At 46.0% G+C, this 144,179-nt stretch overlaps 1 protein-coding gene and 1 pseudogene across 4 annotated transcripts; one reads left to right on the top strand and one right to left on the bottom strand.

Annotated features, from left to right (window-relative positions):
• Positions 1–68,008: 68,008 nt before the first annotated feature.
• LOC103644943 (UDP-glycosyltransferase 79-like) lies at positions 68,009–105,938 on the bottom strand (annotated as a pseudogene).
• A 559-nt stretch (positions 105,939–106,497) lies between these two features.
• LOC100303991 (wound responsive protein) lies at positions 106,498–113,496 on the top strand. 4 transcript variants are annotated; one of them, NM_001414262.1, is made up of 11 exons: positions 106,498–106,573; positions 107,584–107,879; positions 108,354–108,524; positions 108,614–108,663; positions 108,749–108,805; positions 108,912–108,977; positions 109,082–109,156; positions 112,089–112,207; positions 112,364–112,455; positions 112,962–113,020; positions 113,115–113,496. In NM_001414262.1, exons 2-10 carry the CDS (start codon positions 107,588–107,590, stop codon positions 113,015–113,017), a joined length of 978 nt encoding a protein of 325 aa, NP_001401191.1. In that variant the 5' UTR covers positions 106,498–106,573; positions 107,584–107,587; the 3' UTR covers positions 113,018–113,020; positions 113,115–113,496. The 4 variants fall into 4 exon arrangements, with proteins under 4 accessions (NP_001401191.1, XP_008681158.1, XP_008681169.1 ...); XM_008682936.4 differs by lacking the exon at positions 106,498–106,573 and adding an exon at positions 106,592–107,153 and having other exon boundaries at positions 113,115–113,365; XM_008682947.3 differs by lacking the exon at positions 106,498–106,573 and adding an exon at positions 106,598–106,918 and having other exon boundaries at positions 113,115–113,365.
• The last annotated feature ends 30,683 nt before the right edge of the window (positions 113,497–144,179 follow it).

Genomic DNA, 144,179 nt, shown 5'->3' with positions numbered 1-144,179 from the left:
GTGGGAGCTTCAAATAAAAATTAGGATTTCAGAATTCTGATTTTTCAGCCCTCTCACAAAGATCAGACGCGTTCACCATTTCTAAAATGCAAAACCCCTCAACCAATTGACAAAGTCGTGACTAATTACCTAAACTAACCCTTGTCAAAAGATGGCATCGAAACTCGAAGCCAGACATGACAAAACCTTGCCCTTGCCTCGGGAAACAACCTGCTGGACAGATCACACTTTAGTGGGCAAGATCTGCTCAGCCAGTGAAAATCTGTTGAACCCCACACCTTATCTCTAGCTTAGAGCATAAGAAACAAATCATATACAAAGATTTAGGTAAGATAGGGCTTGGACAAGCGACAAAAATGATGAAGAAAAGGGCTCGGCGAACACTTAGCAAGTGTTCGACGTCGGTTGACAGAAGCCGAGCGGGCTCTGTTCGCCTGCCCGTGTGCCAACCAGCGTGCCTGCCCCCGCCTGCGCCACGGCCGGGGAAACTGCAGCGTCGCGAGCGCCCGTGCCTATAAGTACCGGTGCGCCCTCAGCCTCTCCCTGCGCGCCCATTACAAGCCTTCCTTGCCGGAGTTCGCGACCGCAGGAGTACGCCACCACCCGCCTTGCCAGCTAAGGGGCCAACCACCGTGGCCCGGCCAACACCGTCTTCCAACCCTCACACCATCGCCAGCAGGAGTTTCCCTAGCCCCCAGTGAACCTCCTCGGTCAGCCCATTTCTCCTGCACGCCTCGCCAAGGTAGCTGTAACGCCCCGAATTTTGCAGTTGAATTTTTTCTTTTCTTTACTCGCCAAAATTCAGGCGTTACCTTTCCCTTTTCTTTTTCCCCTCGCTAAACCTTGACCTTTTCCAAAGTTCTAGCGGGATCCGGTTTGGAATTCCCGTACGTAGAAAAACCCTAAGTACTTTATGTTGTTTGATGCATCATGCCGAACCTTGCATTTCTTTTGATTGCTTTGAAAGTGCAAATGCATTCATGTAGAAAGATCGGATTTCGAAAATGAGAAGAAGATCTTTCTTTCTCTTTTCTCTCTCTCTTTCTCTCTCCCCTCTCTCTCTCTCTCCCGCGCCCTGGGCCGACCCCGGCCGGCCCAGCCGCCCCCTTGCGCCCCCCCTCTTGGGCCCAAAGCAGGCCCAGCCGCCCCCACCCCCCCCCCCTCTTTTTCCCCAAATCCCCTCTCCCTCTCCCTCATTCTCTCCCTCTCTCCCTCCCCACCCAAGCCGCCGCCCCCACCCACCTCCCTGCCCTAGCCGCCGCCGCTGCCCCGACCCCGGCTGCGCGCCCTCGCCGTCGGCCACCCCCCCCCCCTCGCCGGTGAGCCCCCTCCCCTCCCCCTTCTCCCTCCTCTCTCCTTCCCCCTCCCCTCCTTCTCCCCTTGGCCGCTGGCCCTTGGCCGCGCCGCCCGGCCGCCCGGCCGCCCCAGCCCCCGCCGCCCGCCCTGGCCCCTGGCCGCGCCCGCCGCCCGCTCGGCCCCCTGGCCGCGCCCGCCGCCCGCCCTGGCCCCTGGTCGCGCCCCCCTGTCCCGGGCCGGTTCAGCCGGCCTCGGCCCCGGCTCAGCCGCCCCCAGCGCCCCCAGCTCGGCCGCCCCCCGCGCTCGGCCGCCCCAGCTCGGCCGCATGCCCCCGGGCCGGTTCAACCGCCCTAGGGCCGGTTCAACCGCCCCCCCCCCCTTCTGTTTTTTTTATTTTTTTTTATTTTATTTTATTTACTTTCTGCGATCATAATTACTGTATTTTAAGTAGGCTAATCACTGTTTATGCTATGAGAAAATAGGAAGTTTAATTTAAAATTCCGTTATGCTATTGATTCACGTAGTTAATTGTTTACCCTGTGCAATGTTGATCAACTAAAAGTGATTAGGTTTCCATTAGTATATATAAATATGTATAACAGAATTATTTTGTTAAAAACCAATTGTGTCATTAGTGCATAAGATTTAACCCCCTGCGAGACCTTTCCCCGTTTCTTTCTAACCATAACAAATGCGTTATCGAATGTCATACTTGATGCATATTCGCTTTATTTCTTATCTTGTATGGTGTACTGTTCTTTTGTATTAAATATGTGGATGGATGTATGTATGTTTGCGCTCGCATAGAGAACGATCCGGTCGAAGAGCCCGAGGAATTCGCAGGAGAAGCCCCTGAGCAGCAGTCGTTTGGTGGAGGCAAGTGTCCTTTGACCTATCTATGTCCTATTCATTCTTTAATTCACCTCCCGCATTACACATTTATACCTAAGGATTGACTAGCTTTTGTTATCCATGTCCTTGTTTACCTATTTGGGTCGGATTATTACTACTTAGTCTGATGCTATTGCTCAACTCTAATCAATGAACATGATGTGATTATCTATGATACGCTGTTTTCCCGTTCTCCTTTATGATTATACTTGTGGTTTTCAAGGGGACTCGAGCGGTTTCTCGAGTGCCTCTCCGTAAGGACCTGTTCTATGGATGACCGCCCGGGAAAACAGTGCAACCATGAGGGTGGAATGGGGTGCCCTTAGCTGAATAATTAGAGGATCCGGGGTGTAGTTCACTTAGCCGTCGTGCCGTCAATGGGGCTCGGTGTATGCGGCTCGCTCTGCCAAGTTTGGGTTCGCCCCTTGGGGAGGAGTGCGGTGCATTTAGGAAACCTAACGGGTGGCTACAGCCCCGGGGAATCTTTGTAAAGGCTTCGTAGTGAATCCCTGGCCATTCACCTCGGGAGTGAATAAGGGTCTTGCAAGCCCGGGCCAGAGAGGGAATCACGGCTTGTGGGTAAAGTGCACAACCTCTGCAGAGTGTTATGAAACTGATATATCAGCCGTGCTCGCGGTTATGAGCGGCCAAGGGAGCTCCAGAGATTAGTGATACTTGATCAGAGATATTTTGGTACAGGTGGTTATGAGATTGATGGTTCTGGTTATGATTATGGTGCTGGTAAGTGGTATTCTTTCCGTTTGGAAAGGGTACATCGGGTTAATAACTTGGGTTAATGCTAAAACTTGGCTTTCTACTAGTAAATAATAATCTGACCAACTAAAAGCAACTGCTTGACTTATCCCCACATAAAGCTAGTCCACTACAGCCAAACAGGATACTTGCTGAGTATGTTGATGTGTACTCACCCTTGCTCTACACACCAAACCCCCCCCAGGTTGTCAGCATTGCAACCACTGCTCAGGCGAAGATGAAGCTGTGGAAGGAGACTTCCAGGAGTTCCAAGATTACGACGAGTTCTAGGTGTGGGTTAGCGGCAACCCCCAGTCGGCTGCCTGTGAAGGCCGCGTTATCTACGTTTCTTTTCCGCACTTTGATTTATTGTAAGAACTATATGGACGTCTCAGACGTATGATGTAATCGACTATTTCCCTTATTAATACTATTTTGAGCACTGTGTGATGATGTCCATATTATGTAACTGCTGTGTACGTGAATAACTGATCCTGGCACGTACATGGTTCGCATTCGGTTTGCCTTCTAAAACCGGGTGTGACATAAGTGGTATCAGAACCGTGCTGACTGTAGGACCGCTAACCTAGAGTAGAATGGTCGTTCTAAGGATTATAGACCTCTGTCTCTTCCTTGACTTTGATATCCCTTCAAAAGTTGGTCCTACTGACCAAACCTATGTTCTACTACATATTATACCTTGCTAAAAATTGTGTTTCATTCTGATCCTTCATTTACTTATTACTTGCTGGTCATATTAATTCTGTTCTTACCCTTTTGCTTGCGATGTCTTTTGTAGATGGCTCGACTTAGACACACTGCACGAAAGTCAGTCATCCCCTTCTTACCCTCCCGCCTTGCTGAGCGTCCGCTTCGCCGTCCCGTGGCCGGACAGTCCAGCCACTTGGAGAGACTACACCACCGCCTGCGTGAGGAGCAGGAGCGTCGACGACAGGAGCAGCAGAGCTCTTCCCTCTCGCTCCACCAGGAGATAGAGTCTGTGAGGAGCTGCTCCCCTGTGCTTCCTCTGGAGCCGCCCCCTGCACCACCACTGGGCGCCCCAGCTTCTGGAGTAGCTGCTGGAGGAGACCCAGACGACGGAGGTGGCGACGACAGCTCGAGCCGCGACACCGACTTCTCTGCTAACCCTGAGCCGGAAGGATGGGTTGCTCGACCCATCACTCGCGACGCTGCTCGCGGGTGTCACTTCCATGATGCGCTCGACACCCTGCTACGTCGGGCATTTGACCGGCATACTTGGTCCGTCGAGTATCGCTGTGTGGTCTACCAGCATAGTCGCGGGGTCTACCCGGACCGCTGGGAGGCTACTTGCTTGGTGCGCTACCCGGAGGACAGTCTCCAGGGTGCAGAGGCCTGTTCAGAGCACTATTCTATCTCTGAGCGGGACTCAGCTGAGGCAGCCATGCAAGATGCTGCACGGCGTGCGCTTTCGCACTACTGCTCGGTTTTCGGTGGGGCAGCTGACGGTCTTGACCTGAAGTATTACCCCCGCCGTTCATCTGGCAGCACAGGAGGCGTGATTGTCTCACCTGTCGGTGAGGGCAATCCTAGGTTGAGCAGCACAGTCAACCTAGCCGCCGTGCTAAACACGGAGCTGGACCATGCACTAGACGAGCTGAGTAGGGCTCGTGCTGAGATCGCCCTGCTGCGGGCTGAGCGCGCGGAACGTCGTTTTCTGGACGGTGGTTCCCCCGCTCCCGTTGGGACTCAGCACCCGTACCGCTCACCTCAGCGTGGACACCAGTCTTATGGCAATCCCGACTGCAAGACCAAGATAAATCTAGAACCATAGATCGTTAGAGTTGGATCTTGTAATTAATACGAAAATATATACATAGAAGCTTCAGTCTTAGCGTTAGTCCCGGTCTTAGTTAGTTTTAGTTAGACAGGGTAGTTTGCTATATCCTGTGCATTTATGTTTGTCATGATGAACTATGTTTGGTTTGGATCTTTGTAATGATTGTCACCAGAGTGTGGGTATCCCCTGCATTTTGGTTTACATACTATGTCAATAAAGTTAGTTATATAGTTGGGAAACCCATTATTCTCCTTTCCTCTTTATCTGAGAAGCTGTGTGGTCTGTGTTGGAGATCAGTGAAGATGCTCATCTGTTCAGTGCTGTTGGAGAATTCTATACTCTTTTCTTATGCTGCAAGCTTTGCCAGATCAGTTCTGATGTGTGGTTGCGTTCTGCAGATGTCAGAGAACAGGCGCAGAGGAGGAAGGCGTGCTCAGCAGGAGCGAGCCGCTCCGCAGGATGAGGTGCCCCAGCAGCAGCACCTGCCGCCCCCCGCCCCCGATGTCCATTGAGCAGATGTTTCTGATGCAGACTCAGGCAGTTCAAGCCATCGGTCAGACTCTGGCCGCCATTCAGCAGCAGCAGCAGCAGCAGCAACAGCAGCAAGCACCACCCCAGCCTCAAATGCCTCAGATGCCTAGAGACAAGCGTGCTGAATTCATGAGAGGTCATCCACCAACGTTTGCTCACTCTTCTGACCCCATGGATGCTGAAGATTGGCTGCGCACTGTGGAGCGGGAGTTGCATACCGCTCAGTGCGATGACAGGGAGAAAGTCTTGTATGGTCCCCGTCTGTTGAGAGGAGCAGCCCAGTCATGGTGGGAGTCTTACCTCGCCACCCATGCCAACCCCGACACCATCACCTGGGAAGAATTCAGAAGTAGCTTTCGTCAGTACCATGTGCCTGCAGGTCTGATGACAGTGAAGAAGGAGGAGTTCCTGGCCCTTAAGCAAGGGTCATCGTCTGTCAGTGAGTATCGAGACAGGTTTCTGCAATTGTCTCGCTATGCTCCCGAAGATGTCAACACCGACGCCAAGCGACAGTACCGTTTTCTGAGAGGCTTGGTTGACCCTCTGCAGTATCAGCTGATGAACCACACCTTCCCGACATTCCAGCACCTGATTGATAAAGCAATCATGACAGAGAGAAAGCGCAAGGAGATGGAAGATCGTAAGCGCAAGATCAGTGGACCCCAGCCTGGAAGCAGCAGCCGTCCCCGTTTCTCAGGCAATCAACCTCAGCAGTTCAGGCAGAACCAGCGTCCACCTCAGCAGCATCAGCAGCGTCAGCAGTATCAGCAGTTCCAAAGGCAGTACCCTCAGAACCAGTACCAGAACCGTCAGAGCAATCAGTCAGGAGGTCAGTTTCAAAAGCAGAATCAGCAAGCACCTCGTCTTCCCGCCCCAGCAAATCAGCAGAACAGTCAGGCAGCACCAGCTCAAGTTGGAAACAGAGCATGTTTCCACTGTGGAGAGCAAGGCCACTGGGTGATGCAATGTCCGAAGAAGGCAGCCCAGCAGCAGTCAGGCCCCAATGCCCCAGCAAAGCAGAATGTGTCTCAGTCTGGAGCAGGCAATCGCTCTCAGCAGCGCTATAATCATGGAAGATTGAATCACTTGGAAGCTGAAGCAGTTCAGGAGACCCCCGGCATGACAGTAGGTATGTTCCCAGTCGACTCCCATATTGCAGAAGTGTTATTTGATACTGGAGCAACGCATTCTTTCATTACTGCATCATGGGTAGAAGCACATAATCTTCCAATTACTACCATGTCAACCCCCATTCAAATTGACTCAGCCGGTGGTAGAATTCGAGCTGATAGCATTTGTTTAAATGTAAGTGTGGAAATAAGGGGGATAGCGTTTCCCGCCAACCTTATAGTAATGGGTACTCAGGGAATAGATGTCATCCTAGGGATGAATTGGCTAGATAAGTATCAGGCAGTTATCAGTTGTGATAAAAGGACAATCAAGTTGGTGTCCCCACTAGGAGAGGAAGTGGTGACCGAGTTAGTCCCGCCTGAGCCAAAGAAAGGAAGTTGTTATCAGATGGCTGTCGATAGCAGTGAAGCAGATCCAATTGAGAGTATCAAGGTTGTGTCTGAATTCCCAGATGTGTTTCCAAAGGATTTACCGGGTATGCCACCAGAGCGGAAAGTTGAATTTGCTATAGAGCTTCTTCCTGGAACCGCCCCTATCTTCAAGAGAGCTTACAGAATATCTGGACCAGAGTTGGTTGAGCTTAAGAAGCAGATTGATGAACTGTCAGAGAAAGGTTACATCCGGCCAAGCACCTCGCCTTGGGCCGCCCCTGTCTTGTTTGTGGAGAAGAAAGATGGCACTAAGAGGATGTGTATTGATTACCGAGCTTTGAATGAGGTCACGATCAAGAACAAGTATCCCTTGCCCAGAATAGAAGATCTGTTCGACCAGTTGAGGGGAGCCAGTGTGTTCTCCAAAATCGATCTAAGGTCAGGTTATCATCAGCTCAGGATCCGACCTTCGGACATTCCGAAGACGGCATTCATTACCAAGTATGGTTTATATGAGTTCACAGTGATGTCTTTTGGTTTGACCAATGCACCAGCGTTCTTTATGAACTTGATGAACAGTGTATTCATGGATTACCTTGATAAGTTTGTGGTGGTATTCATTGATGATATTCTGGTTTATTCTCAAAGTGAAGAAGAGCTTGCAGATCATTTGAGGATGGTATTGCAGAGATTGCGAGAGCACCAGTTGTATGCAAAGTTGAGCAAGTGTGAGTTCTGGATCAGTGAAGTCCTGTTCTTGGGTCACATAATCAACAAAGAAGGATTGGCTGTGGATCCGAAGAAAGTGGCAGACATTCTAAACTGGAAAGCGCCAACAGATGCTCGAGGAATCAAGAGCTTCATTGGAATGGCCGGATATTATCGGCGATTCATTGAAGGGTTTTCGAAGATTGCGAAACCAATGACAGCGTTGCTAGGCAACAAAGTTGAGTTCAAGTGGACCCAGAAATGCCAAGAGGCCTTTGAAGCGCTGAAAGAGAAGTTGACAACAGCGCCTGTCCTAGTCTTGCCTGATGTGCACAAGCCCTTCTCGGTGTATTGTGATGCTTGTTACACAGGTTTGGGATGTGTGTTGATGCAAGAGGGAAGAGTTGTGGCTTACTCGTCCCGACAGCTGAAGGTTCATGAGAAGAATTACCCAATCCATGATCTAGAGTTGGCAGCAGTGGTTCACGCACTGAAGACATGGAGGCACTATCTGTATGGACAGAAATGCGATGTTTACACAGACCACAAGAGTCTGAAGTACATATTCACTCAGTCAGAGTTGAACATGAGGCAACGAAGATGGTTAGAATTGATCAAAGACTATGAGTTGGAGATTCATTACCATCCAGGCAAAGCAAACGTAGTGGCAGATGCTCTGAGCAGAAAGAGTCAAGTCAATCCGATGGTCGCTCGTCCGATGCCTTATGAGTTGGCCAAAGAGTTTGACAGGTTGAGTCTCGGCTTTCTGAACAATTCGCGAGGAGTCACAGTTGAATTGGAACCTACCTTGGAGCGCGAAATCAAAGAAGCGCAGAAAAATGATGAGAAGATCAGTGAGATTCGGCGATTGATTCTAGATGGCAGAGGCAAAGACTTTCGAGAAGATGCAGAAGGAGTGGTATGGTTCAAAGACCGCTTGTGTGTTCCCAATGTCCAGTCTATTCGGGAGTTGATTCTTAAGGAAGCTCATGAGACAGCTTATTCGATTCACCCTGGCAGTGAGAAGATGTATCAGGATCTGAAGAAGAAATTCTGGTGGTACGGAATGAAAAGAGAAATCGCAGAGCATGTGGCTATGTGCGATAGTTGTCGAAGAATTAAGGCAGAACACCAGAGACCTGCTGGATTGTTGCAACCGTTGCAGATCCCTCAGTGGAAATGGGATGAAATTGGTATGGATTTCATAGTCGGATTGCCTCGCACTCGAGCCGGCTACGATTCCATTTGGGTAGTAGTGGACCGCTTGACCAAGTCAGCCCACTTCATACCTGTCAAGACCAACTACAACAGTGCAGTATTGGCAGAATTGTATATGTCTCGGATCGTTTGTCTTCATGGTGTGCCAAAGAAGATAGTGTCAGACAGAGGAACGCAGTTCACCTCTCATTTCTGGCAGCAGTTGCATGAAGCCTTGGGCACGCATCTGAATTTCAGTTCAGCTTATCACCCGCAGACAGATGGTCAGACTGAAAGAACCAATCAAATTCTTGAAGATATGTTGAGAGCCTGTGCGTTGCAAGATCAGTCCGGATGGGACAAGCGATTGCCTTATGCAGAGTTTTCCTATAACAACAGTTATCAGGCCAGTTTGAAGATGTCACCGTTTCAAGCGCTGTATGGAAGGAGTTGCAGAACTCCGTTGCAATGGGATCAGCCTGGAGAGAAGCAGGTGTTTGGGCCAGACATTTTGCTTGAAGCCGAAGAGAACATCAAGATGGTCCGAGAGAATCTGAGGATAGCGCAATCAAGGCAGCGAAGCTATGCAGACACAAGAAGAAGAGAGCTGAGTTTTGAAGTCGGAGACTTTGTTTATCTGAAAGTGTCACCGATCAGAGGAGTCAGAAGATTCGGAGTCAAAGGCAAGCTAGCACCCCGCTACATTGGTCCGTATCAGATTCTTGCAAGACGTGGAGAAGTGGCTTATCAGCTCAGTTTGCCAGAGAATTTGTCTGCTGTGCATAATGTCTTTCATGTGTCTCAGTTGAAGAAGTGCTTGCGTGTGCCGGAAGAGCAGTTGCCAGTGGAAGGTCTTGAGGTCCAGGAGGACTTGACCTATGTTGAGAAGCCAGCTCAGATCCTTGAGGTTGCAGATAGAGTCACCCGAAGGAAGACCGTCAGAATGTGCAAAGTCAGATGGAGTCACCACTCTGAGGAAGAAGCAACCTGGGAGCGTGAAGATGATCTGATGGCCAAGTACCCGGAGCTCTTTGCTAGCCAGCCCTGAATCTCGAGGGCGAGATTCTTTTAAGGGGGATAGGTTTGTAACGCCCCGAATTTTGCAGTTGAATTTTTTCTTTTCTTTACTCGCCAAAATTCGGGTGTTACCTTTCCCTTTTCTTTTTCCCCTCGCTAAACCTTGACCTTTTCCAAAGTTCTAGCGGGATCCGGTTTGGAATTCCCGTACGTAGAAAAACCCTAAGTACTTTATGTTGTTTGATGCATCATGCCGAACCTTGCATTTCTTTTGATTGCTTTGAAAGTGCAAATGCATTCATGTAGAAAGATCGGATTTCGAAAATGAGAAGAAGATCTTTCTTTCTCTTTTCTCTCTCTCTTTCTCTCTCCCCTCTCTCTCTCTCTCCCGCGCCCTGGGCCGACCCCGGCCGGCCCAGCCGCCCCCTTGCGCCCCCCCTCTTGGGCCCAAAGCAGGCCCAGCCGCCCCCACCCCCCCCCCCTCTTTTTCCCCAAATCCCCTCTCCCTCTCCCTCATTCTCTCCCTCTCTCCCTCCCCACCCAAGCCGCCGCCCCCACCCACCTCCCTGCCCTAGCCGCCGCCGCTGCCCCGACCCCGGCTGCGCGCCCTCGCCGTCGGCCACCCCCCCCTCGCCGGTGAGCCCCCTCCCCTCCCCCTTCTCCCTCCTCTCTCCTTCCCCCTCCCCTCCTTCTCCCCTTGGCCGCTGGCCCTTGGCCGCGCCGCCCGGCCGCCCGGCCGCCCCAGCCCCGTCCGCTCGGCCCCCTGGCCGCGCCCGCCGCCCGCCCTGGCCCCTGGCCGCGCCCGCCGCCCGCTCGGCCCCCTGGCCGCGCCCGCCGCCCGCCCTGGCCCCTGGTCGCGCCCCCCTGTCCCGGGCCGGTTCAGCCGGCCTCGGCCCCGGCTCAGCCGCCCCCAGCGCCCCCAGCTCGGCCGCCCCCCGCGCTCGGCCGCCCCAGCTCGGCCGCCTGCCCCCGGGCCGGTTCAACCGCCCTAGGGCCGGTTCAACCGCCCCCCCCCCCCTTCTGTTTTTTTTATTTTTTTTATTTTATTTTATTTACTTTCTGCGATCATAATTACTGTATTTTAAGTAGGCTAATCACTGTTTATGCTATGAGAAAATAGGAAGTTTAATTTAAAATTCCGTTATGCTATTGATTCACGTAGTTAATTGTTTACCCTGTGCAATGTTGATCAACTAAAAGTGATTAGGTTTCCATTAGTATATATAAATATGTATAACAGAATTATTTTGTTAAAAACCAATTGTGTCATTAGTGCATAAGATTTAACCCCCTGCGAGACCTTTCCCCGTTTCTTTCTAACCATAACAAATGCGTTATCGAATGTCATACTTGATGCATATTCGCTTTATTTCTTATCTTGTATGGTGTACTGTTCTTTTGTATTAAATATGTGGATGGATGTATGTATGTTTGCGCTCGCATAGAGAACGATCCGGTCGAAGAGCCCGAGGAATTCGCAGGAGAAGCCCCTGAGCAGCAGTCGTTTGGTGGAGGCAAGTGTCCTTTGACCTATCTATGTCCTATTCATTCTTTAATTCACCTCCCGCATTACACATTTATACCTAAGGATTGACTAGCTTTTGTTATCCATGTCCTTGTTTACCTATTTGGGTCGGATTATTACTACTTAGTCTGATGCTATTGCTCAACTCTAATCAATGAACATGATGTGATTATCTATGATACGCTGTTTTCCCGTTCTCCTTTATGATTATACTTGTGGTTTTCAAGGGGACTCGAGCGGTTTCTCGAGTGCCTCTCCGTAAGGACCTGTTCTATGGATGACCGCCCGGGAAAACAGTGCAACCATGAGGGTGGAATGGGGTGCCCTTAGCTGAATAATTAGAGGATCCGGGGTGTAGTTCACTTAGCCGTCGTGCCGTCAATGGGGCTCGGTGTATGCGGCTCGCTCTGCCAAGTTTGGGTTCGCCCCTTGGGGAGGAGTGCGGTGCATTTAGGAAACCTAACGGGTGGCTACAGCCCCGGGGAATCTTTGTAAAGGCTTCGTAGTGAATCCCTGGCCATTCACCTCGGGAGTGAATAAGGGTCTTGCAAGCCCGGGCCAGAGAGGGAATCACGGCTTGTGGGTAAAGTGCACAACCTCTGCAGAGTGTTATGAAACTGATATATCAGCCGTGCTCGCGGTTATGAGCGGCCAAGGGAGCTCCAGAGATTAGTGATACTTGATCAGAGATATTTTGGTACAGGTGGTTATGAGATTGATGGTTCTGGTTATGATTATGGTGCTGGTAAGTGGTATTCTTTCCGTTTGGAAAGGGTACATCGGGTTAATAACTTGGGTTAATGCTAAAACTTGGCTTTCTACTAGTAAATAATAATCTGACCAACTAAAAGCAACTGCTTGACTTATCCCCACATAAAGCTAGTCCACTACAGCCAAACAGGATACTTGCTGAGTATGTTGATGTGTACTCACCCTTGCTCTACACACCAAACCCCCCCAGGTTGTCAGCATTGCAACCACTGCTCAGGCGAAGATGAAGCTGTGGAAGGAGACTTCCAGGAGTTCCAAGATTACGACGAGTTCTAGGTGTGGGTTAGCGGCAACCCCCAGTCGGCTGCCTGTGAAGGCCGCGTTATCTACGTTTCTTTTCCGCACTTTGATTTATTGTAAGAACTATATGGACGTCTCAGACGTATGATGTAATCGACTATTTCCCTTATTAATACTATTTTGAGCACTGTGTGATGATGTCCATATTATGTAACTGCTGTGTACGTGAATAACTGATCCTGGCACGTACATGGTTCGCATTCGGTTTGCCTTCTAAAACCGGGTGTGACAGTAGCGCCGCCGCTCGCTGGACCACAACCGAGCGCCGGTGTGCGTGGACCCGCTTCCACAGCCAACCCTAGCCAAATTCCTTTGGGGAATTGTCTTCCCACTACCTGAGGTGCTTGTCTGCTAAGGGAATCGAGCCCTACCGATGCCGACTAGCTGGAGCACCTCCGCCGTCGAACTCTGACTGCCGGGGGAGGTAGACCGGACGACTCCGACCACCACTGGTCGTCATCCGGCCATCGACGTATTCGCCAGGGCCTCCCCGATCTTCGCGACCACTTCACCGGAGCTAGACAGCTACCGGTAAGCCCCGCCACCCTTTCTTCCACCGCTATCACTATTCCGGTGAGGTTTGGAGCACGGGTTGAATAGTTCATAAGTCTAGGGGTTTTCGCGATGTCAGTGACTCGGGTGAATAGCGCCCTGACGACTAACTTGCAAAAGAGGAAGGGAAGAAAGCCTAGGGACCCAAGCGCAAAGCAGCGTTTCTTTTCTTATTAATTGGAAATACTTTTTAAACCTGTAGCAGGCTTCAAAAATACATAACTTAATGAATACTTACCCAAAATTCATGAAACCAATTTTGTTAAACTTTGTGTACTATGAGCTTTCAACCAAAAATATGAAATCACCTTTGTACAATAGCATGTTTTAAGGTTTTGATTTAAATAAGAAAACTACTTAAACCTTGAAAGTAAGGAAAATGGTAGAAAACTTTTAGACTGAGGTTGAGAAAATTTATGGAGATACTTAACTAGTAGATACAATGTTTAAAAATGTTAAGCACCTACTTAAACCTTGAAAATAAGGAAAATGGTGGAAAAACTTTTAGATTGAGGTTGAGAAAATTTATGGAGATACTTAACCAGTAGTTAGAATGTTTAAAAATGTTAAGCACCCCGGTACCCAAAATTAAGCAAATTTTATCCCCTAGGACTTGTTTTTACTCAAACTTTGGAAAAATAGAAAAGGACACTAAAAATAGTAACCAGAGAGCAATATTATTTTTCCTAGCATGCTTAAATGATAAAGTTCAAGTGAAAAATATATGGGACCCTAGTCCAGTACTGTTCTGGAATTTAGGATTTGATTTAGGTATTGAGTATTTAAGTGAGATAAAGATTAAAAATAATGGGACATATGAAATAATGTTAAGAAAAATTTAGCAGGCCCTTTACCAATGTTATACCACTAGATAACAACCTTCCCAGAATATCAAAGTAAGTGGGTTAAACAAATAAAACTAGGATTTTGCCAATACTTCTAAAAAATAAAAAGAGAGACTAAAAGTAGAAAATAGTAAGCAACCTTATTTTTCCCTAAGTACTTGAGATATGTGCTATATGGGGAAAATATAAAAATGAGGTAGTTACACAGCGGAATATACCCCACCCCCTGCCCCATGTGAAAGTTTATAAACTTTAAGAAATCATACAACCCATCCTCTATAAGTAAAAATAATCAACTTTAGGAATGATTGCTCTTGCACAAAGAAACAAATAGAAAAATTGGGAAATCTGTTGTTTGACATTTTTCAAATATAGTGTTAGTAGAAAGCACCCACTAAGCCTCCAAACTTTAGAAAATCACCATTAGGTATCTTTGGTTGCAATTTGGTATAGAAGCATAATATTACCCATGAACATCAGCAAAAATAATTTAAAGGGCAGAAGCCACTTCTACACAAGGGTTGTAGTTTAAAGTGCCCTCTCTGCCCTAGACCTTGTCATTTTTGTACAGGGATAACCACTTCCATTTTGCACCCCAAATTTTGAGAGAAGCTTAAGTAAGCTAACAAGAAATCACTGTAATTTTTATAGGATTTTTGGAAAAATCTAAATCAGAAGCGTAGTTCAACATACCCCATAAAAGCCCTTAAGAATAAAAGGGGAGAGAAATCCTTGATCCTACTATGCATTATAGACATGTACAAATATAAATGTATAAATATGTGCATTCATACTCATGCATTTGCATTCATTAGATTGCAATCTCGCGGACGGAGAGTACTTCTTGATCCAAGAACAAGAGGCATAGTAGGAAGAAGCCCGGGAACCAGCTCTCGAGCTCGTCATCAAAGAACCTGCTGCCTCACCGGCATTTGAAGGCAAGTTATGCATAACCATTATGTTGGAACTTGCTCTCCGGTGCAAGTTGATCCAACGGGGGAGTGTAGCAACGTAAATAGGGTTTTTTCTCGAGGTGGCAATAGCTCTGTTAATCTAGCCTCTCAAGGGCACTGTGCGGGGGTATTTATAGGTATCTGAGTGCCCAGCGTCCAGTGTTAAGGACGCATGTGCTCTCGGGCACCTAGGTTATCCCCGGAATATTCCCATAAAGCGGGGTTACAGATCGTAATTACAGGGAGACCTTTACAAATTAGGCCCGTAATGCGCAGCGGCCACGCAGGGCCTGTTACAATGGGCCAGATCACACGTGGGCCTCCATGTTGGACGAGGTCGCAAGATGAGACGACCTCGTCACAGGTCTTCGTCCGGCGACGCGTGGGACGAAGGGTAAAGTCTGCCAGTCGTCGTCTCCGTTGGTGTAGCGAGGTCGGCGAAGGCATCGAGCGAAGGGTGGCGTCTTCGCCTTCGCCCCAACATTTGCCCTCCGAGGGACCAGTTCGACTAAGTCATCTGGTGCCGAAGACGTCGCTAGATGGTGGAGACGCTGCCCTCGCTCGAAGTGGTTCCGCGGGGGTTTTTGACATGACCGTTGATTGACGTCGTACTGTTGGATTGCGGGTTTCCCGAAGCGCCGCGCCCTGTGTATAAAAGGGGGCGGGGGGCGGCGCGTTTTGAACTTTATCTTTCCACGCTCCGCGAAAACCCTAACCGCCTTCTCAAACCGCTCGCTGCTCGTCTGCCCTCCTTGCTCTTGCTCGTCGGAGATCTGGCCCGCGTGAAGCAGACCGCCCGCCGCCGCCGACGGTACGTAGCGATGTCGTCCTCTTCTTCTTCTGCTGCCGCTACACCGCCGGCCGGCGCGTCGTCCGAGGAGACGCTGAGCAATGTGGCGGCGGAGGAGTTGCGCGCCGGCGACACAGTGGAGTTCGGAGTGTCGCGGATGTCCTTGGTTCGCGTGCAAGACATGCAATAGCTTAGTTATTTCGGCGGCGGAGTGGCACGTGTCCCGGGGACGGAGGAGGTCCCCGAGCCAGAAGGCGAGTTGGTTGTCTTCGAGGCTTTCTTCGCCGCTGGCCTTCGTCTGCCCGCGCATCGATTTGTGGGAGAAGTTCTGCATAGATTCAACGTCCAGGTCCACCAGCTGACACCAAATGCCGTGGTGGCCCTGTCAAAATATGTCTGGGCAACGACTTCGTACGGCGGGCAGCCATCGATCGAAGTCTTCGCGAAGTATTATTGTCTGCATTGGCAGAAAAGGAGGACCAGAAATAAGATTGCTCAATTTGGATCTTGTACATTTACGCCGAAGACTGGTAAGACTTCGATGGAAGTCGTTGAGTTAGTTCCCTGCGCCCGCAATAAATGGGGCAACTGGTGGGAATTTTGGTTCTACGTTGCCGAAGGCACAGTCGAAGACTACCCGGGGCTCCCCGTGGCCGAGATGTGCTCGCATTATTACTCAGCGTATCCGCAGTTTGAGGTGGCGGAGGAGGATGCAGACGAAGGGGCCCTATGGTGCGCGACCGGCATGAGTAGCGGGCGCGATCTGGTTGAGGAGTTTGTCGCGTATGGGGTGTGGCCCTTGGCGCGTGGCTGGGCGCTGGGCGAAGTATGCCCTCGCCAGATGCCTTCTCGTGGCGGGATGCTGGTGTGGAGTCCCTCCTTCGCACTTGATTTGCATGGTCGAGATCCCGCCGCATTCGTGCGCGAGGCGGAGGATGGGGCGGTGCGGATTGTTGGTCGCTATGTGCCGAGGACAGAGACCCAGCGTAGTTGGGATATCCGCGGATCCAACAATCGCTTGAATAGGGTCTTCAAGTTGAACCGTCTGCCGTACGACGGTTATCCCGGGCAAGACGTTGTCGACCGCCGCGGGAAAAAACCGGCGGCGGAGACTGAAGACTACTCCGCGCCGGCGGCCGCCCCATCCACTAAGAAGAGGAAGCTAGGTACTGCGAAGGGAGGACTTGGGGTCTCCGATAGTTTTGCTATGGAGTTGATGGGGACATGCGCGGCCCCCGGGGGAAGGATGTCTTCGCCCGAGCTCCGGGAGTCTTCGGTGCGGATGCTGAAGGTTACCGGGGGTTGGTGGCCTAAGAACGTTCCTATCCCCCACGCGGCCGGCGAAGACTTTTTTACATCTCGCATGGTTCGTGACTTGAGAGTGTTTCCTTATGGACAGAATATTGCTGCTGTTGTGTCGGCAGTGATGGACAAGGATCGTCAGGAAGCTGCGCAGAAGCGTCGGGCGGTCATCAGGCTGCCCGAGGCTAGGCCGAAGAGGGCGCGGGGGACTGCGAAGGCTGCCGCCCCTGGCGGTAGCCAGCCGACGCTGGCAGCGTCGGCCGCCCCTGGGTCCAGCAAGGTGGTGACCGCGGTGTCTGCTGGTGGTGAGATTCCAGCGCTCGCTGCCGTCAAGGACGAAGCGGGCACTGTGTCCCGCCGGCTGAGGGAGGCGTCGCAGTGGCTAAGTCAGGTAAGTGGAGCTAGACTTCGGTGTTTACCGCTTTCGCGGGGATTGTGGACTTATGTGTGTCTTTTAGGCGGCTGACTTCGCTGACCGCGTGGCGTCGGGGGCCCTTACGGCGGTTGTGTCTGCCAAAGTCGAGAGACTTCGGGCGCAGCATGCTGACATCGTCCGGGAAAAGTCGGCCGCCAACAGTAAGTGCCGCAAGCTGGCGAAGAAGGTGGCCGCCCTGGAGGGCGAGAGGACTGACCTCCGGCGCCAGCTGGTGGAGGAGAGGAGGGAGGCTAATCAGGCCCTCGCCAAGGCGCAATCGGCGCAGGCGGAGGCCAATTTGGCGCGGGTGGAGGGCAGTCTCGCCAGCTAGCGTGCCGAGGAATGGGAGACGCGGTTCAACGCTCTGCAGGCCCGCATGGAGAGGGCCGAGGCTTCTACGCGCTCGGAAGTTGAACGGACGCGCAAACAGCTCATGGACTCATACCGTGAGCTGGGCGCGCGGACCGCTGACTTCGAAGTGCCCGACCGAGAGTCAGGCCTTCGCTGCCTCGAGTGGCTGCAAGAGGAATTGCTGGCGCTCCCGACCATTGTGGAGGGATTTATGTCCTTTGCCTCCCTGGTCACCTGCGAAGGGGCGATGAACGCGCTGTCCCGCGAAGGGTGCAGTCACTATGAGGTCTTCGACCGATCTGATGAAGATTTCGAGCGCGAGATTTACAAGGTCGAGGACCCTGTGGTGAAGGAATCCGCGGGAGCCCTCTTTGATCGGATGTGGGGCCCCCACGGTCGGGAGGTGGTTAGGGAGCGGTCCGACCGTGCGAGGGATCAGGTAAAGTTTATCTTTTGTTTAGTGTTGTTGAATGTGGGTTATACGTGGGCTTGATGAATCGGTGTGCTGTGTTGCAGGCGGCGCGTGCCGAGAACGTGGAGGACTTCGGAGCTTTGAACAGCGCGTGGCCTGAAGCGGAATCGAACCCGGCGGCGGCCGAGGCCGAGGTCAACCCGGCGCCGCCCCCAGAAACTGGCGAAGGCTCCCTCGCTGCCCCTGCGGCTACTGTGTCCGGTGGTGGCTCGTCGCCAACCGCTGTTCCAAGGGCTGAGGATCCCCAAAGACGGCGACGGAGCCGGCAGCGGAGGATCCCACGGCGGCTGGGTCTTCGCAGGTGGCTTATTGGGTGTGGGTAGTTAGAGAATTTTGTTTATGTTGCTGAACCTTGGTTGCTGCGCAGGTTCAAGATTTTGGGCCTGCACACGCAACCGCTACTGCTAATTTTGTGGCGGCTTCGACCGTGGATGCTGGGAATGAATCGGATGAGTCTGCTTCTAAGTTTTCTGATTTTGGTGACTCTGGGAGCTCGGTTGAGTGGACGGAAGAGTCGTCGGATGAGGACTTGGATTACTTTGCGGCCTTGGATGTGGCAGCTACGGAGGCTTCGCCGTGTGCTGCGGATGCTGATGTTGTGTCTGACCTGAGTGCTGGGCGTAGGCGGCGAAGGGCGGTTGCGAAGCGTAGAGTGAGTGAGGTGGATGGCGGTCGGCTTCGTGTGGGCAGGGCTGGCAAGCAGGAATTGTAGTCCTCGCCGGTCGTTGCGAGTGTAGGTGAGGGGGAGTTGCGAAGTCTTTTTGAGGGTGAGGAGCTGAGGATAATGCTATTTAACTATAGGGAGATGGGAATCATTCCGAAGGTTGAACCGATGTAAGGTGTGATGCCCTCGCTGTACATATGTAACTATAGTTTGTATGATGAGGCTGTGCACCTTCGTGTATCCGGCTATGTTCATAAGGGCGTGGCGCACTTGGTCTAGTACGTTTATTATGTCGGTCCGGCGCACCTGTAGTCGGTCTTTGCGCGGACAGTTTGGTGTAGGGTTTAGGACGGGTAGTCTTTTGAGGAAGACATCGATTTTCCGCACTTGTTGTGCTAGTCCGGCTGCACCCTTAGGCGACTTTTGCACGGATAGTCTTTTTGAGGAAGACTTCGATTTTTCGCACTTGTTGTGCTAGTCCGGCTGCACCCATAGGCGACTTTTGCACGGATAGTCTTTTTGAGGAAGACTTCGATTTTTCGCACTTGTTGTGCTAGTCCGGCTGCACCCTTAGGCGACTTTTGCACGGATAGTCTTTTTGAGGAAGACTTCGATTTTTCGCACTTGTTGTGCTAGTCCGGCTGCACCCTTAGGCGACTTTTGCGCGGAGTGTCGCACGCGAGGGTGGCTAGTGCCGCGCCCTCGCGGTGACTTTGTATTGGTCGAATCTCGAAGACCGTCGACGCGGTCTTTTTTCGACGTAGATTTTTGCGGGGGATTTTTCGTTTGTATATTACATGGCTCCGCCTCGTTAAAAACCTCACCCCCTGGGAGGAAAAGAGTGCGGGCCAGAATAAAATTGTTGTGGGAATTACAAGGGCGAGCGGGCCCCGAGCAGTCAAACAAAAAATTTGCGGAGATTATCAATGTTCCAGGAATGCTCCAATTCTTCGCCGGATGGCGTCGCGAGCCTGTATGCGCTGGGGGACGCCTTCGTCTTGACGATGAAGGGGCCCTCCCACTTGGGCTCCAGTTTGCCCCGGGACTCTGTCCGAGCAGTTTGGACGAGTACGAGGTCTCCTTCGCTAAATTCCCTCGGGATGACTGCATGGTCACGCCATGCTTTTGTTTGGGCCTGATATTTGTTTAGAGCCTGTAGTGCGAAGACTCGGTCTCCGTCGATCAGGTCCTTTGAAGTGGGCTCGTCCACGTCGGGGACAGCTGACGGGACTGTCCGTGGGGACCCATGTTTTATTTCTTGCGGGGTCATGGCCTCCGATCCATAAAGAAGGCGGAAAGGGGTGACCCCAGTCGCCTGCATTCAGTCGTGTTTAATGCCCAGACCGCTTCAGGTAACAAATCGGCCCACTTGCCCTTTTTATCATCGAGGAGCATCTTCTTGACAGCTGTGAAAATTTTGCCATTGGCGCGTTCCACAACTCCGTTGGACTGCGGGTGGTATACTGAGGCGAAGGCAAGCTTGGTGCCAATGGAGAAGCAGAAATCCTTGAAGTCTTGGCTGTCAAATTGCTTGTCGTTGTCAACTGTGAGTTCGGACGGGACTCCGAAGCGGCAAACAATGTTTTGCCAGAAGAATTTCTGTGCAGTCTTTGATGTTATTGTGGATACAGCCCTCGCCTCGATCCATTTGGTAAAATACTCGACAGCGACGAAGGTGAATTTGAGGTTCCCCTGAGCCATGGGTAGGGGCCCGACAATGTCCAGGCCCCAGCGCTGAAGAGGCCATGTGTGGGCGATTAGTTTCGTGAATTGCGAAGGGCTTCCTGATCGAGGAGAAAACTTCTAGCAGGCTTCGCAGGACCTTGTGTCCCGATTTGCGGCGCAGATCATTGCGGGCCAGTAGAAACCTTGACGGATCACCTTTGCAGCTAGGGCCCTTGGCCCTGCGTGAGAGCCGCAAGTCCCGCTGTGGACCTCGCACAGGATTTGGACGCCTTTAGTTTCGGTGACACATTTAAGCATTGGTTGACTGACCCCCTTCTTGTAAAGCTGGCCTTCAATCAGTGCGAAGTCCCGGCTTCGATGTTTGAGGTGCTTGGCCTCGTTGATGTCGGTTGGATGGTAGTACCCCTGTAGAAACAAGGTTATTGGTGCCCGCCAGTCTTCGGTCATAATGAGGTTGACTATGCGGTGGCCCTCACTGTCATTGGTTATTTGGAGCCCTTCGGGGCTGCAGACGGCTGGCGTGCCGATAACATGGTAGAACACGTCGGAGGGCAGGGACTCGCCTCTGGCGGCAGCCTTGGCCAATGCGTCGGCCTCCTCATTCTTGGCCCGGTCCACATGCTGCAAGGTGAAACCCTTGAACTGTCTCTCGAGACTACGGATAGCCGCGAGGTATTGCATAAGTGCGGGGTCCTTTGCTGCATAGTCTTTCTCGACTTGGCCGGCGACTACGTTGGAGTCTGTTCTGATAATGCAGGTAGTGACACCAAGGGCCCTTAGTTTGCGGAGGCCGAGGATGACAGCTTCGCATTCTGCTATGTTGTTAGTGCATCTGTCAGATTCCAGAGCAAAGCTGAGGCGTGCCGCATATCTGTGCTTGACCCCGGTGGGTGAGGTAATGACTGCAGCAGTGCCTGCCCCCGCGTGGCACCATGCGTCGTCGCAATGGATTGTCCAAACCTTCTCTGCGGACGGGTCCGGCTGTGTTATTGGCCCAGTCCAGTCGACGACGAAGTCTGCCAAAACTTGTGACTTGATGGTTGTTCTAGGCTTACATTCAAAGTTACAAAATATTACACATATTGTTCAATAAATATTACATTCCAAATGTTTTTACAATAACATCTAATCTTCCCTTAGAACTACTTCTGTAGCTTCGTTTGGTAGTTGATCAACAACTTTGTCCATGATAGCTTCGGCCATTTTTCTAATCTCGTCATCCCCCTTTACGTTGGGGTCCACTAATGGCTTGGCGGGCTCTGAGGGAGGAGAAGGTGCGGCTATGTTACAAAGTGTAAACAAGTTCGAAATCAAAAAGTTACAACAAAAAGCCAAAAACTAGTAGTTAGTACCTATTCGCCCTTCGAGATTCGCACTTTTCTCAGCGGCCTCTCCTACTTTTCTAGCGTCATGAATACCTTTTTCGCTTCTCCGTATAATTTCTTGAGCCATCTCCCGGCCACCATTTTCCCAGATGTCGGTGAAAAATTTTCCACCAACCAAACTTGCCTCGCCCGAAGGGTCTTTTATGTCTTCAGAAGATAAATCGGTTTCGGTCTGTGCCAGTGATTTCACGTGATCGCAGCCTTTTTTCTCCAAAATAGTGGCAATCCCCCTAGCACCCGAGAAGGCACATATGTCTCCGCGGCTATTCAAAACTTCTTCAAAAGCTTCAGCTTCGTGGCTGATCCATCCAATTGGGCCTTCGGGGTCGCCCCTCATGAAATTTTCTTCACTTGAGAACGCGCCAACGCTGGCGAAGCTGGTTTTTATTTTCTTAACACATTCTATAGATTTTTCATAACACCTTTTCTTGGATGCACGAAGCTCTTCAACGTTTTTTCTAAATGATTTGCCCATTGTTCACTAATTTCTCGTTTTGTTTCTTCAACTGTGCATTCTTCTTTAGCTCTGGCCAGCTGTTTCCGAAGATCCTCAATTTCGCGCTTCTGAGCCTTAGCTTGAGCTTTGAAAGTAGCTTCGTCTTCTTTTATTTTATTCACCAACGAATGTAATATTTTATCTTTTTCGAGACCTTCGTTCCTTAGTTCAATTACTTCGGAACGAAGGTTGCTCAAGGCTATGGTACACCCTTCGTCTTCGTCATCTTTTTGTGCCCTGAGGGCATTGCTAAGTATAAGGCCCTGCAAAAAAATGTGTTAAAAAGTTCAAGCAAATGAAAAAATTTGGTTTCAAGGAATAATACAAAGATCTCATTTTTTCACCTTTAAACTATTGTACGCTAAGCTGTCGGCTAGCTCGTTTTTTGACAACACCGAGAGCCCGTCTTCTAATGTTGGGAATCCGAAGCTCTTGCTCATCTCCCGACAGACAGAAATCTCCTTGCTGTCAGGGAGACAATACAAGAAGTCTTCTTCTCCGCTGCCGTTGAATATCAGGGCCCCTTTTGGATATTTCAATTTTTGTGCATAGAACTGAGCTTCTCTCTTTTCTTTTTCGATCAGATTTTTACCCGAAGCATGACGTAACACGTAGTCAAAAGCTTCAGAAGATGCTTCGGGAATAGGTGTGGCGATTTTCTCAGATAAAATTTCTTCTGCAGATTCTTTTTCTGTTTCTTTTTCAATTTTCAAGAATTCCCTCTTGGTAGGCTCTGAAAGCCCAGTTGCAGTTTCCGCTTGACTTTTGGCAGCTTCGGCCTCAATTTGTGTCTTTGGAGCTTCGGCAGCTATCTTCGAAGTAGAGCTTGAAGATTTTATCGTTTCCAGCACATCTAGCACGTTAACCATTCTTTTCCTTTTGGAAGTTGTTGAAAGGTCTTTTTGTGCCCTCGGCATTGGTATTGGCACCTCAACTTTTGCTGAAGGAATTAAAATTTCCGATGTCTTTGTTTCTTCAGCCCTCGGTCCTTCTATTTTCTCCATCTCCGGCATTATGGCTGGGTCTTCAATATTCGGCAGGGGAGTCGGCTCCTTGGTTTCGGTGGCCGAAGAGGTCTCACCAACAAACTCAGGCACTGTGGCCGGTTCAATATAGCGTGGCCGGTGCGTAAGAACCTTCATCTTTTTCCTCTTCGGCGACGGCTCACTAGGAGCGGCTGAAGCAGCTTCCTTCACAGAAGTTGTATCTTTCCTTTTTTGACCCCGTGTTGGGTAACGGTAGTCAGGATAGACGAACCCAATGGCATCAAATACTCGATTGAGTCTTTTCTTCTTCCGGCCTCCGAAGGCCGCAGACAGTGCAGTATCTTCTGCCTTCTAGTATGGTCCAAGCAGTTCATCGCTTGTGGCCTCAATACATTTCAACCAGTCATCATCTGGCTCAACAAACTTATCTCCATATCTGAAGGTATATTTTAACTTAACTAGTCCACCTTCGTCAGGTTTGCTGATGGTTTCCTTTGGCATTTCTCACTTCTCTACAAGTGGCCATACTCTAAAGGCAATGTGTTCCTGGATCAAATCCCTCGTACCGATGAAAGAGCAAACTACACCGAAGGCTCTCCGGCATTCTTCGGCTGCTTCGTCAATATCCACCTTCGGTTTCCGAAGGCCAAAACGCTGCCAGATGGGGCGCATGATGATACCTTTAATATCTTCCCGTGTCTTCAAGTCGTTTTTCACATAGAACCATTCCTTCATCCAGTCCCCGGGCCATCTCTTTCGAAAAGTTAGCACAGGACAGCTTGACCCAGAGCGGGCACCGAAACTATAACAGCCAAAATTGTTATGATATTGCTCTTTACCCCATGGTTTTGTCTCATATAATAACTCATGCATACTGCAGAAACTTTTTGCATTTGGCTCCAAACCTTGGCTCTTCATGGCTGTTGGAGACTTGCTCTCAAATGCTATGAATCAAGAGCAAGGCAACATAAAATGTTAAATAATAACGTCCTTCGTCCTTAAAACATTATTCCCTTCGGGATAATGGATCTGGGACGAAGGTTGATAAGAGTATAATTACGAAGTTAAACCTTCGTAATAAAACTTCAATAGACATTTATAAGATAATACAAAAAGGTATAAGATGAGTGAATAAATCATAGACTAATTATATTATATTTATTTATTATATTGAATCATTAAATACAATAATACCTATGCCTTGGCAAAGGTTGAATTCCGAGAGATGCGATTGCAATTATCAGAATGCGTGAACAATAACGGAATACTGTTCACTATTTATAGGCACAGGACGCAGCCTGTGAGGAATTACAAGTATGCCCCTTAAAAAAACTTACAACATTGACTCAGACCTTTATGGACTAAAAGGTCATTCTATCTTTAAGTCGGTTTGTAATGCCGAAGCTTCACGAAGAGGAACCTTCGACTATCTTATACAAACAGCTTCAGGCGAGGACCGCTTCTTCCTATAAGACCTTCGGCGACGAAGCATAAACCCAACAGTAGCCCCTTTCGCGGTGCTAGATCGTTTTTCGTAACGAGCTTGATCCGTGAAAAAAGTCTCTTAAGCTTCGGAGCGCCGAAGGTCTGAAAAACACCTTCCCTGAGCTCGTTGTCGAGAAACGATTCAATCTCCCAACGTGTAGCGGCCCCACCTTGCAGAGTTACTGTTCGGTCTCTGCGGTCCACCACGCAGCGAGTGCGAGCGGGTGTCCGCCTGGTGTAAAAATTCTGGCGCTTCGCCTTCTTACCTGCAGCACTATATAAACAAACGAGTAGGTGCGAAGTTACCACAGCATTCATTGCTATTTGTACTGTTTTGCTGCCAAAATTTTTAACCATCACCGAAGCTTGTCTGTCAGAATCGAACGAAGCTTCAGCTTGAAACCTGCTTCGGAGGAAGAAAGTATTAAAATTTCGCAAGTTCATAGTGAAATGGCCAGAGTGCGTTCTACCGCCAGGGTTGAGCGTGAGGGGGGCGAAACTGAAGCTTCGGAGACTGTTCCCATCTCCGAAGCCATGCAACGATCCGGGCTGGTGGTTTCTGAAGAGATCCCTAGTGAAGATGCAGAACAAGCAAAACAAGCAGTTGCCGGAGTGGAAGAAGAAGTTATTGAGGAAACTGATCCCGAAGACGATTATCGTATTGCCATGCCAAGCAAGCCCAGCCACTTGGACTTTGGAAAATCTACCGTTTCGAGGGCTGATCTCTCCAAAATGGTAAAATCAGGCTTTTTCAATGAGGATCAGAAGAAGCTATTACGCTTCGGTGGAGAAGAGACTACCCCGAAGCCGGAAAAGGATGAAATTGTCATTTTTAAGAGCTTTTTAAAGGCTGGATTAAGATTCCCCCTTCATGGGATTATTGCAGAGGTGCTGAAGAGGTTCGGTATCTATTTTCACCAACTGACCCCTAACGCTATCGTTAGGCTCAGTGTTTATATCTGGGCACTCCGAAGCCAAGCAGTGGAGCCATTTGCGGACAGCTTTTGCCGGGTTCACGAGCTGCATTACCAGACGAAGGCTAGAAAGGATGGATTGCATGACAATTTTGGCTGCTACAATTTTGCTTATCGGAAAACTACGAAGTTTCCTGTAATCAGCTATCGGAGTAAATGGGCAGCAGGGTGGAAATCCGAGTGGTTCTATGTCAAGGTTAATGATGACAAGGAGAAGCTCGTGCAAAGTCCACTCGAACTAATCTTCGGAGAAACCCGGCCTCTCTGCAACATGTCAGTAGACGGTACCACACAAAAAGCAATGGATGAATTCAGAATTGTTGCAGAGCATATTAGTACAAGAGACCTGGTTCAGGAGTTCTTGGCTTTCCAAGTTTTTCCTAGTTTAAAAGAATGGGAAATGCCGAAGCTGAAGGGGAAAAAGAAAGAAGGTGAACTTGTGCGTTTGCCTTACTATTTCAAATTTAAGAAATACTTTAAAACACCTTGCCAAGAGTGGCTGGAAACAATTGAAGCAATGTGCAATGAGATACTTGGCAATTATTCCAAAAAAGAAGATCAATTGAATACCGCAGCCTTCGGCACCCGTCCGAAACGAAGGTTAAATCGAGTGTTGGACGCCTTGGGCTTTGATTACCCTGATTATGAAAACCTGAACAAAGGTGCTGGGGGTCAAAAAAGAAAAAGGATAACTGAGGCCGTGAATGAAGAAAAAGAACCAAAGAAGAAAATTCCGAAGAAGAGGACAGCTTCTTCTCCGAAACAACAAATATCCGAAGCAGAAGAAACCCCCGCATCACCTTCTGCTGCTGTCGTTGAGGAAATTCTGAAGGTAATGACTGAATCCTTACCTGCGAAGCTAAGTCCACTGGGCCCTCAACTGACAAAGTTTTTTCAGAAGGACAAGGAGCCCGAAAAATCGAAGAAGGCAATCAAGGCAAAGAAACAAAGAATTATCACTGTGACAGAGGTAATTGACAAGACGCCGCCAAGAGCTTCAGCCCAGAAAACACCGGCGACTGCAGAGGGGACAGATATTGAAATTGCACCTTCGGAAGCCGCAGCTGCCGAAGCTGCCTCAGCTGAAGATTTGAACCTGGAGAGCACAATTGAACATATTGATCAAATACTGCTAGACATGGCTGCAGAAGAAGCTACCACTGCTGCTGAAGAGGCCGTGACCGCAGCGTCGAAGAAAGGAAAAGAAATTGCTGATGAAGCTTCAGAAAACGAAGCCTTCATGTTCCAAAACTTAGTTGGAGAACATCTATCAAAAGCTGAAATAGAAGAGCTTAGAGAGTATGCCAAATCATGTGGATACAAACCTGGGGCACTCCTCTTCGGAGGCGTTGATGATGAGAAATTAGAGTGTATTCGAAATCAAACAGGGGCCAAAGTTATCAGTACTCTGTCCAAGAGTATTGGATTCCCGAAGCTAGAAACAGACATCAGCCGCTACCGACGACAACATGTCGTTGGAAGTTTATTTTACTCCAACTTCAAGGTGAATAACTTGTCCCTTAACTTTTATTGTTTAGAATAATAAAAACATGTCTGACGAAGGTCGTGTTCGTGTAGAGTATGCTGTTGAGCAAAGCCTTGCAAATGCAGCAAGATTTTGAAGATAAGAAACACGAAGCTATAATTGAAAATTTGGAAAGCAAAATAAAGGAACAATCAGATGCTTTCGAGAAAAAGAACTTTGAGCTCCAGGCAACCGAAGGTTTATTGGCGGAAGCTGAAGCAAAAATATCAGAACTGAACACGAAGCTTCTCCGCCAGTCTGAGCAGTTCGAACGAGAAAAACAAGATCTTAATGCAAAACTTGAAGCCGAAGCTCAACAAAGTTCAGATTTGAGAAAACTACTGACAAGTCTTCAAGAAAAATGCTTGGAATTTAGCAACAATTGCATTCAACGATTAAGAAAGATTTTTTACTCAGTTGGAGCCAGCAGTGAAAAATTCACCCCCTCAGCTGAAGATCTACCGAAAACCTTCGAACATATTGAGGGGGAGATTGACGAGCTCGACGAAGTCATAGCTGGGCATGGTGACTTCTGTGCTTGGGTGGCTTCTCGAGGCACTGCTGCGGCTTTCCTGAAGGCTGGCTGTGATCATGGGAAGATTGTCAATAGGCCAAATTTCACTTTATCACCATCAATCCTGGATGACATCCCTGATCTCGCCCGAAGTATCTCGAATCGATTTGTAAAAATGATATGGACAAAAGGTGGGCGAGAGAAGGCTGGAAACGAAGCTCGTAGCCACCTTGATCCAGTAAGAAACCATACCTTGTGCTTACCTTTTCCTGTAAACTTGATTTTGACTTACAACGACCTTATTCATGTAGGATGACGAAGCCGAAGCTGATGATCAAAAATGACGCCGAAGCCGAAGCTCCTTGGAGATTTAGATAGTAGACTGTAGACAATACTTGAGAAACTTTTGAGATAACTTTTGTAAATGTAACTAAAACTTGGCTTTAATGAATTCTGTTCATACCTTGTTATATATCCTTATCCTTCCATTGATGTATGAGAAATGCTTTGGTGTGGACGAAATTTTCTTTTGAGCCGAAGGCGAAAAAACACCTTCCCTTCTTTTCGTACGCAATGAAGCATAGAAAACAACATTTTCCTTTCTTTTTTGTGCACGAAGCTCTTTTTTTCCCTTTCTTTTTTCTCCTTTTGCCGAAGCAACCATTTATGCCATGAAGATGATTATCCTACATATGCCTATATGAATGTTTATGAATGCAAATGCTATGATGTAATGTGATGTGCAAATGAATGGCCAAACACGTATCCGAAGCCATATTCATAGCCATTATTTTCTTAAAAACAATCACACCTCAGCTCTGCATTCCCTTAGGAATGACTTTGGAGCTTCTTCGCCTTTACTTTTGGCGGAATCAGCGTTGACTTTTTGCTGTAAGCTCTGCATTCCCTTAGGAACGACTTTGGAGCTTCTTCGCCTTTACTTTTGGCGGAATCAGCGTTGACTTTTCGCTGTAAGCTCTGCATTCCCTTAGGAACGACTTTGGAGCTTCTTCGCCTTTACTTTTTGGCACTCGATGGTGCGTTCTCAGCTTTTACATTTACATTCCTTGGGGGATTTTGCTCTTATAGAACTAAAAAAGGAAATTACATATGCTGGCCCCATTAAAAACCTTTCTCCCCCTTTGGAAAGGAAAAGGGTGCCATGAAAGAAAAAATAAAAAATATGAAAAATTACATCGAATTATACATAATATCGCCGAAGCTCATCCGCATTCCAAGACCTAGGAATGTCATTGCCGTCCATATCCTTCAATCTGTATGAACCGGGTCTTGACGAAGATGCTACTAAGAAAGGTCCGTCCCATTTCAACTGCAATTTGCCCACTGTTTCTGGGTTGGCCACTCTCCGAAGCACCAAGTGCCCTGGCTCAATATTTTTTAGCCGAACCTTTCTATCCCGCCATTTGACTGTTTTGGCTTGATATTTATTGATATTCTCCACGGCTTGCAGTCTGATCCCTTCTAAAGCATCTTTTTCTATAGAATAAGTAGCTTCGGAATCTGATTCTGCCGAAGCTAATATCCTTATTGATCCGGTTTTAGCTTCCTCCGGAGTTATTGCTTCGTCACCGAATAACAACTTAAATGGAGTAAAACCTGTAGACCTTGATGTTGTTGTGTTGTGGCCCCACACCACTTTGGTTAACTATTCTGGCCATTTTCCCCTGGGTTGGTTGAAGATTAACTTCATTATTCCTGTCATTATAATGCCGTTGGCTCTTTCAACGAGTCCATTTGACTCCGGGTGCCTAACTGATGCAAAATGGATCTTCGTACCAATTTGGTCGCAGAAATCCCTGAAAGCTTCGGAGTCAAACTGTGTCCCATTATCCACAGTGATAGCCTTTGGCACCCCGAAACGACAAACAATATTCTGCCAGAAAAACTTTTGGACGGTGGCCGAAGTTATTGTGGCTAAAGGCTTCGCCTCAATCCATTTAGAAAAATATTCCACAGCTACTACAACATATCTCAGGTTCCCTTGAGCCGGTGGTAACGGACCTAACAAGTCAAGGCCCCACCTTTGCAATGGCCAAGTGGGTTGTATGAGTTGTGTTAAGGACGAAGGTTGTTTTTCATCTTTTGCACATTTCTCACAACCTTCGCACTTTTGAACCAATTCTGCTGCATCCGAAGCTGCCTTCGGCCAATAAAACCCTTGGCGGAAAATTTTTCCAAGTAACGGCCTAGATCCGATGTGAGATCCACACAGGCCTGCATGTATTTCTTTCATTAACTCTATACCTTCGGCTCTGGATAGACATTTGAGTAACGGAGCACAAACTCCATGCTTGTACAATTCCCCTTCTATTATGACATATGGACAAGCTCTTGCCTCTATCCTCTTGTTATAAGCTTCGTCATCTGAAAGGAATTTACCCTGAAGGTAAGAGATGATCTCGGTTCTCCAATCTTCGCTAAAAACAGGAGATATATTAAGGACTGCTCTTTCAAGAAGTTCCACCGAAGGTGCTTTTATTGTTTCGAAGAAAACATCCGAAGGTAAAGGCAGCCCCTGTGCTGCTGACTTAGCTAGCAAATCAGCATGCTCATTTTGTCCTCGAGGGATATTTTTGACAGAAAACCCTTCGAAGGAAGCTTCAACTCTTCGAACCATATCCAGATATTTTTCAAGCTTTGGATCCTTAGCCTTGCAACTCTTGTCAATATGACCCGAAACAACCTGGGAATCAGTTTTAAGTATAGCCCTTCTGATTCCCATTGCTTTTAACTTCCGAAGACCTAGAATCAATGCTTCGTACTCAGCAATGTTATTTGTGCAACTAAAATCAAGCTTTGCCGCATAACAAGTTTTGACTTTGGAAGGTGAAACCAACACAGCAGCCGCTCCTGCTCCGAAGGTTCCCCAAGATCCATCACAAAACACTGTCCAGGCTTCATTGTCTTTATTCGTTTCCTCCTCCTGAGCCCCTGGCGTCCAATCAGCAATGAAGTCTGCCAACGCCTGGGACTGAATCGAAGATCTATGAACATATTCAATACAAAATTCATTGAGCTCTGCGGCCCATTTTCCAATCCTTCCAGTAGCTTCTCGGTTCCTCATAATATCCTTCAGAGGTTGTGAAGAAGGAACAATTATGTTGTAAGCTTGGAAATAGTGCCGAAGCTTCCTGGAGGCCATTAAGACAGCATACAGTACCTTCTCCAACTCTGTATAATTTTTCTTTGATAAACTAAGAACCTCGGAAACAAAATATATTGGGGCCTGCCTCTTGACTTGACCATCAAGCTTCTCCTGGACAAGCGCTGCACTTACCGCTGAGTGCGAAGCTGCCACATATAATAATAAAGGAGCCCCTGGCATTGGTGGAGTCAATGTTGTTAGATCTATCAAATACTGTTTCAGTTCTTCGAAAGCCTTCTGCTGGATTGGTCCCCATTGAAAGACTTCGGCTGACTTCAGCACTTCGAAGAATGGTAAATTTCTCTCTGCTGATCTGGATATGAATCTATTGAGAGATGCCAATCTTCCTGTCAATCTTTGAGCCCCCTTCTTTGTAGTTGGTGGCTCCATCCGAAGTATAGCTTCAATTTTACTTGGATTAGCTTCAATTCCCTTTGTTGAAACCAAGCATCCAAGAAATTTCCCCTTCTTCACTCCGAAAACGCATTTTTCTGGATTTAACTTTAAGCCAGCTTGCCTGAAACTGGCGAAGGTCTCCTGCAGATCAGCAATATGATTCTCCTGCTTCGTGCTTTTTACAATGATGTCATCAACATAAGTTAGCACATTTCTGCCTATTTGAGATTGGAGAACCTTCGCAGTCATTCGGCTGAAACTTCCTCCAGCGTTTTTGAGCCCCTCAGGCATCCGAAGATAGCAATATGTGCCACTTGGAGTTATGAAGCTAGTCTTCGGCTCATCTTCCTTCTTCATCCAAATTTGGTGATAGCCTGAATAACAGTCTAACAGACTCATGAGTTCTGAAGAAGCTGCTGCATCAACTAAAGAGTCTATCCTTGGTAGTGGGAATTCGTCCTTCGGGCAAGCCTTGTTAAGATCTGTAAAATCGATGCACATTCGCCACTTGCCATTGGCCTTTTTTACCATAACAGTGTTAGCTAGCCATTCTGGGTACTTCACTTCTCTGATAACTCCTGCAATGAGGAGTCTTTTGACTTCGTTGCGAGCACCTTCGGCCTTATCATCTGACATTTTCCGAAGCCTTTGCTTTCTGGGTCTGAAGGATGGATCGACATTGAGCGAGTGCTCAATAACATCTCTATTAACTCCGCAGAGATCATTGGCTGACCATGCAAAAACATCCTTGTTATTGAACAAAAACCTTATCAAGGTTTTCTCCTGCTCTTCGGATAATTGAGAGCCTAACAGCACCTTCTGCTCTGCTATGTCCTCACATAAGAGCATAGGCTTCGGCTGATCTGCTGAAGCTGCTTTCTCCCTTCTGAATTTGTACTGTTCACAAGCTTCAGCTCCATCTATGTTATGGATTGCTTTTGAGTCAGTCCAATTGCCTTCGGCCCTTCTTGCAGCTTCCTGACTTCCATGGATAGCAATGGGTCCCTGATCCGAAGGTATCTTCATGCAAAGATAGGCAGGATGAAGGATTGCTTCGAAGGCATTGAGGGTACCACGACCAATAATTGCATTGTAAGGGTATTCCATGTCAACAATGTCAAACACAACTTGCTCAGTTCTAGTGTTGTTGATGAACTCGAAGGTCACTGACATGGTGATCTTGCCCAGTGCTACAATTTGTCTTCCTCCGAAGCCACAGAGAGGATGTGTAGCATCATGAATCTTATCTTCTGGCTCTTGCATTTGTCTGAAGGCCTTAGCAAATATGATGTCAGCTGCACTGCCTCTATCAACCAAAACATTGTGGACCAGAAATCCTTTGATAACACAAGAGATAACCATGGCATCGTTGTGTGGGTAATCTTTGAGCTGAAGGTCCTCTTGGGAGAAGGTAATAGGAATGTGAGACCATCTTGACTTGATGAAGGGTCCTTGCACCCCAACATGTTGTACCCTTCTCTGTGCTTCCTTCTTTTGTTTCTTGTTAGCTGGCTCTGAGGACGAGCCACCTGTGATCGGGAGCACCAGCTTCGGGTCCGAAGCAGCTCCAGCTTGGTCGTTGAACGAAGCCATCAGCTCAAAAAGTGGAAGTGAGTTCACCGGAGGTGGGCGCCAATGTTGGAGACTTGCTCTCAAATGCTATGAATCAAGAGCAAGGCAACATAAAATGTTAAATAATAACGTCCTTCGTCCTTAAAACATTATTCCCTTCGGGATAATGGATCTGGGACGAAGGTTGATAAGAGTATAATTACGAAGTTAAACCTTCGTAATAAAACTTCAATAGACATTTATAAGATAATACAAAAAGGTATAAGATGAGTGAATAAATCATAGACTAATTATATTATATTTATTTATTATATTGAATCATTAAATACAATAATACCTATGCCTTGGCAAAGGTTGAATTCCGAGAGATGCGATTGCAATTATCAGAATGCGTGAACAATAACGGAATACTGTTCACTATTTATAGGCACAGGACGCAGCCTGTGAGGAATTACAAGTATGCCCCTTAAAAAAACTTACAACATTGACTCAGACCTTTATGGACTAAAAGGTCATTCTATCTTTAAGTCGGTTTGTAATGCCGAAGCTTCACGAAGAGGAACCTTCGACTATCTTATACAAACAGCTTCAGGCGAGGACCGCTTCTTCCTATAAGACCTTCGGCGACGAAGCATAAACCCAACAATGGCCCATACGAAGATTCCCATCCTTATGATTGCTTCGGGAGTAATTTGATGAAGGCAGATTTCAAATATCTTCAAAACTTCTGCCACGAAACTGCTTAAAGGAAACCAAAGTCTAGCCTTGAAGAAACTTCGGAATATCACGACTTCATTCTCCTCGGGAGTCGGACAAGTTTTCTCTCCTTCGTCAGCCCTCACAATAGATAAATCCCGAAAATATCTACCCCTCATATTGGCAAGATGGCTTTGTTTAATGCTTGATTTCCCAAAAACTGCATGGCTTGGTCGCCAAGGTCGATCTTCGGAATCTTCACCACCACTTTCCACATCATAGCTGTCACTGTCATCACTGTCTTCAAACAAACCCTCTAAAATCTCCCTAGTAATCTTCTCTGTATTTGTCTTTGCCATTGATTCAAGAAAGCCGAGATTCATCTCCTCAGAAAGGCTCAGCTTTGATTCAGCGACAGCTTTCTTATCTTCAGGCATCTTTGAAAATGCTGAGAAAGTGCTCTCGAAACCGAAGCTTAAAAATTTAAAAAGCCAAGCAAGTGTTGGTGCGCAAGGGCTAAAAGTTGGGTAAGCAAGAGCAGATGGCAAGAAAGCGTGCCAAATGAACCCATGGTGAGCCCTTATTTATACGCCTAGTGCGTTGAAAACTGGAGGGTCCCGCTTGTCAATGACTGTTGCTATTCTAGCAAAGGGAAGGTGTTTTTTCGGACCTTCGGCTTAAGGCCTTCGTCCATGTCGCAATCTGAATTTATGACTCTAACAAATTAATATTGCGAGGGGCTACTGTTGGGGGCCTTCGGCTTCCGAAGGTCCTCAAAAACATGATTTAACAATGTCTCTGGAGTATAATGTGTAAACAGGTACCTTCGGACTTAAATCAAAACCACAGCGTGAAGATGCACAAAGAATATGAAGGATGGCGCAGAGCCGAAGCTATGCGCAGGGGAGCTTCGGCGTGGTAGCAGAAAAAGAAACTGACTTAAAAGGGAAAAGGCTATTTAGACCCTGATGGATTGTTATAGAATTATTAGCAAATGTAAAGGGCATGGGTGTAATTTTACATGGGCTGTGTCCCGTACCTATAAATAGATGAACAGTGCTCCCGTACTGTTCACGCTGAATTGGCATTTACTTCCGCGTCACGCTTGTACCCCTGCTTTCCTTCGAGCCGAAGGTACATTTATAATTTGTTATTGTTTATACAGTAACACAAATGAAAATAAGTTGATAATAATGTTTAAAGTGTTTATATTATTTTTTATATCTTGTGTATGAATCCTTCTTTATCATTTATCGTGCTTATGAAGGTTTGTCTTTCATAACCTTCGTTCGGAATTCATTATATCCGAAGGGAGATAATGCTTCGAAGGACGAAGGACTTTAACATTTAACACTTTTTATGTTGCCTTGTTCTTAACTCTTAGCATTTGAGAACAAGTCCCCAACACCATGCTTGGAAGATATTGTTAAATTATGTTTTTGAGGACCTTCGAAGGATGAAGGCCCCCAACACTATCCATTCACCTCTGCAGTGTTTACGGGTCGGATCAACCCAGGCTAGATGGGATACATGGCTTGTGGGTAAAGTTGTACCACCTCTGTAGAGTGTAAAATTGATATGTCAGCCGTGCTCATGGTTAAGAGCAACCTGGACCCTCACATGATAATTGAACTTAAAGATGGAAAATAAATCGTGATCTGATGATCTACCAATGGTTTGCTTAAGTGATTTCACTTAAGTGTTTTTGATATAATCTTATGCCTTTGATTAATTGGGATATTTGGGACACACACTTATTAGTAAGACATGTGTTGCTAATAAAATATTGACCAGCTAAAATGCTTACCGCTTATCCATAGCCTACCTTGTTAACTTGCATTAATTTCCCCCATTTGCTGAGCCTCGACCATAAGTGAGCTCACCCTTGCTAATATTTTGATCAGAGGGTGATGAAGAAGACTTCGCAGATGTCGTTGATGAGTTTTGAGTCTAATAAAGCGCCAGTCACCTTCCTGTGGAAGAGTGTCCATGTTTAATTCCGCCGTACTTTGATTATGATACTTGTTAAGATACAATGTTCTGGATGATGTAATAAAGTTACTCTATTCCCTTTTACGCCTTTATTGCATTGTCTTTTGATATATTACACTTGTGACGTCAACATATATGTGGAAAATAGATCCTGGCCCACATATGCTATGCATTCGGTTTTGCCCCCAGAACCAGGTGTGACAGCTTGCCGTTGACCACGTCATGAGCAACGTAGCCCCCCTCGGCCAATAGAGTCAAGATCCTAATGAAGACACCCCTCGGCGGTCACCTCAAGGCGAAAGGTCCAATATCCGAGCGAAGGTCTCAAGCATTCTCCGTGGGGGCAAATTTCTCTCAGCTACGACCTACGGGTTGTGCCCACTTGTAAGCCCCTAAGAGGGGTAGGTTTTTTTGGTGCAGTTACGCCAGTAGGTTTTTCTATGCTGTAATGATCTCGTTGCGTGAATATTGAGAGCACCTAGAGGGGGGTGAATAGGTGATCCTGTAAAAACTTAAAACTTGAAGCCACAAAACTTGATTAATGGTTAGTACAATTAATTCAAGTGGCTAAGGAGAGCTCTTGTGAAATACACTAGATACAGTGAGAACAAGCACAAGAGACACGAGGATTTATCCCGTGGTTCGTCCAAGTACAACACTTGCCTACTCCATGTTGTGGCGTCCCAACGGACGAGAGTTGCACTCAACTCCTCTCAAGTGATCCAATGATCAACTTGAATACCACGGTGTTCTTCTTTCTTTACTCTTTCCCGTTTGCGAGGAATCTCCACAACTTGGAGTCTCTCGCCCTTACAATAAGGATCAAAGTGAAAGCACTAGAGTAAGGGAGGGAAGCAACACGCACAAATCCACAGCAATACGCACACACACAACCAAGACTTGAGCTCAAATGAATAACACAAGGTTCACCACTAGAACGGAGCTCAAATCACTAAGAATGCCAATCGAGTGCGCAAAGACGGAGTGTGAGTGATCAAGAATTCTTAGAGTATGCTTGGTTGACTCCTCCATGCGCCTAGGTGTCCCTTTTATAGCCCCAAGGCAGCTAGGAGCCGTTGAGAGCAATCTAGGAAGGCTATCCTTGCCTCTGTCGGGTGGTGCACCGGACAGTCCGGTACACCACCGGACACTATCTGGTGCTGATTGCTTTCCTATTCTGGCGCAGCCGACCGTTGAAGATTTGGAGTCGTTGGCGCACCGGACACTGTCTGGTGCCCCCATCGGACCGTTGGCTCGGCCACGCGTCACGCGCGGATTGCGCGGCCGACCATTGGCGCAGTCGACCGTAGGCTCACCGGACAGTCCGGTGCACCACCAGACAGTCCGGTGAATTATAGCCGTACGCCGTTGATCGCTTCCCGAGAGCGACGACTTCGCCATGGATGGCTCACCGGACAGTCCGGTGCACCACCGGACAGTCCGATGATTTATAGTCGTACACCGCCATCGAGTCCCGAGAGCGGACTGTTCACCGAGACTGGTCCTGGCGCACCGGACAGTCCGGTGCACCCAGACCGAAGTTGTCTTTGTCCAAACTGTTTTCTCCTGTTTCTAGCACTTAGACACAATACATTAGTCTTCAAAGCAATGTACTAAGTCTAGAAACATACCTTGCACCTTGATTTGCACTTCTTTAGTCTTTGGCACAATTTATCACTTAAACCATTTGTGTTGGCCATTTAATCACCAAAATACTTAGAAATGGCCCAAGGGCACATTTCCCTTTCAATCTCCCCCTTTTTGGTGATTTATGCCAACACAACAAAAAGCAACACATAGAAGTGCAACATCAATGCAAATGAGAACGCGAAATGTTTTTGATTCAAATTTGGCATATTTGGATCATCCTTTGCCACCACTTGGTTTTGTTTTTGCAAATCAACTTCAATTTCCTATTGAAAGTCGCCTAGAGGGGGGTGAATAGGGCGAATCTGAAATTTATAAACTTAAGCACAACTACAAGTCGGGTTAGCGTTAGAAATGTAAATGAGTCCGCGAGAGAGGGTGAAAAACAAATCGCAAGCAAACAGAGAGTGAGACACGAGGATTTGTTTTACCGAGGTTCGGTTCTTGCAAACCTACTCCCCGTTGAGGTGGTCACAAAGATCGGGTCTCTTTCAACCCTTTCCCTCTCTCAAACGGTCACTTAGACCGAGTGAGCTTCTCTTCTCAATCAAACGGAACACAAAGTTCCCGCAAGGACCACCACACAATTGGTGTCTCTTGCCTTGGTTACAATTGAGTTTGATCACAAGAAGAATGAGAAAGAAAAGAAGCAATCCAAGCGCAAGAGCTCAAATGAACACAAATGTCGCTCTCTCTAGTCACTATTTGATTTGGAGTTATTCTGGACTTGGGAGAGGATTTGATCTCTTTGGTTGTGTCTAGAATTGAATGTTATAGCTCTTGTAATGTGTTTAAGGTGGAAAAATTGGATGCCATTGAATGTGGGGTGGTTGGGGTATTTATAGCCCCAACCACCAAAAACTGGCCGTTGGAAGGCTACTGTCGCATGGCGCACCGAACATTGCCCGGTGCGCCAGCCACGTCAGCCGGCCGTTAGGGTTCGACCGTTGGAGCTCTGACTGGTGGGGCCTCTGGGCTGTCCGGTGGTGCACCGGACAGGTCATGTAGACTGTCCGGTGCGCCAACTGCGCGTGCTCTGACTCTGGCGCGCACTGTAGCGCATTAAATGTGGTTGCAGTCGACCGTTGGCGCGAAGTAGTCGTTGCTCCGCTGGCACACAGTCCGATGTGACAACGGACACTGTCCAGTGCTTCACCGGACAGTCCGGTGAATTATAGCGGAGCGACCTCCCATTTTCTCGAAGGTAGCGAGTTCAGCGTTGAGTGCCCTGGTGCACCGGACACTGTCCGGTGGCACACCGGACAGTCCTGTGCGCCAGACCAGGGTGCCTTTGGGTTGTCTTTAGCTCTCTTTGTTTGAACCCTTTCTTGGCCTTTTTATTGGCTTATTGTGAACCTTTGGCACCTGTAAAACTTATAGACTAGAGCAAACTAGTTAGTCCAATTATTTGTGTTGGGCAATTCAACCACCAAAATCAACTAGGAAAAAGGTGTAAGCCTAATTCCCTTTCAATCTCCCCCTTTTGGTGATTGATGCCAACACAAACCAAAGCAAATATAGAAGTGCATAAATGAACTAGTTTGCATAATGTAAGTGCAAAGATTACTTAGAATTGAACCAATAAATATTTTCATAAGATATGCATGGATTGTTTCTTTATATTTTTCTTTATATTTTTAACATTTTGGACCACGCTTGCACCACATGTTTGTTTTTGCAAATTCTTTTGTAAATTCTTTTCATAGTCCTTTTGCAAATAGTCAAAGGATAAATGAGTAAGATTTTGTGAAGCACTTTCAAGATTTGAAATTTTCTCCCCCTGTTTCAAATGCTTTTTCCTTTGACTAAACAAAACTCCCCCTCAATAAAATCCTCCTCTTAGTGTTCAAGAGGGTTTAAAGATACCAATTGGAAAAATCACCATTTTGAAAAACCTTTTCTTAATTTTTGAAATTGGTGGTGGTGCGGTCCTTTTGCTTTGGGCTAATACATTCTCCCCCTTTGGCATGAATCGCCAAAAACGGATACTTGAGTGAAATATAAGCCCTTTTAACTACTTTCTCCCCCTTTGGCGAACAAAATATGAGTGAAGATTATACCAAAGACGGAGAGCTGCTCGGAGCGACGGCGAAGGATGGTAATTTGATGGAGTGGAGTGGAAGCCTTTGTCTTCGCTGAAGACTCCTATTCCCTTTCAATCTATGACTTGGTTTGAAATACACTTGAAAACATTTTAGTCATAGCACATGAAAGAGATATGATCAAAGGTATAGTAAAGAGCTATGTGTGCAAAACATCAAAAGAAATTCATAGAATCAAGAATATTTAGCTCATGCCTAAGTTTGTTAAAGGTTGTTCATCTAGTGGCTTGGTAAAGATATCGGCCAATTGTTCTTTAGTGTTGATATAAGCAATCTCGATATCCCCCTTTTGTTGGTGATCTCTTAGAAAATGATATCGAATGGCTATGTGTTTAGTGCGGCTATGTTCAACGGGATTATCCGCCATGCGGATTGCACTCTCATTATCACATAGAAGAGGAACTTTGGTTAATTTGTAACCATAGTCCCTAAGGGTTTGCCTCATCCAAAGCAATTGCGCGCAACAATGGCCTGCGGCAATATACTCGGCTTCGGCGGTAGAAAGAGCTACTGAATTTTGTTTCTTTGAAGCCCAAGACACCAGAGACCTTCCCAAGAACTGGCAAGTCCCCGATGTGCTCTTTCTATTAATTTTACACCCCGCCCAATCGGCATCCGAATAACCAATTAAATCAAATGTGGATCCCCGAGGGTACCAAAGCCCAAACTTAGGAGTATGAACCAAATATCTCAAGATTCGTTTTACGCCCGTAAGGTGAGCTTCCTTAGGGTCGGCTTGGAATCTTGCAGACATGCATACGGAAAGCATTATATCCGGTCGTGAAGCACATAAATAGAGTAAAGAACCTATCATCGACCGGTATACCTTTTGATCTACGGATTTACCTCTTGTGTCGAGGTCGAGATGCCCATTGGTTCCCATGGGTGTCTTGATGGGTTTGGCATCCTTCATTCCAAACTTGTTTAGAATGTCTTGAATATACTTCGTTTGGCTAATGAAGGTGCCCTCTTGGAGTTGCTTCACTTGAAATCCCAAGAAGTACTTCAACTCTCCCATCATAGACATCTCGAATTTCTGTGTCATGATCCTACTAAATTCCTCATATGTAGATTCGTTAGTAGACCCAAATATAATATCATCAACATAAATTTGGCATACAAACAAATCATTGTCAAGAGTTTTAGTAAATAAAGTAGGATCGGCCTTTCCGACTTTGAAGCCATTAGTGATAAGGAAATCTCTTAGGCATTCATACCATGCTCTTGGGGCTTGCTTGAGCCCATAAAGCGCCTTAGAGAGTTTATATATGTGGTTAGGGTACTCACTATCTTCAAAGCAGGGAGGTTGCTCAACATAGACCTCTTCCTTGATTGGTCCATTGAGGAAGGCACTTTTCACGTCCATTTGATAAAGCTTAAAGCCATGGTAAGTAGCATAGGCAAGTAAAATGCGAATTGATTCTAGCCTAGCTACGGGTGCATAGGTTTCACCGAAATCCAAACCTTCGACTTGTGAATATCCCTTGGCCACAAGTCAAGCTTTGTTCCTTGTCACCACACCATGCTCATCTTCTTTGTTGCGGAAGACCCACTTGGTTCCTACAACATTTTGGTTAGGACGTGGAACTAAATGCCATACCTCGTTCCTAGTGAAGTTGTTGAGCTCATCTTGCATCGCCACCACCCAATCCGAATCTTGAAGTGCTTCCTCTACCTTGTGTGGCTCAATAGAGGAAACAAAAGAATAATGTTCACAAAAATGAGCAACACGAGATCTAGTAGTTACCCCCTTTTGAATATCACCGAGGATGGTGTTCACGGGGTGATCTCGTTGGATTGCTTGGTGGACTCTTGGGTGTGGCAGTCTTGGAACTTGTTCATCTTCCTCATCTTGATCATGGGCATCTCCCCCTTGATCATTGCTCTCCTCTTGAGGTGGCTCAACTCCTTGATCTTCTCCTTCATCATTTTGAGCCTCATCCTCATCTTGAGTTGGTGGAGATGCTTGCATTGAGGAAGATCGTTGATCTTGTGCATGTGGTGGCTTTTCGGATTCCTTAGGACACACATCCCCAATGGACATGTTCCTTAGCGCGACGCACGGAGCCTCTTCATCACCTATCTCATCAAGATCAACTTGCTCTACTTGAGAGTCGTTAGTTTCATCAAACACAATGTCACAAGAAACTTCAACTAGCCCAGAGGACTTGTTAAAGACTCTATATGCCCTTGTGTTTGAATCATATCCTAGTAAAAAGCCTTCTACAGCCTTAGGAGCAAATTTAGATTTTCTACCTCTGTTAACAAGAATAAAGCATTTGCTACCAAAGACTCAAAAATATGAAACATTGGGTTTTTTACCGGTTAGGAGTTCGTATGATGTCTTCTTGAGGATTCGGTGTAGATACAACCGGATGATGGCGTAGCAAGCGGTGTTGACCGCTTCCGCCCAAAACCGATCCGAAGTTTTGTATTCATCAAGCATGGTCCTTGCCATGTCCAAAAGAGTTCTATTCTTCCTCTCTACTACACCATTTTGTTGTGGGGTGTAGGGAGAAGAGAACTCATGCTTGATGCCCTCCTCCTCAAGGAAGCATTCATCAAGCATTCTTGAACTCCGTCCCGTTGTCGCTTCTAATCTTTTTGATCCTTAAGCCGAACTCATTTTGAGCCCGTCTCAAGAATCCCTTTAAGGTCTCTTAGGTATGAGATTTTTCCTGTAAAAAGAACGCCCAAGTGAAGCGAGAATAATCATCCACAATAACTAGACAGTACTTACTCCCGCCGATGCTTATGTAAGCTATCGGGCCGAATAGATCCATGTGTAGGAGCTCGAGTGGCCTGTCAGTCGTCATGATGTTCTTGTGTGGATGATGAACACCAACTTGCTTCCCTGCTTGACATGCGCTACAAACCCTTTCTTTCTCAAAATGAACATTTGTTAGTCCCAAAATGTGTTCTCCCTTTCGAAGCTTGTGAAGATTCTTCATTCCAACATGTGCTAGTCGGCGATGCCAGAGCCAGCCCATGTTAGTCTTAGCAATTAAGCAAGTGTTGAGCTCAGCTCTATCAAAATCTACTAAGTATAGCTGACCCTCTAGCACTCCCTTAAATGCTATTGAATCATCACTTCTTCTAAAGACAGTAACACCTACATCCGTAAAAAGACAGTTGTAACCCATTTTACATAATTGTGAAACTGAAAGCAAGTTGTAATCTAAAGAATCTACAAGAAAAACATTGGAAATGGAGTGGTCAGGAGATATAGCAATTTTACCCAATCCTTTGACCAAACCTTGATTTCCATCCCCGAATGTGATAGCTCGTTGGGGATTTTGATTTTTCTCGTAGGAGGAGAACATATTCTTCTCCCCTGCCATATGGTTTGTGCACCCGCTATCGATGATCCAACTTGAGCCCCCGGATGCATAAACCTACAAAACAAGTTTAGTTCTTGATTTTAGGTACCCAAACTGTTTTGGGTCCTTTGGCATTAGATACAAGAACTTTGGGTACCCAAACACAAGTCTTGGTGCCCTTGTGTTTGTCCCCAACATACTTGGCAACTACCTTGCCTGATTTGTTAGTTAGCACATAAGATGCATCAAAAGTTTTAAATGAAATGTTATGATCATTTGATGCAGCAGGAGTATTCTTTTTAGGCAATTCCGCACGGGTTGATTGCCTAGAACTAGATGTCTCACCCTTATACATAAAAGCATGATTAGGGCCAGAGTGAGACTTCCTAGAATGAATTCTCCTAATTTTGCTCTCGGGATAACCGACAGGGTACAAAATGTAACCTTCATTATCCTGAGGCATGGGAGCCTTGCCCTTAACAAAGTTAGACAATCTTTTAGGAGGGGCATTAAGTTTGACATTGTCCCCCCTTTGGAAGCCAATGCCATCCTTGATGCCAGGGCGTCTCCCACTATAGAGCATACTTCTAGCAAATTTAAATTTTTCATTTTCTAAGTCATGCTCATTTATTTTGGCATTAAGTTGAGCTATGTGATCATTTTGTTTCTTAATTAAAGCTAGGTGATCATGAATAGCATCAACATTAATGTCTCTACATCTAGTACAAATGGAAACATGCTCAACGGTAGATGTAGAGGGTTTGCAAGATTTTAATTCAACAACCTTAGCATGTAATATGTCATTTTCACTTCTAAGGTTAGAAATGGTAACATTGCAAACATCTAAGTCTTTAGCCTTAGCAATCAAATTTTCATTTTCATTTCTAAGGCTAGCAAGAGAGACATTCAATTTTTCAATCTTAGCAATACAATTAGCATGATCATTTCTAAGATTGGCAATTGAATCATCACTAACATTAGAATCAACCTTAGCTTTTAGACTAGCATTTTCATTTCTAAGGTTGGTAATAATATCATGGCACTTGCTTAGCTCACTAGATAATTTTTCACACTTTTCTACTTCTAGAGCATAAGCATCCTTAACCTTAACATGCCTCTTATTTTCCTTAATTAGGAAGTCCTCTTGGGAGTCCAAGAGTTCATCCTTCTCATGAATAGCACTAATTAATTCATTTAATTTTTCTTTTTGTTGCATGTTAAGGTTGGCAAAAAGAATACGCAAATTGTCTTCCTCATCACTACAATGATCTTCATCACTAGAGGATGCATATTTAGTGGAGGATCTTGATTTTACCTTCTTCCTTTTGCCGTCCTTTGTCATGAGGCACTTGTGGCCGACGTTGGGGAAGAGGAGCCCTTTGGTGACGGCGATGTTGGCGGCGTCCTCGTCGGAGGAGGAGTCGGAGGAGCTCTCGTCGGAGTTCCACTCGCGGCACACATGAGCATCGCCTCCCCTCTTCTTGTGGTACCTCTTCTTTTCTCTCCTTTTTCCCTTCTTGTCGTCGCCCCTGTCACTATCACTAGATAGTGGACATTTTGCAATAAAATGACCGGGCTTACCACACTTGTAGCAAACTTTCTTGGAGCGGGGCTTGTAATCCTTCCCCCTCCTTTGCTTGAGGATTTGGCGGAAGCTCTTGATGATGAGCATCATTTCCTCATTGTCGAGCTTGGAGGCGTCGATGGGTAGTCTACTTGATGTAGATTCCTCCTTCTTCTCCTCCGTCGCCTTGAATGTGACCGGTTGTGCTTCGGGCGTGGAGGGCCGTCGTGCTCGATAATTTTCTTTGAGCCTTTGATCATCAACTCAAAGCTCACAAAGTTTCCTATTACTTCCTCGGGAGACATTAGTGTATATCTAGGATTACCACGAATTAATTGAACTTGCGTAGGGTTAAGGAAAACGAGTGATCTTAGAATAACCTTAACCATTTCATGGTCATCCCATTTTTTGCTCCCGAGGTTGCGCACTTGGTTTACCAAGGTCTTGAGCCGGTTGTACATTTCTTGTGGCTCCTCCCCTTGGCGAAGCCGGAAGCGACCGAGCTCCCCCTCGATCGTCTCCCGCTTGGTGATCTTGGTCACCTCGTCTCCTTCGTGCGCGGTCTTTAGCACGTCCCAAATCTCCTTTGCGCTCTTCAACCCTTGCACCTTATTATAATCCTCTCGATTTAGAGAGGCGAGGAGTATAGTTGTGGCTTGGGAGTTGAAGTGATGGATTTGTTCGACTTCCTCCAAGTTGTAATCCTTATCTCCCTTCTTTGGTACCTGCACTCCATACTCAACTATATCCCATATGCTTTTGTGGAGTGAGGTTAGGTGATGCCTCATTTTATCACTCCACATAGAATAATCTTCACCTTCAAACATAGGTGGTTTGCCTAATGGAACGGAAAGTAATGGAGTGCGTCTAGAAATGCGAGGATAGCGAAGGGGCATCTTACTATACTTCTTGCGCTCATGGCGCTTTGAAGTAGTGGAGGCCGATTCCGAGCCGGAGGTGGAGGGTGACGAAGAGTCGGTCTCGTAGTAGATCACCTTCTTCATTTTCTTCTTCTTGTCACCCACCCGATGGGACTTGATGGAGGAAGAGGATTCCTCCTTGTGCTTGTGGGCGGACTCCCTTGAGTGTGTTCTCCCCGAGCTTGCGGACTTGTCGCCGGTCCCGAGATCCCTCTTGGCGGATGTTCCCGACATCACTTCGAGCGGTTAGGCTCTAATGAAGCACCGGGCTCTGATACCAATTGAAAGTCGCCTAGAGGGGGGGTGAATAGGGCGAATCTGAAATTTATAAACTTAAGCATAACTACAAGCCGGGTTAGCGTTAGAAATGTAAATGAGTCCGCGAGAGAGGGTGAAAAACAAATTGCAAGCAAACAAAGAGTGAGACACGAGGATTTATTTTACCGAGGTTCGGTTCTTGCAAACCTACTCCCCGTTGAGGTGGTCACAAAGACCGGGTCTCTTTCAACCCTTTCCCTCTCTCAAACGGTCACTTAGACCGAGTGAGCTTCTCTTCTCAATAAAACAAAACACAAAGTTCCCGCAAAGACCACCACACAATTGGTGTCTCTTGCCTTGGTTACAATTGAGTTTGATCACAAGAAGAATGAGAAAGAAAAGAAGCAATCCAAGCGCAAGAGCTCAAATGAATACAAATGTTGCTCTCTCTAGTCACTATTTGATTTGGAGTGATTCTGGACTTGGGAGAGGATTTGATCTCTTTGGTTGTGTCTAGAATTGAATGCTATAGCTCTTGTAATGTGTTGAAGGTGGAAAACTTGGATGCCATTGAATGTGGGGTGGTTGGGGTATTTATAGCCCCAACCACCAAAAAGTGGCCGTTGGAAGGCTGTTGTCGCATGGCGCACCGGACAGTCCGGTGCGCCACCGGACACTGTCCGGTGCGCCAGCCACGTCAGCCGGCCGTTAGGGTTCGACCATTGGAGCTCTGACTGGTGGGGCCTCTGGGCTGTCCGGTGGTGCACCGGACAGGTCCTGTAGACTGTCCGGTGCGCCACCGGACACTATCCGGTGCGCCAGCCACGTCAGCCGACCGTTAGGGTTCGACCGTTGAAGCTCTGACTGGTGGGGCCTCTGGGCTGTCCGGTGGTGCACCGGACAGGTCATGTAGACTGTCTAGTGCGCCAACTACACGTGCTCTGACTCTAGCGTGCACTGTAGTGCATTAAATGCGGTTGCAGTCGACCATTGGCGCGAAGTAGCCGTTGCTCCGCTGGCACACCGGACACTGTCCGGTGCTTCACCGGACAGTCCGGTGAATTATAGCGGAGCGGCCTCCCATTTTCCTGAAGGTAGCGAGTTCAGCGTTGAGTGCCCTGGTGCACCGGACAGTCCGGTGTGCCAGACCATGGTGCCTTTGGGTTGTCTTTAGCTCTCTTTGTTTGAACCCTTTCTTGGTCTTTTTATTGGCTTATTGTGAACCTTTGGCACCTGTAAAACTTATAGACTAGAGCAAACTAGTTAGTCCAATTATTTGTGTTGGACAATTCAACCACCAAAATCAATTAGGAAAAAGGTGTAAGCCTAATTCCCTTTCACCTATCTCTAAGTCAAACACACTTGTTGAGGCATAAAGAGAGGTATTTCAAAAATTGATCAAAGATTCAAAAACTCCCCCTTTTTCCCATAATCAAACATTCTCCCATAAGAGACCAACTTTTGACAAAAAGAGACACTTAGAGTATTTTGACAAAACAAAAGTTCTAACTCTACTATTTTCAAAATTATCAAGTGGTAGCTGATCCATTTGCTTTAGCCTTAATTTCTCCCCCTTTGGCATCAAGCACCAAAACGGGATCATTTTTGGCCCTTGAACCCCATTGCCTCACCAAAATCTTCAATTAAGAGTAAGAAGGCAAAAAGAGCATGGAGATGAACTTGGAGTAAGTTACCCTCTCATCGGAGTGCAGTGGAAGTCTTTTATGGTCCAAGTCCACCTTTCCCTTTCAATACACTTTTGAGACTAATTTAAGAAAACTCAAGCACATGGTTAGTCTCAAAGGATCAAGTTGTAGCACATCTCCCCCTAAATATGTGCATCACTCACACATGGACTTTTGAGGTCCGGGGATTGCTTTGTACAACTTGATCACCATAATTAAGCAACAAAATGCATAAAGAAACATGATCAAAGGCATAAAACACATGTATGCTATAAATCACTCCAAGTTCCGCGAATCTAAGATATTTAGCTCACTACGCAGCCTGCAAAAGGTCTTCTCATCTAAAGGCTTGGTAAAGATATCGGCTAGCTGGTTCTCGGTGCTAACATAAAACACTTCGATATCTCCCTTTTGCTGGTGGTCTCTCAAAAAGTGATGCCGGATGTCTATGTGCTTAGTGCGGATGTGTTCAACAGGATTGTCCGCCATGTGGATAGCACTCTCATTATCACATAGGAGTGGGACTTTGCTCAGATTGTAGCCAAAGTCCCTGAGGGTTTGCCTCATCCAAAGTAGTTGCGCGCAACTCTGTCCTACGGCAACATACTCGGCTTCAGCGGTGGATAGGGCAACGGAAGTTTGTTTCTTAGAACTCCAAGACACCAGGGACCTTCCTAAGAATTGGCACGTTCCTGATGTACTCTTCCTATCAACCTTGCATCCAGCATAATCGGAGTCTGAGTATCCAATTAAGTCAAAGGTTGACCCCTTTGGATACCAGATCCCGAAGCAAGGTGAAAGCATCTAGGCCCCTGGTTGGTTTTAGTGATTAATGACAACGTAATATTATATGTGACTAACGTGTGTTTTGCAGAGACAAATGGTAAGTTAGGTCGCATGACAGGTAGAAGTACTACAACGGTGAAAACAATCCCGGAGATAAGAACTCGAAGCGACGGCTAAAACGACGAAACAAAAGGTGAAGGTCTACGGATTCCGAGTGTCAAGGAGATGTGGACACTCGCGATTTAGTTAGGCTTTTTATTCTCTTTTAGCCGTACTATAAAGAGGGGTTGTCGATGAGTAGTTTGACCAAGAGAGTTCTAGTGTAGTGTTGGTGCACAATCACACTCATATACAGTGCTAGGTGTCTCTCTAGAACTCACACACAAGTTAGAGCGAAAACCGATTTGAAAATCAGCTGAAAAATAAGAGTTAGTGTTTCTGGCTTTGGGGCACCGGACTGTCCGGTGTGCACCGGACTGTCCGGTGCACCCTCTGCCAGGTGGGGCCAGGCTGGTCCACGGCAGTGTTTTTAGCTTCCCAGAAACCCGAGAGCGCAGAGTTTGAAGTTGAATTTTAGTGGTGCACCGGACACCGCACCGGACTGTCCGGTGTGCACCGGACAGTGGACTGTTCACTGTCCGGTGCGCCATGAGTCCAACGGCTCTGTGTCAGAACTAGCCGTTGGAAGTATCCGTTGGCGCACCGGTGGCGCACCGTTGGCGCACTGGTGGCGCACCGGACTGTCCGGTGCGCCATCACACAGCACATTGCCTGTAACGGCTAGTTGGTGGGTGAGGGCTATTTATATCCCCTCCACCCACCATATTCAATGTCTTGCACTCCACATTTATTCCAGCACCTTGGTAGAGTATTGCAAGCACCAAAAGCCTAGTGAGGAGATTAGAGAATCATAATCCGCGCTTGTTCCTCATTAGAGCTAGTGAGAGCCACCTAGAGCACACACCACTTGCATTAGGCTTCTCTTGGTCAAGCGAAAGTCTATGGCTTGTTACTCTTGGTGATCGGCATCACCTAGACGGCTTGGTGGCGTTGGGAGCTCGGTGATCACCGTGAAGATCTTGTTGGTGACCCGACTCAAGTTTGTAAGCGGTCTCGAGGGATCCACCGCGCCGGAGTGGCAAAGGATCATCTCGTAGTGAGCACTTGGTTCTTGCGAGGACCAAGGGGGAGCGATACCCTTGCGCGGGTGCTCCAACGAGGACTAGTGGAGAGTGCCGACTCTTCGATACCTCGGGAAAAATTGGAGGAGTCTTCTAAACTTTGCTTTACATTCCGCACTTAATTCAAGCTCTTTACTTTGTGTATTTGTTTAGCAAGTATTTGAAGCATTGTTTTAGCCTTGTTACATTTCTAGTATTATTTGCTTAGTGCTAGTTGTTGGGGTGAAATTGGGCTCTTGTTTAGCTCTTGCTTAGGTTTTAATTAGCGTTGATTTTTAGAAAAGCCCAATTCACCCCCCCTCTTGGGCATCGTGATCCTTTCAATTGGTATCAGAACCTTGTTGCTCATAGATTAGCTTAACCGCTAGAGTTACGATGTCCGGTGGGGATGGACCTCCTCCCGTTTTTGATGGTGACGATTTTCCTTATTGGAAAATTCGTATGGAAGCATACTTAGAGGCTATAGACATTGGTGTCTATAAAGCCGCCACTCAAGGGTTTCCCCAACCTAGAGATCCCACAAATCTTGTAGGTGATGAGTTCAATTATGAGAAATGGAATGCGAAGGCCAAAAACACCCTTTTTAGAGGCCTTTGCAAAGATGTGTTCAATAGAGTTCGGAATCATAAAAATGCTCATGATTTGTGGATGGACATTTGTGCTCTACACGAAGGAACTAGAAGTGAACGTGAGGAAAGATATCACATAGCTATGCGAAAGTTAAATTCTTTTGAAATGCTTACTAATGAAAATGCAAACGCTATATACTCACGACTTAATATTCTTGTAGAGGAAGTCAATGGATTGGGGCTTACTCAAATCTCACAACCGGATGTTGTGAGGAAGATTCTCAGTGTCCTCCCAATAGACAAATATGGACACATTGTCACTGTGCTACATCAAATGGATCTTTCAGTTACCACACCTACACAAATTTTGGGAAAGATCAATGCCCATGAGATGTACATGCACATCAACAAAGAAGAATCATCTTCCAAAAGAAAGGATTTGGCTCTCAAAGCAAATCATGAAAGAAAAGGAAAGGCAAAAATACAAGTTGAGGAAGAATCCTCAAGTGATGATGACCTTGATGCAAACATTGCCTTGATGGTAAGGAAGACCACCAAGATGTTGAAGAAGCTAAATAGAGAAGGCATCAAATTTGATTCAAGAAAGAAGAAGTTCTTTTCAAACAAAAGAAAGCCCATTTCTGAGATGGACTGCTACAACTGTGGTGAGCTTGGTCATCTTGCTCATCAATGCAACAAGCCCAAGAAGAACAAGTTCAAGGGCAAGAAGGAAGATGACAGCGATGATGAAAAGAAGGAAAAGAAATTCTTCAAGAGGAAGGATGGGAAGCAAAAGAGGTTCCACAAGAAGAAGAATGGAAAGGCCTATATTGTTGGCGACTGGCTCACCGACGTCGAATCATCAAGTGGATCTTCTTCAAGTGAAGAAGAGGATGATGAAAAAGTTGCGGCCATCGCCGGGGACTTCTCTTCACCACCACCATCGCCATCATCCACTTCTCACCTGTGCCTTATGGCTAAGGGTGAACGAAAGGTACAAAATGATATTAATATTGATGATGATAGTGATAGTGATAGTGATGAAGAATTTGCTTCACCTTCATATGATGAGTTAGCTGACTTACTTAAAGAATATACTCAAATCATTAGAAAGTCAAAAGCTAAATGTGATAGGTTGAAAAATGAAAATGAATCTTTAAATGCCAAGTATGACATAGTTATAAAGGCTAGTGATGAAATAAAAGAAGAAAATAAAACTATGTCATCAACTGTAAATGAGCTCACAAACTCCCTAAAAGATGCTAAGGAGAAATATGACAAATTAAATGAAGCTAATAGGGAGTTGCAAAATAGACTAGTTAAGATCAAGGAAGACTATACTCAAATTAAATTTGATCATGACAATCTTCTTGTTGAAAATGAACTTTTATCTTGCAAAACACATGAGGCTATTAACCCTGTTGTTAAGCTTGATGTAGCGACCTCATGTGATGATTTGACTCAAGAAGAGCAAACTAGTCTACATGATGAATTGACTGAAAAAGTTGAAGTCCTGACTTTAGACAACCAAAAATTGAAGAATTATTTGACTGATGCAACTACTAGAGGAAAAGTTGCTATTGAGAACAATGATTTCAACAATGAGTTGGCAGTGGATAATCAAAGGCTTAAGAATGAGGTCAAGAAACTAAAAAGTGAAAATGAACATCTTGCAACAAGTGTGCAAAAGTTCAACAAGGGTCAATACCTCCAAAATGAGCTGCTTATGAACACTGTTATGAAAAATAACAAGAGTGGTATTGGATACAATGCTTTTGTGCAAAAGAAAGTTATCACTCAATACAAGCCAATGCAGACTCACAAGCCTATCAAATGCTTTGAGTGTGGAAATGAAGGTCATTTTGCCCACAACTGCAAAGCTAAACCACCAACTCCCTTGCCTAAGCACTCAAGACCATTTGCTTTCAATGCTCACTATGTTCTAAGAAAGGTTGCAAATGGAAAGATTAAGGTTACATTCCTAGGTCCACCAAATAAGAGTAGACCTAGACAAATCTGGGTGGCAAAGTCCTTAATTGAGAGAGTCACTGGTCCTATGCAATATAGGGCTCTCAAAACTCAAGCTTGAATTGTCTGTGAATGTAGGTGAACTACAAGACCGGTGGGAGCCATTGGGTTATTGACAGTGGATGCACACAACATATGACAGGCAACCCACGGATGTTCACCTCATTAGATGAGAATGTTGATGGTCAAGATAAAATCACATTTGGAGACAACTCAAAAGGAAAAGTACAAGGACTTGGCAAGGTGGCAATCTCAAATGACTTATCAATATCAAATGTTCTCTTAGTTGCACCTTTGAGCTTCAATTTATTATCAGTGGGACAACTCTGTGATCTTGGACTTCAATGCTTATTCACTCCATCAGAGGTTATTGTAACAAAAATGGATGATGAATCAATGGTATTCAAGGGATTTAGATACAACAACCTCTACTTAGTGGATTTCACTTCAGAAGATGCAGACTTAAGAACTTGCCTCTTCACCAAAGCTTCTCTTGGATGGCTTTGGCATAGAAGGCTTGCACATGTTGGAATGAGCACACTCAAGAAGGTATTAAAGAAAGATATGGTTAGAGGATTAAAGGATGTGGTGTTTGAAAAAGACAAGCCATGCAGTGCATGTCAAGCTGGAAAGCAAGTTGCTAATACACATCCTACTAAAGCTTTCATGTCAACATCAAGGCCACTGGAACTACTTCATATGGATTTATTTGGACCTACAAATTATGTCAGTGCCGGTGGCAACCTCTACTGTCTAGTGATTGTTGATGACTTCTCAAGATACACTTGGGTGTTCTTTCTCCATGACAAATCTGAAGTTGCATCTATATTCAAGAAGTTTGCCAAGAAAGCACAAAATGAATTTGACTGCAAGATTAAGAAGATTAGAAGTGACAATGGCAAAGAATTTGACAACACCAACATTCATGAGTACTGTGATGAAATTGGGATCAAGCATGAAGTATCTGCCACATATACACCTCAACAAAATGGAGTTGTTGAAAGGAAAAATAGGACCTTGATCACTCTTGCAAGAACAATGATTGATGAGTATAACACACCGGAGAGGTTTTGGGCCGAAGCTGTCAACACTGCTTGCTATGCATCAAACAGGCTATTTCCTCACCGGCTACTTGCGAAGACTCCTTATGAACTGCTAAATGGGAAAAAGACAGACGTCTCTTTCTTCCGGGTGTTTGGGTGCAAATGCTACATCTACAAAAAACGCCATCATCTAGGGAAGTTTCAAAGACGTTGTGATATTGGTTTTCTTTTGGGTTATTCATTAAAGTCCAAAGCATATCGAGTATTCAACCATGCCACTGGCGTGGTAGAAGAAACATATGATGTGGAATTTGATGAGACTAATGGCTCCCAAGGAGCACTTGAAAATCTTGATGATGTAGGTGATGAGCCACTTAGGGAAGCAATGAAGAACATGCCTATTGGAGCTATCAAACCAAAAGAAGATGAAGAAGAGGTGCAAATCATTGACAGGCCTTCTTCATCAAATGTACCACAAGATGATGAAAAAGATGAGAGGCATGCAAATGAAGATACATTTGTCTCTCATGAACAAGCAAGGGTACAAGCCGAAGATGTTGATGCTCCAGGATCTTCTTCCCAAGTGGTTGACAGGAGAAACTCATCACTACTTCAAGCTCATCCTCAAAACCAAATCATCGGGAGTCCTTCACAAGGGGTTATTACTCGATCACATAGACATGCAAATTTTATTGAACATCACTCTTTTGTTTCTTGTGTTGAGCCTACTTGTATAGATGAGGCGCTACAGGATCCGGACTGGGTGAATGCCATGCATGAAGAACTTAACAACTTCACCCGTAACGAAGTTTGGACCCTGGAGAAGCCCCCACAAGATGCAAGAATCATTGGAACAAAGTGGGTGTTCAGAAACAAACAAGATGATCAAGGTGTGATTGTTAGAAACAAGGAAAGACTTGTCGCAAAGGGATTTTCTCAAGTTGAAGGCTTAGATTTTGGAGAGACCTTTGCACCGGTTGCTCGACTGGAAGCCATCCGTATCCTACTTGCATATGCATCATGTTATGATATAAAACTTTATCAAATGGATGTAAAAAGTGCATTTTTAAATGGCTTCATGAACTTGTATATGTTGAGCAACCGCCTGGATTTGAAGACCCTAGATATCCTAACCATGCTTACAGGTTGTCCAAGGCGCTATATGGGCTAAAGCAAGCTCCAAGGGCTTGGTATGAGCGTCTTCGCGACTTCCTCATCGAAAAGGGCTTCAAAATCGGGACCGTCGACACAACTCTCTTCACAAAGAAACATAACGGTGATATTTTCATTTGTCAAGTATATGTTGATGATATAATCTTTGGCTCGACAAATGACTGTCATTGCAAGGAATTTGGTGAGTTGATGTCGAAGGAGTTCGAGATGTCAATGATTGGTGAGCTAACATACTTCCTCGGCTTTCAAGTCAAGCAAATGAAAGATGGTAACTTTCTCTCACAAGAGAAGTATACCAAAGACTTGTTGAAAAGATTCAACATGGAGAAGTGCAAACCAATCAAGACCCCCATGCCTACAAATGGACATCTCGACTTAGATGAGGGAGGTAACCCGGTTAATCAAACTCTCTACCGTTCTATGATTGGTAGTTTATTATACCTTACCGCATCTAGGCCCGATATTATGTTTAGTGTCTGCATGTGTGCTAGATTTCAATCTAATCCTAAGAAAGCTCATCTTCGCGCTGTTAAGAGAATTCTTAGGTATCTCAAGCACACCACAAGCGTTGGTCTGTGGTATCCCAAAGGAGCTACTTTTGATTTAATTGGCTATTCCGATTCGGATTATGCCGGTTGCAAGATTGATAGGAAAAGTACTTCTGGGGGATGTCATCTGCTTGGTAGATCACTAGTTTCATGGACATCCAAAAAGCAAAATAGTGTTGCCTTGTCAACTGCCGAAGCGGAATACATTGCCGCAGGTGCTTGTTGCACACAGATTTTATATATGAAGCAAACTCTTCTAGACTATGGTGTAGTTCTAGAAAAAGTACCTTTGTTGTGTGATAATGAGAGTGCTGTTAAAATTGCTAATAATCCTGTTCAACACTCTCGCACCAAGCACATTGATATCCGTCATCACTTCCTTAGAGATCATGTTGCTAAAGGAGATATCATTTTAGGAGTGAGGTCGGAAGATCAATTAGCGGATATTTTCACTAAGCCACTTGATAAGACCCGCTTTTGCATGTTGAGGAATGAACTAAATATTCTTGATCTCAGAAATTTTATGTGAAATGTCAAATGGTGTTGTCAAGCTTGCATTGCATATTTAAATTCCTTGTATTGCATCTAGGGCTTGTCTAACCTAGTTGAGATAACCGCCAATAAAGCGAGTGAAAAAGCTTAACTCGGGTCAAACTTGACAAGTCCTAGTTTTTAAGCTTTTTAGCACTTAAACTCTTATTTTCATGCAATTATTGGTTCTTGAAATATGCATGAGGTACTGCACTTAGGGGGAGTATTCAAAACTCAAATCACTCATGAAAACCCCTAGTACAAACCAAAATGCAAATTTCACCATTTGCCTATTTTCTCTAAAAATTATCTAGCCTATGGCAAAATATTTTGAAAAGTATATGAGGGTGCCAATACCTGTCCCAACAAGTGTTCTTTTGTGTGTTTATAAGTTGGGATTTGGTTTGGTTAGGAGTTAGATAGAAAAATTCAAAATTTTCCAAACTCCCCTCTGTCTGGGCTCACCGGACAGTCCGGTGTGCACCGGACACTGCACTGTGCAATGTCCGGTGCACCGGCAGCCGCGCGCTAAGAGTCTTTTTTCTGTGCGCTGTCCGGTGGTTCACCGGACAGCTACTGTGCGCTGTTCGGTGTGCACCGGACAGGCACTGTAGACTGTCCGGTGTGCCCATCTCGCGTTTTAAAAAACCGCCCCCAGCCCGACCGAGCCGAGCCAGAGGCCTTGTTCTTCTCCCAGCCGCCCTGCTCTCAGTCTCTGGCGATTTCCCTGCGCCCGCCGGCGACCTTCTCTCACCGGCGGCCACCGTCCCGGCCGTGCTCCGGTGAATCTGCGCTTCCCTCCTGCTTCCCCTCGGTGAGCAAGTCCCCCTTCTCTGCCTCTCCATCTCTCTGACTCTTAGGCAGTTCCCACCCCTTTTGCAAATCCTTCCAATCTCTGTGAAATCCGATGAATTCCTTTGTGAAATGGGTTCCCCTGTGTGCCTTAAGCATCCTTGCAGGTTCCTAGCTCCTTCGGGAGGGCATTACCACCTCAAATGGCCATTTCCCTAAAACCCTAGATCCCCGCACACCACGTGCTCGGTGAAATGCCCAAACCAGCCAAACTTGCTCCAATTGAACCCAAATTTTTCAGGCACCTTCACCACACTTCCAGTAACCTACTTGCCAAATTTCACGCCAATCCGAGATCCCAGGCTTAAATTTCACCAAAATTCCCGTTTTGCGCGATCGTTCCCGAGCCGAGTGCCCCAAACCCTTTTTCTTCGCCAAAATTCAAACCAAGCACACACTTCACTCATATTGACCTATCTAAACCTATTCGTGAAGTATTGGCTCAATCCCATATCGTTTTGTGCCTCAATTTGAATTCCAATCATCCTATGTCTCTATTTGTCTGTCAAACGTCGTTTTCACGGCTTTTGACTTATCGATCGTCCCGTCTCGTGCCATATCTCTTTGTGTATGTATTTATTCACATTTCATATGCTTATGACTATGTGACTAATACGTGCTCACCTCTTCTGTCATTTCAGTGACCTTGTGTGACCGTGTGTCGTCTTCCGTTCTGCCTGGATCGTCACCTCCAGTGTGCGCTTTCCAGGTAGACATCTCACTCTTTGCTAAATCTATCGGTCATTTTTGCTCTGTGCTTAGTCTCTCTATCTCATTTGCAGACTTTAGTTCAGGATGCCGCGCACGAAGAATGCGTCGGCATCAGGGGGTGGCGACGATGAGGACCCTCGTCGCCCCTTCAGGCAGGTGAAGGGCAAGACTGTGTATCTGGAGCAGCAGGAAGGCCGCAAGAAGCGGCGTTCGGACAGAGAGGCTCGTGCAGCAGCAGCAGCTGCCGCAGCCGCTGCACAGGCAGCACTTGGAGATCAGCCGGATGTTCCATCAGATCAGATTGCTTTCCGTGCTCGTCGTCTCGCCTCCCGGTCTCACTCCTCCCTAGGATGGGATACAGGGAGGCTACCACTCATATTCAGCTTTGGCTCCTTGGTGCCCTGGTATCCCACTCTGAGTTTGATGTTGTGGACTTTCTGATCTGTGAGATTGAGGACACCGTTCTGGATGGGATTCGTGCTCGACGGCAGCTACCGTATGCTCACTACTTATGTCACATCTTTGCGCAGCTGATTCAGCCACCTCGATTTCAGAGCATCCTTGAGGCCTCACGCCTTGTGTTTGGATCTTACCGTCCTGCTCCTGAGATTCCAGTGCCTGCTTATGCTCCTGTGTTTGACACTCAGGCCGAGGATGCAGCACTTCGACAGTTTGACACCCAGGGTACAACAGCTGATGATGATGATGATGATGATTTTGGGATTCCTCCTCCGCCTCCGCCTCCTATGCCTCCACGCTCCCATGATCATGAGGCTGGGAGTTCTCGTGCTGCCCCTGCTCCTTCTCCGGCTATGGACCCTGCTCTTGCGGCGATTCTGGCCAACCTGGCCGCCGAGCAGGCCCGGTTATCCGAGACGATGCTCTCGATGTTTCAGAGCATGCAGGACAGGCAGGATGCACTTCAGCAGCAGCTTATTCAGGATAGGGCAGAGAATAGGGCATTCATGGCCCTCATGCTTCAGCATTCTGGTATCTCAGCACCTCCGGTTCAGTCTGCCCCGCCTTCTTCGCTTCACGCTCCAGTGGTGCCTTCGATCTTGTCTGCACCCCCTGCTGTTACCTCTCCGCTCCGGCCGGTCACCTTGGCGTTCACTTCTCCGGTTCTCAGCTCTGTCTGCCCGCAGCCGCCAGTGCCACCAGCATCTGCTGTTACCACTACCGCTGTGGCAGTATCTGTGACTGCTTCTGTTCCGGTAGCTCCTGTGGTGTGGCTGCTGGGATGATTAGGTAGCGCTGCCTGCGTCCGAGTCAGTACCAGCTCCAGCTTCTACCGCAGATCCTGGATCCGAGACTGACTCTGACCCTCCGTCGGCGTTCGCTCTGCTACCTCGACCTCGACCGGATGCGCCCCCGCCGCCTCCTCCTGCTTCAGATGATTAGGTTCAGGTCCCTTTTGGTGTTTGACGCCAAAGGGGGAGAGATATGAGTTGTGAGAGCTAGGGGGAGTTAGAGAGTTAGTAGAGAGTCAGTGTCCTTTTGATGTAATATTTATGCCTGCTACTCTCTGTACTAGCTTTATGTTTTTGGCTCACAAACTCGTCATATACTCTCGTTGCTTATGGTTGACTGTGTGTATTACGTTTTCACCTTATATCATATCACCAGTCTTCTAGCTCTTGTTTCATTAATTTACTTTCTCTTTTATATGAACAAGAATCTTATGATGTGTATGCGCTCACTCTTATTATTATGGTACACATTACTTCTGTCAAAAATTACTGAGTATAACTAACCATTCTTTCTATTGACAGAATCTTCAAAACAAACTACTCTCACAAAACTTGTAGGGTTGTCATCAATCACCAAAAAGGGGGAGATTGAAAGCATCTAGGCCCCTGGTTGGTTTTAGTGATTAATGACAACGTAATATTATATGTGACTAACGTGTGTTTTGCAGAGACAAATGGTAAGTTAGGTCGCATGACAGGTAGAAGTACTACAACGGTGAAAACAATCCCGGAGATAAGAACTCGAAGCGACGGCTAAAACGACGAAACAAAAGGTGAAGGTCTACGGAGTCCGAGTGTCAAGGAGATGTGGACACTCGCGATTTAGTTAGGCTTTTTATTCTCTTTTAGCCGTACTATAAAGAGGGGTTGTCGATGAGTAGTTTGACCAAGAGAGTTCTAGTGTAGTGTTGGTGCACAATCACACTCATATACAGTGCTAGGTGTCTCTCTAGAACTCACACACAAGTTAGAGCGAAAACCGATTTGAAAATCAGCTGAAAAATAAGAGTTAGTGTTTCTGGCTTTGGGGCACCGGACTGTCCGGTGTGCACCGGACTGTCCGGTGCACCCTCTGCCAGGTGGGGCCAGGCTGGTCCACGGCAGTGTTTTTAGCTTCCCAGAAACCCGAGAGCGCAGAGTTTGAAGTTGAATTTTAGTGGTGCACCGGACACCGCACCGGACTGTCCGGTGTGCACCGGACAGTGGACTGTTCACTATCCGGTGCGCCATGAGTCCAACGGCTCTGTGTCAGAACTAGCCGTTGGAAGTATCCGTTGGCGCACCGGTGGCGCACCGTTGGCGCACCGGTGGCGCACCGGACTGTCCGGTGCGCCATCACACAGCACATTGCCTGTAACGGCTAGTTGGTGGGTGAGGGCTATTTATACCCCCTCCACCCACCATATTCAATGTCTTGCACTCCACATTTATTCCAGCACCTTGGTAGAGTATTGCAAGCACCAAAAGCCTAGTGAGGAGATTAGAGAATCATAATCCGCGCTTGTTCCTCATTAGAGCTAGTGAGAGCCACCTAGAGCACACACCACTTGCATTAGGCTTCTCTTGGTCAAGCGAAAGTCTATGGCTTGTTACTCTTGGTGATCGGCATCACCTAGACGGCTTGGTGGCGTTGGGAGCTCGGTGATCACCGTGAAGATCTTGTTGGTGACCCGACTCAAGTTTGTAAGCGGTCTCGAGGGATCCACCGCGCCGGAGTGGCAAAGGATCATCTCGTAGTGAGCACTTGGTTCTTGCGAGGACCAAGGGGGAGCGATACCCTTGCGCGGGTGCTCCAACGAGGACTAGTGGAGAGTGCCGACTCTTCGATACCTCGGGAAAAATTGGAGGAGTCTTCTAAACTTTACTTTACATTCCGCACTTAATTCAAGCTCTTTACTTTGTGTATTTGTTTAGCAAGTATTTGAAGCATTGTTTTAGCCTTGTTACATTTCTAGTATTATTTGCTTAGTGCTAGTTGTTGGGGTGAAATTGGGCTCTTGTTTAGCTCTTGCTTAGGTTTTAATTAGCGTTGATTTTTAGAAAAGCCCAATTCACCCCCCCTCTTGGGCATCGTGATCCTTTCACAAGGCGTAGCAACTAAATATCTAAGAATTTGCTTAACGGCCACAAGTTGACACTCCCTTGGATCAGATTGAAATCTAGCACACATGCATACGCTTAGCATAATATCCGGTCTACTAGCACATAAATAAAGTAAAGACCCTATCATAGACCGGTATGCCTTTTGATCAACGGACTTACCTCCTTTGTTGAGGTCGACATGTCCGTCGGCTCCCATTGGAGTTTTTGTGGGCTTGGCATCCTTCATCCCAAACCGCTTGATCAAATCTTGTGTGTACTTCGTTAGGGAGATGAAAGTATCGTCCTTGAGTTGTTTCACTTGGAACCCAAGGAAGTAGTTCAACTCGCCCATCATCGACATCTCAAATTTTTGAGTCATCACCCTGCTAAACTCTTCACAAGACTTTTGGTTAGTAGAACCAAATATTATGTCATCGACATAAATTTGGCACACAAATAAGTCACCATCACAAGTCTTAGTAAATAAAGTTGGATCGGCTTTCCCAACCTCGAAAGCATTAGCAATTAAAAAGTCTCTAAGGCATTCATACCATGCTCTTGGGGCTTGCTTAAGTCCATAGAGCGCCTTAGAGAGCTTACACACGTGGTCGGGGTACCGTTCATCCTCAAAGCCAGGGGGTTGCTCTACGTACACCTCCTCCTTGATTGGCCCGTTGAGGAAAGCGCTCTTCACATCCATTTGGAACAACCTGAAAGAATGGTGAGCGGCATAGGCTAACAAAATGCGAATAGACTCTAGCCTAGCCACAGGAGCAAAAGTCTCCTCAAAGTCCAAACTTGCGACTTGGGCATAACCTTTTGCCACAAGTCTAGCCTTGTTCCTTGTCACCACTCCGTGCTCGTCTTGTTTGTTGCGGAACACCCACTTGGTTCCCACAAATATTTTGCTTTGGACGTGGCACTAGGGTCCAAACTTCATTTCGCTTGAAGTTATTGAGCTCTTCCTGCATGGCCAACACCCAGTCCGGATCTAGCAAGGCCTCTTCTACCCTGAAAGGCTCAATAGAAGAGACAAAAGAGTAATGCTCACAAAAATTAACTAATCTAGAGCGAGTAGTTACTCCCTTGCTTATATCACCCAATATCTGGTCGACGGGATGATTCCTTTGAATCGTCGCTCGGACTTGAGTTGGAGGGGCTTGAGGTGCTTCTTCCTCCAAAGCATGATCATCTTGTGCTCCCCCTTGATCGCACGCCTCTTGATGAACCTGTTCATCAGTTTGAGTTGGGGGATGCACCATTGTTGAGGAAGAAGGTTGATCTTGCTCCTTTTGTTCCTGTGGTCGCACATCTCCAATCGCCATGGTGCGTATGGCGGCCTTTGGAACATCTTCTTCATCTACATTTGTAAATAAGCAATTATAACCCATATTACATAATTGACTAACGGACAACAAGTTATACCCGAGCGATTCAACTAAAAACACATTAGAGATGGAATGCTCGGATGAAATAGCTATTTTTCCTAGTCCTTTAACCTTGCCTTGATTCCCATCACCGAATATGATTGAATCTTAGGAATCTTTGTTCTTAACATAGGAGGTGAACATCTTCTTCTCCCCCGTCATGTGGTTTGTGCATCCGCTGTCGATAATCCAGCTTGAGCCCCTGGATGCATAAACCTGCAAGGCAAATTAGGCTTGGGTTTTAAGTACCCAACTCTTGTTGGGTCCTACAAGGTTTGTTACAATAGCCATAGGGACCCAAATGCAAGTCTTGTCTCCCTTGCATTTGGCCCCCACCTTTTTAGCAATTACTTTTTCATTTTTACATGAAAGAATAAACTTAGTATTGCAAGCATGAAGGACAGTGGTAACTCCATTATACACTTTCCTAGGCATATGATTAATAACATTTCTCCTAGGCATATCTCTACTATGCATAAAGGAAGAACTTGAAGCAATCATGGCATTTGAATCATAAGCATTACAACTCCTATCATGATGAACATTTCTAGAAAATTTCCTATCATAAATAAATGCATGATTCTTTTGATTACTACTAGCCATAGGAGCCTTCCCTTTTTCCTTGTTGAAAATGGGAGCTCTTTGGCTTGTTAAGTTCTTGGCTTCCCTCATGAAGCCAAGCCCATCCTTAATTGAGGGGTGTCTAGCAATGGTGTAGGCATCCCTTGCAAATTTTAGTTTATTAAAATCATTCTTGCTAGTCTTAAGTTGGGCATTAAGACTAGCCACTTCACCATCTAATTTTGCAATGGAAATTAAGTGTTCACTACAGGCATCAATATTAAAGTCCTTACACCTATTACAAATTACTACATGTTCAATACATGAGCTAGATTTGTTAGCTACTTCTAACTTAGCATTTAAGTCATCATTAATACTCTTTAGGCTAGAAATAGATTCATGGCATGTAGACAATTCACATGAAAGCATTTCATTTCTTTTAACTTCTAGAGCAAGAGAATTTTGTGCACTAACAAACTTATCATGCTCTTCATATAAAAGATCCTCTTGCTTTTCTAACAATCTATTCTTCTCATTCAAAGCATCAATTAATTCATTGATTTTATCAATTTTCGTTCTATCTAAACCTTTGAATAAGCTTGCGTAGTCTACTTCATCATCACTAGACTCATCATCACTTGAAGAAGCATACGTAATAGTACTTCGAGTACTTACCTTCTTCTCCTTTGCCATGAGGCAGGTGTGATGCTCGTTGGGGAAGAGAGCCGACTTGTTGAAGGCTGAGGCGGCGAGTCCTTCGTTGTCGGAGTCGGACGAGGAGCAATCCGAATCCCACTCCTTTCCAAGGTGTACCTCACCCTTCGCCTTTTTGTAGGTCTTCTTCTTTTCCCACTTTCCGCTCTTTCCTTGTTCCTGGTCACTATCATTTTCGGGACAGTTAGCAATAAAGTGACCAATCTTACCACACTTGAAGCAGGAGGGCTTTCCCTTCGTCTTGCTCTTGTTGGGATGCTCCTTGCAACCTTTGAGCGCCGTCTTGAAGCGCTTGATGATGAGGGCCATTTCGTCCTCATTTAGCCCGACCGCCTCAACTTGCGCCACCTTGCTAGGTAGTGCTTCCCTGCTGCTTGTTGCTTTGAGAGCAACGGTTTGAGGCTCATGGATTGGGCCATTCAACGCTTCATCAACATATCTTGCCTCCTTGATCATCATTTCGCCCGCTTACAAACTTTCCGAGTATTTCCTCGGGCGTCATCTTGATGTACCTAGGATTCTCACGAATAGAGTTTACAAGATGAGGATCAAGGACAGTGAAGGACCTTAGCATAAGTCGGACGACGTCGTGGTACGTTTGAGTTGGCTCCTCTCCCCTGATCATCACGAACCTTCCTAGTTCGCCTTCCACCAACTCCATCTTGGTGAGCATGGTGGCGTCGTTCCCCTCATGCGAGATCTTGAGGATGTCCCAAATCTGCTTGGCGTTGTCCAAGCCGCTTACCTTATTGTATTCTTCCCTGCACAAGGATGCTAAAAGAACAGTAGTAGCTTGTGCATTTTTATGGATTTGTTCATTGATAAACATAGAATTATCTGAACTATCAAATTGCATTCCATTTTCTACTATCTCCCATATACTTGGATGAAGAGAGAACAAATGGCTACGCATTTTGTGACTCCAAAATCCGTAGTCCTCTCCATCGAAGTGTGGAGGTTTACCAAGTGGAATGGAAAGCAAATGAGCATTGGAATTATGCGGAATACGAGAATAATCGAAAGAAAAGTTCGAGTTAACCGTTTTCTTTTTCTCCTCGTATTCGTCGTCCTTTTGAGAAGAGGAAGATTCCTCGCTGTCGTAGTAGACAATCTTCTTGATGCACCTCTTCTTCTTTCCATCCTTCTTCTTTTGACTTGAGCCGGAGTCAGTGGGCTTGTTGTCTTTTGGCTCATTGATGAAGGACTCCTTCTCCTTGTCATTGATCACCATCCCCTTTCCCTTAGGATCCATCCCTTCGGGCGGTTAGTCCCTTTCTTGAAGAGAACGGCTCTGATATCAATTGAGAGCACCTAGAGGGGGTGAATAGGTGATCTTGTAAAAACTTAAAACTTGAAGCCACAAAACTTGATTAAGGGTTAGCACAATTAAATCAAGTGGCTAAGGAGAGCTCTTGTGAAATACACTAGACACAGTGAGAACAAGCACAAGAGACACGAGGATTTATCCCGTGGTTCGGCCAAGTACAACACTTGCCTACTCCACGTTGTGGCGTCCCAATGGACGAGAGTTGCACTCAACTCCTCTCAAGTGATCCAATCATCAACTTGAATACCACGGTGTTTTTCTTTCTTTACTCTTTCCCGTTTGCGAGGAATCTCCACAACTTGGAGTCTCTCGCCCTTACAATAAGGATCAAAGTGAAAGCACTAGAGTAAGGGAGGGAAGCAACACACACAAATCCACAGCAATACGCACACACAACCAAGACTTGAGCTCAAATGAATAACACAAGGTTCACCACTAGAACGGAGCTCAAATCACTAAGAATGCCAATCGAGTGCGCAAAGACGGAGTGTGAATGATCAAGAATGCTTAGAGTATGCTTGGTTGACTCCTCCATGCGCCTAGGGGTCCCTTTTATAGCCCCAAGGCAGCTAGGAGCCGTTGAGAGCAATCCAGGAAGGCTATCCTTGCCTTCTGTTGGGTGGTGCACCGGACAGTCCGGTGCACCACCGGACACTGTCCGGTGCTGATTTCTTTCCTATTCTGGCGCAGCCGATCGTTGAAGATTTGGAGTCATTGGCGCACCGGACACTGTCCGGTGCACACCGGACAGTCCGGTGCCCCCATCAGACCGTTGGCTCGGCCACGCGTCACGCGCGGATTGCACGGCCGACCGTTGGCGCAGTCGACCGTTGGCTCACCGGACAGTCCGGTGCACCACCGGACAGTCCGGTGAATTATAGCCGTACGTCGTTGATCGCTTCCCGAGAGCGACGACTTCGTCGTGGATGGCTCACCGGACTGTCCGGTGCACCACCGGACAGTCCGGTGATTTATAGTTGTACACCGCCGTCGAGTCACGAGAGGGGACTGTTCACCGAGACTGGTCCTGGCGCACCGGACACTGTCCGGTGCACCACCGGATAGTCCGGTGCACCCAGACAAAAGCTGTCTTTGTCCAAACTGTTTTCTCCTGTTTCTAGCACTTAGACACAATACATTAGTCTTCAAAGCAATGTACTAAGTCTAGAAACATACCTTGCACCTTGATTTGCTCTTCTTTAGTCTTTGGCACAATTTATCACTTAAACCATTTGTGTTGGCCATTTAATCACCAAAATACTTAGAAATGGCCCAAGGGCACATTTCCCTTTCAAATATTCTGGGAATGTAGCAAGTGAACGAGGCATAATGGTATTTAGATCCACCTACCATCCCTGATCACCTATAAATATCTTCATTATGTACATGGATGTGACACATATAATAAGACACTACAGTTCCCCACCTAATGTTTTGTTGTGCACTCGAGCCCTATTTGTCCCTTAGTACTTGGGCATACCTGTCCATATGTTAGCAAGTCCAACAATTTATATAAATAAGTTTCAAAAAACAAGTACATAAATAAAATTATTATATAACATATTTTTTATTAATTTAATCTGTATATAAATGTCAATAATTTATTATAGAATTAGTTAAAATTATTTTTGAAGGTGGGACTGACATCTCTTTTCTATCTCTATCTCTACTTCTTTAAACTAGATAGCTAGATAAACGAGGACAACCAGCGACAGAAGCTATAAAAATAGGTTGGACTCTTTTTTAACTTATATCTTTCTCTGTTTTTGATTAACATAAAAAAATAATATTTGTTTTTATTGATTTACTTATATGTTTACTTTAATATTAAACTTATTTGTTATATATATAAATACAATTATGTTCGTCGCAACCTAAAAACATTACTAGGTGAGTGCCCGTGCGTTGCAACGGGAACATATATCACGATAATTGAACCATGACGTCGATGCTATATCATGAATCACATATGACGCCATTGCATCATGATTAGATTGTCCTTTCTAAGTGCACCATGGACCTCTACAAAAGCCAGAGTCCACCAACTGCATACCATTCCATATAGTGGTCCTATGAAGCAAAGTGGGTCGATGCTCTTCTTTCATCTTTAGGTCTACAGTAGAATGGATCTCCAATTAATGAAAAAACAACCAAAATGCAACTATAGGGGGAGGGGAGATTAAACTTCACTTGCCCATTGTCATGATCAGAGAACGAAAATAGTCCTCCAAGATCGGTCATCATTTAAATAATGGTCTTATTTAAATACAATCTACCTATGCTTGAAATGTCAGGAGACAATAGTGTGTAGATCTCAGGGCTAAACTCCCCATGGCGCTGCTGACAGACTTTAATGGTACTATTAGTCCAATACCTCACAATAGTTGATATTGTTAGTTTTGGTACCGTGACTCGGTTCTAGTAATGCTATTTTCTTCGAAACATTTCCTTTACATAACCTTTACATAAGCAAAGTTGTTAGCACCTAACAGACAACGACAGCAAAACCCAGATAGCTGCTGGGTCTGACAGCTGATCATGTGAGTGTATGGTCCAGATGACTATTCACCTTTGCTCTCATTCTCAGCCTCGTCTCTGCCTTCACATTGTTTCTTCTACACGTTCTGCATTTACCTCATCAAAATATTTGATCATTTATTCCTACTTGGATGATGACATGTGATTGCGAAATATTTATCCTGGTGAGGCAGCCGTTTCAAGTTCCCTTTGTGCCAAATGCTGAAGTAGCCTTTATGTAAAAGCAGGGGCATCTGTTATGCTAGCCACACACTTCATAATGAAAATATTTTGTCTACACCCAACCGACCCAAAATGTTTAGCATGCTTCTATAAGGCTATCGCAATTTGTCTCTTGTCAAAAATCTATCATCCTGCTGGTAGTGAGTTTGAGCACTGGTTTGCTATAACAAACCCGTTTAATGTTTCACTTGTTTTGATAGGATCTAACAACACCAAAATTAATAGTTTCTCCACCAAAGAAAGGGTTCTGTAGGAATAATCCCCAACCATGTAACTGAGGAACTACGAGAGGCAGGTTACCTTGATAAAGGGATAAGTAGAATCGTCCACCACTTGAACTATTATCCTGTCCTTCGACCACTGCAGCTCACATGCTGCCGCTAACAGCTTATGCACCTAAGAGCCCATACCACACATGGAAAAGCGCACCTCATCAAAATAATATTTGATCTCACAAAGTAACAAGAGGAATAACAATCCATGGATGGATAGTTAACATATTCCTATACGATTTTAGCGACTTTTTTTGTGGTGGCCTGTTCTCACCTCCAGCTCGTTATACATGGGCATCTGGACCAGGACCATAGGGAAGTGGGCGCTCCTCTTCTCCCCGTCGATGTCGTCGAGGGGCTTCCACTTGAACCTCCACTCGGGCCTCCACCCAATCGCCTTGACGCATAGACTAAAGACGTTGTTGTACACGACCTCGTACAGGCCGCCCACGCCACCACTTGCATCACCAGCACACACCGCGTACAGGCCGCCGCTGCCGAGGACGTGCCGTGGTGGCCCCCATTGCCGATGATGGTGTTAGCGGCGTAGAAGAGGCCGAGCTGGTCGACACGCGCACGCTTCCTCTCTGAGGAAAGCGCGCAGGGCAGGCGGAACTCGGCGGTGAACAGCAGCATCTCGCGCACGGTCAACATCCTGCTCACATACACGGAGATGGTGTGCAGGCGCCGACCCTGCAGCGGCTCCTTGTTCAGTGTGACCCCGCCGCCGTGGAGGCTGTCCCGCCCCGAGCTCGCGGCGGATGCGACGCAGAGGAGGCGGGCGGCTGGTGGGGTGTGGGGAGGGGGCGGGGGCGGTTGGATGTCACGTGGAGAGGGCGAGCGGTTTCCATGATGGGAATAGACGGGAATGGCAGAAATGGTAGGCGGCGGGGGGGATGGAGAGGCGCTATCGCGACCAAGATTTCTGGAGGCAAAACACCGCGCGTTGGACGCCTACAATGAGTACTTAATTAGTTGTAAAGATAATGTGATTATAAAGTTCCAAAGGATAGCTGCATAACAATGTATATATTTTTAGACATGGAGGTTGCTGCCGTAGCATGTACATCATCAAGTCAAAACGTAATACACACAATCCCGAGACAAAATATAACATGCAACATACAATCCACGAAGGATAGGAAGTAATTGTAACACTATCATTATACCTTTGAAAATTATCTTTTTTACGAAATCTTTGAAAATTAACTTAAAGAATTCTGTAATATTCTTGTCCGAACTCCCTCCATTCTGCATAGCTGCCTTGGCCTTTTGCATCCACATAGTGGCACTCTTCCTATACTTATCCTTACTATCACCATCCATGACATCCTTGATGCACCTTTCCACCTCGTCCCTCGTCACCAAGCCTTTCTCATCCTTGCGCACCCGGACACCCAAGCCCCACACGCTCTCCATATATTTTGGTATGGTCGGCTGGTCTGCCCAGTGTGGTATTACCACCATTGGCACACCATTAACAATTGCTTACAATGTCGAGTTCCATCCGCAATGTGTGAAGAAACAACCTGCATAGTAAGAGTATCCAACTAAATTTTACATTTCTTATCGGGTTGTCTCATTTCTTACGGTTATACGTAGAATAATAACCATTTGCCATACCTGTAGCTTTATGTGCGAGAACTTCCAGCTGGGGGCACCAAGAAACAATAAGGCCACGTTCCTTGCACTTGTCACGAAGTTCATTGGACAACTTGTGTTCTTCGTTTGAACTCACAACCCAAATGAATGGTTTGCCAGAATTGTACAATCCATTGCCAAGCTCCTCTAACTGTGCTTCATCATAATCAGAGACAATACCATAGGATACAAGAACAACAGAACACGGAAGCTGTTTGTCGAGCCAAGCCGGACATGACTCGCTGCTGTGAAGAGGTTGAAACCGTAAGTCTTGTTCAACGGCAAACGGTCATCATCAAGATAAAATGATGGCAAGGTTGGGCCTATTGTCTTTGCATGCCATGTCAGGGCCATATAATCTGCCTCCTTCTCAAATAATTAACATTGCAAATGCGTCAAAAAGAAAAGCTTATGATGGTGAAGTGGAATCGAATAATCACAATAGACACACCAAAGTTCATTTGGGCAAAACAACAAACAGGTGCCGACCATGGTAACGGTGACCTCACCTTGGGTTCGATCTCATGGAATGAGTTGACGAGCACGTCGTCGACGTCCTCCAGCCCCTCAAATTGCTGCAGTGATGCCCGATGTCGGTGTTTTGGGTCCGACCGCACACCCGGGGTTGCCCCTCAAGGTGTTTTTTAGGAGTAGGACGGTGTTACCGACTGTAGCTCGATGGTTCGTGCAGGGCGCACGAGAAACTGTGAACAATGGAGTACAGGTTCGGGCCGCTTAGAGATGTGTAACACCCTACGTCCTAGCGGGAATGTTTTATGTGGTAGATTACAAGGGAACTCTCTAGTGCGAGGAACGTAGAGAGTTGGGGTAGATGGATGGGTAGTGAGATCGATCGATCTGAAGGGGTGCCCCCTAGGCCTTATATATTCGACCGCGGGGCATAACATGCGGATATGATAATAGCATGCGCCTAAATGATAGTGAACCAATCGAATCTATCTTCCTATAGTTCCGACGACCCATCCTCGCTTGGTTCCGTTATACGGGGTTCCAGCGCGGGAAGGTCGGGTCACTGTTGTGATTACTTGCTCGAAGTCATCGGGCCGTCTGGGCTCGCACCGATCCGGCCTTGCGTCAATCTGCTTCACTGGTCGTTCCTCCCCAGGCCCACGAAGGGATGACCTTACGATTTATTGGGTCCTTGGGCCTTTCGTGAGTTCTTTTATCCTTTCAGTGGACCTGGGGGATATCTGTCCCCCACAAGCCCCCGATCTTTGGGTTGATTTTGAAATAATCGGCCCAAAGATCCTAGGTCCAGCTTGCGGTCATTGTTTGTAACAGGAAGTGTTTTCTGGGTAATTCGGTAAAAACGATTTCTTATTGTCTCCTTATGCTTTTATCACTTGAAAATTGGTGTTCTGTCTCATACTCATGCTTCGGAGGTCAGTATCTCGTATTGTAGGACTTCGAACTTCATTGGGCGCACCAGAGGTGCACCCAATGGGTGTAGCCCCCGAGCTTCGAGTGGATTTTTGCAGACAATCCACTCGAAGGTCTTCACTTCGAGTATTATCAGAAATCACTTTTATTTTCCACTTGTACTTTGTCGGAGGTCAGCCTTGTTTTGATCTTGCCCTATGCTTTGGGGTCAGCATTGTCTTGATCTAAGATGACGATTCATTGGGTGCACCGAAGGTGCACCCAATGGGTGTAGCCCCCGAGCTTCGAGTGAATTTTTGAAAATAATCCACTCGAAGGTCTTCATTTCATGCCCTTTTTCTGAGGATCACCTTCTCTTCTTGCCGAATGCTTTAGAGGTCAGCATTATGTTATTGATATTATGCTTTAGAGGTCAGCATATATTTTGTCTTTGAGGCCGAGTTCATGATCTACCCATATCTTGCTAGGTAGTGCAATTTATTTGATCTGCAACTGATTGGACGTTCGATAGACGTCCCCTGGCTAGTCTTCATGTCGCTTCTGTCGATCAGACTTGTACTTCACCGGCTATATTTGGCTTTCCTTTGATCCTTACTGATATCTCACTTTTGTCTTGAGGTATTCATTGCATGCACTGTTCGGATGTGACGGTTTTGAAAAATATACTGATAATTCCTGGGTGTCCCCCCCCCAATGGGTGTAGGCAAGGAACGGCTTGGTACGCTGAGTGTTTTAGCAAACTGCTTCTGAGTAGTAATTTGATGTGACCGCGGGTGTAATCATATCACCCGCGCAGTTGACTGGAGTCCCAATGGGTGTTGTATTGCGTGAAGCGGTGTCAGCCGCCTGACGTGTCTTCAGACGGTTTGAAGTGCATATTGAATTTTTGCGACTGTTCAGTGACCGTGGTAGGAGGTGAGCGGTTGCCTTCTTCTTCTATAAATAGTGCCTTTGCTTCTCCGGTTTTTTCACATCTCTTGCTGCTTGTTTACTCTCCTCTTCTTCCCTCCACTGCCACCATGGGCAAGAGTAAGAAAGGTAGCGGTTCTTCTCCTCGCTCTGGTGACAAGCGCAAACGTGAGCCGACTCCTCCTTCGGAGGACTTCGGCGATTCGGAGTACTCGGAGGAGGAGTTCTCCTTCGAGTCCGAGGGATCTCCGGCTCCCGTCTCTCCCTCGGCGTCGTCTGATGATTCAGACGACTCCCAGGGGATTGCCGCGGAGGTCTGGACCTACATCCGGGCCGTCGAGCGCTCTAGGCTCGAGGGCTCGGATGAGTCGGAGTACTCCTCGGACGAGGAGGACTCCTCGGACTCGTTCGAGGAGAGCAGCGGTGGCGATGGCGGTGATGACGGCGACGACGGTGGTAGCGGCGGCGACAGCGGCAGGGGCGGCGACGGCGGCAGCAAGGGCGGCAATGGCAGCGGCAGCAAGGGCAGCAGCAAGGGCAGCAACAAGGCCAGTGGCTAGATGCCACTGGTTTTTTAAATGTTAGTATAGGTTAGAAGTAGTATAATGAAATAATGTAGTAGTAGTTAGTAGTATAGAGTAGTGAAGTGTAATGTAGTAGTAATTAGTAGTATAGAGTAGTGAAGTGTAATGTAGTAGTAATTAGTAGTATAGAGTAGTGAAGTGTAATGTAGTAGTAGTGAGGTCATCAACTCATAACGAGTTGATTTGTAAGTTCTGTAGCTTTCCTTTATAATGAAAAGTGATTTCGCTCCACTTCTGTATGTGTTATGTTGCTTTCTTGCTGTTCGCCAATCTTATCAATGCGCGAGGAGTATTTGTGATCATCGAATCACATTTCTGATTGCCTTATTTGTAATGATAGCGCTTTGGTGGTTGCGGCCGAGTCATCCGAAATCCCGTCATTGCTTTAGGAATGACTGTCGAGTTACGGTGGGCCGTGTCGGTGTTTTAGAGATAACGATCGAACGGTTGCTGATGATACCGGCGTTTTAGAAGTAACGACCGAATCCTTTGGAGCTACCTTACCGATTTAGTGATAGCGGCCGAGTGATGGATGCGACATTGATGTTTTTAGAGGTAATCAGCCGAGTGACTAATGGCAATGTCGGCGTTTTAGAGGTAATAGCCGAGTGATTGACGGCAATGTCGGTGTTTTAGAGGTAACGACCGAATAACTGATTGTGACGTCGGCGTTTTAGAGGTAACAGCCGAGTTAGAACGGGCCGCGTTGGCCGTTTTGGAAATAACGGTCGAGTGATGACATGGCACGCCAGCTTTTTTAGGAATAGCAGCTGAGTGATGACATGGCAGACCAGCATTTTAAAAATAACCATCGGGTGATGACTGGGCGCTTTCTGGAAACGGTATCTGGCCCAGGAAAACCCACGAATCAGTTGTTTATGTTCCTTTTCTTCGAAGGAGCTTTGTTCTTGGCGGATTTACCACGGGGTCACTGTTCCAACAGAGGACACCCACTAATCTGTTGTTTATGTTCATTTTCTTCTCCGCGGTCTTGCTCTTCCGATTTCCCCCTTTTTCCGCGGTCTTCTTGATTTCTATCACTTGAATCTGACCCATCTGAACCCCAATTCTATTCTGCAAATCTCCATCTTTGTTCATTTATGTGAGGCTTTTCTTGGCATCCTGCCACACTTTGGACTGTGGAAGTATTTGTATTACTGTCGGCCTGGGATGGCCGGAGGACAGCATCAGCTGGTGGGGGGCGCGAGCTTGGAGATGCGCCGCAGAAGGAAGACTGATTATCTCGACATCCCCCTCAAGGACAGCATTAAAGGATGGCGCTTGGAGTGGTTTATCGTTGAGAATAATGGAAATTCTCTCCCCCACGGTCAGGGAGACAGCCGGATGTTCGCGCTCCTAGCTGGACTGAATCCCCCACAGACCAGGATGTGGCTGAGGCAGGAGTTCTGCTAGATGAAGTTGGAGTGTTGAAGGAGAGGGGTCTGACTACAGAGGCTGTGGTTGCTGACTTTGTCTTCAAGAATATTCAGCCATTGAAGGACAGGGCATACCCGGCCTATCTGTACCGAGGCCTAGCTGATTCCACCCGGGTCACCAATAGAAGAATTCCTGCTGTGGACTTGGTGAGCCGGCTCGAAATGATACTTAGAGGCAAACTGTCAAATGTTGGTGCCCCTGTTGCCTACTCGGCCTGGAACTTGCCTCCTTCTAAGGCCTTTATCCATTTCATGTCAAATCCTCCTGCTGGTGATGGCGGTTTGGGCCTTAGAGTGCGACCCTCTGCCGAAGAAGTTAGTGCTTTGGTTGCTTTGCTTGAAGAAATTCCTGATGATGAACGACAGGTTCACTTTGAGGTGCCTTTGGATCCCAGTGATGTAGAGATAAGTGTTATGCTTGATATGTTAGCCGAGGATTCTTCTGATGCCGCTCCTGCTGGAACATTGGCGGTGGCGCCTCTCCCAGAAGCTAGTAAAGCCTTGGATATTCAGAGGCCTGTCAGTGTTCGCCTGAAACGCCCTTGCCGAGCCAATCAGCCTGCTTCTCCTGCTGATGGGCAGAAAAAGAAGAAAAGACGTCTTCGCCGGGTGTCTAGCTTGGATCGGGATGCTGGTCCTTCGGCTCCTGCTGCTGAGGAAGTGCTCGTGCCTGAATTTACTAAAACTAATCCCAATGGGTGTGACCCATCTGACGCCGACCCCAATGGGTGTGCTGTCCGTGTTGCTGATGAAAATGAGGAGGAAGAAGAAGATGAAATCCCTCTGATTCGGAAGAACAGTCGGCGCTACATAGCCAGTGCGGAAAGTAGTGGAGTTCCTTCTCCTGCTTTGTCTGCCCTCATTGGTCTACAAGAATTATCTCTGGCGAACTTTGATCAAACTCTTGAAGATATGGTTCCAGAGGATCTGTTATCAGAACCGGCGGATGGTGACGCGATGGATGTTTTTGCTGATGTGCTTGACGCCGGGTTGGGGTCATCCCGGGCAGCGTCCCTCGCCTCATCGACCTTGGAGCGCGGTCTTGAGGGTCAGGAAGCTGACTTGGATTGTCCTGCTCCCATGGAAGTGACTGAGGGACCTTCAGCCTTAGAGGTGGCTGCTGCAGAGAACTTGGCCCTCAAGGATGGTGTTGGCGCTCACCCAGCCCCCGAGGGTGCTGCCGGGGATGATTCGGCTCGGATGGGTAGCGCAAGCTGCGACCCAGCCCCCGAGGGTGTTGCTGGAGACGATCCGGCTCGAGTGGGTAGCGAAACTATGACCCAGCCCCCGAGGGTGTCCGAGCGGGTTCTCCCTCTTGTACTTCCATGGATGTTCACGTAGGGTCTCCTCCACACTTTGGTTGCATGGTGGTAGCCCAAGCCTTTGGTCAAGGAGTCGCTTTAGAGGCTAGCGTACCTGACGACAAAGTTTTGGGTTCTGCTGATGACACTGAATTGGTTCCTGCTGATTCATTGCGAGTTGCTCCGGGTGGTGATCCTTCGCCGAGCCATCAGTTGATCTCTCACGATTTGGGAGTCTCCTCATTCTTCTCTAACCTCCAGGTATTGCGGTTTATTCTAGTCTGATTTTTACATCGGGTAAACTGATGTTATTATTCTCACCTGTTCTTAATGTCAGGCATTGGTGGACGGGATGGCTAGCCAGCTGAAGTTGCAGGGTGCTTCTGTTCCAGAAGGGGCTTTGTCTTTGGCGCGTTGGAATCCGGTGCTGCTTCAGCAGCGTGTTTCTGACTTAGAGGCGGCGAATGCTGGTTAGAGCTCTTCTGTTTTCTTTTGGCTACTTTATTAAACTGCTTCTTACTTTAGCTCTTTTGCTTGACTGTTTCTTGCCAGATATGGTTCGGCAGTATTCTGTTCTTGAAGAAAAACATTCTCAAAGTCGGGCTGAACTGGTCCGGCGGTGCTCTGATCTTGAGGAAAAGTATTCCCAAAGTCAGACTGAGCTAGCCCAGGTTTCTGCTGCTCTGAATGATGCTAACATGTTGAACTCTACTCTCCGCGCTCAGCTCAATTCTGAAAAGGTGACCTATGAATCTGGGCTTTGTTTTGTCGTGTTCTTATTGCTTGCTTGACGTTTGAAGAAGCTGATTCTTGTTTGCAGGAAGAAAAACGTGCCCTCGTTACTTCTCGTGACAATCTCGACAGGCTATATCGTGACTCTAGCAACTCGTTGACCATCTTGGAGAGGAGTCATCGCTTCACCATGGAGGAGTTGGACAATCATCATTATAAGCTGCAGGAATCCTTGGATGACGTGATTCGCCTCAGGCAGATGATATCGGCTAAAGATGTTGTCATCAAGGAACTGCGTGCTTCCAAGAAGTCCATCGCCTAGGAGCTAGAGACCGCTCAGTTGGCTGTCAAGGTTGCTGAAGAAACTTCCGCTACTCTGAGGGCCCAGCGCGACAGAGCTATGGATAAAGCCATTCGCGCAGGGCGGATCTTGGTGAGGAGACCTAGTGTGGTTGTCCCCGACGACATAAGGGCTGATGTGAACGCTGCTCCTGATTCCTCAAGTCGCCCTTCTTCGTCGGTTGCTCCTGAGAAGAATGTTGCAAAATAGAAAAACATTGCGTGCTTTGAGCGCGCGGTTAACGTGCTCGGATATTTTGTTAGAGGACACCTGCTTAATATTGAATACTACTATTATTCTCCTATTGTTTAGAATTCAGCAGTATCTAAATTTGTAGAAGTAAAATGCTGTGTGATGATTTCGAGACTTCTTCGTGGGACATAGAGGCCGCCCCTAGATGAGTAACTGTATGCGCGCCGAGTGTGCTGCGCCAGTTTAAGTTAGTATTAACTCAAACCGATCGCTTTGTGAGTGTGGTTTAGTGGCCACCCTGAGTTAAGCAAGCGCGAGCATGTGGCACCGTCTTAAGTCATCGCCGATTTAAGTCGATTGCTCCGTTAGCGGGGCATAGTGGTCACCCTGAGTTAAGTAAGTGCGAGCATGTTGCACCGTCTTAAGTCATTGCCGACTTAAGCCGATTGCTCCGTTAGCAGGGCATAGTGTCACCCCGAGTTAAGTAAGCGCGAGCATGTTACACCGTCTTAAGTCGTTGCCGACTTAAGCCGATTGCTCCGTTAGCAGGGCATAGTGGTCACCCCGAGTTAAGTAAGCGCGAGCATGTTGCACTGTCTTAAGTCGTTGCCGACTTAAGCCGATTGCTCCGTTAGCAGGGCATAGTGGTCACCCCGAGTCAAGTAAGCACGAGCATGTTGCACCGTCTTAAGTCGTTGCCGACTTAAGCCGATTGCTCCATTAGCAGGGCATAGTGGTCACCCCGAGTTAAGTAAGCGCGAGCATGTTGCACCGTCTTAAGTCGTTGCCGACTTAAGCTGATTGCTCCGTTAGCAGAGCATAGTGGTCACCCTGAGTTAAGTAAGCGCGAGCATGTTGCACCGTCTTAAGTCGTTGCCGACTTAAGCCGATTGCTCCGTTAGCAGGGCATAGTGGTCACCCCGAGTTAAGTAAGCGCGAGCATGTTGCACCGTCTTAAGTCGTTGCCGACTTAAGCCGATTGCTCCGTTAGCAGGGCATAGTGGTCACCCCGAGTTAAGTAAGAATGCAGGTCGACCATGAACAATTTGAGTATTCTTGAGGCCTTTTTATTGATGATATATTTCCCAGTTTACAGAGTACATTGTCATCCCGATAGCTTTTGAAATACAGCTAGGGGTAAAACTTCCTGAGGTGTTCTATGTTCCATGAGTTCCCAATTTCCGTGCCATCCATCTGAGTGAGACGATATGATCCCGGCCGAGTGACTTCTGCTACTATGAATGGTCCTTCCCATAGAGGTGACAACTTGTGCCGTCCCTCCCCCGTTAGAATTCGGCGGAGGACGAGATCTCCCACTGCAAAGGATCGACGTCGCATGGTCTTATCGTGATAGCGTCTCAGAGTTTGTTGATACCGTGCTGATTGAATTACCGTGTTCAGCCGTTCTTCTTCAAGTACATCAACATCCTCCAGCCTAGTAGCCTCGGCTTCTGCTATGTTTTCAAAGATCAACCTTGGTGCCCCAAATTTGAGATCAGCAGGTAGTACTGCCTCTGAACTATAGACCATGAAGAAAGGAGTATTTCCATGCAGAGCTCGACTAGGTTGAGTTCTTAGGCTCCAAACGACGTATGGCAACTCCCTTATCCACTTTCCTGCGAACTTTTCATTTTTATCGAAGACTTTTTCCCTGAGTGTCTCTAATATCATCCCGTTAGCTCTTTCAACCTGCCCGTTGGCTCTTGGGTGTGCCACCGAAGCATATTTGATCTGAATGCTCTTTTGTTCGCAGAAATCGAAGAACTCTGAACTTGTGAAGTTGGATCCTAGGTCAGTTACGATACTATTTGGTATTCCGAATCTGAATATTATGTCTTGTATGAATTCCACGGCCTTAGCTGAAGTTAAAGAAGCAATGGGTTTGAACTCTATCCATTTAGTGAATTTGTCGATTGCTTATGAGTGTATCCTCCTTGAGCTTTCTTGAAAGGTCCAATCATATCCAGTCCCCAGCATGCGAACGGCCAAGTTACTGGTATGGTCTGCAGTTGCTGCGCTGGTAGATGTTGTTGTTTTGACAAGTACTGGCAGGCTTCGCACCTCTGAACTAACTCGGCTGCATCACTTTTTGCTGTTGGCCAATAGAATCCCGACCTGAAGACTTTACCGACTAGTGTCTTGGATGCTGCGTGTATTCCACATTGCCCAGCATGGACCTCATCCAGAAGTTGCTTTCCAGTAGATGAGAGAATGCATTTCATGAGGACACCCGATGCGCCCCTTCTGTATATTGTTTCCCCGATGAGTGTGTAGTGAGCTGACTGTCTAGCGATGCGCTCGGCTGCATTTTTGTCATCTGGTTCCTCTTTGTTCTTTATATATCTGATGATTGGCTTCCTCCAGTCATCGGTATCTGACTCTAGTTGGCTCAAGGTATTACATTCTTCTGCCTGATCTAGTGAGATGCTTGGGTGTGGTATTTCTTGAACGAAGACTCTAGGTGGGACCTGAATTCGATTGGATCCTAGCTTGGACAATACATCGATCAGCTGTCGTGTTTCGATCTCTCTCTATATGGTGAAATTCCAGACCTTCAAATTTATCTTCTAGTTTCCGGACGGCAGTGCAGTATTTTCCCATGGAATCGCTCGAACAATCCCATTCTTTGTTTATCTGGCTTATGACTACCAGAGAATCTCCGTATACCATCAGTCTCTTGATGCCCAGTGATATAGCGATGTTCAGTCCATGAATCAGAGCTTCATATTCGGCTGCATTGTTAGAGGCTGGAAATAACAACTGAAGGGCATATCTGAGGTGCTCGCCCCCAGGTGCGGTAAAGAGGATCCCCGCGCCTGCTCCCTACAGCTTTAACGAGCCATCAAAATACATTCGCCATACTTTTGCAGTTTCTGGATTATCTGGTACTTGTTGTTCAGTCCACTCTGATACGAAATCAACCAGTGCTTGAGTTTTGATGGAAGTGCGAGGTCGAAATTCAATGTCATGAGATCCCAACTCGTAGGCCCACTTGGCTATTCTGCCAATGGCTTCTTTGTTGTGAAGAATATCCCCTATCGGAAAACCAGTGACTATTATGACTTTGTGGTCATCGAAGTAGTGACGTAGCTTGCATGCAGTTAGAAGTATTGCATATAATAGCTTCTGAACTTGAGGGTATTTTTTCTTCGAGGGACCCAGAACTTCACTGATGAAATAAACAGGATGTTGCACTGGGTAGGCATGTCCTTCTTCTGCTCACTCGACTACTAACGCGGTGCTCACCACGTGAGTCGTGCAAGAGATATACAGCAGCAATTCTTCAGCTGGTTGAGTCGACGTGGCCCGTCGTGGCGGTTTCAGCACTGGTGGTGTTGTCAAGAACTTTTTCAATGCGTCTAGGGCTTCCTGTGCTTCTGAGGTCCACTGAAACTTGTCCACCTTTTTGAGTAACTTATAAAATGTAGGCCTTTTTCTCCCAGCCTAGATATGAATCTGCTCAGGGCTGCCATACATCCGGTAAGTCTTTGAACTTTCTTTTGTGATCGCGGTGCCTCCATCTTCATGATAGCTTCGATCTTTTCTGGATTAGCTTCAATTCCCCGGTGGCTGACAATAAACCCGAGTAACTTTCCTGCTAGTACCCCGAAGACACATTTTTCGGGATTAAGTTTCCATCGACATCGCCGTAGACTGTTGAAAACCAGCTGTAAATCTTCAATGAAATTTTCCAAATTTTCTGTTGTGATTACCACATCATCCACATAAGCTTCCACACGCTTGCCCCAGTGATCGGCTAAGCATGTTTGAATAGCTCTTTGATAAGTCATTCCAGCGTTTTTGAGGCCGAACGACATGGAGGTATAGCAGAAGGGACCGAATGGAGTGATGAACGTTGTTTTTTCCTCATCTTCTTTCGCCAAGCTAATCTGGTGATACCCAGAGTAGCAGTCCAAGAAAGACAGCACAGAACATTCAGCGGTGGAATTGTCACACCCGGGCTTTAAGGGACAAAGCCGGGTGCATCTCATACATGCGCCAAAGGAGACAACATATATAATAACAGAGTGTATAGAGATAAATGTCACAATAATCAGAGTATTTATTACATAGCGGAAGTCTTACAAAATAAAAGATGAATAAAAATATAACAGGATCTAACATCCATCCTTGGCGCAAGAAAGCTGACTGGGAGACGCCACCTAGATCAAGTCGAAAGCCTCAGTGTTAGGCGGCTCCTCTTCGACCACCTGCTCTTCTCCTGTGGGGGGTGTGAGACAGCAAGAGTGAGCTCACACATGTTCATCGCTCAACAAGTTGTGGGGAATAATGTGGCATGAACTCACCAAAGGTGGGAGTTCATGAAGTGTAAGGCTGATCAATGAAATAAGGGCTGAAGCTGAACATCGCTTTTATATGTTGGTCAAAATTTTATTAGCAGTTACTAAGTGTAAGTATATACCAAACCTTAGAAATAATAAAAAAAAGTAATAGTAAAATAATCCCAGATGCAATGAAATGGCAAATTGAGTTTAAGTTCCATATATTAATCATGTGAGTGTCCGAGCCGCTCATGACCGTGAGCACGGCTAGTATACCAGTTTTACACTCTGCAGAGGTTGCGCATCTTTACCCACAAGTCGTGTTACCCATTTGCCACGGAGTTGATCAGACCCCATACACCTCTACCAAGGAAGCGAGGCAGGGTACCACTACGAGGCCTTTACAAAGTTCCACTAGCTTCAGACTACCCGCTACGGTTTATAGAAAGCTCCAGTGCAGGAATCCCTCGCCTGACCGCCATCGCAGCAAAATCAACCCAAGGACCTCCCTACACTGACCACTCCCCTACTGCCCTTGCCCCTTTCGGGTAAGGTAGCCCTCCACTAGCTTTCCTAGTTAATCAGCCAAGGGCGTCCCATTAAACCCTTGTGGTAGCACTGTTTTCCCGGGTGGTTCTCCATGTTCCCATTAACATAATGATCTTATCATGAATAATAATAATAAACAGATAATAAAAAGTATAACAATGAGTGATAAATATCTTTATACCCAAAGCCACATAAAGCAATAGCATGTACTACCTGTTGGGGTCGTGCTTCGGTGCGCCGAAGGTCTCACACGAAGAAACAGCTTCGGCTGAAGTCGTCTCCAAGAGATGGCCGAAGGTCCCTTTTCATGGAGCTTCGGCGTTTTAAACCGACATAGAGATAGAATGACCTTTTTATACATATAGGTCTGAGTCAATGCTGTAAACTTTCGCAAGGGGCATAATTGTAATTTGTCACAGGCTGCGACCTGTGCCTATAAATAGATGAACAGTACCTCTGTACTGTTCACGTGAACCTGTCATTTGCTTTCACATCACGCTTGTACTTTTGCCTTCCGCAGGACCGAAGGTACATTTGTAATTCAAAGTCATTTATATTCATTAATACAAGTAGAGATAATTCTATGACAATATTTAAATGTTTATTTCATATTCTATGATTTATGTGAATGCTTCATTCTTCGTTGTTATGCTTACGAAGGTATGTCCTTCGTAACCTTCGTCCGAGATGCTTTATATCCCGAAGGGATATATCGTTATGGAGGACGAAGGACCTTAACACTTAACATTTTTTGTGTTGCCTTGTTCTTAATTCTTAGCATTTGAGAACAAGTCCCCAACATTGGCGCCCACCATGGGGCTCGAACCTTACAAATGTACCTTCGGTCCTGCGGAAGGCAAAAGTACAAGCGTGATGTGAAAGCAAATGACAGGTTCACGTGAACAGTACAGAGGTACTGTTCATCTATTTATAGGCACAGGTCGCAGCCTGTGACAAATTACAATTATGCCCCTTGCGAAAGTTTACAGCATTGACTCAGACCTATATGTATAAAAAGGTCATTCTATCTCTATGTCGGTTTAAAACGCCGAAGCTCCATGAAAAGGGACCTTCGGCCATCTCTTGGAGACGACTTCAGCCGAAGCTGTTTCTTCGTGTGAGACCTTCGGCGCACCGAAGCACGACCCCAACAGTAGCCCCTTTCGCGGTGCTAGATCGTTCTTCGTAACGAGCTTGACCCGTGAAAAAAGCCTCTTCAGCTTCGGGAAGCCGAAGGTCCAAAAAACACCTTCCCTGAGCTCGTTGCGGAGAAACGATCCGACTTCCGAGCGCGTGTCGGTCCCACCTTGCAGAGTTACTGTTTGATCCTTATGGTCCACTGCGCAGCGGGTACAAGTTACTGCGCGCCTGGTGTAACAATTCCGCCGCTTCGCCTTCTTACCTGCAGCACTATATAAACTGACAAGTAGTTGTGAAGTTACCACAGCATTCATTGCTATTTGCACTGTTTTGCTGCCGAAATTTTCCATCATAGCCGAAGCTTAAGTCCCAAAATCGAACGAAGGTGCTTCTCAACGTCTGCTTCGTCAGAAAGAAGAGCTTCGGAGAAAAGAAAAAAGGAAAAAGTTTTTGACTTCCCAAACTTAGAATCAAATGGCGAGAATACGATCTACTGCCAAAGTTGTACGTGAGGGAGACGAAGCCGAAGGTTCAGACACTGTGCCCATCTCCGAAGCAATGCAGCGTTCCGGTCTGCTGACTATAGAAGAAATGCCTGCTGCTGAAGCAGGCCCAACAACTGCCGAAGGAAAAGAAAACATTGAAGGGACTGACTCCGAAGATGACTATCACTTTGCTATGCCCAGCAAGCCCAGTCACCTGGATTTTGGGAAATCAACTGTTTCCAAAGCTGACCTTTCGAAGATGGTGAAAGCAGGTTATTTCAATAAGGACCAGGAGAAGCTACTCCGCTTCGGGGAAGAAGAAACCACCCCGAAGCCAAGGAAGGATGAGATTGTTATTTTCAAGAGTTTTTTAAAAGCTGGGCTTAGATTCCCTCTCCACGGTATTATTGCAGAGATACTGAAGAAGTTTGGCATCTATTTTCATCAATTGACTCCTAACGCCATCGTTAGGCTCAATGTTTATATCTGGGCTCTCCGAAGCCAGGCTATGGAACCATTTGCCGACAGCTTCTGCCGAGTTCACGAATTACATTACCAAACGAAGGCCAGACAAGATGGGCTACATGATAATTTCGGCTGTTATAATTTTGCCTACCGGAAGACAACAAAATGTCCTGTCATCAGCTACCGGAGCAAATGGCCAGCAGGTTGGAAATCAGAGTGGTTTTATGTAAAAGTTGACGAAGACAAAGAAAAACTGGTACAAAGCCCTTTAGAGTTAATCTTCGGAGAGACAAGGCCACGATGCCACATTGGCGACCTAAAAGGTCCCACCTGGGCTGCTCTGGGTGAATTTGAAATTATCTCAAAACATATTGGCACCAGGGATCTGGTTCAGGAATTCTTGGCATTCAGAGTTTTCCCTACTCTAAAAGAGTGGGAAATGCCGAAGCTGGAGGGAGAGAAGAAGGAGGGGGAGCTTGTCCGGCTTCCCTATTATTTCAAGTTCAAGAAATTCTTCAAAAAACCCTGCAAAGAATGGTTAGAGACTGTTGAAGTGATGTGCAACGAAATCCTGGGGAACTACTCCAAAAAAGAGGATCAACTAATGACGGCAGCCTTCGGTGCCCGACCGAAACGAAGGTTGAACCGAGTGCTTGACGCCCTAGGCTTCGAATACCCAGACTATGAACAATTGAACAAGGGTGCCGAGGGCCTTAAAAGAAAAAGAATAGCCGAAACTCCGATCACGGATGAAGAAAGACCAGCAAAGGAGAAGAAAATTCTCAAAAAAGGAAAGATATCTGCTCCGAAGCGCAAATCACCCGAAGAAGAGGGGTCCCCCACACCGCCTTCTACCAGCGACGTGGATGAAATTTTAAAGGTAATGACTGAACCCATGCCCACGAAGCTAAGTCCACTAGGGCTCCAACTGACGAAGCTTTTTCGAAAGGTGGACGAGCCGGATCAGACGAAGACAAGCAAACCCAAGCGGCAAAGAATCATTGCGGTAACTGAAGTTATCGATAAGACGCCGCCAAGGGCGTCAATCCAAAAAACGGCAGCTGCCGAAGGTACATCAATCGTCGAAGGCGTAGCTTCGGGGGTCGCGGCTACCGAAGCCGCTACAGCCGAAGATACAAACTTAAAATCCACGATTGAGAATATCAACAAGATTTTGGAAGACATGGCTGCGGAAGAAGCTGGTGCTACTACTGAAAAAACCATGGCCACAGTGCCTGAGAAAGGAAAAGAAATAGCCGAAGACCCTTCGGACGACGAAGCCTACTCTTTCCAGCACTTAGTTGGGCAAAAACTGACGAAGGACGAAATAGAAGAACTTAAAGACTACGCCAAGTCTTGCGGCTACAAGTCAGGTGCCCTCCTATTTGGGGGTGTAGATGATGAAAAACTAGGCTGTATTCGAGACCAGACTGGAGCTAAGGTAATCGGTACTCTATCGAAGAGTATCGGTTTTCCGAAGCTAGAGACAGACATCAGCCGCTACCGACGACAACATATCGTCGGCAGCTTGTTTTATTCTAACTTCAAGGTAAACAACCTTTTTCTCTGGTTTTTATTGCTGTTAACAATAAAAATATTACTTAACATAAGTTGTTTCTGTTCAGAGCATGCTACTGAGCAAAGCTCTGAAGATGCAACAAGACTTGGAGGACAAAAAGCACGAAGCTATAATTGAAAACTTGGAAAGCAAAATAAAAGAGCAATCTGCCATCATTGAGAAGAAAGACTTCGAGCTCCAATCGACCGAAGGCTTGCTGGCTGAAGCTGAGGCTAAAATATTAGAGTTGAATTCGAAGCTTATCAATCAATCAAAACAATTTGATCAAGAGAAGCTAGAACTGAATTCGAAGCTTAAAGCCGAAGTCCAGACCAGCTCAGAATTGAAGAAAGCATTAACAAGCCTTCAAGACAAATGCTTGAACTTTGGCAATAATTGTATTGGACGATTAAGGAAGATATTTTACTCTGTTGGAGCCAGCAGTGGGAAATTTAACCCTTCGGCGGAAAATTTACCCCAGGCCTTCGATCATATTGAAGCTGAAATCGAAGAGCTTGACGAAGTTATAGCCGGCCACGGCGACTTCTGTGCCTGGGTGGCTTCTCGGGGTACGGCTGCTGCATTTCTGAAGGCCGGCTGCGAACATGGAAAAGTTGTCAACAGGCCCAACTTTACCTTATCTCCATCAATCCTGGATGATATGCCTGACCTTGCCGAAGTATCTCCAATAGATTTATAAAAATGATATGGACAAAAGGCGGGCGGGAGAAGGCTGGAGATGAAGCACGAAGTCATCTTGAACCAGTAAGAGATAATACTTCGTACTTACCTCTTTCTTTGCACTTGATTTTTACTCACGATTCCTTGATTTATGTAGGATGACGAAGGTGAAGATGATGCCTAAATTATGTCGCCGAAACTGTCGCCGAAGCTGAAGCTTAATGAAGATCAGCAGAAATGTACTATAGGAAAAAACTCAGGATACTTTTGTAACAAGTTTTGTAAATACAATTGAACTGTTCTCAAGGAACTTTGTACATACCTTGTAATATATCCTTACCCTTCGATTGAGTCGCTTTGATGTGGACGAAATCAGTATTTTGAGCCGAAGGCGAAAAAACACCTTCCCTTCTTTTCGTACACAACGAAGCCTAAACGGCCGCTTCCTCTTTTTGCCAAAGCTTTTCTTCACATAGCAAAACATAAAAAACTACTTCTTCTTTCTGCCGAAGCTTTTACATAGCAAAACATAAAAGACTACTTCTTCCTTCTGCCGAAGCTTTTACATAGTAAGACATAAAAGACTACTTCTTCCTTCTGCCGAAGCTTTTACATAGTAAGACATAAAAGACTACTTCTTCCTTCTGCCAAAGCTTTTACATAGCAAAACATAAAAGACTGCTACTCTTATACACAACGATTCATAAAAAACCACTTCTTCGAAACCTTTCTTTTACATAACAAACCATTTATCCGAAACTTTTCTCTGTGCCGAAGCAACCATTTAGGAACACAAATGCTATGAATGAATGCTTATGCATGCAAATGCCATGATGTAATGTGCAAATGAATGTCCGAAGCGTATGTCCGAAGCCACACTCATCCATCATTTTCTTAGGAGCAAACACACGTCAGCTCTGCATTCCCTTAGGAACGACTTTGGAGCATCTTTGCCTTTTACTTAGGCAGTATCAGCGTTGACTTTTCGCTGTAAGCTCTGCATCCCCCTAGGGACGTCTTTGGAGCTTCTTCGTCTTTTACTTAGACGGTATAAGCTCTGCATTCCCTTAGGAACGACTTTGGAGCTTCTTCGTCTTTTACTTAGACGGTATAAGCTCTGCATTCCCTTAGGAACGACTTTGGAGCTTCTTCGCCTTTTACTTTCGGCGGAATCAGCGTTGACTTTTCGCTGTAAGCTCTGCATCCCCTTAGGGACGTCTTTGGAGCTTCTTCTCTTTTTTAGTTTCGGCACTCGATGGTGCGCTCTTAGCTTTTACATTTACATTCTTTGGGGGATTTTGCTCTTATAAAACTAAAAAGGAAATTACATAAGATGGCCCCATTAAAAACCTTTCTCCCCCTTTAGAAAGGAAAAGGGTGCCATAAAAAAGAAGAGAAAAGTCAAAATTACATCGAATTATACATAAAACCGCCGAAGCTCATCCGCATTCCAAGATCTTGGAATTTCATTGCCATCCATGTCCTTCAGTCTGTACGAACCAGGCCTTGACGAAGATGCTACTAAGAAAGGCCCTTCCCATTTCAGTTGCAATTTGCCCACTGTATCCGGATTGGCCACTCTCCGAAGCACCAAGTGTCCTGGCTCAATATTTTTTAGCCGGACCTTTCTATCTCGCCATTTAACTGTTTCAGCCTGGTACTTATTGATATTCTCCACGGCCTGAAGCCTGATCCCTTCTAAGGCATCTTTTTCCACGAGACAAGTATCTTCGGGACCTGATTCTGCCGAAGCTACCACTCTTATTGATCCAGCTTTGGCTTCTTCCGGGGTTATTGCTTCGTCACCAAATAACAACTTAAATGGGGTAAAGCCTGTAGATCTTGATGTTGTTGTGTTATGGCTCCATACCACTTTGGTAAGCTGATCTGGCCACTTTCCCCTTGGTTGATTAAAGATTAGCTTCATTATTCCTGTCATTATGATGCCGTTGGCCCTTTCAACAAGCCCATTCGACTCCGGGTGTCTGACTGACGCAAAGTGGATCTTCGTGCCAATTTGATCACAAAAATTTCTGAATTCTTCGGAGTCAAATTGTGTTCCATTATCTACAGTTATAGCCTTCGGCACTCCGAAGCGACAGACAATATTCTGCCAGAAAAATCTTTGGACAGTGGCCGAAGTTATTGTAGCTAACGGCTTCGCCTCAATCCACTTGGAAAAATATTCCACAGCAACTACAACATATTTCAGATTGCCTTGAGCCGGTGGTAATGGGCCCAGCAAATCGAGGCCCCACCTTTGCAATGGCCAGATAGGTTGTATTAGCTGTGTCAAAGACGAAGGTTGTTTTTGATCTCTTGCACATTTCTGACAACCTTCGCACTTTTGAACTAACTCAGCTGCATCCGAAGCTGCCTTCGGCCAATAAAATCCTTGACGGAACACTTTTCCAAGTAACGGCCTGGATCCGATGTGGGATCCACAAAGGCCTGCATGTATCTCCTTCATCAACTCTATACCTTCGGCTCTAGACAAGCACTTGAGCAGCGGGGCACAAACTCCATGCTTGTATAACTCCCCTTCTATAATGATATACGGACGAGCTCTTGCCTCTATTTTTTTATTATAAGCTTCGTCATCTGATAGGAAGTTGCCCTGAAGGTAAGAAATTATTTCAGTTCTCCAATCTTCACTGTACACAGGAGAAATAGTAAGAACTGCTCTTTCAAGTAACTCCACCGAAGGTGCCTTTATTGTTTCGAAGAATACATCCGAAGGTAGCGGCAGCCCCTGTGCTGCAGACCTGGCTAACAAATCAGCATGTTCATTTTGCCCTCGAGGGATATTCTTAACAGAAAATCCTTCGAAGGAAGCTTCGATCCTTCGGACTGTGTCTAGGTATTTTTCAAGCTTCGGGTCTTTAGCCTTGCAACTTTTGTCAATATGACCCGAAACAATCTGAGAATCAGTTTTAAGGATCGCCCTCCTGATCCCCATCGCCTTTAGTTTCCGAAGACCCAGGAGCAAGGCTTCGTACTCAGCAATATTATTTGTGCAGCTGAAGTCCAGTCTTGCTGCATAGCAAGTTTTAACCTTGGACGGTGAAACCAAAACAGCAGCTGCTCCTGCTCCGAAGGTTCCCCAGGAGCCATCACAAAACACTGTCCATGCTTCGGCATCTTTACTCGCTTCTTCGCCCTGAGCCCCTGGCGTCCAGTCGGCAATAAAATCTGCCAATGCTTGAGACTGGATCGAGGATCTGTGCACATAATCAATGTAAAATTCATTAAGCTCCGCAGCCCATTTTCCAATTCGGCCAGTAGCTTCTTTATTTCTCATGATATCTTTCAACGGCTGCGAAGAAGGAACAATAATATTATATGCCTGAAAATAATGCCGAAGCTTCCTGGATGCCATTAGAACGGCATACAACACCTTCTCCAGTTCTGTATAATTTTTCTTTGAGACACTAAGGACCTCAGATACAAAATATACTGGGACCTGCTTCTTGATTTGTCCATCAAACTTCTCCTGCACAAGTGCCGCACTTACTGCTGAGTGCGAAGCTGCCACATACAACAACAGAGGAGCCCCTGGCATTGGTGGAGTTAATGTTGTTAGATCTATCAGGTATTGCTTGAGTTCTTCGAAAGCTTTTTGTTGAGCTGGGCCCCATTGAAAGACTTCAGCTGATTTTAGCACCTCGAAGAAGGGTAGATTTCTTTCCGCTGATCTGGATATAAATCTGTTAAGAGATGCCAGTCTTCCTGTCAATCTTTGGGCCCCCTTTCTTGTGGTTGGTGGCTCCATTCGAAGTATAGCTTCGATTTTATTTGGGTTAGCTTCAATTCCCTTTGTTGAAACCAAGCATCCAAGGAACTTACCCTTCTTTACTCCGAAGACACATTTTTCTGGATTCAGCTTCAGACCAGCTTGTCTGAAACTGGCGAAGGTCTCCTGCAGATCAGCAATATGGTCTTCTTGCTTCGTGCTTTTTACAATAATGTCATCAACATAGGTCAACACATTTCTGCCTATCTGAGATTGGAGAACCTTCGCAGTCATCCTGCTGAAACTCCCTCCAGCATTCTTAAGCCCCTCAGGCATCCGAAGATAGCAATATGTACCACTTGGGGTTATGAAACTGGTCTTCGGCTCATCCTCCTTTTTCATCCAGATTTGATGATAACCTGAGTAACAATCCAAGAGACTCATGAGTTCCGAAGAAGCTGCTGCATCAACTAAAGAGTCTATCCTTGGCAGCGGGAACTCATCCTTCGGACAAGCCTTGTTGAGATCTGTGAAATCAATACACATTCTCCACTTTCCATTGGCCTTCTTCACCATAACAGTGTTAGCTAGCCATTCTGGATACTTCACTTCTCTGATAACTCCTGCACTTAGGAGTCTTTTTACTTCGTTGCAAGCCCCTTCGGCCTTGTCATCAGACATTTTCCGAAGCCTCTGCTTGCGGGGTCTGAAGGATGGGTCAACATTAAGCGAATGTTCAATAACATCCCGATTCACTCCACAAAGATCATTGGCTGACCATGCAAAAACATCTTTATTGTTGAATAAAAACCTTATCAAGGTTTTCTCTTGATCTTCAGATAATTGCGAGCCCAATAGCACCTTCTGCTCTGCTATATCCTCACACAGCAGCATGGGCTTCGGCTGATCAGCCGAAGCTGCTTTTTCCCTCCTGAACTTGTACTGTTCACAAGCTTCAACTCCATCTATATTATGGATTGCCTTGGAATCAGTCCAGCTTCCTTCGGCCCTTCTGGCAGCTTCCTGACTCCCATGAATAGCAATAGGCCCTTGGTCCGAAGGTATCTTCATGCAGAGATAAGCTGGGTGAAGAATTGCTTCAAAAGCATTTAGGGTACCACGACCAATGATGGCGTTGTAGGGGTATTCCATGTCAACAATATCAAACACAATTTGCTCAGTCCTTGTGTTATTAACAAATCCGAAGGTTACCGGCATGGTAATCTTCCCGAGTGCCACAATCTGCCGCCCTCCGAAGCCACAAAGAGGGTGCGTAGCATCATGAATCTTGTCTTCAGGCTCTTGCATCTGTCTGAAGGCTTTGGCAAATATAATGTCAGCTGCACTGCCTGTGTCAACTAGGACATTGTGAACCAGAAACCCTTTGATCACACAAGAAATGACCATAGCATCATTGTGAGGATAGTCCTTGAGCTGAAGATCTTCCTGAGAGAAGGTAATTGGAATGTGAGACCATTTTGACTTAATAAAGGGTCCCTGCACTCCAACATGCTGCACCCTTCTCTGAGCCTCCTTCTTCTGCTTTTTGTTAGCTGGCTCTGAGCAAGAACCGCCTGTTATCGGGAGCACCAGCTTCGAAGCCGAAGCAGCTCCAGCTTGAGTGTTGAACGAAGCCATCAGCTCAGAAAGGTGGAAGTGAGTTGACCGGAGGTGGGCGCCAATGTTGGGGACTTGTTCTCAAATGCTAAGAATTAAGAACAAGGCAACACAAAAAATGTTAAGTGTTAAGGTCCTTCGTCCTCCATAACGATATATCCCTTCGGGATATAAAGCATCTCGGACGAAGGTTACGAAGGACATACCTTCGTAAGCATAACAACGAAGAATGAAGCATTCACATAAATCATAGAATATGAAATAAACATTTAAATATTGTCATAGAATTATCTCTACTTGTATTAATGAATATAAATGACTTTGAATTACAAATGTACCTTCGGTCCTGCGGAAGGCAAAAGTACAAGCGTGATGTGAAAGCAAATGACAGGTTCACGTGAACAGTACAGAGGTACTGTTCATCTATTTATAGGCACAGGTCGCAGCCTGTGACAAATTACAATTATGCCCCTTGCGAAAGTTTACAGCATTGACTCAGACCTATATGTATAAAAAGGTCATTCTATCTCTATGTCGGTTTAAAACGCCGAAGCTCCATGAAAAGGGACCTTCGGCCATCTCTTGGAGACGACTTCAGCCGAAGCTGTTTCTTCGTGTGAGACCTTCGGCGCACCGAAGCACGACCCCAACACTACCCAAAAATTTAGTAGTGAAACCAGTGGTGAAATAAGGTATAAAGATAGTCAAAATCTAGGGTAACCTATTGGGTCCCATCAAAATTAACCTATGCAGATCATTATGATTAATAAGAACATGAATGGGTAAAAGAAGTGATCAAGGGCACAACTTGCCTTCAACGAGTTCCTGCTCAGCTACTTCTACTTGTTGAACCTCAGATTCCACAGTGGCTTGCTCGTCTACTCGCATCAACACAATACATACATAGTATAGCATAAATTAACATCACATCAAACATGCAAATAGGATATACAATAATAAACTAGACATTAAAATAAGATCACAGGAACTGGAATCATTAAATTTGGAGTTATAGATTTTAAGTTATGAATTTTCCAAGGTTTTATGTATTTAATACAAGATTAAGTGTTAGATAAATTTTAATGAGTCTTTCATGCCAAAACAGAGGCACTAATGGTTAGACAATAGTATTACAAAAATTTAGGAACTAGAATGGACCAATTTGGAGTTCATATGGATTTTCTATAAATTAAACGAGTTTCTGCAATTAATTTAATACTGAAAATCTATTTTTAAATTAGTCTCTCTGGTTTTTTTCTGATCTCGGGACTGGGCCACACTTTCTGGAAAACGCAGGGGCTCAATCGCAAAAGAAACCGAGACACAAGCGTTGTACAGGGTGGACTGCGGGTTGGTTCTTAAATACTGGAAGGGCTCTTCTGCAAAACTTGCGGTCGAAGGGGTATCTTCGGATCCAAGCCGTTGGATCACGCGTGAACGGTTCTGATTTAAATAAATGTGAGCGCATCAGGGATCGTCCTATCAGAATTATACGGCTCGGATTTAAAAACCCCTGCGATCGCCTCGGCTTGCCCGATCGCGATCGAACAGTCCGCATTCACCCTGGCCTGATCCGCCCCCGATCTAATCTACACCCTTGATTCCCCAATCTACGGCCAACACATCGTCTTCAACCCTTGGCTGCCCAAGCACAGACGCCGCCCGATTCCCAGTGTTCTCTCTCTCCTCTCATTTCTTTCTCCAGCCCGCATGCCGCGGCTGAGCGCCAAAGACACGGCAGCGAACTGCCCGAGCCTACGAACTGCTACCGGCATAGAAATGTAAAGCAGAGACATCTAGAGTGGTGATTCTCACCAGAATTCCCGTCGCTCGGCTCGATTGGCGATGAAGGCCCAGTTCGGTGAGATGCCGACTGTACCTGTCCACGGCTCGACCGCCAGGCGCACCGCGGTAAAATTACGCCGAGACTCTTGCTTCCAGGTTGCTGTGCGGCAAAACTTCGCGCGTACTCCCCAGCGACCCCGCCCGGCACCTTGCTTGAAGCCGCAGCGATTACCCCGACGAGCGATTTGGCACACGCCAGATTGCCGAAGCCACGAAGATGCCTACATGATTACGCCTTGTTTTTCCCTAGGTTCGGTGAGGTGGGGCGAGTCGAAGCTGGTTCACAGCTCCGATTGGTTTTAATGGTAGTCACGGTGGCGATGAGTTCTACCAGGGCCTCGTTCTGGGGGCGAGCTAAGGGTGCAGAGGGTACATGTAGCCCTGGCAAACGCCGAATTCGGAAGATCCCAACAACCCGCCGCACGCGCTCGGTCTTCGTGGGGGATCCCAGAACTCCGGTGGACTTTCAACAAATTGGAGAAGAAATCCCTCGATGCTCGGAATTCTGTTTGCGCATTAGATAATTCGTCAGGGGGAGCTCCTGGCTTGCCGGCCCATGCTTCAGAGAGAAGGAAGAATGGCTGGTGCGCTGCAGTGGCTGTCGAGCAGGACCCACAAACAGGGGCACAGGGCGTGCACGCGGGCAAGGCCTGATAGGCTGGGCCGGTGGAGGAGGCATTGAGCCCAAATGGCCGCGCAGGGAACGAAAAGAGTGGGCCGAGAGCTGTAGAGGTCCTTCTCCTTTTTTTATTTTCTGTTTTCATTTGAATCTTAAATCTGAATTTGATTCTTGTTATGAGGTTCACCTTTGAGTCAATTATACAAATTCAAATCCTAATGTAGAAATAATATTTAGATATATTTTTATACCATTTTTACGCACATGGTATTTCCTTTCTTCTTTTCCAAACTCTAGAATTTCTTTTAGGATTTAATTCCAATATGGGTATTAACATACTTTTTGTTTTACTCTACTCTTATATCATCACAAGATGCACACAAAATAAAACCTCAGCATGATGCATATTCCATTTTTTATCATTTGTTTTGATTAATCATCCTTAATTATAGATATGCTCTTGTTATGATGAATATATGGCACACAAAACAAGAAGATCACTATATATTCCTTGTATACAATTTTGAGTACTATAGGAATCTACCACCTGATCTATCCTAGGGAGCCCGAAGGGATCCTTTGGACAGTGTTTGTTGAGATCCGTATAGTCGACGCACATGCACCAATCCACTTTATTCTTTTTTAGTACAAGAACAGGATTGGCTAACCACTCGGGATGTAACACTTCTCTAATAAATCCAGCCGCGACCAAGCGAGCCAGCTCAGCGCGAATGGCCTCTCTTTTGTCGGGTGTAAAACGACGTAACTTTTGTCGAATAGGCCTCGCCTGGGGGTAGACCTTTAGTTTGTGCTCGGCCAGTTCTCTCGGGACTCCCGGCATATCCGCAGGTTGCCATGCGAATACGTCTCGGTTATCTTGCAGGAACTGGACGAGCGCGCTTTCCTATTTGTCGTCCAGGCTGGAGCTGATGATGGCGGTCTTGCGTTCATCGGCGAACCCGAGGTTGATCCTTTTGGTTTCTTCAGTCGGCCGCATAGAGGTCGCGACTTGAGCTTCATTTGCAGGTACTGCAAGGTCTTCCTCAGGCTTAGAGTTTGCCTGCACAGAAGAATTCGCCGATGGTTTGGTGGTGAGGGCCGCCTGAATGGCCACTCGGAAACATTCTGCGGCGCCTTGGAAGTCAGCGCGCACAGTTATGATCCCTTGCGGTCCTGGCATCTTCAATATCATGTATGTGTAGTGTGGAATGGCCATGAATTTCACCAATCCAGGCCTTCCGATGATGGCGTTGTACCCACAGTCGAAGTTTGCCACTTCGAACCTTAGGAACTCGGTTCTGTAGTTCTCCGGGGTTTCGAAGGTGACCGGCATGTAGATGTGGCCCAGCGGGTATTCTCCTTCAGTCGGCACGATGCCGAAGAAGGGAGTATCTGACTCGTGGAGCTCTTTGAGGTGAACTCCCAAGCCTTGGAGTGTCCGGGGGAAGGTGATGTTGATGCTGCTCCCCCCGTCCACTAATACCTTCTTCACCCTGCTCTCTCAGATCACCGGATCGACGAGGAGCGGGTATTTGCCTGGGTGGTCGAAGTTGAGCCACTGATCTGCCCGAGTGAAGGTGATCGGGTGCTCTGACCATCGGTACGGAGCGGGAGGACCGGTGGTCGCCACTAGTATTTGGCGATCGTTGAGCTTTTGTTGTCTTCTGTTCTCCTGCGATCCGTGTCCACTGAAGATGACGTTGACCTCTCTGTCGACACGCGGGAAGGCTCCACCTCCTCCCTCCTCCTGTTGCTGCGGTTGTCGTGGTTCTTCTGGTCCTCCCCGCGGCGGAGGAGGAGGTAGAGGTTGGAAGGGTCGGTCGTGCCCGACGGAGTGCTTGAAGTCTCTGCAGTTCCGAAGGGTGTGGCGCATGTCCTTGTGGTACGGGCACTGGGCGTCGAGGATGTCATCCAGCGTGCGTTCGCCTCCACGAGGTCCTCCCCAGGCGCGAGAGGCGGGTGGTCCGGCGACGTGAACTTCTTCGCGAGGCCTCTTCTCCCAGCGTTTGTCGGGTTGCTGGTTCGTATCGCGTCATGGTGCCGCTGGTGCAGGCTTCGCTCCTCCGATGAGGTCCTGGGCTCGCTCGTCGGCGGTGATGTAGAGGTCGGCTTCCCGGAACAGTTGCCCAGAGGTAGTCGGTGCCTTCTGTATTATGGTGCGGACGAAGGCCGAGTCATTGGATCCTCTGTAGAAATCCTCGATCACTTCTGCCTCCACGACCTCGGGGATGCGATTTCTCATGTTCTAGAACCTTTTGAGGTACGATCAAAGAGTTTCATCCCCCCGGCGCTTGATGGATTTGAGGTCCCATGGTTGCGCCGGTTTGTCGGAGAGGGACTGAAAGTTGGCGGTGAAGCGTCGACTGAAGTCACCCCAGTCGTTGATGCAGTGTCGGGGTAGATGTTGCAGCCATTGCAGCGCGTCTTGCCCGAGGACAATGGGTAAGTATGCGATCATTACATCCTCAGTCGCCCCGGCAGCTCGAGCAGCAGTGGTGTAGACGGCCAGCCAGCCTCCTGGATCCTGCTTAGGTTCATATTTGTCGACATTGGATACCTTGAAGTTAGGAGGCCATTGAATGGCCCTAAGGCGTGGAGTAAGTGCAGACACTCCACACGTGTCTTCCTGTCGTCAGGGATGATGTCTGTCCCGGGGAGGGGAGTGGTTGTTGTGGTGCCTCGACCGTCCCCAGGTGGTACCGCCAGTCGAAGCCGTTGCCGACTCAGTCCTGGCGGCCTGACTCCGGGCTGGGATGCCGTGGTCCCTGTCGTACTCTTCCCGGCGGCGGATCTCGTTCTCGTGTCGTCGTTCACGCGAGGCGTTGATGGAGCTTCGCGCGTCCCGGCGACTGTTGATGGCGTGTCGTAGATCGTTCGGCGGGTGAGCGAGAGGTAGAAGGTGATTGGCTACCTGAGTGAACAGCTGTCGGTAGCCCTCGGCGTCGGGAGTCCGAGGGAGCCCATCAGCTATCCGAGCCAGTACCCCTCCGACTTCACTTGGCGTGTTCATGGCTCGGGCGAAGTCGGGGTTCATGTTGCGCCCGAAGAGTGGATTTTCCCGACGTTGCCTTGCCTCCTACTCGGCTTGCTCCTGAGCCCGTCGGCGATCTGAAAGGGAAATGTGCCCTTGGGCCATTTCTAAGTATTTTGGTGATTGAGTGCAAACACAAGGGCCTAAATGTGAAAATATGCTCATGGATGAACAAAGTGTAAATCACAAGTAAAGGTATGTTTCTAAGCCTTAGTACATTAGTTTTGTGTACTAACATCTTGTCTAAGTGTTAGAAACAGGAGAAAGAAGAAAAGAAAAGAAGTGGAGAGTGGCTGTGTACAGCCAAAGGCTGCTTCGGGCTGGGGCACCGGACTGTCCGGTGTGCACCGGACAGTGTCCGGTGCGCCAGATCAGCGCAGCGCAAACCAGCCGCTCTCGGGTTTTTCTCCGGCGACTTCGGCTAAAATTCACCGGACTGTCCGGTGTGCACCGGACTGTCCGGTGAGCCAACGGTCGGCCGGGCCAACGGTCGGCCGCGCGATCGGCGCGCGACACGTGGCCGAGCCAACGGTCGGAAGGAAGCACCGGACTGTCCGGTGTGCACCGGACTGTCCGGTGCGCCAGATCTGCAACGATCTGCAACGGTCGGCTTCGCCATTTAAGGAAACAAATCGGGCACCGGACAGTGTCCGGTGTGCACCGGACTGTCCGGTGCGCCACGAGACAGAAGGCAAAGATGGCTTTCCAGATTTGTTCCCAACGGCTCCTAGCTGCCTTGGGGCTATAAAAGGGACCCCTAGGCGCATGGAGGAGTACACCAAGCATTCCTACAACTCTTCTAAGCACCAAGACATCAATCTCACGCATTCGTTTCATTGTGATAGCATATAGAGCTCTTGTGGAGTTGTGAACTCTTTGTGTTGCGTTGCGAGCTCTTGTTGCGACTTGTGTGCGTGTTGTTGCTCTGATTTTAGAGTCTTGTGTGCGTTGCTCATTCCCACCTTACTCCGTATTTCTTTGTGAACTCAACTGTAAGGGCGAGAGACTCCAAGTTGTGGAGATTCCTCGCAAACGGGAAAAGATCAAAGGAAAGAAAAACACCGTGGTATTCAAGTTGATCATTGGATCACTTGAGAGGAGTTGAGTGCAACTCTCGTCCATTGGGACGCCACAACGTGGAGTAGGCAAGTTTTGTACTTGGCCGAACCACGGGATAACCACCGTGTCAACTCTGTGATTGCTTTCTTGTGGTTATCGTGTTTTGAATTCTCTCTAGCCACTTGGCATAAACTGTGCTAACACCTAATCAAGTTTTGTGACTATAAGTTTAAGTTTTTACAGGATCACCTATTCACCCCCCCCCCCTCTAGGTGCTCTCAATTGGTATCGGAGCCGTTCTCTTCAAGAAAGGGACTAACCGCCCGAAGAGATGGATCCTAAGGGGAAGGGAATTGTGATCAACGACAAGGAGAAGGAGTCCTTCGTCAACGAGCCAAGGGATGACAAGTCCAATGACTCGGGCTCGGGCCACAAGCGAAGAGATGGGAAGAAGAAGAAGACAAGACGCATCAAGGAGATCGTCTACTACGACAGCGATGAGTCCTCTTCTTCCCAAAAGGACGACGACTACGACAAACAAAGGAAACCGGTTAATTCTAACTTTTCTTTTGACTACTCTCGTATTCCGCATAGTTCAAATTCACATTTGCTTTCCATTCCACTCGGCAAGCCCCCACACTTTGATGGGGAGGACTACGGATTTTGGAGCCACAAAATGCGTAGTCACCTATTCTCTCTCCATCCTAGCATATGGGAGATTGTAGATAGTGGAATGCACTTTAATAGTTCGGATAGTCCTATATTCATTAATGAGCAAATCCATAAGAATGCACAAGCTACTACTGTTCTTCTAGCCTCATTGTGCAGGGATGAATATAATAAAGTGGGTGGCTTGGATAACGCCAAGCAAATCTGGGATACCCTCAAGATCTCTCATGAGGGAAATGACGCTACCTTGCTCACCAAAATGGAGTTGGTGGAGGGCGAGCTTGGACGGTTCGCGATGATAAGGGGCGAGGAGCCAACTCAAACATACAACCGGCTCAAGACCCTTGTCAACAAAATAAGGAGCTACGGAAGCACGCGATGGACGGACCACGACGTCGTCCGACTAATGCTCAGGTCCTTTACCGTTCTTGATCCTCATTTGGTGAATAATATTCGTGAGAATCCCAGGTACACCAAAATGTCGCCCGAAGAAGTACTAGGAAAATTCGTCAGCGGGCGAATGATGATCAAGGAGGCAAGGTATGTGGACGACGCCTTGAATGGACCGATCAACGAGCCGCAACCTTTTGCTCTCAAAGCCACAGGGAACAAGGAGGCGCTACCCAGCAAGGTGGCGCAAATTGAGGCGGCCGGTCTTAATGAAGAAGAAATGGCCCTCATTATCAAGAGATTCAAGACGGTGCTAAAGGGTCGCAATGGACAGCCGAGCAAGACTAAGACCAAGGGGAAGCGATCATGCTTCAAATGCGGTAAGCTTGGTCATTTTATTGCTAACTGTCCTGATAATGATAGTGACCAGGAAAAGGGGAACAAGAGGGAAAAGAAGAAGCATTACAAGAAGGCAAAGGGCGAGGCGCATCTAGGCAAGGAGTGGGACTCGGATTGCTCCTCGTCCGACTCCGACAATGAAGGACTCGCCGCCACCGCCTTCAACAAATCAACCCTCTTCCCCAACGAGCGTCACACATGCCTTATGGCAAGAGAGAAGAAGGTATGTACTCGCAACTCTACCTATGCTTCTTCAAGTGAGGACGAATCTAGTGATGAGGATGAAGTAGATTATTCATGTTTGTTCAAGGGCTTAGATAGATCTAAGATAGACAAAATTAATGAATTAATTGATGCCTTGAATGAAAAGAATATACTTTTAGAAAAGCAAGAGGATTTGTTGTATGAAGAGCATGATAAATTTGTTGAGGCACAAAAATCCTATGCTTTAGAAGTTAAGAGAAATGAAATGCTTTCTTTTGAACTATCTACTTGTCATGAAACCATTTCTACTTTGAAAGGTGTCAACAATGATTTAAATGCTAAATTAGAAGTAGCAAACAAATCCAATTCTTGTGTAGAACATGTTGAAATTTGTACTAGGTGTAAAGACTTTGACATTAATGCTTGTAGTGAACACCTAGTTTCAATTTCCAAGCTTAATGATGAACTGGCTAGTCTTAATGCTCAACTTAAGACTAGCAAGAATGATTTCGATAAGCTAAAATTTGCAAGGGATGCCTACACAATTGGTAGACACCCCTCAATTAAGGATGGACTTGGCTTCAAGAGAGAAGCTAAGAACTTAACAAGCCATAAGGCTCCCATTCCCGCCAAGGAGAAAGGGAAGGCCCCTATGGCTACTAGTGCTAAAAGGAACCATGCATTTTTGTATCATGATAGAAGACAAACTAGAAATGTAAGTCATGATGCTTATGATTCATATGTTTATGATTCTCATACCATGTTTGCTCCTAGTTCCTCTTATGTGTATGATAGAAATGTTACTAGGAGAAATGTTGTTCCTAAAAGAAATGCTATTCATCATGTGCCTAGAAGGAATGTTATTCATGCTCCTAGGAAAATAGCAAATGAACCTTCCACAATTTATTATGCTTTAAATGCTTCCTTTGCTATTTGTAGAAAGGATAAGAAAATTGTTGCTAGGAAGTTAGGGGCAAAATGCAAGGGAGACAAAACTTGCATTTGGGTCCCTAAGGATATTTGCACTAACCTTGTAGGACCCAACATGAGTTGGGTACCTAAGACCCAAGCCTAAATTTGCCTTGCAGGTTTATGCATCCGGGGGTTCAAGCTGGATTATTGATAGCGGATGCACAAACCATATGACGGGGGAGAAGAAGATGTTCACCTCCTACGTCAAGAATAAGGATTCCCAAGATTCAATCATATTCGGTGATGGGAATCAAGGCAAGGTAAAAGGGTTAGGTAAAATTGCAATTTCTAATGAGCACTCTATCTCTAATGTGTTTTTAGTAGAGTCACTAGGATATAATTTACTATCTGTTAGTCAATTGTGCAATATGGGATATAACTGTCTGTTTACAAATATAGATGTGTCTGTCTTTAGAAGAAGTGATGGTTCACTAGCTTTTAAGGGTGTATTAGACGGCAAACTTTATTTAGTTGATTTTGCAAAAGAAGAGGCCGGTCTAGATGCATGCTTAATGGCTAAGACTTGGATGGGCTGGCTGTGGCATCGCCGCTTAGCACATGTGGGGATGAAGAACCTTCACAAGCTTCTAAAAGGAGAACACGTGATAGGTCTAACCAATGTTCAATTCGAAAAAGATAGACCTTGTGCAGCTTGTCAAGCAGGGAAACAGGTGGGAGGAGCGCATCACAGCAAGAATGTGATGACCACTTCAAGACCCCTGGAGCTGCTGCATATGGACCTCTTCGGACCCGTCGCCTATCTAAGCATAGGGGGAAGTAAGTATGGTTTAGTTATTGTTGATGATTTTTCCCGCTTCACTTGGGTGTTCTTTTTGCAGGATAAGTCTGAAACCCAAGGGACCCTCAAACGCTTCCTCAGGAGAGCTCAAAATGAGTTTGAGCTCAAAGTGAAAAAGATAAGAAGCGACAACGGGTCCGAGTTCAAGAACCTTCAAGTGGAGGAGTTCCTTGAAGAGGAAGGGATCAAGCACGAGTTCTCCGCTCCCTACACACCACAGCAAAATGGTGTGGTAGAGAGGAAGAACAGGACGCTCATCGACATGGCGAGGACGATGCTAGGAGAGTTCAAGACCCCCGAGTGCTTTTGGACGGAAGCCGTGAACACGGCGTGCCACGCCATCAACAGGGTCTACCTTCATCGCCTCCTCAAGAAGACGTCGTATGAGCTACTAACCGGTAACAAACCCAATGTATCTTACTTTCGTGTATTTGGGAGCAAGTGCTACATTCTAGTGAAGAAAGGTAGAAATTCTAAGTTTGCTCCCAAAGCTGTAGAAGGGTTTTTGTTAGGTTATGACTCAAATACAAAGGCGTATAGAGTCTTCAACAAATCATCGGGTTTGGTTGAAGTCTCTAGCGACGTTGTATTTGATGAGACTAATGGCTCTCCAAGAGAGCAAGTTGTTGATTGTGATGATGTAGATGAAGAAGATGTTCCGACGGCCGCTATACGGACCATGGCGATTGGAGAAGTACGGCCACAGGAACAAGATGAACGAAATCAACCTTCTTCCTCAACTATGGTGCATCCCCCAACCGAAGATGACGAACAGGTACCTCAAGTGGAGGCGCTCGATCAAGGGGGAGCACAAGATAATCATGTGATGGAGGAAGAAGTGCAACCGGCACCTCCAACCCAAGTTCGAGCGATGATTCAAAGGGATCATCCCGTCGACCAAATTCTGGGTGACATTAGCAAGGGAGTAACTACTCGATCTCGATTAGTTAATTTTTGTGAGCATTACTCTTTTGTCTCTTCTATTGAGCCTTTCAGGGTAGAGGAGGCCTTGCTAGATCCGGACTGGGTGTTGGCCATGCAAGAGGAGCTAAACAACTTCAAGCGCAATGAAGTTTGGACACTGGTGCCTCGTCCGAAGCAAAATGTTGTGGGAACCAAGTGGGTGTTCCGCAACAAACAGGACGAGCACGGGGTGGTGACGAGGAACAAGGCTCGACTTGTGGCAAAAGGTTATGCCCAAGTCGCAGGTTTGGACTTTGAGGAGACCTTTGCTCCTGTGGCTAGGCTAGAGTCCATTCGTATTTTGCTAGCATATGCCGCTCACCATTCTTTCAGGTTGTACCAAATGGATGTGAAGAGCGCTTTCCTCAACGGGCCAATCAAGGAGGAGGTGTACGTGGAGCAACCCCCTGGCTTCGAGGATGAACGGTACCCCGACCACGTGTGTAAGCTCTCTAAGGCGCTCTATGGACTTAAGCAAGCCCCAAGAGCATGGTATGAATGCCTTAGAGACTTTTTACTTGCTAATGCTTTCAAGGTTGGGAAGGCCGATCCAACTCTTTTTACAAAGACATGTGATGGTGATTTGTTTGTGTGCCAAATTTATGTCGATGACATAATATTTGGTTCTACTAACCAAAAGTCTTGTGAAGAGTTTAGCAGGGTGATGACGCAGAAATTCGAGATGTCGATGATGGGCGAGTTGAACTACTTCCTTGGGTTCCAAGTGAAGCAACTCAAGGAAGGCACCTTCATCTCCCAAACGAAGTACACGCAAGATCTGCTAAAGCGGTTTGGGATGAAGGACGCCAAGCCCGCAAAGACGCCAATGGGGACCGACGGACACACCGACCTCAACAAAGGAGGTAAGTCCGTTGATCAAAAAGCATACCGGTCAATGATAGGTTCTTTGCTTTACTTATGTGCTAGTAGACCGGATATTATGCTTAGCGTGTGCATGTGTGCTAGATTTCAATCCGATCCTAAGGAGTGTCACTTAGTGGCGGTGAAGCGAATTCTTAGATATTTGGTTGCTACGCCTTGCTTCGGGCTCTGGTATCCAAAGGGGTCTACCTTTGACTTAGTTGGATACTCAGACTCCAACTATGCTGGATGTAAGGTCGATAGGAAGAGTACATCGGGGACGTGCCAATTCTTAGGAAGGTCCCTGGTGTCATGGAACTCTAAGAAACAAACCTCCGTTGCCCTATCCACCGCTGAGGCCGAGTATGTTGCCGCAGGACAGTGTTGCGCGCAACTACTTTGGATGAGGCAAACCCTCAGGGACTTTGGCTACAATCTGAGCAAAGTCCCACTCCTATGTGACAATGAGAGTGCTATCCGCATGGCGGAGAATCCTGTTGAGCACAGCCGCACAAAGCACATAGACATCCGGCATCACTTTTTGAGAGACCACCAGCAAAAGGGAGATATCGAAGTGTTTCATGTTAGCACCGAGAACCAGCTAGCCGATATCTTCACTAAGCCTCTAGATGAGAAGACCTTTTGCAGGTTGCGTAGTGAGCTAAATGTCTTAGATTCGCGGAACCTGGATTGAATTGTAGCATACATGTAGTTATGCTTTTGATCATGTTCCTTTTTGCATTATGTTGCTTATTATGGTGCTCAAGTTGTACAAACACTCCCTGGACCTCACAAGTCCGTTGCAAAGTGATGCACATGTGTAGGGGGAGATGTGTTACAACTTGACCCTTTGAGACTAACCATGTGCTTGAGTTTGATAATTTAGTCTCGAAGGAGGATTGAAAGGGAAAAGGTGGACTTGGACCATGAAAGACTTCCACTGCACTCCGATGAGAGGGTAACTAATTCCAAGTTCATCTCATGAAATCTTATTGCCATTTGCTCTTAATTGAAGACTTTGGTGAGGCAATGGGGTTAACAGGCCAAGATTGATCCCGTTTTGGTGCTTGATGCCAAAGGGGGAGAAAATAAAGGCCAAAGTGATAAATGGATCAGCTACCACTTGAGAGATTTTGAAAATAGTAGAATAGAGTTTTTGTTTTGTCAAAAGCTTTTATTGTCTCTTATTGTCTCTATTTTCAAAAGTTGGCTTCTTGTGGGGAGAAGTGTTGATTATGGGAAAAAGGGGGAGTTTTTGAAATCCGTGGTCAAATTCTTTTGAAATGACTCTCTTTATGCTTCAATATGTGTGTTTGACTTATAGATAGAGATTTGAGTTTGATTTGCAAAAACAAACCAAGTGGTGGCAAAGGATGATCCATATATGCCAAAATTGAATCAAAACCAATTTGAGTTTTTATTTGAAGTGATTTTGCACTTGTTCCACTTGCTTTATGTTGTGTTGGCATAAATCACCAAAAAGGGGGAGATTGAAAGGGAAATGTGCCCTTGGGCCATTTCTAAGTATTTTGGTGATTGAGTGCAAACACAAGGGCCTAAATGTGAAAATATGCTCATGGATGAACAAAGTGTAAATCACAAGTAAAGGTATGTTTCTAAGCCTTAGTACATTAGTTTTGTGTACTAACATCTTGTCTAAGTGTTAGAAACAGGAGAAAGAAGAAAAGAAAAGAAGTGGAGAGTGGCTGTGTACAGCCAAAGGCTGCTTCGGGCTGGGGCACCGGACTGTCCGGTGTGCACCGGACAGTGTCCGGTGCGCCAGATCAGCGCAGCGCAAACCAGCCGCTCTCGGGTTTTTCTCCGGCGACTTCGGCTAAAATTCACCGGACTGTCCGGTGTGCACCGGACTGTCCGGTGAGCCAACGGTCGGCCGGGCCAACGGTCGGCCGCGCGATCGGCGCGCGACACGTGGCCGAGCCAACGGTCGGAAGGAAGCACCGGACTGTCCGGTGTGCACCGGACTGTCCGGTGCGCCAGATCTGCAACGATCTGCAACGGTCGGCTTCGCCATTTAAGGAAACAAATCGGGCACCGGACAGTGTCCGGTGTGCACCGGACTGTCCGGTGCGCCACGAGACAGAAGGCAAAGATGGCTTTCCAGATTTGTTCCCAACGGCTCCTAGCTGCCTTGGGGCTATAAAAGGGACCCCTAGGCGCATGGAGGAGTACACCAAGCATTCCTACAACTCTTCTAAGCACCAAGACATCAATCTCACGCATTCGTTTCATTGTGATAGCATATAGAGCTCTTGTGGAGTTGTGAACTCTTTGTGTTGCGTTGCGAGCTCTTGTTGCGACTTGTGTGCGTGTTGTTGCTCTGATTTTAGAGTCTTGTGTGCGTTGCTCATTCCCACCTTACTCCGTATTTCTTTGTGAACTCAACTGTAAGGGCGAGAGACTCCAAGTTGTGGAGATTCCTCGCAAACGGGAAAAGATCAAAGGAAAGAAAAACACCGTGGTATTCAAGTTGATCATTGGATCACTTGAGAGGAGTTGAGTGCAACTCTCGTCCATTGGGACGCCACAACGTGGAGTAGGCAAGTTTTGTACTTGGCCGAACCACGGGATAACCACCGTGTCAACTCTGTGATTGCTTTCTTGTGGTTATCGTGTTTTGAATTCTCTCTAGCCACTTGGCATAAACTGTGCTAACACCTAATCAAGTTTTGTGACTATAAGTTTAAGTTTTTACAGGATCACCTATTCACCCCCCCCTCTAGGTGCTCTCACGATCACGCCGTCGGGAATTCCTTCGTTCCCTGAAGACACGTTCCTCCGGAGTTTCTCTTATCTCTAAGACCTCGTCTCGCGATACAGGCTGCTCCGGGTCCCGCTCTCCGGCCTCGTGATGTCGCCAGATATTTCGGCGTCGGTTCCTTCATCGGCGGGATTCTCGCTAAGGAGGTTCCTCTCCGGGTGCAGTCGGCTCGTCGTCGGAGACGGGGGGCGACTCTACTCTCCTGATGAAGAGGACGTCGTGGTAGAATGGTGCAGCTGTCGTGGCGATCTTCTTTCTGTTCTCCTTTGAGGGCAGAGGCACAGAAAGAACAACTTGCTTCCTCCCAGTTTTATTTGTTTCTTTCTTCCTTGCGATTTGTGTCCATTCTTTCGTTGGAGAGGTAGACAGTGGAGTTCTCTGGGCCAGCGGGCCCTCGGCTCCTGGCTTGCTGAAGGCGATCTTTTTTTGGAGCGCTGGAGGTTGCACTTTTCCCTGCTTCACCCCGATATTTTCGAAGGTTGTTGGAGGAGACTTCCTCCTTGGCGGATCTGCGATGAGATGTAGAGTTCCTTCCTCATCCTCTACAGATGAGATAGTTCCGAAGCAGAACACGGATCCGGGGCGGAGGATGATCTTGTGCTGGAAGGTGACGGCCATTAAGCTAGCTTAGATCGGCGACACACCCCCTACCTGGCGCGCCAGCTGTCGGTGTTTTGGGTCCGACCGCACACCCGGGGTTGCCCCTCAAGGTGTTTTTTAGGAGTAGGACGGTGTTACCGACTGTAGCTCGATGGTTCGTGCAGGGCGCACGAGAAACTGTGAACAATGGTGTACAGGTTCGGGCCGCTTAGAGATGCGTAACACCCTACGTCCTGGCGGGAATGTTTTATGTGGCGGATTACAAGGAAACTCTCTAGTGCGAGGAACGTAGAGAGTTGGGGTAGATGGCTGGGTAGTGAGATCGATCGATCTGAAGGGGTGCCCCCTAGGCCTTATATATTCGACCGCGGGGCATTACATGCGGATATGATAACAGCATGCGCCTAAATGATAGTGAACCAATCGAATCTATCTTCCTATAGTTCCGCCGACCCATCCTCGCTTGGTTCCGTTATACGGGGTTCCAGCGCGGGAAGGTCGGGTCACTGTTGTGATTACTTGCTCGAAGTCATCGGGCCGTCTGGGCTCGCACCGATCCGGCCTTGCGTCAACCTGCTTCACTGGTCGTTCCTCCCCAGGTTCACGAAGGGATGACCTTACGATTTATTGGGTCCTTGGGCCTTTCGTGAGGTCTTTTATCCTTTCAGTAGACCCGGAGGATATCTGTCCCCCACACCCGAAGGAACACAGGGCACCAGTCTGGCTTTGCTGCAAACGGCGGAACGTCATCGGGGCCGAGCTCGACACCCAGCAGCCCGCGTGCAAACAGCTCTTTCCCGTCCACCACCGGCAGTGCCAGCCGTCCTGCCCACACCTCCCCGTAGACGACGTCGACGGCGCATGGCTGCGATAGAAACACCGCCGCCGCCAGCCGTTGATGGTGTCGGCAACGTAGAAGAGGCCGAGCTGGTCGACACACGCGCACTTCCGCTCTGAGGAAAGCGCGCAGGGCAGGCGGAACTCGGCGGCGAACAGCAGCGTCTCGCGCACGGTCAGCATCCCGCTCACATACACGGAGATGGCGTGCAGGCGCCGGCCCTGCAGCGACTCCCTGTTCAGCGTGACCCCGCCGCCGTGGAGGCTGTCCCGCCTTGAGCTCGCGGCGGATGCGACGCAGAGGAGGCGGGCGCCTGGTGTGGGGTGGGGAGGGGGCGGGCGCGTTTGGATGTCGCGTGGAGAGGGCGAGCGGTTTCCACGATGGGAATAGACGGGAATGGTAGAAATGGCAGACGACGGCGGGATGGAGAGGCGCTATCGCGACCGAGATTTCTGGAGGCAGAACACCGCGGATGTAGACGCCTACAATGAGTACTTAATTATTTGTAAAGATAAAGATAAAGATACTAAAGTCTGTTTTAAGACGTTCGAGTAGTCAATAAATTAGGAGGACAAAAGTGTAATTTTTACTGGGAGACCGATGCTCGCCGTCGTTCGCCCACCGCTTTGCGATTCTTCTCTCTTCCGGATAAAGCGAAAGGTAAGCAGCCCCACCTCCTTTTCTATTTCTTTCTCCAACAAATCAACAATTAATACTCCACTACGGTCGCTCTTCTCCCCTCCTCTCAATTTGCGCTCGTGCTCTGCTTCTTCGGCTCCAAGGAGCGGCGACCATTGCTCGTAAAGACGACCTCTCCTCGTGCCTTTTCCAAATCAGGCTTGTTCTTGATGCGGTCTGCGATCCGATTCTTGTGGCTTCCATTCACTCTCTTGGGATTCTTTTACCATTTCGTGGACTCTTTTGTTTCTTCTCGTTTTCTCCCCCCGTTAATTGGAGCAGCGACGGCTTGCTCCTCTTCGTGTAACGAGATTTAGTTTCCTTCGGGTGAGTGTTTATTGTTCGATGGGAGCTTCGATTTGGATTCTTGCTTGGTCTCTTGGTTTCTGCTCGTTTTGTTTGGGGACTGTGCGCTGAGGGGGGTATGGGACATGATTCTTGCACCTGCACCTGTCCTTCCGTTGATTCCTTCCTGGATGGCTGGATAACTGTCATCATGAGGATGGTGTGAGGCGATCTTTGGGATGTGTTCTCCTGGGCGTTCAGTGCAATCGAATGCTCAGTTACGTGTGTTCATTTTTATTTACATCGGCGCTGATGAACATGGGAAATAGTCTGCGAATTAAGGGATCATTAGTATATGGGAACAATAAATGATATGTGAAGCTGTCAGGTTTAGGTGCTTGATTCGGCAGTGTTTAGGCATCTGACGCTACGGTTTGGGGCTGAGATATAAAATAAGGTCCAGCACTTGTCGATCAAGACTGCAATCCAGCTTATTTTTGAATCCAAATTGTAGGTTGATACGTCAGTGTCATGAAATTGAAAACTGATAGTTGTTTTTGAAAAAATAAAACTGATAGTTGTAGCATAGGCGCAGGCCAAGAATCATTTTCTGACTTTTCTGCTTCTAGAGGCCACTTGGTTATTCCTGCACAACATTATCTGGACACGGATATTTATTTATTTGTTCCATTTTTTCATGGAGGCAGATTGATGGCGATGGAGGGACCTGTTTTCTGCCGTCCTGCAATGCAAGCGAAACTGCCTGCTGCTGCGCTGATCAACAACTCCCTGACCAAATCCGGGCAGCTTGGGACTGCATTGTTTGGTGCCATTTCAAAATACAGAAACATTTCAAGATTCATTTCTCCCATCTCTCAAACATCTACGAAGAACATAGGTCCATGCTGTAGCTTCAGCTCGTCTTCTGATGGTAATGGATACATGGCTGGAAACTCTAGCGAGAGTGATGAAGACTATGTTAATTCTACTGTGCTAGAAGCAGGTAATTCTTCACACAAGATGGTCTGCTTTTATATGGAGAATGCCACACAACATTCAAGTTTTACTTAGGCTTTATTTATTTGCTACCTTAGACTTAATTTTGCTACGTGATTAGTTGCTTGACATTCCATGTTCCGCTCATTTGTCTCAAGCATCTTACTGTCTGAATGAAAAATCTGAATGCATTCCATTGCAACTTGTAATTTATCTTGTAACTGTACTGATATTGTGCCTATGTTGCAAACTATTGTGCATATTATATCATCATTGGTACCATACATTATTATATGCAAGTTGCAAGTTGACGATTTGAATCGAAATCATGTTTGAACTCAACACAAATTAAATTATGTTGATGGAATGGAAAGCAATTTGAATATTTAATAGTCAATTTACAAATTAGCTACTGGTAGTACTTTGGTGTGTCTCCAGTACCTATTCCTAAGGTAAAATCTGGTTTTGTGTTCTTTTCCAGTTGAGGTGAGAAGTGGATCAGAAGGATATGTGATAAAGATGCGAGATGGAAAGAACTTGCGTTGTGTCCATAGTAATTTTCAAGGGAGAAATATTCCAGAGAATACACCACAACCTGCTATTGTTTTGAGGATTGAAGATGGAAGCGGAACTTTACTCCCGATCATTGTTTGTACGTAATCTTTTAGTTTGATTCGGTGAATTCAGAAGTAGGAATTTTTTATTGACATTAATGCATGTCTACCCTCTCAATTTTCTCAGTGGAGATGCCAAGCGTTCTTCTGATGGCAGCTATTCGTAATGTCCACATTGTAATTCCTTCTATTATCATCAATTCTATTGTTTCATACTATCTGTTCTGCTTGATGTAGTCTATATAACACCTTTCTGTTATAGGCACGACCGACCATATATCAAGTTGTCAAGGAAATGATTGATAAAATGGGTTATGAGGTAATCTTTTTACTTGTAAGCATTTGTAGCAGATATGCTTACTTGGTCAAGGAGAAGTTAATTCATCTTATTGCCCCTTCTATCATGATGGTGGTTTTGGGTTCAGGTAAAACTTGTTAGGGTAAACAAAAGAATTCAAGAAGCCTACTGTGCTGAACTTTATTTAACAAAGGTACAAATCTACCTGTCTAATAAGTAAGAGCAAATTAATGCATTTTTAGTGGGTGCACCATTAACCTTAATAATATTCTAAAGTAGAAACCTCCTGCACTGCAGGTCAATGATCCTACAGACAACATCACCTTCGATCTTCGGCCTTCAGATGCCATAAACATTGCTGTTCGTTGCAAGGTATTTTCTGTATATGTCCTTGCTACATGCTATTTTTTTAGTAAATTGATTCTTGTTATTAGTATTGAAGGTTTCTATGTCCATATCACTTGTTCGAACACTAGTCACAATATCGTTATACATGTCATTAATGAGTCCAACGTAATTCGTTGGAACTTTATGTTTTTCAAAGCCCACCATATAACATTACTTAGTATATTGACATAAGCCTTCTTCAAGTTAAGGAAACCGTGTATAGGTCCTTCTTCTACTCTCTATACTGCTCCATCACTTGTCTTGTTAAAAAAATGGCTTCCATGATTGACCTTCTAGACACGAACATGAAATAAATCCATTGGGGTGTAACCCTGTTAGCGACGTGTCATATCAAAACCTGGGTATAGTGTTAAATGGGTAAGGATTGGGTTGGCACCACCTTGGTGATGCGTCATGTCGCAATCTGAGCACGGTGTCATGTGAGAAAGGATCTACTAGTGGCACGCTACATCAGTGCCCTTGTGTAGTAAAAATTGTGCAAGGGTCTTCACATCATAAATGAGTGCGAAGAGTATGGAAGCCAGTCGAAACAATTAGAATCCATCTAGGTAGTTGGAATGTAGGAACACTTATATAGGTAAGTTAAGGGAGTTAGTTGAGACAATGACTAGGAGGCGTGTAAATATCTTATGTGTCCAAGAGACTAAATGGAAAGATTAGAAAGTGAAGGAGGTGGACAATACTGATTTTAAGCTTTGGTACACAGGAATAGGTACAAATAGAAGTAGAGTAGGAGCTTTGATTGATATGAACCTCAAGAACAGTGTGGTGGATGTGAGAAGGCAAGGATACAACCTTTTAGTTGGATGACTCTTCTGATGACACAATAGATGTTGTGCGTAGGATCCAAGAATCTATGGTTAGAGAGGCATTGAAAAGGATGAAAGGAAGGCAGTTGTTCCTGATGGTATCCCACTTGAGGTATGGAGATGCCTTGGGGATAGCTATAGTATGTCTAACCAAGTTGTTAAACCATATGTTCTGGCCGAACAAGGTGCTTGATGAGGGGAGGAGAAATATATTGGTACGATCTACCAGAATAACGGAGATATTCAAAGTTGTATTGATCACCAGAGAATTAAGTTGATGAGCCATACTATGAAATTATGGGAGAGTTATCGAGCATTGTCTGAGAGGAATGCTGAGATCTTTTTGAACCAATATGTTTTCATGCCGGAAGGGGCAACCATGGAAGTTGTTTTCTTAATAGGACAAGTGATGGATCAGTATAGGGAGCAGAAAAAGGACCTACACCATGGTTTTCATTGACTTGGAGAAGCCTTATGACAAAATACCCAGGAATGTTATATGGTGGACTTTGGACAAACAAAAAGTTCCAAAAAAGTACCTTGAACTTATTAAGGACATGTACAACAATATTGTGACTAGGGTTTGAACAAGTGATAGGGACACAAATGACTTCCCGATTAGAATAGGACTACATCAAGAATCAGCTTTGACCCATACCTTTTTTCTTTGGTGGTGAATAAGGTCACAAGGGACATATAAGGGGATATCCCTTGATGTCTACTTTTTGCGGGCGATGTAGTGCTAATTGATGAAAGTCAGACAAGAGTAAATAGGAAATTAGAGTTGTGACAGGAGATTATATAGTCCAAAGGTTGTAGACCTAGTAGAACTAAAACCGAATATGACATGTGATTTTGGCACTCCTACTTATAGGGGTGGTAATGGATCACGATCCAAATGTTTCTTCACAAAATGGTAGGGCCCTAAGTAAATGTTAGTTAAAAAATGAATAGAAATAGGTCTCGATCCTAATCCGATCCTTAAATCGTATAGTGTAAAATTTAGAGCCCATTGTCACTCATACCTACGCATGAGGAAGGAGATATGAGTTTGGTATGTCAAGTAGTGACCAAGATGGACACATTTAGGTACTTAGGATCAATGCTACAGAGAGACGGAGACATTGTTGAAGATATTAGCTATAGAATCAAAGCAGAGTGGATGAAGTGACGTCAAACATCTGCATTCTATGTGACAAGAGGTACCACAGAAGCTAAAAGACAAGTTTTATAGGACGACGATTCTACTTACTATGTTGTATGGTACAAAATGTTGACCTACAAAAAGATAAGTGTTGCAAAAATCCATATGTTGCATTTGATTTGTGGTCATACAAGAAGGGATCGAATTCTGAACGATGATATACATGATAAGCTAGGAGTAGCACCAATTTAAGAAAAGTTTGTTCAACATTGGTTGAATGGTTTGGCATCTCTAACAGAGACCTCCAGAGACACTAGTGTGGAGTTGGATAAGGCACGATAGCAATGGAAAGTGAGGAAGAGAAAGACCAAAGTTGACATGGGAAGAGATAGTAAAAAGAGACTTGAAGGTTATAATATACCCAAAGGTTTAGCCTTGAATAGGAGTGCATGAAAAACAATTATCCATGTGCCCTAACTTGACTTGTGGATTTTGTTGGGTTTTAACTCTAGTCTACCCTAACTTGTTTGGGACTAAAAGGTGTTGTTGTTAATTGAAGGTTTCAGTTAATGCTTATTTGTGGGCTCAGTTCTCTTATTTTACCAGTGTTACCTGACATGGTTCTCCTTTCAGATTTTTCTAGTCAGGCTAAACTTATGAATATATTTTCACTTTTTTACTTTTTTAAAACGAATAATAATCCTAGTCCACACAAGTCACAAGTGCACCAGATAGTTAACGTTGGCAAGAAACATGCAAGATTGGTAATCGTGTTTACATGTTCACTATATTATTAGTCCTCCAAAGTGACATGTAAATATGTGTACATTTTCTTGTTGTATTTAAACAATTGATGGTAGTGTGGGTTTATTTGTCATGCATACATGTGGAACTTTTTTATTCTTGATATTTATGTCATTCTTGTTTCACTTGGCAAGAACAGGTTCCTGTACAAGTCCATAGAAGTCTTGCATACAGTGATGGGATTAGACCAGTCGAGCCAGCAAGAATGGCAGTAACAGCTGGCCTATCAGATGGGTTGTTATTTACAGAGCTTGACAGGTATTCTAGAAGGCGAATAAGAATTATACAATGGTTGTAGGATTTCTTTTAAATATTTTTTGTTGATCTGCCCCCAACTTTGCTTGGGGTCTAAAAGAAGCTTTGTTGTTATATGAATCTATATGTTATTTTTTTCTTACACTTGCATTTTTTTAGACCTGATGGACAGCCATGTGTGGAGGCTCAAGAGTTTGGACTGGTGAGGAACATGCTCATTGCAGCTATCGAAGAGAGATACAAGGATGCTGGTAATGATACATCTCTACTATATTAGAGCATCAGTTTTTTCAGTTCCACTATCGTTGTGCTCCCCCCACATTTAAATAATAAAAATGTTAAAATTATGCACAAATAGGGTTTCAAACCATTGTTGTTGGCTTTAAACCCCACATTCATACCCATCCAGTCAACAGAACAAACATGTCTGTGTGTTCTATATTGTATATTTAAGCATAAATGGAAATCGTAAACACATACGGGCACTTTGCTAGTTCTTATTGACCGGCTCAATTCATCCAGGACTCCAGGTTGAGCATCTGGTAATGATTCTACCCAGTGCAGTATTATCATATCTGTCTGAATGCTGAACAAGCATCACATCTGTCTAAATTTGCAACCATGTTCTGCCAAGGAACAAAAGAAGAGTGATGTGCAAGAAGAAACGCATTGATCTTGAATAATAATTATCATTAGTTTAAACCTAGATGTGGTAGTTGTATTGAAGGTTCATTGATTTATCTGTTGACTTGAACAGCATCATGGAAGGACAAACTGATTCGGCTCAGGTCTAAGCGGGAGAACTGGGCCTGAGAGGTTAAAAGTCTAAACTTGTGTAACTCTGTTTTCCTATCTAGAATTTTTCAATTTGCAGACCCGTTATTGTTTTTAACTTGGTAACTTTTAACAGCGTCGCATGTCTGGATGGTGTAAATAAAGATGACGCTCAGCTGAATTCCAGTATGCACTCCAGACAATTGATACTGTTTATGGCTCTATGTAACTAGCTGTACATATTGTAACTAGCTGTACATATTGTACGTACTATGCTCAGGTCTCAGCTAAATTCAGACTAAGATTTGAAGTGAAAAACTAATCCTTTTGTAATCTTGGCCGTATTAATTTGTATGTTAGTCTGTTAGGTTGAATGTTTGGCATGAATTTTTAGCTCATCGACCTGCGGTGAGATATGCAGAATTTCGGTTGTACACGGAACTAAGCAGCGCTAATATTTTCACAGGCTGCTGTTAAGAAGAGAGATTGCTGCTTTGTTTCCATTACAGGGAACGTACAAAAGCACATATCACTCTCCCACATTAGCGACACCGCATAAATAGACATATTGATGGTTGTCGAACATTGTACCATTAGTCTCGAACATGGGCATTGTAACATCAGCATGATATAACTGACGACAATCGTCTACCCCTACGCCTCTAGAAGAGAATCTCAAGGGTTAGAGGACCGATGATTGGAGAGAACGAGAAGATGCATCAACGAACCTCGAGGAGGGCACTAGCAACAGACATCATCCAGCAACCTCTTTGTGCCTCCATAGGAGGTGCAAGCAGGACACTGCAGAAGAGTTGTGGTTGTGGTTAAGCCTGAAGACAGCATCGCTACCAACCGTAGAGAACTAGAGCTAGGTTTTCAATAGGACATATCCTATAGCTACATGGGTGGGAAGGCTATATTGACGTCTCAAAGGAGGTTAACAACGCCTGAGGATGTCACTGTCGATGACATATAACATCGACAGTTCCGTACCTATAAATCGTAGGTTGCCTTATCAGAATAGGAGATCATGGCATGACGGCACACCCATACCCCATTGATTGAGCCCTTCACAGCTCATAGGACAATAGGGAACATCGAGGTGGTTAATGACACACGATACAATGGCATGTACACGCCGTCCACCACTTGAGCTCGTGGCAGCTCGCATAGGGTATCGTGGAACATAGCGGGTGGTGCGCCATGGTGAACCATAGTTTAGTGAACTATAATAACCTATCAACTAAATCATGATCATAATCGAATTATGGTATGACATACAGACGGTCAGAGATTATAGATGCGTAGAGCTCGTCGAGACGATTCAGATCAATTCCTAACTTTTCTAGTTTGGATTTTGGATTCTAGATGAGCTTTTAGGATACCTGTCAATTTGGACTATCATATGGTAGGTCTGGGAGAAGTCTCTATCTTTTTTTTCCTTTTCTCCTGGCAGCCACCACCCCTAGTCTTTTGTTTCACGCATGCTCGTGACTAGGAGACACCCTCCACCTTTGTTGGGGGCGAATACCACGGGTATGACACGACGCGGTATCAACAAGAGGAAGCAAGTATCCAAACAATTGAATCTGTTTGGCCCCCATGGTACCAATCTTGTCTCATTGGACCACCAAGCGTGGGGGATAGATGCTTTTCGTCCTGCTCGACCCCTGTTCGCTAAGGGTCTGAGGAGAAGATGACTTCGCCTCATGACTCTATCTCGCCCGACTTCTAACCATTGACCCTCGAAGGGCCTAGAAAACGAACAGCCAGGCTTTGGGTTTCTGCATCGCCCGACCCCCGGCCGCTAAGGGGCTTGGGGCCAAAATACCATGTCCCAAATTTTGGGCTCGCCCAACACTTGAGGGTGAGGGGTCGGATGCTTCGCCCGACCACACATGCCCGAAATTGTAGGGATCATGCTACGATGGCCACTATAGACGTGGGAACTTGCATGTCAGGCCCTAATTGAGGCGTGCGAACTAAATGGCAGCATGGGAGTTGGTATGTCAGGATGTGAGCACCACCTGTCATGGCGTGGCGACTAACACCGGTTCAACCGCTCCGTCATTAAGAAGTTAACAAAAGGCAGTGGATAAATTGCAACATGACACGATAGAGCATAATAATAGGCTTCAATGTAACATCGATGTGGCTACAATACCCTGACAGAAGAAGGAAGAGTCATCCATGTCGTCCCATGGCCGGCAAAACCATGCAGGACAAGAAGTTACATTATGACACCAACCCTTGTTCATTTCACTCAAACTTTGGCTCATGTAATGTGATCCTTCTTTCATCTTGGTCTACAAAAGGGAGGGAAGGACCATGGTTCAAGGACATAGGAAAACATATAAACTCACACGTAGCCCAAGTCAACATAAAGCACTAAACCACAAGAGACTTGGGAGCTCGATCCCTCGCTCACATGTTTGTAACCCCCTACTATATACTAGTGCAGGGTAAAACACGAGTTACTCAACTGGCATAGGGACATTCAGTCCGAACCAGTATAAATCTTTGTGTCCACCTTGCACACCATCCGCACCGAGATGTGCAAAGCACGACCATTACTAGCTGATGGTTATGAAACACCGTTAGTTGGTGCACTAGGGAGGGGCTATTTGCACGTCATGACACTTTTATTTCCATCTCACGGTTGTGGACGGCCACAACGTTGTCAGTTAGGTTCCAGGCGCAAACGTGCGCTTCGACAGTTTTGACTTTATCATTACCGTCAAAAGTGGATTGGTGTGGGTGGAGACCACCATATAGCCTCTCCACCCTACCAACACCAACACCATCACCAAGGCATTCAAGGAGCTAACACTCCGTGCCTCGGACACCTAGTTATCTAGGAGTAGGAGGCTCCCAAACTTGGATGACAGGCACATGTGGCATTAGCTTCGTGCCTTCCTAGGGCCTCGATCGTCCGAAAAAGGTACGCACATAACAATTTGCTCCCTTACCAACATGTGGGTGCAACTCTCTGGGGGACGCCCCTATCCTCAAAGCCCCTCATGGGAGAAGTCCCTATGATGTTCCCACAGAACATGGTAGGCACTTTGAAGCTCTTAAGTGGGGCTCTAGAGTAGTACACATAGTATCCTACTAGAGACATCAAGTTCGTAGGGGTGTATGACTACTTATCAGAATCAATTCTAGACCTCTTGCGGATGAGTCTCTAGGATCCTCATATAACGACTCGAGCGAAGGGAGCCACCATACTTTGGTCAAGTGTTTTATGGCTGAAACGCCTCAAGGCCACCTCGAGGTCATCCTTGAGGGTGATGAGCCCTATGGCTAGACCCTCATCACGTTGGATTTAGCAAGGGAACAACATAAAGAGCTCAAGGACGCCCGTCCCAAATCGATCAAGGGCACACGCCCGTGCCATCACATGCGACTTTTAAAGGGACATGAGCTTTAAGCCATTTTTATATTTATTTTGGTTTTTAATGACCACTACAATACTATGGACTAACTAGTTTGTTAAGTGAATGGTTGCATGTTCATAAGATTAAAATTGGAAGATTCAATATGCTTAATAGCTCAAAACTTAGATAGAAAGGCATATTTTGGAAAAGGTAAACTATGAGTAGTTCAAGTGGTCGAATAAGTTCTAAATGCCCTTTGGAACATATTTAAACACCTTAGAGAGGTTGCAAATCTTAAATATTGAAAGTGGTCTTTTTGAGCTAAGTTTGATCCAAAATTAGAAAATGAGTTAAGTTGATCAAAAGGACAAGGAACTATGACTTAGGCCAGTTGGATGGACTCTAGATATGTTTGTTGAAGCCATATAAATGCTCATGAAGTTATCCAAACTAATACAAGAACAAAGGCCAAAAAAGGACTTAATACTGTGCTTGGCACACCAGACCAACTCCTATGTGCACCTGACTAGTCCAGTGGCGCACCAGACTAATTACATAGAGAGCAATTTTTTGGGCAGCTGAAGCTTAGCACACTGGACCAGTCTACTGTGCAACAGACGATTCACTAGACTACTTACATAGAGAAGTCATTTTTGGGATAAAGGTAGATGGTGCACCTAATAGAGGGTGAGGCCCGATCTTCTATGAGGTAGCATAACTTGATTGGGTGAAGATCTCGACGTTGATGATCCAAGGTTTCGAGCAAATGGATCCTTGCAATCACTACACAACTACTTCATTGCTTATCACCTGTGACACACGAGGACGTCACCATGAAGGCTTATCCATGCAAGCACAATCAAGAACACAAGCAAGAATAGAAAGAACACAACTAAAATTGTATAGATTATGAGGTGGGGTCTCACAAACCGATGAACGACAACAATGTTCGATAACAGAATAAATATACGCAAAACCCAACCCTAATGGTGGTAGAAAGCTCCTAATAAAATAGAGTTTAGGGTCGTGCAAGTCCTCTGGTGTAACACCCTGAATTTGGGGTATAAAATTTCTCTCTAATTATCATGCAAATTCAGGTGTTACTCTTCTCTCTCTCTAGTTTCTTTCTTTTTTCTTTTGAGTAGATTTGGCTTAATTAGTGAGGAATTAATTATTTATTTTTGCCAAAACATTGTGAGTCATGAAATGTTGCATCATGTTGAGCAGAAGTATCCTTTGAATTGTTGCACATGTTTGAATTAGTTTGAATTTGAATTGAAAACCCTAGGGAAAATAAAATAGAAAAGCAACTGGAAATTCTAGGAAAATAGAAAATCTCAATTCAGCCCAAACCGGCCTAGTCCAGCCCAGCGTGGCCGCGCGCGCCCCCTTCTTCCCTCCCTGCCCAGTGGGGCCGCTCTGTCGGCGCCATTCGCCCTCGCCCACTCGCCCTTATTCCCTCTCTGCCTCGCAGGCCCGCCTTGTCAGCCCGCTGAACCGTTTCGCCGCGTGCCTGTTCTCTCTCGCTACGCCGTGGGACCCCCCTGTCAGCTCCGCCTTCCCCGCGACCCACCGTGGACCAGCACGCGTGCACTCGCGCACATTCGCCGGGATCCCCGGCCACGTCGCCCGACCACGCCCCAGCTCCCTTTTGAGCATCGCCCGCACCCGCACTCGCTTCCCCGTCCCATTTCGTATATAGTCTCGTTCTCTCTCGTCGCTTGGCCCTCGCCGCTCGGCCTCGCTGAAGACCCGCGCCCGCCGTGCCGGTCACCTAGCCCGCTAGACGCCACGCCAAGCGACACTGAGCTTCGCCCCAAGGTGAGACACCCGTTCCCATGCCCGGTTCCCTCAATTATGCCTTGTCGTCGGCCAATTTCGGCTTCGCCGGAGTTCAGCCGCGGCGGTCCGCCGCGCCCGTGCGGTGATCGACCGAATTAGTCCAGTCCAGTGCCCCCGCGTCGGTCCCTGATGTTCCCCTCGCTCTACTGAAGCTAGTGCAGGCCTAGCACACCTCAGACCCCCCTATCCTTGGCCGCGATTCCTCACCGGAGTTGCCCCAGCCCGCCCGGAGCCTTTCCTCCGTCGTTCTCCCCTCTCTGACCCCGGTCTCATGGCCAAAGCCCCACCAGTGAGTTCGCAGAGTGCTCCTCTTCGTTTCTAGCCAGCCCCGGCGACCCTGAAACCGCCTTAGCACGCACCCGCCCCAACTCTGGCGACCTCACCGCCGCGAGAAAGAGCGGTGCCGCGTGTAGCCAATCAGCCCTCCCGGCTTTGATCTCCACCGTTAGATTCAGATCGCACGGTCCAGATCACGGGATACCGCTTCGCGCACGCGCGCCCTGCGTCCGGACCCACCTGTCGGTCGCCTGTGCCCCTAGCACCGGGCCCGGTCGAATTGCCCAACACAAATAATTGGACCAACTAGTTTGCTCTAGATTATATGTTCTACAGGTGCCAAAGGTTCATCTAAAACTATACTAAATCGACTGTCCGGAATACCGTAGATTATTCCGGACAGGAGAAGCTTTTTTGGAAAAACAGGCCAAGCGCGGACCGTCCGGGCCCTTGCGGCGGACTGTCCGCAACACCAGGATGACCCTCGGACAGAACCAATGCAAAAATCCAAGTCTACACTACGGACCGTCCGGAGGAAAAGCAAGGACCGTCCGAGACCTCGCGCGGACCGTCCGGTAGGTGAGGAACCGAAAAACCCGAAGGTGACGGGTTCGGAAAAATGAATTATAGCGTCCTCGCGGACCGTCCGGGGTGCACGACCGGACCGTCCGCGACTGGCTTTATCTGACATCTGACGACGCATTAAATGCAATATAGCCGTTGATATAGCCGTTACTGCTGACCGTTGCGTTTTCAGCCGTTGATCTACAGGGGCGGACCGTCCGGACCAGGCGGGCGGACCGTCCGCGGTCGGCAGAATGGAGCAACGGCTAGGAAGTGGTTGGTGGCTATAAATACAACCCCAACCACCTCCATTCACTTCATCCAAGCATTCAAACCTTCAACATTCAATACAAGAGCTAGCAATCCATTCCAAGACACAATCAAAGCCTCCAATCTCTCCAAGTTCCACAATTGAGACAAGTGATCATTAGTGATTAGTGACTTGAGAGAGAGAGAGTGTTCCGTGTGTTATTTGTCGCTCTTGTCGCTTGGCTTTTGCAATCGTGCTTTCTTTCGATCTTTCTTGCGATCAAATCAATTGTAACCAAGGCAAGAGACACCAATTGTGTGGTGGTCCTTGCGGGGAAATTTGTTCCCGTTTGATTGAGAAGAAGAAGCTCACTCGGTCCGAGGGACCGTTTGAGAGAGGGAAAGGGTTGAAAGAGACCTGGTCTTTGTGACCACCTCAACGGGGAGTAGGTTTGCGAGAACCGAACCTCGATAAAACAAATCCGCGTGTCACACTCTGTATTCGCTTGCGATTTGTTTTGCACCCTCTCTCGCGGACTCGATTATATTTCTAACGCTAACCCGGCTTGTAAGTGTGATTAAGTTTGTAAATTTCAGTTTCGCCCTATTCACCCCCCCTCTAGGCGACTTTCAGATCTTCCTGAGCAAAACCTGGTGAAGGCAAGTGTCCTCTGACCTATTATGTCGTACTTACTCCATAATTCACTGTCGTGCATTACATTATTGAAACCTAAGGAGTGACTAGTCTGTATTTACCTTATCCTTGTTTACCTTTTTGGGTTAATCATGGTCAGCTTATGCTATTGCTTTAACTTAATCAATGAACATGATGTGATTATTTATGATACGATGATGTTATCTCGATGATGATATTATGATACTCTAGGGGACTCAGGCCATTTTCCTGAGTACCTCTCCGTAAGGACTTGTTCGTGGAGTGACCACCTGGGATAACAGTGCAACCATGAGGGTGGAATGGGACTCCCTTAGCTAATTAATTAGATGAACCTGGGGTGTAGTTGGCTTTGCCTGAGGGCCGTCAATGGGGGCTAGGGCATGGTGCTTGCTCTGCCAAGGGGGGTGTAGAGGTTCATTCGATTTGGTTTTGTTAGTCACCCACCTTGGGGAGGTGTACTGCGCTTGTACGACTGGCGAAACCTAACGAGCAACTATGCACCAAGGGAGTCTTTGTAAAGGCTACGTAGTGTATCCTTGGCCATTCACGTCGGTAGTGAAGATCAGGTCTGTACAACCCATGCTGGAAAGGGATCACGACTCGTGGGTAAAGTGTACAACCTCTGCAGAGTGTTAGAAACTGGTATATCAGCCGAGCTCACGGTTAAGAGCAGCCTTGGGATCCTCTTTGATCAGAAGAACTTTGGTTACTTTTATGATGATGGTTAATAATGATGGTTATAATTTTGATCCTTGGTATTTCCTTTTGGAGGAGGTACATTTGGGAAATAATTGGGTTACTACTAAAATTTGGCTCTACTAATAGTAATAAATACTTGACCAACTAAAAGCAACTACTTAACCTTAACCCCACATAAAGCTAGTCTACTTCAGCCAAACGAGACATTTGCTGAGTACGTTGATGTGTACTCACTCTTGCTTTACAAACCACCCCCACGCCAGGTTGTCCCCACTGTATTCAGTGCTCAGGAGGAGATGCTGGCAACATGGAGGACTTTGAGGAGTTCGAGGACTACGACGAGTTCTAGTTTTTCTTAGTGGCAAACCTCGAGTCAGCTGCCTGCGTAGGCCTTATCTACCACGTTATGTTTTTCCGCATTTTGATGATATTAATGATTATGGCTATGTATTAGACTCTATGGATGTCACAGACATCTTATTGTAATAAAGTACATTTCCGCTATTTACTTTGAGCATTGTGTGATGATGTCCAATTATGTAATCGTTGTGTACGTGAGTTTCTGATCCTGGCACGTACATGGTACGCATTCGGTTTGCCTTCCAAAACCAAGTGTGACATAAGTGGTATCAAAGCTTTGCTGACTATAGGACCGCTAACCTAGACTAGAATGGTCGCCCTAAGGACTATAGTGTAACACCCAAAATTATGATCTTTGAGATTAGTGAAAGAAATCAAAAGAAAGTGTCCTAATAAAATAATTATAATATGGATTTTTTTTAATAAAATAGAAACATAAGCTCAATTATAAATTTCAAGAAATAATGAGAATAGCTTCCATTTATTAGAATGGATTAACCCTCTTCTAAGGCTATATATAAAATATTCCCTTATGTGTTAAAGTAACCCATGATAGAAAACAAAATATACAATATTTTCTCCTAAAATAATTAAGTAATGAATATTCACCTTTAAGTGAAATTTTAACCACAATACCTAACACCATTTCCTTAAACATTTCATGTGTGCATTGCATATTTGAAATAATTTCCCAAATAATAGGGTAAGATAATTAGTGGAACAATACTTGCATCTCATGTGGATGTTTTTGTGTGGTGCATTTAGTTTATAACTGGATTTCTAAAACTGGATTTGATTGTGATGTAAATTAGTAAATTAAATAGAAATTTGAAAACAGAATATAGAAAATGGAAAAGGGAATACCTACCTGGTGGGCCAGAAACCTCTTCCTCGGCCCACTCCTCTTTCCTCTTCCCACACGCGCGCAGCCCAAACCCCCCTCCAGCCGCCCACTCGAGTTTGCTTCACCAAGCGGGCCCGCCCGGCCAAGAACCCTGTGCGCGCCCCATTCCCACTGACGTCCGGGCCCATGTCGTCAGGCACTTCCTCTCCGCGGTGAACGCGTCCGTGAATCGACCCCCGCGAGATCCATGGGATCTTAACAAATCCTCCCCAAGATCTCGGATTGAGCTGTTGCAACCGCCTCATCCGCCTGCTACGCAACCACGCGGGCTCCTGGGACCATAAAAGCCGAGCTCCCAGCCATCCGCAGAACGGACTGAGCGCGCAGTAGTTGATATCCAAGCCGCCGCGGCTGATTCAAGCGTGAGAATCGGGTCGCCACCGACGCCGCCGTGGGACCTCACCTTCGTCACCACTTGGCACCGGTGAATCGCCCCCGGGCGTTCGGTCGTGTGCGTGGGTCGTGCCCAGGAGGGAGTCCAAGTTTGCGAAGCCTCGAGGCGACAGGGATTCTTCGCCGTAGTTGGCGCTCCACCGCGGGGGAACGCATCGCTCATGGGCACAGCTGCTGAAGTCGTATTCGCCTCTGGTATGGCCTTAACCATGTTCGCCGATCTCGCAGGATCGCGTAACTCCGTTCGAATAGAAAGCTAGGGTCGTGTGTCACGTGTTCCAATGGCTCCGGCGGGTTTCGCCGCCGCGGCACGGGGCGGCGCTGCTGTGCGCGACCAGAGCGAGGAAGAAGCTACGCCAGCCGTTAGATGCAGAGCGGAGGGCTCAGATTAGGTCAAGGTAATTGCTTGACTTGATCCGATACCCACCGTTGATCACGGGGTGAACGGCTCAGATTAGATCTTGCCATACCTTTTCGCCACGATTCGTTCTGATCCGTTGATCTGGATCGAGCGGTCGATCGACGACCAACAATGTATCTGGATCTCATAGAACCCTAGCCGTCGATCTCAGATCCTGCGATCCTGGATGCGTACCGATTCACAGCAGCACTGGGCTAATCTGGTTCGCCTGCGTCTAATCCAACGGCTCGCAGTGCACGATACCCCTTCGACCGTCCAAAATTACAAAAGAAACCCTAGGGACTTAATAAATTAACCCACCGTCCCGTTCTGCTGTGCGCTGTGTCTCAGGTTTCTTGCCCCGAGACCCCTGCACTTCTCTGTAAATGAGGCCCAGTCCAGAGCTGTTTGAAACTGAATAAATAAATTGGAAAATGGATTTTTAATATGGAAATAATTACTAGAACGTATAAAATTCATAGAAAATTCATATGGACTCCAAATTAATCCATTTCAGCCTCTAAAATTTTGTAATATTATTGTCCATCGCATAGAGGCTCTGTTTTATCATGAAAACAGTAATAAAAATTTATTTCCTAACTTATCTTGTATCAAATACATAAAACCTTAGGAAATTCGTATCTCCTCCGTTTTAACTCCGATTTGATCCATTCAAGTTGCGTTAGTCTCGCAGAAACGCGTAGATCATTATAATTCAGTTTGTTCTTATGTTTGATGTGATGTTAATTTTATCTATACCATGTCTGTTTGTATTGCTACGACTAGCGTGAAGGCGTATCATCTGAAAAGCAAGTTGGTACCTGGAATCTCAAGTGCCAGGCAAGTTGTGCCCTTGATCACTTCTTTTACCCACTCATGTTCTAATTAATCATAATGATCTGCATAGGTTAATTTTGATGGGACCTAATAGGTTACCCTAGTTTGTCTATCTTTATGCCTTGTTTACCACTGAACTTTTTGGGTAGTACTTGCTAGTGCTATATGTGGTTTTGGGCATTGAGATACACATTATTCATGATTATACTTTTGTTATCCGTTGTTATTTACTGTTCATGTCAAGATCATTAATGTTAATTGGAACATAGAGCTTAACTTGAGAAACACGTGCCACCACAAGGGTTTATGGACGCCCTTGGCTGATTACTAGGAAAGCTAGTGGAGGACTACCTTACCCGAAAGGGGCAAGGGCAGTAGGGGGGTGGTCAGTGTAGGGAGGTCCTTGCTTGATTTTGCTGCGATGGCGGTCAGGCAAGAACCCTGCATTGGAGCTTCCTATAAACTGTAGCGGGTTTTCTGAAGCTAGTGGAACTTTGTAAAGGCCTCGTAGTGTTACCCTGCCTCGCCTCCTCGGTAGAGGTGTATGGGAAGTCGCGATCCCTTGGCAGATGGGTAACATGACTTGTGGGTAAAGGGTACCACCTCTGCAGAGTGTAAAACTGGTATACTAGCCGAGCTCACGGTCATGAGCAGCTCAGGACTCTCTGATGATTAATTTATGGAACTAAATTCAATTTGTCATATGCATTGCATCGCAGGTGATGTTGTTACTTTTGTTCTACTACTTAATTGGGTTGGTATCTACTTATACTTAGTAATTGCTAATAAAATTTTGACCTACTTTAAAAGCAATGCTCAGCTCTAACCATCCTCTTTGGTAAGCCTTACACTTCACGTGAGCTCCCACCTTTGGCGAGTTCATGCACATTATTCTCCACAACTTGTTGAGCGATGAACGTATGTGAGCTCACTCTTGCTGTCTCACACCCCCCCACAGGTCAAGAACAGGTACCGCAGGATGAGGCGTATGGAGGATGTTGCGATGAGTTCGTGAGAGATCTAGGCTTCGTCTCCCAGTCAACTTTGGGTTGCTGGACCGTTGTCTCCATATAATGTAATTATTTATTTATTTTGTACAAAACTCTGATTATATAGTAAAGATGTGACATTCGATCCTGTGCCATGAATTATCATATGTGTGAGACTTGGTCCCAGCACACCTAGTGATTATGTTCGCGCCCGGGTTTTGGACCCCTAAAATCCGGGTGTGACAGAAGTGGTATCAGAGGAATGTTGACTGTAGGACGAAACCTAGATAGAACTGGACAACCAATACTTACTTACCTTTGCTACTCTGATTCTTTTCTAAACTTATCTTAATCTTTCTCATCTATTTCTGCTTACTCTGATTATTCTTACCTTTTCCTTCTAAAAGACAAATGTGGATTTCACACTTTGAAATCCAGTACCTAAGGTGACCTTTAGGAATAGGAACCTGCTCTTAGGGAAAAAAATCAAAACTATTTTTGTAAATATTTGTATACTTGAGTGTTTGTTCTTATGATACTTGTCTGATTTGGATCTTTGATTGAGTGTGATGAGTTGTGGAGTAATGTCCACAATTAGATCTGCATATACATATCGGAAAAAAATATAAAATAACTAGACAAACTAGATTATCTTTCATTAAAGTATCTAGCCTAACAAAATCCATCTCATCTTAAAAGATTATACCCTACACTCATAGATCCATCTTATCTCAAAAGATCCTAAATTATTCTAATTAAAATATATCTAGCCTAATAGCTCCATCTTATCTTCAAAAAATACTCTATTACCTTAGTAGATTCATCTTATCTTGAAAAGATTTTATCTTATCCGAATAAATCTAACCGACCTCAAAAGATTCTACCTTGTCCTTATGGATTCATCTTGCCCTAATAAGCATATTTACCCCACACTAGTAATAACCATGATCTAATCCAAAGTAATTAGACACTAACTAGTTTAATCTAGTCATACCAATCTAATCTAGATCCCATCTAATCTCATATGATCTAATCTAATGTGGCTACTTAAACATGATAATTAATACTAGTGAAATAGATTAGACACTACTAGCTATGTTTTAACCTAAATTGATGCCTTATAACAACTTGGCCATACACAACTACTTAACATACACGATGGGTTGTCTAAACCATCCATTCCAACCTAAACATCAAACTAGATCTTGACCTACCTCATGTGGCTTATCCTACCCACATATATCTACATGACCCTAAAACCTAGTTGGAGACACCAAGACCGAAAGAAAGGAAAAGATCAACGTCGACAAGGCAAGAAGGGAGGCAGACCAGATCTCCAAATGAGACAAGACCCATCATTTGCGATGAAAAGCTTTCCTTACCATGAACCCTCTTATACCCAAACTATTCTTGCCCCAACCTACCATCTTGTATCCTACATAATTATGTGGCCATACATATATACACATGCCTTCCTAATCACTTGATACTTAGATATAGTCTGAAAAAAATCTTTTGGTACTAAAACCAAATAATAACTGAAACATAGACTACAAGCCTAACATGTTGCATCCCTTATCTTACTAATCTCGAGGACGAGATTATTTTTAAGGGGGGTAGGATTTGTAACACCCAAAATTATGATCTTTGAGATTAGTGAAAGAAATCAAAAGAAAGTGTCCTAATAAAATAATTATAATATGGATTTTTTTAATAAAATAGAAACATAAGCTCAATTATAAATTTCAAGAAATAATGAGAATAGCTTCCATTTATTAGAATGGATTAACCCTCTTCTAAGGCTATATATAAAATATTCCCTTATGTGTTAAAGTAACCCATGATAGAAAACAAAATATACAATATTTTCTCCTAAAATAATTAAGTAATGAATATTCACCTTTAAGTGAAATTTTAACCACAATACCTAACACCATTTCCTTAAACATTTCATGTGTGCATTGCATATTTGAAATAATTTCCCAAATAATAGGGTAAGATAATTAGTGGAACAATACTTGCATCTCATGTGGATGTTTTTGTGTGGTGCATTTAGTTTATAACTGGACTTCTAAAACTGGATTTGATTGTGATGTAAATTAGTAAATTAAATAGAAATTTGAAAACAGAATATAGAAAATGGAAAAGGGAATACCTACCTGGTGGGCCAGAAACCTCTTCCTCGGCCCACTCCTCTTTCCTCTTCCCACACGCGCGCAGCCCAAACCCCCTCCAACCGCCCACCCGAGTTTGCTTCACCAAGCGGGCCCGCTCGGCCAGGAACCCTGTGCGCGCCCCATTCCCACTGACGTCCGGGCCCGTGTCGTCAGGCACTTCCTCTCCGCGGTGAACGCGTCCGTGAATCGACCCCCGCGAGATCCATGGGATCTTAACAAATCCTCCCCAAGATCTCGGATTGAGCTGTTGCAGCCGCCTCATCCGCCTGCTACACAACCACGCGGGCTCCTGGGACCATAAAAGTCGAGCTCCCAGCCATCCGTAGAACGGACTGAGCGCGCAGTAGTTGATATCCAAGCCGCCGCGGCTGATTCAAGCGTGAGAATCGGGTCGCCACCGACGCCGCCGTGGGACCTCACCTTCGTCACCACTTGGCACCGGTGAATCGCCCCCGGGCGTTCGGTCGTGTGCGTGGGTCGTGCCCAGGAGGGAGTCCAAGTTCGCGAAGCCTCGAGGCGACAGGGATTCTTTGCCGTAGTTGGCGCTCCGCCGCGGGGGAACGCATCGCTCGTGGGCACAGCTGTTGAAGTCGTATTCGCCTCTGGTATGGCCTTAACCATGTTCGCCGAGCTCGCAGGATCGCGTAACTCCGTTCGAATAGAAAGCTAGGGTCGTGTGTCGTGTGTTCCAATGGCTCCGGCGGGTTTCGCCGCCGCGGCACGGGGCGGCGCTGCTGTGCGCGACCAGAGCGAGGAAGAAGCTACGCCAGCCGTTAGATGCAGAGCGGAGGGCTCAGATTAGGTCAAGGTAATTGCTTGACTTGATCCGATACCCACCGTTGATCACGGGGTGAACGACTCGGATTAGATCTTGCCATACCTTTTCGCCACGATTCGTTCTGATCCGTTGATCTGGATCGAGCGGTCGATCGACGACCAACAATGTATCGGGATCTCATAGAACCCTAGCCGTCGATCTCAGATCCTGCGATCCTGGATGCGTACCGATTCACAGCAGCGCTGGGCTAATCTGGTTCGCCCGCGTCTAATCCAACGGCCCGCAGTGCACGATACCCCTTCGGCCGTCCAAAATTACAAAAGAAACCCTAGGGACTTAATAAATTAACCCGTCGTCCCGTTCTGCTGTGCGCTGTGTCTCAGGTTTCTTGCCCCGAGACCCCTGCACTTCTCTGTAAATGAGGCCCAGTCCAGAGCTGTTTGAAACTGAATAAATAAATTGGAAAATGGATTTTTAATATGGAAATAATTACTAGAACGTATAAAATTCATAGAAAATTCATATGGACTCCAAATTAATCCATTTCAGCCTCTAAAATTTTGTAATATTATTGTCCATCGCATAGAGGCTCTGTTTTGTCATGAAAACAGTAATAAAAATTTATTTCCTAACTAATCTTGTATCAAATACATAAAACCTTAGGAAATTCGTATCTCCTCCGTTTTAACTCCGATTTGATCCATTCAAGTTGCGTTAGTCTCGCAGAAACGCGTAGATCATTATTATTCAGTTTGTTCTTATGTTTGATGTGATGTTAATTTTATCTATACCATGTCTGTTTGTATTGCTACGACTAGCGCGAAGGCGTATCATCTGAAAAGCAAGTTGGTACCTGGAATCTCAAGTGCCAGGCAAGTTGTGCCCTTGATCACTTCTTTTACCCACTCATGTTCTAATTAATCATAATGATCTGCATAGGTTAATTTTGATGGGACCTAATAGGTTACCCTAGTTTGTCTATCTTTATGCCTTGTTTACCACTGAACTTTTTGGGTAGTACTTGCTAGTGCTATATGTGGTTTTGGGCATTGAGATACACATTATTCATGACTATACTTTTGTTATCTGTTGTTATTTACTGTTCATGTCAAGATCATTAATGTTAATTGGAACATAGAGCTTAACTTGAGAAACACGTGCCACCACAAGGGTTTATGGACGCCCTTGGCTGATTAATTAGGAAAGCTAGTGGAGGACTACCTTACCCGAAAGGGGCAAGGGCAGTAGGGGGGTGGTCAGTGTAGGGAGGTCCTTGCTTGATTTTGCTGCGATGGCGGTCAGGCAAGAACCCTGCATTGGAGCTTCCTATAAACTGTAGCGGGTTTTCTGAAGCTAGTGGAACTTTGTAAAGGCCTCGTAGTGTTACCCTGCCTCGCCTCCTCGGTAGAGGTGTATGGGAAGTCGCGATCCCTTGGCAGATGGGTAACATGACTTGTGGGTAAAGGGTACCACCTCTGCAGAGTGTAAAACTGGTATACTAGCCGAGCTCACGGTCATGAGCAGCTCAGGACTCTCTGATGATTAATTTATGGAACTAAATTCAATTTGTCATATGCATTGCATCGCAGGTGATGTTGTTACTTTTGTTCTACTACTTAATTGGGTTGGTATCTACTTATACTTAGTAATTGCTAACAAAATTTTGACCTACTTTAAAAGCAATGCTCAGCTCTAACCATCCTCTTTGGTAAGCCTTACACTTCACGTGAGCTCCTACCTTTGGCGAGTTCATGCACATTATTCCCCACAACTTGTTGAGCGATGAACGTATGTGAGCTCACTCTTGCTGTCTCACACCCCCCACAGGTCAAGAACAGGTACCGCAGGATGAGGCGTATGGAGGATGCTGCGATGAGTTCGTGAGAGATCTAGGCCGTCGTCTCCCAGTCAACTTTGGGTTGCTGGACCGTTGTCTCCATATAATGTAATTATTTATTTATTTTGTACAAAACTCTGATTATATAGTAAAGATGTGACATTCGATCCTGTGCCATGAATTATCATATGTGTGAGACTTGGTCCCAGCACACCTCGTGATTATGTTCGCGCCCGGGTTTTGGATCCCTAAAATCCGGGTGTGACATATAGACCCCTACTCTTACCTTGATCTTTAGTATCACTTCAAAAGTTGGTCATCTTGACCAATTCTATGTTATTACTCATCTTACAATTTTTTTCTCACTTTTCTTTCTAGTTACTTTCTGGTCTTATAGTTCTACTCTTACTCTTGTGCTCACGATGTCTTTGTAGATGGCTCGTCTTAAATGCACTACACGTAAGTCCGTGATCCCCTTTTTGCCTTCTCGCCTGGCGGAGCACCCTCTGCGTCGCACAGTGCCGGGTCAGTCTAGCCACTTGGAGAGAATGCATCGTCGCCTGCACGAGGAGCAGGAGCACCAACGCTAGGAGCAGGAGTAGTAGGACTCTTCCCCCTAGCCTCAGTAGGAGGTAGAGTCTAGGAGCCAGCCTTCCCCTGCACCTCAGCCAGTGATGCCCCCTGCACCACCACAGGGCATCCCGGCTGCTAGAGGAGACCTTAACGGAGACAGAGACGACGACGACGCCGGTGGCAGTTCGAGCCACGACATGGAGCTCTCGAAGGAGCAGGAGCCTGAGGGATGGATCACTAGACCCATCACTCGCGATGTCGCTCGCGGGTGTCACTTCCATGACGCTCTCGACACCTTGCTGCGTCGGGCCTTCGCCCGACACACTTGGTCTGTCGAGTACCGTTGTGTAGTCTACTAGCATCGTCGCGGGTTATACCCGGACCAGTGGGACGCTACTTGCTTGTTGCGCCGTCCGGACAATGATCTCCAGGGTGCAGAGGCCTTCTCAGAGCATTATTCTATCATTGAGAGGGATACTGCCGAGGCAGCCATGCAAGATGCAGCATGACGTGCACTTTCGTAGTATTGCTCGTTGTTTAGCGGGGTAGCCGATGGCCATGACCTGAAGTACTACCCTCGCCGTTCGACCGACAGTGCTGGAGGTGTGATTGTCTCGCCTATTGGTGAGGGCAATCCCAGGCTGAACAGCATGGTCAACCTAGCCGCCGTGCTCAACACCAAGCTGGACCACGCCCTTGACGAGTTAGGCAAGGTTCGGGCGGAGGTTGTGGAATTGCGTGCTGAGTGCGCAGCATGCCACTATTTGGATGATGGTTCTCCCGCCCTTGTCGGGATTCAGCACCTTTATCGTTCACCGCCCCGTGGTCGCTTCGAGTATGGTACCCCTGACTGCAGGACCCAGATATATTTGGATCCATAGATCGACAGAGTTGGAGTCTGCAATAATGCTTAATTCAGAGTCTTGGTCTCAGTTAGTCTTAGTTAGAGTTAGTTTGCTTGTCATATGTCTTGATGCCTGTCGTGATGAACTTGTAATGAAGTTGGATCTTTGTAATGATTGTCACCAAGGTGTGGGTATCCCCTACAACTTGGTGTAGTTATTAATAAAGTCAGTTATCTAGTTGGATAATCCCTTTATTTACACTTTCCTCTTTATTTGAGAAGATGTCAGTGAAGATGATCAATTGTTCAGTGCTATGAAGATTTTCTATACATCTTTTCTTATGCTGAAAGACTGCAGAGTCAGATCTGATTTGTGTATGCTTTCTACAGATGTCTGAGAACAGGCGCCGAGGTGCAAGGCGTGCTCAGCCAGAACAGCAGGCACCCCACGAAGATGCAGCTCAGCAGCAGTTGCCACCGCCACCCCCGATGACCATTGAGCAGATGTTCCTGATGTAGACCCAAGCAGTCCAAGCAATTGGTCAGACCTTAGCAGCGATGCAGCAGGTGCAGCAGCAGCCACCCCCACCTCAACCTCAGGTGCAAGTCCAGATGCCACAGGTGCCCAGAGACAAGTGGGCAAAATTCATGAGGGACCATCCCCCTGTCTTTGCCCATTCTGCTGATCCCATGGATGTTGAAGATTGGCTACGTACCGTGGAACGTGAGTTGCACACTGCTCAGTGCAACGATCGTGATAAGGTGTTGTATGGTCCCCGATAACGAAGGGGAGCAGCATAGTCTTGGTGGGAGTCTTACCTCGCCACCATGCCAACCCTGAAGCCATCACCTAGGAGGAATTCAGGGACAACTTCCGTCGCTACCATGTGCCCGAGGGACTGATGATAGTAAGGAAGGAGGAGTTTCTCGCCTTGAAGCAAGGTACCCTGTCTGTCAGTGAGTACAAGGACCAGTTTCTGCAGCTATCACGTTATGCCCCGGAAGATGTCAATACGGATGCCAAGAGGCAGTACTGTTTCCTGAGAGGATTGGTTGAGCCCCTCTACTATCAGTTGATGAATCACATTTTCCGTACCTTCCAGCATTTGATCGACAGAGCAATCATGACTGAAAGGAAGCGTCAGGAGATGGAGGACAGGAAACACAAGATTGGTGGATCTCAGGTCGGGAGTAGCAGCCATCCCCGCTACTAAGGAAACCCACCTCAGTAATTCAAGCAAGGTCACCAGCACCAGCATCAGCGTCAGAACCACCAGCAGCAGTACCAGAGGCAGTTTCCTCAGCAGCAGCAGTGCCGTCAGAACAACCAACAGGGGGAAAATCAATATCAGCGTCAGAGCAACCAGGCACCCCGCCTTCCTGCCCCAGCAACCAACCAGAACAACCAAGCAGCTCCAGCGCAAGGAGGAGGTCGTTCATGTGTCCACTGTGGGGAACAAGGCCATTGGGCGAATCATTGCCCAAAGAAAGCAGCTCAGCATCAGCCAGCTCCCAATGCCCATGTTAGGCAGAATGCATTGCAACAAGGAGGCAACAACCATGGGCAGCCTCATGTCCAGTACGGAAAGGTGAACCACCTGGAAGCCGACACAGTCCAGGAGACCCCAGGAGTGGCACTAGGTACGTTCTTAGTTGAGTACCATTTTGCAAATGTGTTATTTGATACTGGAGCAATGCATTCTTTTGTGACTGCATCATGGGTAGAATCACACAATATACCAGTAGCACCCATGTATCCACCTATGAGGGTTAGTTAAATTGGTGGGAGAACCCAAACAGATAGATTTTGCCCTAGTGCAAGAGTTCAAATAAGGGGATAGAGTTCCCCGCTGATCTAACAGTTATGGGTAACCAGGATGCGACTATAGATGTCATCCTAAGGATGAATGGGCTAACCAAGTACCAAGCCAGTCTTAGCTGTGATAAGAGAACGACGAAGTTAGTGTCCTTATCAGGAGAAGAAGTGTTAGTGGAGTTGGCCTTGTCTGGACCAAGGAAAGGAAGCTGTCACCAAGTCCGCCCATATTGAGGAGATTGAACCATCATAAGCTATCAATGTAGTATCAGAATTTCCAGATGTGTTTTCCGAGGAGTTAACAGGTATGCCACCTGAAAGGAAAGTTGAATTTGCCATAGAACTTATACCAGGCACCATCCCTATTCCAAGAGAGCCTATCGAGTGTCCCGACCAGAATTGGTGGAACTCAAGAAGCAAATTGATGAGTTGTTATAGAAAGGCTACATCAAACCAAGTACCTCGCCTTGGGCAGCCCCAGTGCTATTTGTGGAGAAGAAGGACGGAACAAAGAGGATGTGCATTGACTACAAATCCTTGAATGAAGTTATTATCAAGAATAAGTACCCCCCTGCCTAGAATTGAAGACTTATTCGATCAGTTGAGGGGAGCCGAGGTGTTCTCGAAGATAGATCTAAGGTCAGGTTACCATCTGCTCAGAATCCGGCCTTCGGACATACCGAAGACAACCTTTATCACCAAATATGGGCTATATGAGTTCACGGTCATGTCATTCGGTTTGCCGAATTGTAAAGCCCATAATTGGGTAGAGAAAAAAATATATATTGAAATATTAAAATAAAAGAAGAAATAAAATAGTAAACTCAGATATCTCAAATTATAACTGAGTGTTGAAAATTTAGGACTGAATTTTGGAAAACCAAGATTTATTTTAGAAAAGAAGTAATAGAAAAGTTTTCTACTCAACTAAATGACTATGCATATCATTAAATGATGCACCATAATCATTTAATTACATGAATATTTAATCTTAAAGTAACTTTTGACTCTTGTCCCACAATCAAAATACTATTCTCCTAAAAAGAAAGGAACAATATGAGTGTGTGTCATATTTCAAACATTTATCAAATAAATAAATTAATTAGAATAAATAGAAATCTACTGCATCATGATTGATTTTAGTGGGCATTAAATTTGAATTCTTAAACTTTATCTTAGATTGGAATTAGAATTTTGTAATGTCAAAAAGGAATAATAATGAGATTAGAATTAGGTTTTAACCCAAAGGTACAATTTTAGAATTTGAGAAAAGAGAAGAAAATACTAAACAAATGAGGAAAAATAAAATATTTAAATAAGAATATATTTCTTTACACTAGTATTTGAATTTGGTACATTTTGATCCATAGTGAGACTCATAACAAAATTTAAATTTAGATTTGAAAATCAAGAGAATGAAAATGGGAAAAGAAAATAAGGGAGAAAGAAATACTATATAAAATAAAGTAAGTTCATAAATAAATAAATTATACCATAATGGCCTGATCAAAGGTTACCTTCAAAAATGAGTCCAAGTTTACAAAATTGGGTAAATTCAAAGTTGAAATTCAAATTTGAAAGAAAAGTAGAAAAGGAAAGGAAAAGAAATAACCACAAGAAAAGAAAAGAGGATATCTCCTGTGATTGGGCCGTAGTATGGGATTTGGCCCACTCCCGCTTCTACGCAGCCGGCCCACAGACCACCACCATCCCGCGTGCCGCTCACACTGAGAGAGATGGCCCAGAGGCTGGTCACACGGGCGCGCTCGTACATCGTGTGCCGCTGACGTCTAGGACCCGCACGTCAGGGTGGGTCGTCTTCGTCACCGGAATTCCGCATCCGCCGCGGTCAAACCGGGGAAGGGGGCGCTGTTATCTCGGCTATGGGGTCGCGCATGCGTAACTGTCGCTGCGGCCGCGTGCTCTGCGGGGCTTTAAAGCTACTCATACGGGAGCCCTATCCTCGTCCAGTCGCACACCGTTCCGAAGCCGTGAGCAGCGTACCGGAGTTGTTGAACGAGAGAGAGCATCGTGAGATAGGCGGCCGGTGTCGGGTCTCGGGATCACGAAGCTCAACGGGTCTTGCTAAAGCCGTTCGTGGTCTTTTCGGGTGCGATTGTGGGCCAACGACGCTGCAATTGCTCACCGTAGTTCAAGCGCCGCCGTGGATCCGCTCTCCTCCGTGAGCAGACTCGCTACTTCTTCAATCGTGGGTGAGAACCTCCTTTCCATGTTCGCCAGCGTCTGTATCACGTTTTGCACATGTTCTCTTCTAGGATAGGGCATCTAACCCCTGGAACATTCTTCACCGGTGAAAACCTCGCCGGTATGCCATGCGGCACCGCCGTGGTCGAGCAGGGAGGTAGGCGAAGGCCTCCTGGCTGTTGGATCGGTTGGGGGCGTCCAGGATTAGATCGGGATGGAGGTAGGATATTGACCGCAGATCCACGAAGCAAAGGCTAGGATTAGTCGCGCATACTGGTTTGTATGGTTTAGATCTACGCCGTCAGATGGGAATCATGTGGCTTAGAGTAAATCGGTAGTTCGTTGGGTTTTAGGCCGTGGATCTTTATCCAACGACAGTGAATCAGTACCGGTTCAAGGATTGATCCCAGCCCTTAGATCGTGATCTCACGCGTAAGAATAGATCTCACCTTCATTAAATAGTGGACGTCGATCTTTGATCTGACGGTCTGTATAACGTACCGGTTCGTTTTATAGGCAATCTAATCTGGACCGTCCACGGATGATCGGATGTATAGGAACGGCTGATACCCTTTCAGCCAGGGAATTTTACTTAAGAAACCCCTGAACTTTACAGAAATGAACCCACCGTCCCGAGTACTATTGTCTGCGTCTAGGATAACTTACTCGCCAGTCCGTGCACTTTCCAGTAAATGACGCGTTGTCCAAACCTTTAAGAAAACAAAGAAATTCATTTCAGAAATGATTTTTAACACAAAATTAATTACAGAAACTTGTTTAATTCATAGAAAATTCATACTTAGTCCAAATTAATCCATTCCGGTTTCTATAATTTTGTAATGTTATTGTTTATCACTTTGTGTCTCTGTTTTGACATGAAAACAATAATAAAATTGATTTCTTAATTAATCTTTTACCAAGCACATAAAACCTTTGGAAATTCATAACTTAAAATCTATAACTCCAAAATTAATGATTCATGTTCCTATGATCTTATTTTAATATGTAGATTATTAATATGTATTTTTTTACATATTTGGTGTGATGTTAATTTTCTCTTTATTCTTTGCTTGTGTGTATTGTGGCGAGTAGAAGAGCCAGTGGCTGAGGATCCCGGAGTTCAGCAGATAGAAGTTGCTGAGCAGGAGCTCATTGAAGGAAAGTTGTGCCCTTGACCACTTTTGTAGCCAATAATGTTCTTTAATATCACTTATTCAATGCATAGGTTTAATTTTGATGGGACCCAATAGGTCACCCTAGTCTGATTATCTTTTACCATGTTTACCCCTGAATCATTTGGGTAGTTTTGCTAATGCTTTATATGGTTTGTGTATAATATTTCATTATATCCATGTTCCAATTATTCTGTTATGTTATTCATGTTCATGTCAAGATCATTAACTTTAATTGGAACATGGAGCTTAACTTGAGAAACACGTGCCACCACAAGGGTGGAATGGGACGCCCTTGGATGACTAATTAGGAAAGCTAGTGGAAGACTACCTTACCCAAAAGGGGCAAGGGCAGTAGGGGAGTAGACATGTAGGGAGGTTCTTGGGTTGATTTTGCTGCGATGGTGGTCAGACGAGGGATTCCTACAATTGCTCTTCCCATAAAATGTAGCGGGTTTTCGGATGCTAGTGGGACTTTGTAAAGGCCTCGTAGTGTTACCCTGCCTCGCTTCCTTGGTAGAGGTGTATGGGGCCCGTAGAACCCTGTGGAAGATGGGTAACATGACTTTTGGGTACAGGGTACAACCTCTGTAGAGTGTAATACTAGTATACTAGCCGAGCTCACGGTCAAGAGCAGCTCAGGACTCTCGCATGATTAAATTATGGAACTAAATTCAATTTGTCTTATGCATTGCATGGGATTTATTATTCATTTTGTTATATTATTTTTTTATTATGGTTTGGTATTCACTTACATTTAGTAACTGCTAATAAAATTTGACCAACTTATTAAAAGCAATGCTCAGCTTGAACCCCTATTGTTGATCAGCCTTACACATTACATGAACTCCCACCTTTGGTGAGTTCATGTCACATTATTCCCCACAACTTGTTGAGCGATGAACATGTGTGAGCTCACACTTGCTGTCTCACACCCCCATAGGAGAAGAACAGGTGGTTCAAGAGGAGCCACACAATGAGGAGTTTGACTTGATCTAGGCGGCGTCTCCCAGTTGACTTTATGACGCCAAGGATGGACTTTAGTTCGATCTATATTTATCTTTTATTTTGTAAGACTTCCGCTATGTAATAAGTACTTTGATTATATTGTGACATTTATCTCTATACACTCTATTATTATATCCGTTGTCTTCTTTGGCACATATATGAGATGCACCCGGCTTTGTCCCTTAAAACCGGGTGTGACACGAATGCGCCAGCTTATTTCATGTACTTGATGAACAATGTGTTCATGGACTACCTCGACAAGTTCGTAGTGGTGTTCATCGATGATATCCTTGTATATTCCCAGAATGAGCAAGAGCATGAAGAACACTTGATAAAAGTACTACAGAGGTTACAACATTGCCAGTTATATGCCAAGCTTAGCAAGTGCGAGTTCTGGATCAGTGAAGTCCTGTTCTTGGGTCACATCATAAACCAAGAGGAATTGGCTGTAGATCTGAAGAAGGTAGCAACTATTTTGGATTGGAAAGCACCGAAAGACGCTCGAGGAATCAAGAGTTTCATTGGAATGGCCGGTTACTATCGGCGTTTCATTGAAGGTTTCTCCAAGATTGCCAGGCCAATGATAGCCTTGTTGGCAAAGAAGGTTGAGTTCAAGTGGACCCCATCATGCCAAAAGTCTTTTGAAACATTGAAGGAGAAATTGACAACAGCGCCAGTAATAATTCTGCCAGATGTCCACAAGTCATTCTCAGTATATTGTGATGCTTCGTACACCGGCCTGGGATATGTGTTAATGCTGGAAGGGAGAGTAGTGGCATACTCGTCCCGACAGTTGAAGGTTCATGAAAAGAATTACCCTACTCATGACCTGGAGCTAGTAGCCGTGGTTCATGCACTAAAGACTTGGAGGCACTATTTGTACGGGCAGAAGTGTGATATCTACACGGACCACAAGAGTCTCAAGTATATATTCACTCAGTCAGAGCTAAACATGAGGCAGCAAAGATGGCTAGAGTTGATCAAAGATTATGATCTGGAGATTCATTATCACCCAGACAAAGCAAATGTGGTTGCAGATGCTTTAAGTAGAAAGAGTCAAAACATGTTGGTCGCTCACCCCATGCCATATGAGCTAGCGAAGGAATTCGACAGATTGAGTCTCGGATTCCTGAACAACACTCAAGGAGTGACAATTGAGTTGGAACCCACTCTAGAGCAAGACATCAGGAAGGGCCAGAAGGATGATGAGAAGATCAACGAGATCCGGCAGCTGATCATGGATGGAAAAGGCAAGGATTTCCGTGAAGACGCAGAAGGAGTGGTATGGTTCAAGGATATACTGTGTGTTCCTGACATCAAATCGATCTGGGAACTGATTCTCAAGGAAGCTCATGAGACAACATATTCTATACATCCTAGTAGCGAGAAGATGTACCAGGACCTGAAGAAAAGGTTCTGGTGGTACGATATGAAAAGGGAGATAGTAGAGTATGTGGCTATATGTGACAATTATTAGAGGATTAAAGCAGAACATCAGAGGCCTGTAGGTTTGTTGCAACCATTGTAGATTCCTCAGTGGAAATGGGATGAGATCAGGATGGACTTTATAGTTGGTTTGCCTCACACTCGTACTAGTTATGACTCCATCTGGGTAGTAGTGGACCGTTTGACAAAGGCGACCAATTTCATACCAGTCAAGACCACCTACAACAGTGCAGTGTTGGCCGAACTATACATGTCTCGGATTGTGTGTTTGCATGGCGTTCCAAAGAAGATAGTATCAAATAGAGGCACTCAGTTCACCTCTCATTTTTGGCAGCAGTTGCATGAAGCTTTGGGCACACACTTGAAGTTCAGCTCAGCTTATCACCCGCAGACAGATGGTCAAACAGAGAGAACCAATCAGATTCTTGAAGACATGTTGAGGGATTGTGCTTTGCAAGACAAATTAGGTTGGGACAAGAGGGTACCGTAGGTAGAATTCTCTTACAACAACAGCTATCAAGCCAGTCTAAAGATGTCACCATTCGAAGAACTTTATGGGAGAAATTGCAGAACTCCATTGCATTGTGACCAACCTGGTGAAAGGCAGGTGTTCGGTCCAGATATTTTGCGTGAAGCTGAAGAGAACATCAGAATGGTTCGAGAGAATCTGAAGACAGCGCAGTCCAGACAACGAAGCTATGCTGACACCCGAAGAAGATAACTGAGTTTTGAAGTAGGAGACTATGTCTACTTGAAGGTGTCACCGATTAGGGGAATCAAAAGATTCGGAGTCAAAGGCAAGCTAGAACCTCGATATATCGGACCGTACCAGATTCAAGCAAGGCGCGGAGAAGTGGCATATCAACTCAGCTTACCAGAGAGTCTGTCAGCTGTGCATGACGTGTTTCATGTGTCTCAGCTAGAGAAATGCTTGAGGGTGCCAGAAGAGCAGTTGCCAATAGAGGACCTTGAAAATCAAGAAGATATGACATATATTGAGAAGCCAACTCAGATTTTGGAGACAGCAGATCGGGTCACTCGGAGAAGCACCATCAGGATGTGCAAAGTCAAATGGGGTCATCACTCAGAAGAAGAAGCAACCTAGGAAAGAGACGATGATTTGAAAGCCAAGTACCCTGAGCTCTTTTCTAGCCAACCTTGAATCTCAAGGGCGAGATTCTTTTTAATGGGGATGTTGGTCCTTGCTCTCAAATGCTATACATCAAGAACATGACAACACAGTTGTTAATAATTAGGGACCTTCGTCCTTCGAAGCATTATCTCCTTTCGGATATAATGGTCTCCAGATGAAGGTCATGAAGGGCATACCTTCATCATCTCAGTGAACATATACAAATCAGGGTACATGAAATATAAAAGAATATAAACAATGACTATGAATTAATAAGTTATTTATATTCTCATTTCATAAACATGAATAAACATCAACAATATTTGTATTACATTGATACCTTCGGCTTGCGAGAAGGTGAAGATGCGAGAGTGACGCAAGAGTGAGTACAATCCAGCGTCAACAGTACAGGGGTATTGTTCATCTATTTATAGGCACGGGACGTAGCTCGTACAAAATTACATTCATGTCCCTGATAACTAATTGTAATCATTATGCGAACTATTAAGGACTAGATAGTCTTTTCCTCCTTAAGTTGGTATCGTCCTTCGTCTTCATCGTAATACTAAGACAAAGCTCCTTCACTCATGGCTTCGGCTTCTGTTCGCATTATCTTCGGGTTGTATCTTCATGTCACGTATGCCTCTGCAGTATTTTGCCGAAGGTGTTTTTGCCTTGAGGACCTTCGGCGGGAAAGAAGACCCCCAACAGTAGCCCCTTCGCGGTGCTAGATTATTTTTCGTAACGAGCTCGATCCACGAAAAACACGAAGGCTTCGGAATGCCGAAGGTCCGAAAAACACCTTCCCTGAGCTCGTTGCCGAGAAACGATTATAATATTCTGGACGCTGGACGATCCACCGCTCAGCCAGTGCGAGCGGGATGGCGGTTCGCCTTCTCCCCTTGCAGCACTATATAAAAAGACGGGTTGGTGAGGACTTACCACAATATTCATTACCATCACACTGTTGTGCTGTTAAATTTTTTAACCATAGCCGAATCTTCCTGTATTGCATTTTCAAGCAAACACTTCGTCACTTGAGATCAGCTTCGTCTCAAAAAAGCGTAAACACCGAAATGGCCAGAGTACGATCCACTACTAGGGAGTCTCGTGAGGGGGACGAGGCCGAAGTGACTGAAACGACACCAATATCAGAAGTGATGAGGCAATCGGGTCTTGTTGCCAGAGGAGGTTGTTGCCGAAGGTACCTCGATTGCTGAAGCTGAACAGATCGCAGCTGAAGGAGGAAGTGAGAGCAAAGATGAAGAGGACTACACTATTCTGAGCCCAGCGAAACCCAGCCACATTGAATTTGGTAAATCTACTATGACGGTAGACGACGTGGTCATGATGAAGAAATTGGGCTACTTTGGGGAGGCAAAGAGCAAACCTGTCCGGTTTGCTGGGGAAGAGGTGATTCCAGATCCAAAAGGCGATGAAGTCGTAGTTTTTAAAAGCTTCTTCAGGGCAGGACTTCGCTCCCCCCTGCATGAGATGATTGGAGAAGGTTTAAAAAAATTTGAGATATACTTTCATCAGCTGCTACCCAATGCAATCGTTAGACTTAGTGTCTACATATGGTCCCTCCGAAGCCAGGGTATGAGTCCCAATGCCGAAGCCTTCTGCCGGGTGCACGGGCTGCACTATCAAACGAAGGGTGAAGCAAATGGTCTTCATGAGAACTTTGGCTGCTACAACTTTGCGTATCGGAAGGATACAAAGGCCCCGGTTCTCGGCTATCGTACCAAGTGGCTGACCGGTTGGAAAAACGAATGGTTTTACATAAAGGCAGACGAGAAGAGAAGGGAGAAGCTAATGACTATGGTCATGAGTCCATTGAAATTGAGCTTCGGGATGACAAGGCCCTTGTGCCACATGCAGCTTGGCTCCCCATGCCAGGTAGCCGAAGTAGAATTCAGAGTGGTAGCAGCCGAAGTCAGCACTAGAGATCTAGTGCAAGAGTACTTGGCAAATAGAATATTTCTGACCTCCAGTGGCTGGGGAATGTCGAAGTAGCAGAATTTTAAAGGTAATGACTGATTCCCCGCACTTCAAGCTGCTAAGTCCTCTGGGATCAGAACTGACACAATTTTTACAAAAGAAAGGACAACCTTCGGCTGCAAAGGAGAAGGTTGAAGAGCAAAAAAAATGACGAATAGTTAACGTGATGCAAGCCATCGAGCAAACACCGCCTTCAGCCTAGGGATGACAATGGGTACGGGTATGGGTAAATAACCACGAATAATTATCCATTGGATATGGGTATGGTGGAATTTGGTATCCGCGGGTACGGTTATGGATATAAAAGGTATCCGCTGATAATTTTTTCACGGGTATGGATATCCAGTATCCATACCCGTTACCCAATGGATATCTGGCATGTGGGCCATCCAGATTTAATATATTATCCTAAATTCTAAATTTTCAATTTTTTTATCTATGACATGTTGATTGGTGCTGAAATTATCATTTGATGATGATGGAATGATAATTGTTTTTGAAATATGATAAAATTGTTGTTTGATGTTGAATGCTAAAATTGTAGTGGGCGGGCGGGTAACGGGTATCCGCCAGATAGCGGATACCCAGCGGGTACGGGTATGGGTAGAGATCCATACCCACGAACGTTTATAGGTACGGGTATGGGTTGAGTTTTGTCTCGCGGGTATGAATTTGTGAACTATATATCTGTGTACTACCCACCCGATTGCCATCCCTACTTCAGCCTCAGCGGCTGAAATAATGACTGCTGCTGGTGCCGAAGTTGATGGTGCTGCCGAAGTCAAAAAAACTGATGAAGCCAAAACAACAATGTCAGATATTGATAGGCTCATATCAAATGTGGTTAAAGATGTGGCTATTGAGGAAGAAATGGCCACAGCGCCAAGCAAAGAAAGGGAAATTGATGCTAGTCCTTCGGGCAAAAAATATTTCGATCTTCGGCACCTGGGCGACCAAGAATTGTCTGAAGAGGAAAAGTGAGAGTTGCGGGAATTTGCTATATCCCGCGGATATCAACCAGGGGCTTTGCTCTTCGAGGGGGGGGGGGGGGGGGTTGACGAGGAGATCCTAGGATGCATCCGCGATATCGCTGGGGCGAAGATAGCCGGCACTCTATCCAAGAGTGTTGGCTTTCCGAAGTTAGAGGCTGATATCAGCTGCTACCGACAGCAACATATTGTCGGTAGCTTATTTTATTCCAGCTTCAAGGTGAGACCCTTAACTAGGTTGTTATTATTGTCATCTTCGCGGTGAATTAACTGTTCTGACCGTGACTTGTTGTTGCAGAGCATGCTACTGAGCAAAGCTTTGAAAATGCAGCAAGATAACGATGATACGAAAAACGAGATTATAATTGATGGCTTAGAGAATAAGATAAAGGATCTTGAAGCTTCTCTAGAGGAGAAAGATTTTCTGCTGCGAGCAGCCGAAGGCTCCCTCGCGGAAGTACAGTCTCAAAATACTAAATTAAGCGAGGAACTTGGTAATGCTCAAACAATTTTAAAGAAAGAATCAGAGCGCTTCGAGCAGGAAACAAAAGAATTGCAAGCAAAATATGAAGCCGAAGCTAATAAAAATACGAAGCTACATGAATCATTGAAAGACCTTTGAAACAAATGCACAGATTTCGCCACCAGCTGTGTGAACCGACTAAAATGAATATTCAACTCGGTTGGGGCTAGTTCTGAAGAAATTGCTCTTTCGGCTGAAGATATCCCTAAAGCCTTTGAGCACATTGAAAACGAAGTTGAAGCACTCGATGAAGTTATAACTGGACACGGGGATTTCTGTGCTCTGTTAGCTTCTCGTGGCACAACTGCTGCATTTTTGAAGGCTGGATGTACTCATGCTAAAACAGTTAACAAACCAACCTTTAGCCTCTCATCATCAGACTCAATTGATATTCCCGATGAAGCCCATAGCATTGGAAACAGATTTATCACTCAGATTTGGGCTAAGGGCGGGCGCGAGCTAGCTGGAGACGAAGCTTAGAAACTGCTCAATTCAGTATGAAACTTTTACCTGTCTTTTACCTTGGTTTTTCTTTATTACATTTGCGATTACCTTATACCGTCATCTGCCTGCAGGATGGTGGCGCCGAAGGTTGCTGAGCCGAAGTTTGTTCCGAAGGGCTGAAGGCTCTTAGAGCTTCTTTTAGTAATTACCTATAGAAAACTTGGGATCTCTTTGCATTATTTGGCGAAAGATTGTATCTGAGAGTTGAACACAACATTGTACATATTTTGTCCATACCTTATAATATAATTTTACCTCTTCGTCCATGTATGAATTGCTTTATTGTGGATGAAACCCACACTTACAATTTTTGAGCCGAAGGCAAAAAAACACCTTCCCTTCTTTTCGTTCACATCGAATCATCTTCGTATTCAACGAAGCATTTTCCTGTTAACGCCTGTGCTTCATGTCATGATAATGATAATCCTACGAATGTCTAATGAATGTTTGTATGAATGCAAAGAATGATGTGATGGAATATGCAAATGTATGACCCAAACACACACGAAACCACACCCAGACTCTGCATCCCCTTAGGGATGACTTTTGAGTCTCTTCACCTTCTATTTCGGTGGCATTTAAGCTCTGCATCCCCTTAGGAACGACTTTTGAGCTTCTTCACCTTCTATT

Source organism: Zea mays, chromosome 1, assembly GCF_902167145.1.
Source record: "Zea mays cultivar B73 chromosome 1, Zm-B73-REFERENCE-NAM-5.0, whole genome shotgun sequence".
Classification (NCBI taxonomy): domain Eukaryota; kingdom Viridiplantae; phylum Streptophyta; class Magnoliopsida; order Poales; family Poaceae; genus Zea; species Zea mays.
This window is presented reverse-complemented; position numbering and strand designations above follow the sequence as displayed.

Excerpts from the sequence above, each read along its gene's own strand:
- LOC100303991 (XM_008682936.4), top strand. The coding sequence starts at position 107,116 with ATGTGTTCTCCTGGGCGTTCAGTGCAATCGAATGCTCA. Across the intron at positions 107,154-107,583 it reads TCAGTGCAATCGAATGCTCA|ATTGATGGCGATGGAGGGAC; the intron begins GTTACGTGTGTT and ends TCATGGAGGCAG. Across the intron at positions 112,208-112,363 it reads TTATTTACAGAGCTTGACAG|ACCTGATGGACAGCCATGTG; the intron begins GTATTCTAGAAG and ends GCATTTTTTTAG.